This window comes from Acromyrmex echinatior, chromosome 11 (assembly GCF_024713525.1).
Source record: "Acromyrmex echinatior isolate Ae372 chromosome 11, ASM2471352v2, whole genome shotgun sequence".
NCBI lineage: Eukaryota > Metazoa > Arthropoda > Insecta > Hymenoptera > Formicidae > Acromyrmex > Acromyrmex echinatior.
Window position 1 is genome coordinate 14,032,119 of NC_141862.1, and position 129,219 is coordinate 14,161,337.

Genomic DNA, 129,219 nt, shown 5'->3' on the forward strand with positions numbered 1-129,219 from the left:
TTCGCCCGCCGCCTAATTGGGAACAACGGGAACAACGAGCGTGCTGTTATTTGTACGCGGCGTCGTCGGTGCACGAAACCGGAGTATATGGACGTGCTCCTTCGAAATTCGTGAGAAAGAGAAGCTTTCTGTTTTTCCGACTTTCTCTCCCCCCCTCCTCAAGCCTTCATAATAAACCGGATTTTTAATCACAATTCTGAAAATGGTCGACGAAAAATCGAGTTACATTTTTTTATCCTTTCAAATCTTTTGTAACTGTTTGATAAGATTACTGTTTATAATTATTTCATAATTATGACGTGTCCAAGTGTCGATGATTTAGGCTGTTCTAAATTTACTGCCAGCGCTGAAAAGCTACAGTTAACGTTACGTGCATTATAGATGTTTCAGTACTGACAGTCAACTTTGAAACAACAGTCTTAGTGTTAAACGGTTAAATTAAATTGTTATCTGTCTCATTTCTCAAGTGAAATTCCTTGATGGAAGTATCTAGAATTTTTTTCATTTATTAATTCTTTTATTACATAATGTTTTATATTAATAAATTACTTTTTTGGATATTTTGGCTCTTAGGATGTCTCATGTTTTAGCTGAGGATATCGCCTTCATTTGGTTAAATTGGAATACTTAATATTTTAGCGTTTTTAAGTCAAAAATGAAAATCTTCCTCATATATTGATTACTCTGTCGAAGTTCTCTGTTCCAACTAACGGAAGTTTTGGAAATTATTGACACGATCGTAACGGGGAGAAAAAAATATTTTATGCATCAAAAAATTTACTCATAGAATCAAAGTTATAAAGTAAACGTTGTAGTAACCAGATATGTCCAAAGACTTACACACACAAGATTTATTATATTATTAATCTCAAATATTTTTTCTGTTCCAATATTATAATTTAATTGTATTTAAAGATCATTAAAAAAAGCCTTCGAAATTAATAATAATATAAACAAATAAAATTTGGTGTAAATGTCCGGACATAGGGATGTCCAGTTATTGGGATATTTACTTAATTTTTATTTATAATGATAAACGAGAGAAATGAATGAAAAGTTTCAAGTGGAGATAAACTTTCAATCTTCTCCCTATCTTATATAGGGGATACGCCCATACTTTGCGACAGCTCTCCTGAATTCGCAGTTCTTCTTTGTACACGTGTGATATCAGCGCTTTTACCGTATCTTACACAGCAATCCTAAATTTTCAAGACACGTAAGACACGTTCCTCATAAGTGGAGAAACGACAAGATGGTCGCGCGATACATCGGACGGACGCGACAAAACTGCGTTTCCTCTCCAAACGAGTAATGAATCCGACGATGCATCAAATTGCTCCTTACGTCAAATCCCCCGTTAGATCGAGTACTCGCTCGCGAACTGCGACGAAAGTTCGCACCTCCTCGGGGATGCTTTCACGATGAGTTTCGCCGTTTGCCTGATGACTTTGTGACATGCGCATCTCATCCGCTCGTTAACTATCCATCTCGGCCAATCCTACGCCGGATATTAATTAGACGAGAGCCACGCGGGGTTCTCGATCCGTTTCTAGACCCTTCTAAGATCGCGACGCGCGATTTTTAGAAAATCTTTTGATAAAAAGCAGAGTCGAATATCGCAGAGCTAAATATCGTTTTCGAATACCGTTTCGTGTACGCGATTGTAACCTAACGCAAATTAATCCCCCGTAATATCTGGATAGGAGAGACACGGGGGTTTGTGAAAGCATCTATAATGCGTAATTCGTAGTGACGTTTATATGCAACTTTTGTAAACATTTACTTTAAACATTGGTATATACGAAGTCTGGAAAAAAATGGAGAGAATTAAGTCGCGATCGCAAGGGAAAATACGGTATTTATCCTTTGTATTTGCAAATCTTTTGTATTTGCCAGTCATTAATTAACTCTCGCATAACCGTGCCATGCATTATTAGCCGTCATTTTGCGCCGTGCACGCTTTCGCATATTAATGCGCGGTGCAACGATCGTTGCGTGAATACGTTTCGCTATGTATACGTGTATGTATGTGAACGGTGTTTTGAAAATCATCCTTCCTTTCCTCCCGCGTTCCTCCTTGCGCTACCTATACCTATGTATATTTCAGTACAGTCAAAAAGGGGTTTTATCGAATGCATTCGCATATACCGTTCGTCCGAATTCATAAAGTTTAAATCGAAAAAAGTAGAAATGCACAGTCATGTCTTTTAAAATTTCAAAAATATTGAATTTTCTCCCTTCCTAAAATAACGCCGCCATATATTATACTCTCATGTACCAGTGTATCTCCTCGGTTGTGTGTTCCACCATTCTTTAGTTAATATATTGTATAAAGAAACTTTTTTTTTTTTTTTTAATTGTACGACAACCGCTAATTGAGAAATGCAACTTCGAAATAATATCACCAACGAATAATATCACATGAAGATCACATCTCGAGAATGCGTCGCGACTTCACTGGTTCTTCACTGGTAATATTAAAAGGGAGTTTGCGGCCGCAGTGGGGTATGACCATGAAGACGACGGCAACGAGGAAGAAAGCGGCAAAGTACGGGTCCTGAGTTACGTCTTTACACACGCTGCGGAGAGTGGCCACGGTACGAGCCCTCTTCACCGTATTAACGCCGGGGAATGCATTAGTGGTGGAGAAGAAGAAGAGGAGGAGGAGGAGGAGGAGGAGGTGGAGGAGGAGGAGGCGAGGGTCTCTCGCGTCTCGTGCACATACAGGCGCGCCGAGGAGGACTCGAGGAGAGGAGAGGCGGCAACGTGGCCACCATGTGTGATGCCGGAGGAGAAAGAGCTAAAGTTTCTTTCTCTCGGCTCTCTTTCGCCGCACCGCGCCGCACCACGCCGGTATGGTACACACGTCCGTGCACCCACTTTCCCCCCTCCCCCTCCCCCTCTCCCTCTCCCTCTCCGTGCTACCGCGCCCACGGTCGATGTACACACATACATGATACGTAAGGGCCCGGGGAATGCGAGGTAACCGACGTCTTCTCTTCTCTTGGAAATTTTGCACCTGGAAAGCTTCGCCACGATGATGGTTCTCCCCATCCGAACCGCTGTACATGGTCACGCACAGCGCGGCAAAATTCTGCATTCTCGTGTCGGCAAAATGTTAGAGGGATGAAAGAAGAGGTGCATTTATTCCGTAGCTTGCAGCGAGCCGAAAGTAATGAGAGAATGAAAAAATTAACTCCAGCGAAGAACAAAAGGCACTCTGTGTATTTGCAACTTCGATCGAACTACTTGATGTAAATCGTGATTATGTAGCACGTATGTACATCTCGCTTCCTCTTTTTCTTCCTATTTTACATAAATTCAACTCATTTAAATGTTTGCAACGCAATTCTAGAATTTAAATACTTGAGTTACACATCTCTCAGTTCATTATTAAATACTTTTTGTAGCTGGATAATGTTTCGATTGTATATAGAATAATTTTTAATATAATACTTGTGGTGTAAATAAAAAATTTAATGTTTATTAATGTTTATTAAAGATTTATAGCGTGTGTATATATATATATAAAATCTTAGTTAAATAATAAATGAAACGAAACAAATTTTAGTAATCACCATTTGATAACTATAGAGGAAAAAGATGCCACCTAATTTGCACCTAGTTCGAACTCGAGGCTAAAGTACACGATCGAAGACGAAACACATCGAAGTGAAACAGTATTTTCTTAAAGCCTGATAGTTTGTTTCTCGAATCAACGCTCTAGAAACTTCGGTTATGGATATTCTGTGTCGTAGCTGGGCAGTGAATAGCGACTGGCTTACGAAAGTTCGACGACAGTCCCGTGCGGTTCTGGATAGGATACTTCACAAATGTTACATCGGAGGACTTGATGTGTGATATTATCGATTAATCGCCGTGCGATTGTCCGGTGACCGGTCGCGTGGATGTAGCGCTGCGTGTAGGAACGTGATCGAAAAAGTGTTTCTACGGAGGAACACCATTAAGCGATCGGGCGTGCGTAAGACGAAATATGAACGCGCGCGCCTGCGAAAATACTTGATAACGCCGGAACAGCGATTCTTCATTCTCCCCTATCATGCGCGCTGACCGGGCAAGAGGAATATCTTGTTGCCGATATTTTTCCTCCCGCGTAATTCGAGCAGCTTGATCTCCGCCGTGCGCGATCTACAGGCTACGCATCCTCTTCTGGATAGGGGAGTTCGAACTGGTCGTTCGCTTAATTCAATTTCTGACGTTACGAATAAATCCACGTTATATACCGATCAATCAGAAGGAAATCTCACACTTTATTTTCACGTGTTTATGAAACGCGTGGAAATACGTGGTGAATTTTTCTACGCTAAACTAACATTGAAACATCTGTTTTTTTTTTTTTAAGTCGAAAGAAGTATCATCCGTATCATCCGAAAATGAGGCTAATTGTAATTAACGCGTTTCGTTCTGTGCAGTTTTAAGTGACTTGATCCATGATATTTTTGTTGACGTTTGTTATACTTGTTAAATAATATGTACTTTACGATGGTTGAACAATCATTATTATAAAGAAGAAAAGCCTAATGTATCGATACTGTATCATATATTAAATAATTTATAATTACGTGTCTACAAATGATATAAAAGATTATTTTATAATCACGTTTCTTTTTATAACTAAGATATCAAATAGCCTGAATGGAAAGTTCAGCGTGAGTCATCCCTAGTCACCAGTGACGGAACGTATTAAGCAATTTGGATCCTATAGTTTCGCAAAGCGACATTGTTCGATAAGAAAGTAATGAATAGTTAAATCGCGCGTGAGCTAAATCCACCGAACTTGAAAACGATCGACGTACGTTTCGCGATAGTTTTAACATTTTTTTTCCCCTTCGTTGCTGTAAAATCAGTACCTTTCGCGCGCTCACTTTTCAGGCTGTGGCGACCGTAATGGGATTATCTGATTATATCCTGCGCGCGTCTTAACGGTACACCTCAGCGCGTAATATGTTTAGTCGGCGTTATACGTACCGGTATATCCCGTTACGAATATTATCGACAAGCTACGAGCGCGGACTATACAGAGGGATCGATGCAAAGTGAGGGGCAGCGGGACTACCGGACTACGCGATGTAGTTTCGGATTCACAGTGTCGGCATTACGCATTGTACGTCGTCGTTTATCGTGGTACTGCATCTTGGACCAGGAGATGACGAATTATTTTCGAATTATTCCGAGCAATGCGCGGCACGAGAATCGCGAATAGTCCGCGTGAAATTTTTAATATCGATGAGTATGTAAATAGATTATTATACCGATTTCATTATTTTTTTTTAATAGCAAGTGCGTTCAGGCAAATTTACTATTGTACAAATTTATTATTGTACAATGTTCAAACTGAAATGTGTTTAAATTATTACTGTATAATGTTCAAATAATAAATATATGAGTCTGAAACAAGAGATAAAGTATGAAATAATATATAACAAAGTTAATTAGTATATTTTTCATAATAAATTGATTTGTAGATTCTTGCAATAAATTTATTTATTTAAAATGATGCCAATTGAGCATCAAATTATTACATTGCTATAATCGATTTAATTTGTAATATATACATTTATGTTGTAGTAGTTCAATTGCGTTTCTAGGTCTGAAAAATCAATTCGATACGCAATTCGAGAGACTACAAACGTCGTATATAAATTCATATGAAATTATTTTAAACACTTAAAATTCGACCGGTATAGACATTTTTTTTCACTTATTGTGTATTTTACATTGTACGATCCTAATAAATCGTTTGTTATCGCATAACAAAGTTACCAATATATGCCAGGTAACATTTAACATTTCAAATTCGTTATTGCTGGTGATTCATGCGAAAAGAAGCGGAAGAAAATTTATGAGAATTTGTTTCGATAACACAAAGGATGATTTTTCCAGTTCTATGAAAAACGCATAGTCACGGAGTCATTTGTGTTCGAGCGACGGTTGAGAATCACTAGAGTACGAGTGAAAGAGAGAGGCGATTTTCAGGTACACGATAAAGTGAGACAAGGTGACAGACTCGAGACGAATGAAACGAAGGTATAGCACAGCCCAAGAGAGACAGAAGAGAACGGGCACGGACGAAAGAAGGAAATCGGCACATAGGGGAGGGGGGGGAGGGTCGGGAAAAGGTTAAGAGAGAGGTAAAGGAGGAATGATGGGAAGAGGGTAAAAGGAAACGAAGGGAGAAACCCCCCGTTGCGCCCACACTGGACTTGGGTTTTTTGTTAGGGTGTGCGGGTACGCGCGGGACGGATGTGGGGGAAGATAGGGGGAACGAAGCGGCCGGGTCGGTAGAGTACCACGGGCGAGGGCGACTGCCGACGGTAAGGAACGAGGATCGGGGAGAAGAGAAAAACCGGCAGGCAAGCAGGGGCTGCTCTAGGGAACGAGAAACAGACGAAGGAGGGAACGGACTGTAACAGTAAGAGAGACAGAGAGAGAAAGAGAGACGGAGGGTTAGGGTGAAGGTAGCGAAGGCGATGCGGGAGGCCGAGGTACGGGCGAGGGGGTAGTCGGGGGGAGAGGTAGAAAGGGTCTTGCCACGAGGGAGTGAGAGGGTGGCTCGGCTAGAGAGATCTATAGGGGTGCCACGAGGCAAAGGGTAGGGGGATTACTGCCTGAGGCTTCAGAAACCAAGGGTGTCTAATGCCAAAGTGGACTTTGTTCACTCGCTGAGATGATGTTCTCTCTCTCTCTCTCTCTCTCTCTCTCTCTCTCTCTCTCTGTGTATGTGTGTGTGTCTGTGTGCACGTTTATGCGTGCACGCAGGTGCGCAAAGAAATACATTTTTCTCCTTCGTTCGACTCGACTAATAGCCACGCCATACATTCTCAATTCATTGCGATCGCAATGATCTTAAACAAATTTTTCATTTACAAAATTACAAAATTAAAGATAATAACAAAAAGAAACATTAGCATCGCTAATGTTAAAGCTGCTAATCAAACCGATAGTACGTTACCGTGACTCCTACAAGAGAAGAAGACAGATCTAACTTATTGCGTTGCGAAAAGTTTCCGTAATGAATTAAGTTAGTAGACACTTCTCTCGGCTCACGCAGAAACGATATCCTATAGAAGACTAACGATATTGACGACAAATACGTTTACAAGAACGATAATGAGGATGATAACGAGGCAATTACAAATATCTCTCGCAAGTAGGATACGGATCATCTCGCGTCAGATTGAATCGGAAAGATCGAACTTTCGCGAGAAAGTTTTTAAGCTTTTTTACGCTCCTTGTGTCCCGAAGTTTCCTACCCCCGTCGAAGCAAACTGTTGCTTAGATCGTTATCGCGTACTACCATGAGATAGGGGGGTGGGAAGAAGAGACAAACGTTCCCATTGACGTGAAGGAATTAGAAATAATCCCTTTAGGGTCTATTCTGAGAAGGGAAGAGCTCATGCTTTTTCTTCCTACGCTTTCGACTTTTCAATTGACATGCCAGTGACTTCCTTTGTCGGCTACACAGAGCGAGAGTGTGGGCGTGTCTGCGCATGCATTCATATATTCATCCATTCATTTATTTACCGTGCGCATTCCATACGGCATTGTTGAAAACGTTATTAATCCCAACGAGTTCGCGCTTTATCGCGACTCGAGTTTTCTTCGCTTTCCAGCAGATAGAAGGGTGGCGGGGGAAGGGGAGGGGGGGGAGGGGGTGGACGGAGGAAAGGGAAAAGAGAAAAAAAAACGGTTCGTGCAGAAGACGTCGTAAATAAAGTACGGACCGGCCAATAAAAAGATTGCCTTTTTGAAGGAAGTTGAGCGGACAGGTGGAGCCCCGAGGACGTCTGTGCACGGGGTATAACCGTCATAAAGTCGAGAGAAAAAGTATTTTACGACGCTGGCCCGATAACTTGGCCACTTCCCCTAAGACTACAGAGCCTTTTACGAGGTCACTTCTACATCGCAGCCTCTGTTAGTCCGTTCGGTTAGTCGGTTTGTCCACGTACACCCACCGCATGGATAATTCCAGCGATGCGGCTTCGTTGAAATTATGAGGCGATCGCAATTGTCATACTTTTCAAAGCTTTAGATAGCTTTCGCAGCATTTTTTTATAATTAACTTACTATAACTTCTATCGGACGGTGCAGAGCGCAGTCCAATCTTGAAAATTTGCGAAATATTCCGTAATTATTACAATTTGTGCTTCACGAATAGAAAAATGATTTTGCTAAAGTATCTGAAGATTTAGCTAGATGTATACGTTAGAAAATCATTTTATTAGACTATCAAAATAATTTTATGTAGAATGCTCAAGTTGATTGTTAAAATCTTTTTTCTATAATTGCTCATTATACTTGTGTTATCTACATAATTATTTTGATAAAAGGATCTAGCAAAATTTTTAGATGTATCAACAAAATGACTCTTTTCCTGTTCGAATAACTTATTTAATTTCTTTATGCTTCGAGTTTTAATAAGGTAAACTACGTAATTAATGTATATTTTTACCTTAAACAAACAATACTTTTAGAAAATATTTCCGATCGTTTTGAGTATCAAGGTTAACCAACGTAGCACTGATTTTATGCCTCTCTGGACTTTCTATATCTTTGCTCGTACTTGACCCGATGAGACTACCGCATACGATTGGCTGACTGTGGTCGTTTTCAGATTTACGGCAAAGGAAAATTGCGATCTCTCGTCGGAGAATTACCAAAGTATAAGTTTGCACGTACCTTTCACGTACCATCGTAAGGATGGTATAGGTCGTCCCGTTCATTCATGAATAAACGTACCAAACACATACGATAATTTGATGTTCAAGAAAGTCAACTATCCTGTTAAATTAATAACATCAAATTGTAGCCTCTATTTGAGTTCTTTTCATCTTTATAGGTCACCATCGTTCCTGTACTCAATAATTTATTAATTCAACTAACTAAAACAATAGAATTAAACAATTTCATTCAAGAAATTTATTAAATTTCATTCAAATTTAGTTTATTTACTAAATGCGTACGTTAATATGAAACGTTGTTTACCTCGAAATTAAATTTAACCACCAAAATGGATTAATTTACATTTTGATACGTAGAAATTAAAAATATTATTCAATTCAAGGAATTATCATTGCTTCTTTATTATCTAACACTGCACCTCCGATATTCCCTTATGTTCACTTTTGTGAACCAGATTTTAATGATGCGTTTATCATGTGAATCGGATTAAATCGCCAGTTTAAAACGGCAATTATGTAAAGACGATGGCGTGTCCGACAATCGCTGTTCGCCTCGATATTATAATTATTGGACTTGACGCGTTTGACCCAGCTGTAAAGTATTAATCCGGGCTGGCAGCGCGACGATCGGTTAATAACATGGAAGGCTTAAGCGAGGAGATAAAAATACAAGTAAAAGCGAGGAAAAATATATGTCTAAAGATCAATCTCGTGCGACATTTCACTATTTAAACATCCGTTTCGATTGTGGAAATATTAATCAAATATTAATGATTATTTACAATCTATCTACAAATAAATGCAGACCAATTTCTTGTAGCTTACAACTATATAGCAAGAAATAATCGATAATTTTGATTACTTAAGATTATTCAGATTACGTATAAGGGGATACACGTTCGACATAATAGGTTGTTATTATTTACATGTAGATCATCGACACTCGGTATTAACCCAGGTAGCAAGACAGTGAGCGACAATGAGCAAATAATACGCAAAGTTAAACGGAGAGAAATTGCATTTAAAAATGCACTCGCATCAAGAAAGCAAACCCGCCCAGCATGCTCTTTTGATCAGGACTTCTATTCTTGAAAAGAAATGTATACGAAAATAGAGTTCTAAAAAAATATTACAGTATACGTTACGTATACTATAGGATTTTCCTGGTTTTTCGCATAGGTTTCTTTTCAAGAATAAGGGTCCAAGTTGTACGCAGATAGGCAAACAAGCAGACAGGCGAAAAGGACCATTCTCGGCGAAGAAGTGCCGTGTAACTTACGTCTTTCAGGTATCGCGGCAAAGCCGGCAACGTTACGTATCGCCGGTAGTGGCATACTGGTGTGACAGCGTGGTGCAAAGAACGGAGTCCAGCATGAGGAGGAGACGACAAACGACAGAAAGACAGACAGGGAGAGAGAGAGAGAGAGAGAGAGAGAAAATGCGTGTATAAACGTGCGTGTGTGAGAGAAAGAGAGATGTACAGAGAGTGGTATAGATACAGATAGAGCAACACACTCAAATAGACGAAGGCCGACCAAAGAGAGAGAGAGAGAGAGAGAGAGAGAGAGAGAGAGAGAGAAAGGGAGAGAGGAAGAGACTGTAGATATTGTACGTCCACGTAGCAGTGCCGCACATGCACGCTGAAGGAGCAAAGCGGTGGGCAAAGCACATACCCTTCTAAGCACAAGCCTAACACACCCGTGGAAGCCCCTTCGGCCGATGAGCGCTGGCGCCCCTTGGCCCCTCGTTCTACGTTGTACTACTACCCTCCCGCCGCCCTGCCCTCACCGTCCGGAAAGGTCTCTGCCGCCCATTCCCTCACCCCCCCTTCCTTCCCCGCGCCAACGGATGCCCGACAGCGGCCCCTTACGCCCCTTTGAATCCTCTCACCCCCTCTCCCGCTTTCCCCCCCGAGTTACTCGTCCAGCGGCCCCCTCGATGTTCTGACGGTGACAGACCCTACCTTACCGCCGCCGCCGCCGCCGCTGCCGCCGCTGCCGCCGCCGCCACCGCACCAAACCGAGTGGGGAGGGTCGAGGGTCGAGGGGGAGTCGACGAGGGCGCCGGGACAAGAGAAGCAGAAACGAGAGGGAATGGAAGGGAGACAGAGATAGAGAGAGAGAGAGCGAGAGCGAGAGATGGTCACGGTGAGGAAGGGGGAGGGGACGAGGAACTGAGGGGGGTTGACGCGCTCGAAGAGGGCCGCTGGGGAGTGAGAGAGCGGTGCGGGTCGTCGGAGGACTGTGATGAGGGGTTGCGCGGGAGAGCGAGAGAACCGACGGAAGGTAGGAAAGGGAGGGAGGGAGGGAGGGAGGGAGGGAGGGGGACTGAGTTGACGGCGAGTGAGAGAGTGGGGTATGGGTGAAGCGTTGGTAGCGGTATGAGGCTCTCTACCGTGGAGCTGGGGGGTGAGGACACCGGAGAGAGGGGAGCATGTGGAGGCGGCGGTGCTGCGGTGAGAGGAGGGGAGGAGGTCGTCGTCGTCGCGTCGCCAGTTGCTAGTTTGCCGTGAGCGCTCGTGACGCGAGGACGTTCTGTGAACAGAGCAGCGAGCACGGAGCTTGACTATTTCTCGCTGTGAACGACACAGGAAACGAGCGTGCAGGCAGGCAACGGATCGTGCGAGCAGGTAGTTTTTCCTGACCAACGATTCTTCGGAAAAGATAGCCAGAGTCTATCACAGTGCGCAAGCCTTCGAAATCGTTTCTTTTTCGCGATTGACGGACTAACAACGTACTAACTGTTGAAAAACGTGGACTATCCGTAATCCATCTTGTAATTGACGGAGAAATTAGTATACGAAAGACGATTTGTCGATCGGAATGCTCCAGAGATCGGACGAACCAGCTGATCGCGAAATCGTTTTACCGGTTTGATGTACTTTGTTGTGTGGGGTTCGCTTTGTGTGCGTCGTGACGTGAATAGAAAAGAGGAAGAGAGAAAGAGAGAGAGAGAGAGGGAGAGAGACAGTGATAGAGACAGCTGAGAAGAGCACACACGTGAGGAAGCGTGGAAAAAAAAAGTACGGGACAACTTAAAGAGAAAGAATAACATTTTTTTGCGCGTTTTAAAAACGCACGAGTATTCTTTCGGTGATTTCGGTTGCGCGCGGCGCCCGTTTTAATCTCGCGCGGCGCCGACACCTGCTACTGCAACAACCAACTGCGCGGGCGGTTTTGTCGCGGAACTTTCGTGGCGCCGCTGTGTACCGTCACTACGTCGTGCGGGGGGTGCGCGGGGTGACAGCTTAAAGTTCACGAGCGCAAGGTGGGACGCGGAGTGCGCGGGCGCGCGCGCGTGCGAACATAAAGGAAGACAGAGAGAGGGACAGAAAACGAAACACGAAACTCGCTCTCCGAGAAAGTTTACTCGCGACGTGCCGGTCGCTCCGGAAAGAACACCTCATTCCCTACGCGCTCGCTCCGCGTGCCGGAGGAAGCCGTCAAGCGGAAGCGAAGAAAGGAGACAGAAGAGGAAATAAAGAGGGGAACGAGAGAGAGAGAGAGAGAGAGAGAGAGCACTCGTCACCGTGTGCGCTCGTTTATCGTCGTTGTCAACCCCCGCGCCTCTTTACCGCCTTTGTATTCCCTCGTGATCGTCGCTGTGCCTTCGGGTGGACGCTTATGGCTCGCCAGTAGGAGGGAAAAACAGACGGAAGAACGAAGGACAGAGAGACAGGAGGAGACAGGAGGAGACAGGAGGAGACAGAGGCGGACAGTCGGATAGAGAGCGACCGTCGAGGCAGATATTTCCCGCTCCGCGAAGGGGGGTAGAGAGGGCACCCCGGAGAACTGAATATGTCCGCCAAGCGAAAGGCCACTGCCATCATGCAGCACCACAAGGTGAGTACGCTCTATACGCGTTTTTCCTCCACACATGCACAACATGTGTATTGCATATTACACACGTTTGTATCGCCACGTGATATATCGGTACTTGTTCTCGATGTCGCGTTTCGTCATCAACAGCTACGGAACGAGGCAGTTTGCCCAGTTTGACAAATTTCGTTTGAAACAAATACTTTCCTCGGATTATTGGAAAAAATAGAAAACAAAGGGAGGGGTTTGGTGACTCCCAACGCGAAACGGATAATGAGTCAGGCAGGTCAGATAGAGATTCAAGTCCCTTAAGATACATTACGCTTTAGCAGATAGAAATTAAGGCTTTAACCTTGACGATACGCTGATTTATTTTATGGACGCATTAACCCTCGTCCTCTCTCCACCTTGAAACCTCGTTGAACGTGACGATGAATTTTTTTCCAGCGAAAGCTCGAAAAGCACGTCGGAGCACGGCGCCGGACGCGCTCCGTTATGTAACTCGTTACTGCGCGCGCGGAACCTAATTTTTTTTCGGTGCGCGGAAAGATAAACTGCGAAAAAGTTTTAATTGAAAGAGTTGTGTAAATCCCGCGCGGGGCGGCGGCGGCGGCGGCGGCGGCGGCGGCGGCGGCGGCGGCGCCGACGACACGATGAGGTGCGGCGAAGTGCGCCGAGTTCGAAAAATTGTTCTCGTGCCGTTCGTGCTTCGCGCATTACGCGCGCCAAATTACTCGCAATGCGCATCGCGACGTTGGTTACTTCGCCTTGACTTTCATACCAGCTCGCTGGCCTAATTATATTTGCAGAACGATACAAACGAGTACAAGCGTACAGAAGGAAAAGAAAATAATTTTCTAAAACTTTACAAATGATTTTTTTAACATTATTGCAAATTGTTACAGAATCATTTGTAATGTTTCAATGACTTTAGTTAATATCGTAATATTTTTACAAAATTATTCTATTGTCCTTAACACCTTAATTGATCGATGTAATTCTTAACGTTCAATACGATGACGTTACGGATATCGATCTGTTGTATTTGTTTTCGTTTTATAATTAATTTAATAACTACTGAAAATATATCAAGTTCGGAGACCTTTTCCCTGCGAATCCGTCAAAGAATCTGTTATTTATTAATTAAAATCAGGGCTTGCCGGGGCTGTAACATGGCGTAACATCAATTAATAGAAACAAATAAGGATTGCGTAACGTGAAAATTATTAGAACGCCAATAATGAGGAAGGAATTCTTCTAGTTTACAAATGTAAAATGTGTGTTGATATTATTCGCTTCTGTTACTTCTAAAATGTGGTTATGTACATGCCGATAAATGCCGTCACACGTTGACATACGCGTGGAGAGGTCAGCGAGCGTCTCTTTAAGTTCGCACTAGTGTATCGTAAGTAAATAATTTCCACTTCTTCAGAATCGTCCGTCGCGAGTATCGACGAACGATCATCCATGAACCTCGATGACACACACGTCCGGCGCGAATCGCGCAATTTGCTCGTCAATGACGAACTCGGTCGGATCGTACTTATCTCGCGACTTTCTTTCTTTTTTTTTTTTTTTTTCTCGTCGGTCGCAACAACCGCGCCAGATTAGACCAGCGTATCTACGTGAAAGATAATCCCCGGATGGTATATTCGTGCACAGAGGCGTACTAAATTCGGACACGTGCTTTTCCGTTCGCGTCGTAGTCTTTAATTAACAGCTGGATGCATCATTCGATCTTTACCAAGAAATCGCGTAAACGTAATTTACGTTCTTTCGAAGTACGAGAAAATACAGTTTCGCGAGTATACACATATATGTATATATAAAATTTTAAAAATATTCGGTAGTTTTGGATCGTAAAATATATTGTACAGAATATTTTATACAATACGGTGTATTTTTAATACGATAGAATTAGTGATAAGATCGAGGAAGGAGGAATAAAATTTTTTGTTCTTATATGAATTTTTGTTCAATTTTATACTATCTCTTATACACGATTAATCGCTCAAGTTTGATATACATGTGAGGGGAAGAAAACCGCAGTTGAATTAAATTTGAAAAAAAAAAAAAACCCGGAGTAAAGCGGACAATAATACAAAAGTATTGAAGTGTTAAAAAATCCGGAGTACGCGTGTCATCATTCCTCGCCGTTAATCTTCGTTCGTATCGCGAGCGTGATTAAAAACTGGCGCGTTTATCGGCTGATAAAGGTAAAATCGGCGCAAAAAGGGACTAGAGCGTTCGTCACTGAAACGAATTACAACGGCAGTGCGCCTCTTAACAATTTTTCGAATATCCGTCTATGCGATTTTCAGAGTGATAATACATATAACAGTCGTCGAAACGCGGTTCCACGAGAAGCGGGTCCGATAAAAATGCGAATGCGTATCGAATATGTCTCGTTAATTTATCGATCGACGCGTTCGGCGCAGTGTAAATTGCTCCCGATGACATCGTCCGAATTATATTCCCTTTCACGTCGCTACTCATGCCTCTGTTTCCATTTTCATCGCGTATTTATGTTAAATGTGTACTGTCCAATTTTCACCTCATATTTACGCCAAATGACACTTTCATGTTCACGGATAAGTTTCGAAACACAATAGATGAAACAAGCTTTACGCTTTAAGATATTGACCAATCATAGTCGAATGTGAGGAGAATAATTGGTTGATTTCTTACAGCTCAAAGTTTACTGCACCTATTGTGTTTTTAAAAAAGCTTGCGAAAGGAAGCTATCCTTCCGTAAAGTCGAATCAGCATTGATAATTTTTTAATCGATGAGCGAGCTCATTAAAAGTGGAATATCGGATAAGGCATTTTGCGTTAATAATTTTACTTCCTGAAAGTCTCAATGTAATAGAATTCTCGTATACTATTAAATGCCAAACAGGTCCAACAGGTTGCATTCTTCCTGTGTTACATCAATAATAATATTTCATAGATCAAAGTTAGGAAAGAAATATAGGAATGCATAAAAAAGATATTGAGAAAGAACCCTTCCTGCCATATATTTCTGCATCAGAGAAAGGAACAATACGGGAATTCTGCGTAACGAATTGCGACCTTCGAAATTTCGAAAAATAGCAGTTGTCCTTCTCACTCTTTGCGGCGCGTTTGTTGTCTCATTCAACCTCGACAGTAAATTATGGGAAATGGAGGAGAAGGAGGAGTCAAGGCACGTGCAGAAAAATAGTACACACTAACGGTATTATATGCTGGGGAACGAAAGAGCAAAGTGTAAATACTAACTGTGCTGTACCATCGACGAGCTAGATCGATCGGATCAGGAATCGAACCGCGAAAGTCGAGCCGAAGTTGAGGTAGGTTCGGGACGCCTGCACACGCGTCCTTCTTTGCTTCTCTCTCTCTCTCTCTCTCTCTCTCTCTCGTCTCTCTTCATCTATCCTTCTCTCCGTTCCATCCGTTCCGTCCTGCTCGCCTCTCCTCATCCTTCCCCTTCTTCTTTCGTCACGGCCGTCTCGCTTTAGCGAGATCTCCGTCCAACTCACGGCTCCATTCTCTCTTTCTCCCCAACTTCTCTTGCGCCTTCTCTCCGTCGCGTATCTACGTGGCTCTCGCTCTTTCGTGGTCCAACAGGTTATATTTTTCCGCAGCGCAGCGGCATCTCTTCCTCCCGTTTCTCTACCCCGAGCCGCCTCCCGTTTCTACCTTTTTTTTTCCTCCCCTTCTTTCGGTTTCTATTTTCCTTAGGCCGCGGTATGCAGGCCGTTCTTCTTTCTGTCGTAGCACATGTTTCCGTTTCGTCGACGACAACGACAACGTCTTATCGCCACGTTCGCATAATGATCAAATTCCGTTCTCTCCGAGGTTCTATTTGACTCTCTTTAACTCTCTAACCGTATCCCAATGTTTTTATTTAAATATGAAAAGATTTGATTTTTTTATGATATCTTAGATTGTGCAAAGTATCTTCAAAATATCGAGATCGACTAAGGTATACATATATATATATATATATATATATATATATATATAGATACAGGAAAAATATTTAAGTACGCAGAATTGGAAATTATATAACGATGTTAACGTAAGGGAAAATGAAAGGGAAAATGATATCTACAAGTCGACGAATTTTCATACTTTTAAAAATGTATACTCGAGTGTCGAATGTATATATCGATAAATAGCCATATTTCCCGAATAATTTTCGAGCAATGCCGCAGCTATACTTCCGAAGTGAGCGAAGAAGCTTCCGTAAGCGCGGATAATTAACGCCACAATTAAAGCTCGCGTTGCTTATATTTATTTTTCATTTTATTAAATTGCGACAAATGATTTAAGCAGCGTAGGACCGGCCGCACACATGCACGCGCAAGCAAACACGACTTACCGAGCAAAAGTAAATATTGTATCGCAAAAGTGCTAGTGGAACGGGGGCATTAATTCGTTAAAAGCATTCCGGCGACAAGTATTTTCGCTTTTTTTCTTTTTTTAATCAGTATAAGTGCATCCTTCGTCCCTTGCGCGCTAATCTAGCCGACCATTTCCATGTCCGCGGCCGCGAAACTGTATGAAACACCGCACGAGCCACCGCAATAATCATGTTTATAATTCGCGTCGAATAGCGGCTATTCAATTAAACGCTTCTTGGACCGACGATGTATATTATCGGGCGAAATCAGAGATCGCGCCCAATCGTCATTATTCTCGTGCCGTTCTTGTATCGACGCTGCGCTTGTCATGTACGTGACATTTGAATGTTGATCAATACGCTTTTTTTTTTTTTTGTGGAACAGCCGAAAAATTGGCCGTCGAAATAACCGATAATATATTTACGCATCTCTAGAGACAGGCGATAAATAAACACTTTTTATTATCCTTCCATAAATAAAACAAAATCGGAAAAAATATTGCGATTGTAATTATCAATTTTCCAATAATATTAGCAATTTGTAACTTTACAAAATGAGCTCCCGTCTATTCTTTTTGATTAAATCCTGTTTTATAACTTATGCGAGAACAGACAAATGTGACGTATGATATTATATGATGTAAGTGTGTTAGATGATCGCTCGTGAATTTATTCGTTAATGAGGTGTGCGATTTCTCTCGTAGGGACTAAATTACGAAACGTGACGAAGTCGGCAAAGACCCGAATGTAAGACGTTTTCGTGCATAACGGTAATCTCGTCGATCAAGAGGAACCCCTCAGGCGATCGATATTTATGGTCGGATACGCTGACTATTTTATTTGTATAACGTATACATTTCTTTCTCTTTCGCCATCAATTAAACTGTCTTAATGATTTCATTATTTGGAATGATTTATTTACAAAGAGTGTGTAGATTAAATTCATATCTATATTATTAATTTTCGCTCTCAAAAAATTGCATCGACATCAAATATCTGTACTACTTTTAAGATGTTTTTTTTAAAGACGTCTTAATGTTTTTAATATGAGACAGGATATATCAAGTTTGATGATGTTTCGGTGAAATTAATATTGCCATTGTACAACGTCATCGGCGATTAATGACACCACGGAATACAAATTGTGTTTTCATATAACGTACAATTATATTGCAATTAAACGTAGCGTTATAATAAATCGTCATCAAAATCAGCGAGGGTAATTACCAATTACGAAGGTCGGTTGGGATTTTGTGTTCTGCAGCTGGATGTATATCTGACATCCCTACTTTTTTTGCAATTAATTGAAATGTACACTGAGGCGATTAAGTAAAAGGCAATAGCGATGTGTTTTCCAGGGGGTCTATATATCTCGCAGATTATTTTTTACATATAAATAATCGATTGTGCTATCATTTAAACATTAATCTTGATTAACAGAATTATTTCTCCTACATCATAATTAGAATTATAATTTAGAAACAGAAACACACATATATATATATATATATATATATCGGTAATAAGGATAATCGATCACATTGATTGACACAATAAAATCGATTACCTATATATTTAAATAAAAAAATTCGAAAAAATTCTTTTCTCTCACCTTGTCGCCATCTTATTGGCTTCTTTGTTATTCTTTGTATCAAGAGCGAGGGATACTTTTTACTTCTGCTCCAAAATAACTACGCCCTTGAGGAAAGAGAACGGAAGATAGAAATTCGAATTATTGTTTCTTGCCTAATCGCAGCAGCATCGTTATAGCGCATTCGCGGCGCAACGCGAAAGGCAGAAATGGCGCCGTGCTTTTTGCATCGAGAGCATGTCCTCGTTATGGTTGTCCCAGCACGATCGTGTAGTCTCACTGTGAACTCGGGTAGAGTAGAGTCGGCGCGAGAAAGGGGAAGGAAGGGAGAGGAAGGTTCGAAGCGTCCAAGGGTACGAGGCGAACCCTCGTATTCCCGGCGAAGTGAAGGGCTAGTATGGATTTCCCATAAGATCAGGTATGCTGGTGCCTGGAACCGACAATAAGGGTGCGCCTGTGCGCCCGTTCGGTATACTGAGCTGGAAAGGAAATGGGAGAGAGGAAAAAAAAGAAAGAGGGAGAGAAAAGTGTTACGAGAGAGAGAGAGAAAGAGAAAGAGAAAGAGATGGAACGAGATGGCAAAGTACAAGGAAAGAAAAGAAGGCAGGCGAACTGGCTCTTCTCTCACCCCGTTTCTTTCCTTCCCCACGGTAGATCTACCTTACCCCGTTTTAAAGCCGCCCGCCTGCCGCCGGTGTAGAGCGCGTTCCAAATATATCTGACCTGGGGTCGAACCTTCGAAAGCTCTGCAACACATTTCGTGCACGTTTTCCAAAATCCTCCGTTATGAGACTTCATGTTTGTGTAGATAGCACAGGCGGAACTAAATGGAAGAAAAAAGGATCGGACTCAGGTACGAAAAAGTACAAAAAAAAAATAGTTTCGGAACAATTAGGACTTCCTTCTGTCGTCCATAAATTTTTTCGATCATTTCTCATCAACGATCTCTGATACATAATTTCATTCAATGATATTCCATTTGCTATATACAATTGTACCGCGTATATCGCGTGAAAGAGGGAATACGTTCTGTTTAATGCTTGTTTGTTCGGACTGTAGTTCTGGTAAATCATGAAAAGGCACCATCCGCACCTGAACACTGGCTGGGTTCGCCCTTTTCCACAGGCATGAGAGACGTTATCCCGAAAATGGTGCGCGGTATGTTCCAAAAGTGCATTCCGCGGTAATGCACTCGGCTTGGAACCACGCCCCCACGTCCTTCCTCTTCCATGGCCACGAAGAGATTTCTCTCTGCTCACGTCTCGAGATCGCCATATACCCACCCTAGCACCCGCTGTGCAAGCATGCTTTCTTTGTACGGTTATTTTTATCTTTTCCTTCGCGGAGCCAAGAGAACAGTCCGATATTACCGACCCCGAAACGGCGTGGCGTAGCGAGAGAAAGAGAACGCAACGGTGCAACAGAAAATATTTATGGCCACGCGGTCGATAAAATTACAGCGAATTTACACGCCCGATGGTTGGTTTTGCCAAACTTTCATTCCTTTTAAACCAGCGGGTTTTATTACTCTCTGTGAATAAGTCGGAAGGGACTCTGGGACAGCACTTTCTTGTATCGACGATTGTGGACTTGAAATACGGGACATCGCATATTATAATTACCCCGACAATCTTTAATTTAAAATAGAAAGCGTTCAACTATTATTCAACTATTATTCTTTAGTGTCAATGTCTCAGAGTCATGAATAAAATTCATTAATCCTTTTTTGAACCTGGCTTCATCTTTCATCTTAATTCATTAATATCGTCCGTAATATCTAATTCATCACGCGCTATCTTCGATTGTGATTAGTCTTCTTATATCTTCACGTTCGCGTACATTTTATCTACTATTTTTATCAGCTATTTTTATCCAATACCTTATTTATCATACTAAAAAATGTGAATAATGTAAAAATGAATTTCCGTCTAAATTAAAAAAACATTCTATTTAATAAATAAGATAAAGTCAATATCAAATAATAAATAAGATAAAATCAATATCAGTAATCAAGTATCAAATTTTCATCAAGAAAAATGTCTATTCCAAATTTACCGTTTATATTTGTATACTTGTGAGTAAGGACAGTTACTTGATTAAGTACCATGTATCGCGTTAAAATGACGGAAAGAGCCGCGTAATATCAACGAGGCAATGTCTCCGGATTGTCCTCTTACTTGCCAGCTCGCCAACCGACCAACCAACCAACCAACTATCCAACCATCCAACCAACCATCCAACCAACCAACCAACCGGGAATCACGTACCGCGACACGAATCGGAGGAAATGGAATTTCCTACCAAGTCGTCGGCAGGCCGGGCAGCCTGATGATGGGCTTATCGACGTCGCCGGCCTGGCCGTTCGTCAACCGCTTTACACGAGCACGGCAGTGCAGCGAGCGAGCGCTCACGCACTCATATGCACGTATGCACTCGTTGTGTTAGGCGGTAGGCGTGTGTTGATAGCGCGAGGTGATGTTTGTTGCTAGCCGCCGGGTGATTCAGGGAGCCATCCGTGTCAAGGTACACCGCATCGTCCGCGACGTCCACATGCAACGTATTCTGTATTCTTTTTGCAACCGTCACGTGCACACGGATCGTACTGTACTGAGGATAGCGCACATCGAGGATAGCGCGCGCGTACGCGCCGCTCTTTACACACGATCACTGTTGAGACAGACAAAGAAAGAAAGAGAGAGAGAGAGAGGGAGAAAGAGAAAGAGAGAGAGGCGTACGATAGTCTGAAGAAGAGGGGACGATAAAAGAGGAGAAGAAGCCACGGATGCGCTCGTGTGCTTTTTATCGTTGCGGTGCTCTCCCGATGAAACGAGTGTCGGTGCGTTGTACGTGCGTGCGTGCGGGGACGCGTGTGCGTATCGTGTGCGCAGACGAGCGATGAACACTACCTCCGTTATACGTGCGATTACGTACTTTCGCGATTTCGCTTAACCCGCAAACGACTTCTGTGCGGGTCGGGACGATTTGAATCCGGTATCGTAGTCTCGCTCGTTCGCGCGCGCGCGCGCGCGCTTAATAACGCGTCGCTTTACGATCTCTATCCGGTCTGCTTTCGGACGCGGTATCGATCCATCTAACACGATTTGCCGCGACGAAACGCGTGTCTGGTCTTTTCGCTCTGCGGCTCTATGAATTATTTGCGATCTCGTGATAATTCACACGTCTGAAATAAATCTGTCGTATGGTATACGCGAAATTTGAAATGTTAGATTTTCTAACAAAATCTTGGTTCTTTAATTTTCCATGTGCGACAAATTAGACACCTTTCTTGCTTATTTTAAATTTATTTCACACATGTTTAATTTATTGCATTCACAATTTTCATTTTTATCGATCACGTGTAATTAAAAGATTCATGGAGAGAAAAAAAGGAAAAGAGAGAGAGAGAGAGAGAGAGAGAGAGAGAGAGAAAGATGCATATAATTTAACAAAATCTGATAAATTACTTGCACAAATGCATTAAAACATTTATTTTTTGTTTTCTATAGATTTAAAATTTTGTTTTATTTCTATTACGTAATTTAATTGTAAGAAATACAAATCATTTTATTCTATAAAATAAAATACGATTATGAAGAAAAATTAAATTTTGGACTTAACTCTTTAACATAAGTTTGCAAAAATTTAAATAGTAAGAAAGCGATTTCGATAAACTAATATCTGTAAAGTTTCTCCACGTAGAAAAAGAAAAAATTACATGAAAAGTACTGACAATACATATAAAAAATATTGTAATCTAAGAATCTTTTTGTACATACATCTTGCAGTATGACAATGTATTTTAACGATGAAACGTTTTCAAATAATTTTTTCGATATCTCACAATGTTCGTGAATGCTTTTAATACTTCACTATTTTGAAACATCTATACACGATTGTGAATAAACATTTCCAATGTATTTTTGTTTCCAAGAATATAGCAATTTGAAGATAATTCTTATATCTCATAATAGTATTCGACAAAATTTAACTTTTTCTTTTATTATGAATGTGCATAGTCATTTCCGTCGTATTATATATTTTTATCTGCTGATTTTTTGTGCCATTGGTACAAATTGGCTATCATATCAATACTATAAAAAAAAATGGCATAAAAATAAAGAATCAATAGACACGATTTTCTGTTGTTGTTTAGGTTCTGTTAAAACCACTTTTTCAAAGAAATTTTTTGGGCTCTCCTTCAAGTTATCAATTTCAATTTAAAATTTACTTTATGAAAGCTACATCTCAACAAAATTACAGTTTCCTATATATATATTTTTTAATTTATCTTATCACATTATAATACTATTATTTAGTAAACAATGGTTAAAATTCTTGTACTAACTTGTTGGTTTTTCAAATGATCAATCCGTCAGATTACCTGGAGATCAATAGAAATATTCGAGTTATATTACCGGAATAAATTCGTGGAACGATACCTGGCGTAATATTCAGAGAAATTGTCTTGATAGACAAAGGCGAGCGGCATTGCCTGAATCATATCGATGATAACTTTGGATTACGTTTGCGAGATGATACGGCGAACTTCACGTTAGACGAGATTAAAAAATGCATTATCATCTATTCGTTTCACAGTTGTAATCAATCAGCAATCGAAAGACATTATATTGTCGATATTTGAAATTCTCGCAATCGAAAGATAAACGAGATTTTTTTCGAGTATTTACGACAAATATACTATAATAAATACTATGAAATTTCTGACGTAATAGAGTGCTTTATAATGAAATAGATCGTCCTAATTCGTCTAATTCGAGTAAGTCCTGCGAGAAAATCGTTGATGCCTTAACTTTGATTTTTAACTCTCCGTCTGTAATCTGGATCGTTTTTAGCACAAGCAAAATTAGATTCTTTCTCTGAAATAAAGGAAGGCGGAGTCTTTTCTCCTAAAATAATCAAAAAATCTATTTGATAAAGTGATGTTGAAAAATAATTCTGAATTTTTTCACATTTTTTGAAAACTCTGTACAATAAAGAAACTTGGACAGGATAAAAAAGATCCAGTTTGCAGGAGAGAGTAAAAATATGATTGCAAACGGAAAGTTAATTTTTTCAGATCGAGTTTCAGATCTAGTAGGTCGTATATGATCTAGAATCTTTACAAAATCGTATTTTTGTTAATTATTAAGCAATTTAATTCAAACCAAGGCTTTAGTTTTAAAGGAAATTGTCTAAACTTTAATTGAAAATATTGTGATAAGTGCAGTTATAAAATTAAAAAAATTATTTACACAGATCGAAAAGTTTGCAGACTTAAACACTGTCTGACAAAGATCTTGTTTTTGTAACACGAGTGTGAATAATGATTTTTGTCATATTTTTTGTCTACTAAATAAGAATCCGTTGTCAAAATTTGATCACGCCATAATTTTGAAAAAGACAATAATTTTAAGGATGTGTTGTTTTTATATCTATTTGATGTCATGCTTTTAAAAATCATGATGACAATATAATTAGGAAGGTTCTCTTTTTCTCTTTTCCTCTCTTTCTCTCTCCTTTTCTCCTCCCTCCCGCCATTTTGAATTTTTCTGTTTTGACCTTACTCTTGTATCTAGCGATTTTCCAAACTTTTAAAAGTAACAAAACAATATATATCTCATTAAAAAAAAAAAATCCAGATCTGAAAGAGTTAAAAGTAATTATTAACGACTGTGCGAGTGGTAGATGATTTTTTTATCTTTAAGAACAAGTGACAATCTGGATAAGATACGTGAATCGTCCTTGTATACGTTCGTTTAATTCCGTCGTAAGTTTTTCGTCGCGCAGGAAACGAAACGCATACGATCTCAACTGAAATGCACATATTTCGGAGAGCCAGACGCAGTCCTATAAATTTCATACCTCTTGCAATCCTCTCGCCATCGTCCCGCCGCGCTGCCAATCAAGCGCGCCTGCGGAACGTGCACGATGTGAAAGTTTTACTCGTGATTACCCTCCCCGAAGTCAATTAACGGTGAGCGAATTCGTTTATCGTCGGATGATCCGCGATCCCGGACCTGGGCCAAGCGAAGGGTTCTTGAGTACGAGAGAGCGTGAGTATGAGAGTGATGTGCGCGCGGCGCGGCGTTGGAAGTTAATTCCGACTAATCGACGTAGGTACGGTACGTACTTCGTCGCTAAGGGTGGCGGGGCCGATCCAAAGATAGGCACGAAGTCAGGGATCTCTGGCATCTCTTTACCTTCCCGCCATCATCATTCTCTTCTCCTTCAGCGTTTCCACCGCTACTAGTTTTCCCCTCTCCTCCTCCGCCCCTCTTCGCTACGAGTTCTGCGATTTCCTTGGTGTAATTAAATTTATCCCTGAAAATATCCAGAATCCCAGTCGACCGGATTTGCCGATTACCCCGAAAATTGACGATCGTCTGAATCGAGACCGGATGCGACGCTCCGCTGGTAATTATACCTAGCCTCGTGGATTTTCATTATTCATGTGCGTAGGTACGGCGAGTAAGCTTGAGAGGTTGCCACCGCCTCTTCGAGATGCAACGGGCGAGTCGAGATAACTGAGATGATCCGGTAAATTAGCCGTGAGACCGTCTAAAAGGATCCGAGATACTCCCGAATTTCCAGACCTACCTCAAGTTTCGTAATTGACAAGAAATACTATATGAGATTAGCGACGTATTTAGTAATTTACTATTTTCATATGTAAATATATCGGCGTCAAGTTAGCGTCGATATAAAATAAATAAAAAAAAAAAGTATCTCGCAAAGCAGCAGTTTTCCTGTAATCGATAACCGGAGTCAAAGTGATCGAGTCGTGATCGTTGTCACGCGATAAAACTCCACATGACTAATTTATGAGTTAAAGATGAGAAACGGCGGGGAAATACGTCGAGTTTTTGAGTGACTTTTAAGCGCGAGAGACAAAGTTTTCTTTTTCTCGCCGCTCGCGAGACGTTCCGATAAGAAAATCGATGCGCGGCGAGTTAAACGCCGCGACGCATAATGACCACACTTTATACGACATTGTCCATTTCGTCTGACAGTTGGTGCGCGCAAAAATGCCATACCGTAGAAAGAGAGAGAGAGAGGGAGAGAGAGAGAGAGAGAGAGAGAGAGAGAGAGAGAGAGAGAGAGAGGCGAGAAAACGGTGGCCGAGAGCAGTTTGCAACTTGCCACCCGGTACTAACGCCGAGACGCATATATATACGTATTCGAGTGTGCATGTATGTGCATATACCTGTCCGATTCTGAACAAGGGAGCGCACATAGAGGGGTTGGCGGTGGCAGGCTACATTGGGGGTTGCGGTGTCAATAATACATCGCGCTCTTCGTATATAGGTGACTCGCTAGCGTGGCTACGAAGGACAAGTGAGCTCGAACAAGAGAGAAAGCTTATTAAGACTGACGTTATATTTTTAACAATTCAACAGGAAATATCTACCTATCTTCTCCATGCCCGTAAGATGCATAAGATTTGTTAAAATTTCGTATAAAAATCATCCTGTTCCTGATATTACTGAAATTATTTACAATCAATGATTGAATCGTAATCAATTCTTTGAAGGCGAAACATGGAATCGTATCATTAATTTATCAAAAATAGTATAATGCTCTCATCTTTATCTAAATAAACACCTCAATCAATTCTATCCTGAATATCGTGTTTTTTATCGCGTGTACCGAATCCTACTTGTTCGTAGCCATCGCGTCGCGTCTTCTCGTGACTACCTCACGCTGTTTGAGTTTACGGTCTCCTCCCTCGCGTCACCATACCACACCATACCATATCACGTCACACCACACCACACCACACCACACCACACTACACACGTGAGCTCACGTATGTCCGTTCAGGCGGGCCTCTGCGGTACATATATTAGCACGTACCCTATCGTATGTGCGTGCACGGAACTCACGATCGTATACAGGCACGCGCAGAGATCTCGTGTGTGTGCGTGTGTGTGTGTGTGTGTGTGATATATGCCTCGGCTGTACGTGGCGCTTGAGTGGAGTTGTGTGGCGGACGGGTGGGTGGCTCGTGTGGGCGGGTGGACGATAGTTTATTCAGCGGATTATTGACGGGTGGTGTGTTCGGGCTCTCTCTCTCTCTCTCTCTCTCTCTCTCTCTCTCTCTCTCTCTCTGTATCTGCCCCTCTCTCTCTCTTTCTCTCTCTCTCTTTCGGACTTTCCTTCCTCTCTCTCTTTCTACACAGTTACGTACGGCGTACTCAAAATAGCCCCCGGCCAACCCCTGGCGATGGCATTTCAAAATATCGACCTTTTCGAATTTATCCACGTAACTCGATAGCATATATGGATACACGTCGGCACAAGCTCGCGGAAACCGACTCTGATCTCGCTAATGATACTACGGACATCGGTGTTCCCTTTCTCATTTGTAATGAAACGTTGGCCTGTCAACATGCTATACTGGCATTCGGGAAATGAAGAGGGGTTGGTTTGCGTTCTAGGAATACTTGGTCTATAGAAATCCTCACGGACACGTATATGAAGATATCACCTTTCGTTCGCATAATTTTTCTGGTTGGAAATATCTCAGCGGATGCATTTGCGCAATGAGCAAAGTATGGATCACCTGTCCACGTCGTGGCGCGATCAATTCTGTAATTTCGAGAGTCAACTACGCATTCGCAACTTTACGTCGATTCTTGGATGCTCTTTAAAGACGGAACGTTGTAGTGTGCCGTGTAATGCCAGACATGAAGACGGCAACACGCGGGATAATTAATTTCACTATGCCTGACTGCGCTTATGGGAGCAGACGGCAAATGTTTAGTTATGGATACCTACTGGCCTCACTTCCCTCCTACCGTAACTCTCACGTACGAAACGCGTGCGCGCGTGTTTACTCGTGTACTCGCGTGATATCTCACATTATCAAGGTGAGCCGAGCGTCGACCACCGGGACGAAGGAAGAGCGGGAGAAGGAGAGAGAAACGGCACGTTTATTTTTTTTTTTTTCTTTTTATCCGACCGATGTGTTGGCGCACATAGATGCGTACGCACACACACTTGATCCAGACTGGGGACCTAAATACACACGAGAATTTACACTCGTGTACGTTGTAGAGTTGATAGGGATAGCAGTGTGGGTCCGCGTAATTGCCGGCAGCCAGACGCGGCGTTACCGACCACTTCCGGTTCGCGTATCCGCTCCTGCAAACACCTTCCTTTTGCTCAGAGTGCGTCCGAAGCGAACGCACCTCGCAGCGTCGTAAAAACAGAAGTTTTCGTGAGCACGAACGCGTTATCTAACGAAAGATACTTTTCTAATAAAATCTACTAAAAATACATCTTATAAGATACATTTTACTAAGGTATATCTTGTATGTTATTAGATATTAATTGTTAGATATGAATAAATTATAATATTAATCAATGCAAATTTGCTCTCTGTAACTGATAAATTACTGCACAATAATTAATAGTATAATTTCATGTTATTTTTACTAATCTTGTACTTTTTATGTAATTTCAATTTATATATTTATATATTACTTATATTCATATAAAGTTATTTCATTCACTCTTACAGAAATCTCATACTATCTAATTTATTACTGAAAGACACTGATTAATTATCATTAGTAATAACAATAGTCAGTATTAGATTTCTGTAAGGACATACAGAAATGATAAACATCGAATACAATTGACAGATTACTTTATATGAATGAAATAGGCAATGAAGGTGATCGTTCGCGTCGGAAGAACTCGATCCCTGGTGTATCGTTTAGTGCTGATCGCGGATACATTCGTGTCCTCGCATACACTTTCCGGTGCATCGCACTTGAGTGCCGTTCTGCTGCAACGTGGAGTGATGCGAAGAATTCAGGAGGATCTGCGGCCCGTGTCTGATATTCTGTATTTGCAAATGTGTGTGTGTGTGTGTATGTGTGTGTGTGTGTGTGTGTGTGTGTGTAAAACGATGCGCGCGCGCGACCGAGGAAGAGAAGTAACTACCTAGAGAGAGGCGAGGTCTCGCGCGAATCGATGGCTAATAGCCTTCCTGCTGTAATTAATGCAACAAGTTGATACCTAACACTTATCTACGGTACGGTATGTTGCCGCGCGGCTTTAACGGTTAACCCGCGACGAGTTTCCGAACGAGTATAGCGTACGGATATAGCTCACGGTACACAATGACACGGGGCTAAGGGACGATGCAACCCCTCGCGCCACGAGCGATTTATCAAATTGTTTTATCTCTCCCCACTGGGCTCTCTCTCTCTCTCTCTCTCTCTCTCTCTCTCTTTCTCTATTCATGGATAGTACGGTGGATAGAACGTCACTGCCAGAAGAGTGGCTAGAGAGATAAGAGAGAGAGAGAGAGAGGGGGGGAGGGGGAATAAAAGGGGAAAGCGGAAGGTGTTCGCGGAAGTACGCGGAAAACGAATATGTTTTTTGCAAACTCAATAAAAACGGATGCGCTCTCACCCTCTCTCTTTATCTGATTTTCTGTCTTTGTTTCGTTTTTTCGCCTCTCTCGTGATTTTTTTCCCCTCTAACTGCGCACAGAATTGGAAAATATTCACTACGGTATTTCGACAAGGGCTTCCCCCTCGCGCAGTACAGTTATAGGTGCACGCTTTAATTGATATTACATATCGCGCGTCGAAATTTACCAGCGATAACTGCTCGTTCATCCGACATATGTACGTTCAACTACATATTGACGGGCATACGCCAAAATTGTTTAACTAAAATAAAAAAATTTCGGTTAAAAAAAAAGACAACGGTTTCCTGCTTCTCTAATTCAAACTTTGATGCCTTCACAGTAAAATCGTCATAAAACTCTATTATTACATTAGCAAAATTGATGACACGCAATTTATTCCACTCATTAAAACGAAACGAAATGATAGGCTACATCCTGGAAATGTCATTGAATTGATTTTCATTACTCTTGTAGATATCAATACAATATCGATATCCTGAAAACATGTATTAATATAATTCAATCTGTGACATCCATTCTTGTCTTTTTAATATACATCTTTTCGTTACATGGAAAAAAAGATATAATTCACATAACTAAAAATATTTAGTTGTGAGCAATACAGAAACATCATCCTAGTTATCTTTATGTGATGTGTGTGTGTATAGAAATGTGTATGGTTGATATGATTTATTTACTTTGATGTGTTTACATCAATGTAGTTAGGCGCGATCTGGTTCTGACAACTAAAATTTGAATGGGGGATCATTTACTATGGATAAGTTATATTATATATCCGTATAGCTGCGTCAATCGTGACTTATAAAGCATGATGTGTATAATAATAAGAATTAAATTATTAATAAGAATTTCTTGTTATATATATTAGGCTATAAATTAAGTTGCAATTTCAAAAAGCAAAAGCGAATCACGCTTACAATTAAAAATATGTGTACGTGAAATGCCGTGAATAGCTACAGCATAATCTAACCTAATCTAACCATTGTATTATGTAAGCAACTACAGAAATACTTGCTCCATATTTTACTATTTAATCTGGTTGGTATCATCAGATTTCTGTGTAGACCAACCATACTGTTTTTTTTTTCATGTATACCGTTAGATATATTGGAGCTGATTTTATTTTCTATTATCTAATTCGTTTAATTTGTATTTTGTATGCATCAATCTTACTAAACTTTAACCAGTTCTTAGCATATCTTAATTAAGCGGAGTGGAGACGCTGGAGCAGTTTTGAAAATGCTCATTTAAAGTCAAAATTTATCTCGCATGGCGCCTACTTAAAGACAGTGTATCCTTGGAAAGGTGCCAGGAGATTAAATATGCGGCCAAAGTTCCCAGAAAAGTTCGTGTTGTAGCCCTTTCATTGCACCGCGTCGGCACAGAGGATTTCAGAACGTGTACGAGGGTTAACGTTGGATTTGGTAGGCTCAGGTATAGAGGCGTCATTTCAACCCCGCTGCAACCCCAAAACTCCGAACACACAATTAGCCAGTCCGTGTACACCCACAAGCGCCACGTTCAATTCTTAAGGACCTTCCGTCGGGTATTAAATGCAAACCCCCTTTTCGGGATGGTCTGAAAGAAACTAGGGAGAACGCTGGTGAGACGAAAGGAATGAAAGGAGCGCGGGGAGTTGGTTTCAACCATCCCAAATGGGACTTGGCATGAACTTTCTGGCAGGGACTCTCTTGCCTCCCCTATTCTGCACATGCGAATGCACCTGCAGCTGCGACCGAGTCTGACGATGAGTGGAGGACTTTGCGGAGGGTTGGGAAAAGAGCGCCAGGAAAAGTAACGAGGGGTGGGTCACCGTATAATTACCGTTAATTGAATTCTTAGTACTACTCGTCCGATCTAAATGTGCAACTGAGACCTACGAAAGTTTTCACGTTATTAAAGGACGTACATATATATATACATGTGTGCGGTAGGTATCAAAGTTCGTCCCATTCATAGTTTAGCTGTACTTTAGAATTTTATTTTGCAATTTAACGAGACTACATGAAGTACGGCAATCGCAATGGATAAGTATTTTTTTTTTTTTTTTTTTTTTACCATGAAAAAGCAGATTTTATATTTGCGCATAAAGGAACATTATTAAATTAAATTGGAATTTTGGAACATTACATATATCTAAAGATGAATCTTAATGCATCGAAAAATAATTGCGTGCGCGCCATCAGAGTACGAGGTCGTTTCGACGGGTGTGCCTCTTCGAGTGAATTCGTTTTTCCTCCCTGTGCTTTATCCATGTTTGCATGCGCGTGTGTAAACTGCGCGCTCAGTTGCGTGCGCGTTGGGTTGGGTCGCTGGCATTGTTTGCACTTAAGTAATAGTTATTCATTGCGAGTAATTCGCAGAGAGAGAGAGAGAGAGAGAGAGAGAGAAAGGGAAAACGAAAAGAGGGTATATGTGTGCCTGTAATTTAGCGCAGTAACTGAGGGCGGTAGAAAGCGCACTTATCGAGTCCATCGCTCGTTCCTAATGATCGAAAACTGAAGCTACTGGGTCACCGAATTGCCCGAATTGTCGGTAATTCTGAGTAAATGGCGCGAATGGAATTCGTGACAGATATAATTTAATTCAGCTCGAGTAGTAACACAATTGTGCGATTCACTGAAAAATTTCAATTTATTTTATCTTACAATTTCCACAAAATTTCGAAATGTATTAATTAAATGGGAAGCTAAAGCCAAGAAATGTTTTGTTGGAGATTTAGTATAACGGATGTTACTTATTCTCTATAGAGATTGCCAAGAATGATTGACATTTTTGATATTTATAGTCCACAAGTCAATGATCTTACTATGAATATATTATGTAGATGCACATTCATAGTTATGAATTATGCACAACTTAATATCTACAATATACAAACTTTTGTTTACAAAATCAACTTTGTATTAATTGACGATAATCCTAAAAATCCAATATAAATAAATTTTTATAATTTATACAATTTTTTTCAAACTTTTTCGTAAAAGAAATCACTTTATGCAGGTGACGTGTATAGTATAGTGGGGACTTGGCCATACCGAGGTTAAATTATTGAAATCCAGCGCGAGCTTATTAATAGAGAATGTAAAATATCACCCTTTGTACAGGGAGAATTAATATTGTTCGTTGCAAACCGTGGTAACAAAAGCCCATGTACCCACGCGGCTGCATGAAAACGCCGTTTGCGTAAATGATTTTCGAAAATGATTTTCGAGATGCATGATTTCGGTACGCGTTACGTCGCATTGGTTAGCTCGTACTCTTTCTCTCTTTTCCTCCTCGCGCGCATGAACTTTTCACTCCATGAATTTTCGCAGTAGCGCAGCACCAGCAGCGGTGCAATCTCATCGAAAGTCAGTTTACGATGCGGCTCCAGCGCTCGATGCGGCACGGTGGTAGCTCGATCTCTTTCTCGGCGACGCATCGTACATTTCGTTTCGCGAATGTCAGAGGTAACATTCCTAGAAGTCGGTCTCTTCTCTCGCAGGAAGCTCGCGAGACGATGCGACGCGACGGCGACCATGGAAATAAGGTCGGAATGGAAGCCGGCGGATGGTTGGTCCTTTGAGGAAACGAGAGACGTGAAGCGGGAAGAACGCGAGAAAAAAAAATAAGAGTGCCGGCGTAGTATATACGCTCTTGCTCAGTTTGATATCCGCACCGCGGTATATATGGCGCTAATTAAAAGGTGGAAAAATAAAGGGCGACGTAAATGGTAAAAACGGTGCGCGCGTGCATCGAAATCGGAAGTCACAATCGGGTGTTAATATCGAGTTTTAGATTTTAAACGATGATACTTTGAAAATTGGTGAAAATAAAAGAGAATACAAAATACACGTATATATTCCGCGTGGATTGTGTTTTTAAATTAAAGGGAAGAATTTAAAATATTTCATATTGATTCTATTGTTATTTTTTTTTTTTTGTAACAATTTGTCGTTGTAAATTTCAAAAAAATGTTTTGCGTATTTGAAATTCTGCATAAATTCGGATAAAAAAAGAGAGTACGGGGGAAGCTATATCTGCAATATACAATTTCATCCCTAGAGAAACTCTCTCGCCCAACGGAAGAGAATTTTTTTTATACCCTCTCCATCGTTACACTTTCGTGAAGGAATCTTGCCCCGTCGATCTTGCACCGTTACTAGAGACACTTAGATGCAACTGTGCGAGCTCAATCTCACGATAAAAACCACCGTGTCCAATCGCCGTAGTCATTCTACTCTTTCACTTCATCTAATCGATCTAATCGTTCATAAAAAGGAACATCGATTTCCGCATAAAACTTCTTGATGCGCCTTGCTTGAAAGAGCCCCGTAAAATTGCATATTAAAAAAAAAATTATATATTGCCATTAATTTCCCAATTTATTCTATATTTTTATTCTTTTCTTTTTCAGGTAAGTTCCGAATTCCGAAAAGCAAAGAGATACGCACCTTCCACGTTAAGTCCTAAACAGAGGTAATGAATAATTTAAAATCGATTTATCTATTGCCGAGGAAAACGATTTAATCGAAACGTATCTCGATGTACGACGTACGAACGTTTAATCATATCTCTTCCGACATGGATTTCCGACGATCTTATCTTTCTCGTCGAATCTTCTCATGTTTGCGTCCGACGAATTTTTCTTTCGTCGTACAGTATGGTAACAGTGAAGTCATTTAGGAGGGTCGATCGAGAGCGCGGCAAAATTGAAAATTGCCATAATGCCGCGGTAGTTATGGTAATGCCCCATAATATCGGCGCGCACGGTCATAGGGCGTGATTTGAAAGGGGATTTTTATGCTGAATTTTACTACCTATCCACGTAAGTCTCGCACGGAGTACCGAACAGGTACTCAATTATCCAGGAGGGAGCAGCATAATAATTCAACCTTCCCCTCCACAACTTGCACCCTCTTTACGATCAATCGCTGTAATCATTCGCTCGTAATCGCTCGATAAAATTTGGAATCGATTTATCCCTCGCAATTATTCGGAATAACTGTAAAAACCGTTGCTCTTTATCAACGACTTCGCGATACAAATCTAAAGTCATTTGTAACGAAAAGCGATCGTAGACTGTGATCGCGATTATAAAGTCACAATCACAAATGGTGCCCGGAGGTCCTAACTGTTCCACGACTACGTCTTCTCTTTCCGCACTCTCTCTCTCTCTCTCTCTCTCTCCCCCCCCTACATTTCAGCAAAATCATCGACATCTCCGTAGCCGCGGGTTTTAATCCGGCAGCGGCGATTAATTACGCCGTGCGAATTGCGATCTCGGTGTCTTACTAGCACAAGTGCATCAATCACGTTTCCGCGTTGCGGTGCCGTTATTATTCCGGAGTGAACCGGAGATAACTTATCACGCCTAATATCATCGATCTAGAGACGCACCCTTACCGCTTTGCATTTCGATTATGCACTACGTGTACATCGCCGGGCGGTCCGGCGCGGCGGTTGCAGCAACCCTACGGGTACACAACGGACGTTGATGCATGCTGCTGCATTTGAGATGTGCCGTTGCGCGAGGCAAGAGCAGATGACATTAATCGCAGACTGTCTAATTGAAATCTATGATTCTGAATTTTGTTGTCCTCGGAGTGAAATAAATGATAAAGCGACGCGTACACGAAGAGGCAGACATCCAGGATGCGTTCCGTTTTGCGCTTACAGCGCTTGTGAGCGTCATTTGTTCTTATTTGATGTTTGGTAGACAACGAGGATGAACTGATGCTTATAGCTTGCGTGAAAACGGAATCCTAACATTTCGATGCGTTAAAAATGTAATTCGATTCAACTGAATTTAGATTGTAGTATGTAAGTTCATAACTTAACTCTAATCGAAATTTGGTTTTCCAAATTTCTTTAACTGTATTCGCGGTCAAATAGAGTTAATGTGATTAAAGTTAACGTAATTAAAAGCTTTCTTTTATATCGAAATTTTCGAGGAAAAGGAATATTATATAATTTAAACCTTACTTATGTAAGGTTATGACAAATATTTGATACAAACAATTTTTCACAATATAATGGAAGAAAATGTCCACTGGGCTTGCAAATGATTGGGATTAATATAATTCTTTTTAACTTAGAGCAATCGAAAAAAATTTTACACATTATCCTTTAATATGATTGGATTATTCGTGTCCTGTGTACTTCTTTTTTTTTATATTAGGAGCATTTGATTAAACAATAATTAATGATTAAACAATAATTTTTAATACGCAATATTATTAAAATAATATTATTAAAATACTTTTTAAAGATGTTAAAATATATGTAAGAATCACTTAATTTTCTATATTTGTAAAAGCGATAAAAATTAACCAGAGACACGAACGATTCATCACGTACATTAAAGATCAAAATATTATTGTAGGCACTAAGGCATTAATCATGCAGCGCAGTTTGATGAATGTAGAGGAATAAATAATTCAATTGATCATTGAATTGTTTAATTACAATTGCGACCTCTCTGGATGATGCACGATATGTAAAGGAGATCGATCTAATATCCGAAGGGCTCAATGGTTTGCGTGATCGTTAATTCCTGATTGTGCGTGTTTTGCTCGACCATACCTGCTAGTGATTTATGGAGGAAATAGCACTACTTCATCCACAATTTGGAACATCCGCTAGTCATCTCGATTTCCGCTGAACTTCCGCCTTGCGTTCTGTTAGTTGTTACGTCTGTCACGGTACTTTAAGGTTTGCGATAACCGTGCTATTAATTATTAATCGATTCCATTAATGTCGATTAGCTTCAACCAGAAGAATTTTTTCAGAATCTTTTAATACCATATTTTCTCATGTCAAAATAGTTGTCAATATATATAAGAAAATGCAGTACTAAAAAAAAGTTGAAAAAATTAACCAGAGATACGAACAAAAATTCAGAATAAATTCTTAGAGCTTTATGAAAAGAAAATAAGCAATTTTTGTCTTTTGCTCTTTTTTTATAAAGTTGATAGTATTTGAGTAAAAAATTATTGAAGATCAATATTCGGTAATTTTTAGTAATTAATATCTCATTAATCATTGCGAAAATTGCAAAATCGTAGAAGACTTTTTGACTCAATTTAGTTCACTCTATTTACAAAAAGTGTTTGGCAGAAGTCTCACGGGACACCCTGTATATATAATAGTGATTTTAACAACATATTATATATTATTGATTGTCTCCTCTTTTTATTTATTTGAGAACATTATAGATACGAATTTAATTACATTTTTCTGAGAAAATAGAAACCAAACAAATATTAAACGAAATAAACACATTAAATAGTTTATTATATAATAGCAGTATAATATTTTTTTTAATTATATTTTTAAAAAAGTACAGATTTTAACTGATATAACCCTTTTTTAATGTTTGTTTTTGACGGAATTGTATATTCAAATGTTCGTAAAGAATAATTCATAGAAGAAAAAAAATTTGTTTATTAAAAAAATATGGATATAAAACGGACGACATCTGTACAAAATAATATTTTACAATAATTCACATTTTATCGCCGCTGGGGTGTAAAAACATCCTAGGTGATTACTTTCTGATTAAATAAACTTAACATAAGTAAATATAAATTGAAGTTTTAATTAATTTAGAAGATATAACATTTTTTAAATGCGCTTTCTTTAATGAATTGATTAATTACTTAAATGATCGATCAATCATTTAAGTCTGAGAATTGATTAAGATTATTTCATAGCTTGTCTATAACAAATTTTATAAAATGTCACAAAGAAATTTCTCGAATACTTTGATTAATCACATTGCTATAATATATTGTATACTCTTGTATATACTTTAAAAGTGTAAGTGCGATTAACATGATAGGGCGCCATTATTTATGTTTCGTTTATGTCTCAACTGTGTTAGATGATTGTTTTTCAAATATATATGTACCAACTTAGTGTCACGCGTATGATTCGTCAACTTCGTGAGTTTCGAACACACCAGGTTTGTGAAGTTGGGAAATGAAATACAAATGGAGCGTGATTTACGAGCGCAGGGACCTCTGAGGAAAGTGAAAGTATTTTTTTTTTTGAACGCCGATATTTTTATCTGCGGATAATTTAATATTAGAGAAGAGAGCGACAGGTGCGAGAAATTTAAAAATGTATATTTTTTTCACGACACGTCGGAGAGAGAGGACTAAATCATCGGGGATGCTTTGGATAATCTTGTACTGCCGAGCGATTAAATGGAATAATCTCGATTAATTAGAATGTAACACGCAAAAAAAAAAAATAAACACATTAAAAGCTATTGGCAAGGGTATGGTTAAAACGCGTTCGCGAGGTAATCGCTACGTAATCCCCTCACCGCAGCTTTTCATACGCGAATCCAGGGAACATCACCGCGTACGTAAAATTACCTGACCACAAAAATCAACTTGCTGACCGCATCCAGTCCTTCCACGCGAGCTCTGTTATGTAAGGCCGCCTGCGTTCGATTAGCGGATGATTACTGTTCATTCTCAAATTTCTTGTCCGACGAAATTTCGCGCTTGCGAAATATTTCGCGGCGTCAATCGTAAACGCCACGACTCGGGATGTGTTTCAGCGCTCGTCCCACTCGGTCGTAATTTCGTGATTGCCTCGCAGTCGATTTTCAAAATGGTCCATAGAAATTTTTTTCGAGCAGCTTTAGCTCGAGAGAGAGAGAGAGAGAGACTCGGTCTCTCTCGACAGTATTCTACGCGAGGAGATCGATACGTAGCACGAGGCCCGAAGCCAAACCGTACGTCATGTGGCATAAAACACAAGGTTAGCCTTGTACGCGTGCATGTGTAACGTTCGTGTGCATCCCACACGTTGACGCGCGCGTGTTTAAGGATACGTACAAACGCACACTCACGTCGGTCTCTGACAGACAATCAAACGCGTATTGCACATTGCTCCACACAGGGAATTCACGCTATCGCAGGCATGTATAATCGAGATGAGGGAAGGGAGAGGAAGTTTCAAGTGCGAGATGCTTACACGTTAAGGTAGCTCCGTGACGGGTTCGCACGTTGGAGCACAACACGTATTCACTTAAGAAAAAAATATCGAATTTGACGAGCCAAGCGGTGTCTGTATGACTCTCGTCGTGTTGGCGTTAATATTAACACATGATTTGAATTTATATAATCCCTGATGTTTATATCAATATATAATCACGATGATATAGATTTAATGGTGTTAATATTAATATCAATACAGTGAAAATTGTATAGACGTCATATGGTGTTGAATCCACACCGATATTTTGTAAAATGTTTGCACACATAATGCACGAGCACACGTTTCACGCGTGTCTGCACGCGTGTCTGTGCGCGTATGCACATACGGACGATGACCGTACGAAATCTACAAACTACTGACAGACGCTCCGTACCATCGCCAGCAACGCCCACACTCCTAAAGTTGCCAAGACCTCGGACAATGAGTCCCGACAAGACAGCGGCTCTCATTCGACCGGTAACAAAGCGAATCTTGGCAAAACCGATGATCCGAGAACGGAAACGACCGAGAGCGGTGGAAACACTGTGGAAATGAGGTCGGATGCCGGTCTCCTCGGAACGCGAACAAAAACCGAGACTACCTCTACGCTCGAGAGTGCTCTCGATGCATTTAATTCTGATTTAGACCTAATTCTGCTATGAAATCTTTACTACAAATACAGCAGCTAATTACATATTGCAAAATGACAAATGTCTGTAAAAAGATGAATTTCCTTTAAAATTCGAATTCCGTTAAAATGGCGTAAAAAGTTCCCATCTTGTAGTAAATAATATGATTTTATTGGCGAGAGTATATACATTCTTATCATTAATTTGGAATACTAGAATTACTGATGATGCTGTTTTGGCTCCACTAATCGTTTCAATTTTTTTCTTTTATATATATTAGATATACAGTACATAGTAAAAAATATTTTGTATTAGAAACGGTCCACTCAAATCCTTGTTAAAATTTTGTGTTGAATTTTTAATATATCCGAATTTTAATTTAACATAATATGATTGTGTTATTTGAATATTTTGTGTTAAATTAAAATTTAACAGTTTTCAATATTAAAATAACAATTTATAAGTAAACAAATTTATAAGTATAAAAATAATATTTTAAAACATAAATTCTAAGAATAAATGAATAAAATGTGTGTGTTGATTTAATATATTATAAATGTTAATTTTATTGAAGATATATATGTTCTGTACAACTAGTTACATATTTTATATGTAACAAGATACAGATATTTTGTGTTATTTTCTATTTGTAAATATCTATTAAATCTATGTATTGCATTGTGTTAAATATTACAGAGGCATCGTTAAATTAAAAATGTAGAAATAACATTTAATTTCAGTTAAATTTAACATTATAAATGTGTCAATTTAACATAAAATATTGTTTTTAAATTGCATCAAAGTATTACGCTTCTTATCGTGTTAATTTTGTACATAATATTTATGTTAACATATTCATCTTACGTTAAATTAACACAAAAATTTGAATGGACCGTTTGGGACATACGAAATGTGTTAAATTTAACACAAATTTTTTTACTGTGTAGAGAATATTGAAAACATATGAATACAATGTGTGTGCCAATAATTCTGACGATACAAATAATACCAAAATAATTTTTCACTAACGGAAACAAAAAGAGGAAATTACGAAATTGGAATTTACCTTCGGTAGTTGCAGCGGTATACTATCGGCGGTTAAATTAGATACCCGAAATTAGATATAATTTAAAAAAAACTCAAATCGAATTTAGCATTTAAAATTCTGTGTGTACGAAAGATTGTAGAAGACGGAAGATGTAAGAAGGCCGGTACAATCTATCATCGAGCGCATCATTATTGCTCGAAGAAAGACTATTCGCCGGGTGCAATTTTACACAACTCCCGGCCACTATGACTTCTTGCGATATTGCGATATTCTTGCTGTATGCCCGCAAAAGGTTGGCACACGCGTCGCTTCTCGGCGCTAAGGGCTATTTTCATGACAGGGGTTGGGGACGCGATACCAGAAGCTTCGTACCCTTTCGGTACCATATTACGGCGCATAGCCTGTGTACCCTATATTACGCTTAATCGCCTCCATTATTTACGGGGGTTGCAGAATACAGCCGAGGCGCCGTGCGTCTACGATGGTCTCCGCTCGGAATCTTTTTCCGCGTTCGCCAGTTATACCACGCTTTTTGCCTTCAGCCATTTCAAGGAAGACCATATCGATGCCAGCACAGCTGTTCGAACGTTCACGTAACAAGATATTGGCATATTTATTTTTGCGCGTAAAAAAAAAACACGTCTGATTTGTTTCTATCAATTATTGGCGAAACTGCCGCTGATATAAAATTGAAACCTAATACGTCATTAAACACATCCTGAACGCATAAAATTGATATCTGTACATTTTAGGGAATACCGATTTAATAAATCGGAGGTAGATTAAGGTAATTTTTTTCAAGTCTAAATTATTATCAATTCTCTCTGTATTTTTGCCTCAAGCGTAAAACGATAAATGTGATTCGTGCATTTAAATCAAATGTGATGATTTAAATACATATTCCTAATAAAGTTACTGAATTCTACGACAAAGAGCTATAGTAATAAATGTCAGTCAGTAACCAGACAAGCATTGCCATAATAATATGCTTCTCAACGTGTACAAAGAACATTACACAAATCTGGTATGCTGTTCTCTCTTTGAGGAACAAAAATCGGCGACGAGAAAATCACTCGGGGAGGACAACGTGGTTTCTCTCGCTTTGTCGGGAGACCGCGATGTTCTATTTCGGGGGCGTTTTTCGGGAGGGACGCAACACGACGCAACACGACGCGACGCGACGCGACGCGACGCGACGAGACGCAGAACGCGACGCAGAACGCCTCCCCTAAAAAGTCAATTATTTTGCCGGTCTTTCTCTCTCGGGCGCACACGCGTCGCGCACGAATCGGCGCGGGAGATCTTTTTAGCGATGACCGAGGTGTACCAAGCGCGACTTTCACACGTGGGCTCTCCCGCGGGGGAGCGAACGCAGTGTGCGTGATCTAATTATATCTTACTTTGTTTGAGTACAACGCACCTTTCGACACACACCCGCTGTTCCTTCTCTTCCACCACATCCTTCTCGTTCCTTCTTTTGCTACCTTCTCCACGAGTAGCTCCGTTGCTGGCTCGCGGCTTGCGGCTCCTCCGCGTCGCGAATCGTTCGTGAGTCGCCGCCGACGACGATTGGAAGCATGCCAAATCGAACACGATTGCTCGTTAAATAGAGTCGCGATTTACGTAAATTTCCTGTTCTGCCGAATGATCTCCGTCGTTCATGGACGTACGCTCGCAATAATCTCAAACTTCTCCCCGCTGAGGACCTGAGGAGGTATTATTGTAAACGCAAGACTCGGATCAAGGTCTTGCTTGCTTTTGCTACATAATATATATGTCGCATGAAAGTGGAAGCCCTTCGCGAAGTCCACCTGCTCCAACTTCGGAATGCACGCAAATAAATATTTTTCTTTCTGCATTTTCCGAAGTGCTTTCGAACTTGAAGAAACATTACCGTTGCCTCTGCATTCTGTCGTCGTAATTTTGTCCAAATTGTACTTCGCACGTGAAATTTCAAGAACAAATTTCAAGAAAATCTTTAGTTTTTTTCAGTTAAACGTATCTAATAAATTAAATGTTTAATAAGAAAATCTACGAAGGCATCCCTTTCTGATCTTAATGAGCTTAATATGTTGTTTTCTAGATAAAAATAAGAGACAGTATTTTTTTTTACAAAGATCGTATTTTTAGAGAATGTAACATTTATATGTGAGGAAAATGGAATTATTGTCTCTTGAAGCGAATTCTCGTCGAAATTGTAAGAAATAAAAAAAATATTCGAAATAAATGGTTTTAAGAACAGTCAATAATTATAATTAAAAAAATTTTTTTAAGTTTCATTTTTTTTAAATAAAATTTTTTTATTTAAATAATTTTTTTTAAATTGTTATTATAAAGTACTTTTCTGTACTTTTGTTCAGAACATTTTTTTTCTATCTCTTATAGTTTCGATGATGTTCGCTTCGAAAGAAAAAAATATATTTGCATGAAGGTTGCACTTTCCAAAAGTGCGATTGGGCTCTTATAAAAAAATACCTTATGTCTAAAAAACAACAAACTCATTAGAATCGTAAAGGAACTTCTATAGGTTTTCTTGTAAGATACATTATTCAATTTTTTTCAAAAGTTATAATTATTACATATTGAAGAAAATATTTTTTCTAAGCCAAAATATATACTAGCTTGACAAGTTAATATATTTCAAATATATATTAGATGTTGGAATTAATTCGTAGCGTTTTACAAGTGATGGGAAGTACTTTCATTAATGTATTTTTTAATGCTCATGTGAAATAAATAACATTCTTTCATTAAAAAACGCTACGAATTAATTCCAACACCTAATATATATATGTTATTTTTTGTTGTGATTTTGTTCCATCATTTGGTAAAATTCAGCAATTAGTAAAAGTCTCGTTGACATCTTTCCGAGTATACCTTTAAAATCAGTTAGATATCGATAAAAAGAAGCGACGAGCGGAATTCTATAAAATATTCTATCCGATTGTCATCTCCTTCGTCTTCTTCTTCCACCCCGTGAAACACTCTAATGAAACACGCATCCTCGTGACGTCTTTCGTTTTGAAAAATCCCGAGTGACCTACTACCCCGTTGATTCGCTTTACTACCCCCGCGGGACGGTACGGTGGCGTGCAAAAAAAAAAGAGCAATGCGGGATAAAGTATGGATGTCGTCGATGTATTGGTGCATGAGGAAGAAGAGGAGGAGGAGAACGAGGAGGCTGGCGAGAAGGGTTGGGGAGGAAAGGCCGAATCGTTTAACGAATCCATCGCACGAACGCGATGCGAAATGAGCAGCTAATCGATAGCGGTTCATTGAGTTTCGGCCTCCACGTACGTCGATTCCCCTCGTTCAGTCTTCATCCCCTTCCCTGTGCGCCATTCCCTCGTTCCCTCCATGCCTCTCGCACACTTCGTAGATTTATCGTACGCATCGCGGCTAGCGATGGCATCGATATCGTGTACCATTTGATTGTTTGATACCTTGATTTGTTAAAGATGTGAGTTCTTACGGAATTTGCGGTAATTAAATGATGATATGATTAAAACTTACAAACTTCACAGACTTTGTTCCAACTTATAAACACGTTGGTTAACTTCAACATCTTCCATTTGATTCAACTTACTTTGTCAATTCTCTCTCGTGATCTTTAGAAAGATAATTACTCTTATGCACGCCGCGTTTACTGTTTTATTGTTTTATCAAGATTCTAAAGCCGATTCATCGTTATGTAACAATAAAATATGACATTTGAGAAGATTTTGAAGAAATTTCCTGAAAGCTACTCTAATTTTTTACTAATTCTTGCAGTTTCCAGGAAGTAATTGCTGTTATGTCTAGCCATTACAGCTTCTTTGGGAAGCGAGTTCACAGCTCGAATCCGGTTCGTCATTAGTCTATACACTACTGCAATAACAAGACAATAATAAGGGAGATACATACGCTTAGGCAATGCGATAACAAAACTGGAATAATGCAGTACTTTTATCAAAGGCTATCTTCTGTACAGTTATTTCCGCAACCACTGCCTAAATCAAAACACAATTTCTAAACACGCGCGGGATCGAAGATTCTTTAAATGAAATCCCTTCTTTTCGCACAACTTGTTTTTCGTTCCTTCGATCTTAGCACTTTGTTTCCCTCGGAAGGCGCAATATCGCCTTTTAAACGAATTATCTGACCCGTGTTCGAGTTTTATCCGTACGCGTGCACTCGAAAGCCATCGCTAGATGCAGCGCCGCGCCATCCCTGCCCGCTGTGTCTCTTTTTCTCCGTCTGACCCGGCGCGAATCACCGCACCACCCTCTGCGTCCCTCCTTGTCGGCCTGTATATACGCTGTGTCAATCGTCTCTTTCACCCCTACCTTTTGTCCGCGTGATACTCTCGCCGACTACACGGCACGGCGCGACGAGGCGCGACGCGAGCGGGGATGCCGCGTGCTGCACGCCGACGCATCAGCGTAATAGCGGCGACGAGACGCAAGGGAGGAAAAGGTCACGTGGGTTATCTGGCCGTTCCGTACGAGAGCGTGTGCGCGTCTTACGTGGTGCGTCAGTCGACACGGCGACTCCGACGAGTTCGCGGTGGTTTAAATATAAACGGCGACGCCGCCACCACTGTGATTCCTTTCCGGCACACCTCGGGTACCGGATGCGGGTCACACACCGGTGCGTTTCTCCGCTGAGGAGGTCCGGACCAAGCCACACGCGGGTTCCATTTTTACACGCGGGGAGTTAATAGGTCCAATGAAAGAGGGGTGGAGCGTTATCGGGATAATTACAGAGTTCTCGTTTAATTGCGATTTTTTTTGACGAATTGTCAATGAAATCGTTCGTTTTGATTAAATCGCTCGTGATTTTTGTGATAAATAAAGTATATATTTATCATGCAAATAAATTCAAAATATGTATATTTATCGCGAATAAAGTCACAAATTCTCGAATTTTTTCTTTGAGATGTCTACGTTATTCGTAACAATTGATATATCTGGGAGAGTTAGAATAGGCTTATCAATTTCAGCTCTGGAGCCAAAACGCAAAGCCATCGACTTTACAGTCCTCGAAATCTTATATCGAATTTTTTTGGTTTCAAATTAGACAGAACCTGAGTTAGAACTTTCAATTCTAAAAGTTAGGACTAAAAGTTATTGACAAAATCAAATATTTTTTTCTATTTAAAATCAGAAACGAGAAGGAAGACATTCTAAGCTCTATAATATCCAAAAAGCAAAAGTAACGTAAAAAAAATTACTGTTAAAATTACTGTGATAAGAATTAATAAAAACTTGCCTCGAAAAAAATTTTGGACCCGTCCCAGTTCACAATTCTCCAAATTTTTATTTCTTACACATTTTCTACTATTTGAAACGAGAACTAACTAAGAAGCTTTACATATCCCCTCCCTCTTTAATAATCTTAAAGTTGACAATCCACAAGATTTATTTCATTGTGCGAAGGTAGTCGCATTGCTGATAATTTCGGTATAATTCATATTACTCGTATGTATACGCATCCGGCTATAGGAACGTATTGTAACGCGTGGGTGGACGTTATACGTGTTGTCATTTCTACGGTTTTATCGCTTTCATGCGTTTTGTTCACCGTCGATTTATGTCGTCTCGACATCACGCGTTTCTATCGTGCGAACTACCACAATAATTCGAAAGCTCTCTCTCTCTCTCTCTCTCTCTTTCTGCAATCGAGCGAGGCAACATTAAAAGTTTCTGGGTACGCAGGAAACCGAACACCCCGTAACGACGACCTTGAATAAATATTCTCCCGCGCGTGCGCCCGCGTGCACGCTCGGAGATGGTTCGTTAAACCAGGAATGTGTAGGACTTCGTTACGGAGTTCCGCTTTCATTACGGATCGCTCGAATCTCGTCAATGACTTAAAGCCGAAGAGCGGAGACGCGCCAAGGAACTCCGACGAGGAAACTTTCGTCTCGTACTTTCTTTATTGGATATTTAGTCTCGTTTAATAACTCAGCTCCGCGCGCTAATTCCACGCAGGTGTTCTTGCTATCCGGATAGAATACACGACGTAATAAATATGTCGCCGTCGAAAACATCTGCCTTGACGAGATCTTTAATTACTTGTACATTGTATATCCTCCTATCAAAAGTGATACAAGTACAATAAAAAAGAACGCGATTTTTTAGTTATTATTATGAGTAGGTTATAGGTATACATTATTCTGTCAATCATCAAAAGTAAACTAATTTAATTTCATAAAAAATTTTCAAGATCACAACTCAGAAAGGATAAAAGGTTAAACTCAGAAAGGTTTAAAGATTATGAAACAAAAATGACAAAAAATGACATTTGATCAATTTAAAAATACACTCTTTTATCAATTTAATTGATAATAAATTTTTGTTAAGTTGAAAATTTTTCTCCTTTTCTTAACGAATTACGTTACTTTTCAAGTAAGAGAGCGACATAAAAAATTCGACGACATGTAGATATTCAACAATATAGAGATATTAATTATTTTGGAGGATTTAAACAATTATTTTTCCAATTATAGAAACTTCTAACTTAAAATCTATCAAACTATACTACATCTCTCTCTCTCTCTCTTCAAAAATTAGAAAGAAATGCCTAAATAATTTAATGCATTTGGTATTATCATGAGAAGCAAGTTTTAGTTGTACTTTTCGCTCAATTTGGTACGAAGGTAATTCGCATGAACAGTTAACGCCACTCATCAAGAAACTGCGTTCTCTGCATATTTTCGCAGAATTACGTAGAGTTAATTCACATGTGCAGCTTTGATTGAAAAACCTCCTTTCTCGCGTTCAATGTTTCCTCCTTCAACCTTCTTCATGTATTTTTCCCTTTTTTTGTAAGCTAAAATGTGCACATGGACATATATCTTTACACAAACACACACACGCACACGCACACGCACACGCACATACCATCTTCGTCTCCTTGCGATAACCGCCAGCGGTTTTGAACGGTTCCATTCCCATCGCCGGAAGATAAACTCCTATAAAATCTCACTACTACGCCGGTTTAAGGCGCCTCACCAACCCACCGTCGCGCTCCTCACAGACTGTCGATATTATCCTTCGCTCTATCCGGATCCATTCTCAGACACGGGAATAGTGCGGAACAGAGTTTCGCCCCGTTTCGCTTTGCTCAATTTTTCGACGACGTTTTAGAGGGAAAAAAGAAAAGATGGAAATTCGAAATGTGAAAATATGAAGGGGGAAAAAACGCGAGGCGTAAAACACGTGGGATTTTGGAAGAATGACGACGGAAGTTAGAGGAATGGGTAATGCCGTGCGAAAAAGCAGGACGGACAGACAAGACTGATGTCGACGTAAGGGAGAAGAGCGAATGTATGGTGGTGCAAAAACGATCTCGGATGCTGACGCTTCTGAACCAGTAAAAGTTTAAGCCTCCGTCGTAACTCGCAACCTGTTATACTTCCGCGACACCGATCATTTCTCGCGAACTGCCCCGTGATCTCGCCGTTTATGCGACAGTTATCTCGATGTGGCGGCGAGAAGAGCCTCTTCACATGGAGGCCGCTGTAACGAGCGCCGACAAGCATCCCGCTGCGTTTACTATTTATCGCGTTCATCACTTTTAAACGTTTGTTCGTTTCACTGGTTCAGCTCGTTGCAAATCGACGACGAGATGTACGAGTAAAGTACAATATAATATAAAATATTTCGAAGTTGATGTAATTTACAATTTTTTTTATGTTTCTTGAATAACGATCAGTTTCTAAATAATATAATTAGGCACGCATAATTAGTTTTAATTAACTCTACAGGATGTAAATGAATAAATGTTAAATATTCTGGGATCAAATGTTCTGTCATTGTCATATTTCAGTCGATCAAATATTTAAAAAAGTTTATATGAACACGAGTCTTGAAATACTTAATTTTTAAGGTAGAAGGAATTTTATTGTTTAATATCAACCAATTAATAGGATAATTAATGAACGTTTAAACATTTTTTAATATTAGAGAGATTTTTCAATCTCTTTTTCTTTATAATATAATTGTGTGTGTAACAATAATATATACGTACAGTGGAAAATCACCGATACATAGATTTTCTAAAGAAACATTCCCTTTTGGAAATTAATTATTTTATTTTATTAATACTGATAAATACGTAATCGATTTGGATAATTAAAAAAGAGAAACCTCATAATTTATATTTATGGTTTGTTTTTATACAAAAATCAGCCAAAGATGGATTGTATAAATGTGAAAATAAATTTCTTAGGATTTTCTTTTGCAAATTGCATCAACTAATCAAGCAATAGTAATTATATTATTGATAATATTACATTGTTTTACATGTTTGTAGCTTCCTAAGTCAGTTTTATTTATATTTTTTATATGTTTACCCTATATAACTGTGTATGCGTTAGATTTGTGTCAAACAGTGTGTCGGGAATTATAAAAGTTTTCAATAAAATATTACTTAGATCTCTATGACCTTTTAAAACGTATGTCACTTTTTTAAATAGATGACATCAAGACTAAATCTTTGTAAAATGTGGGTCTTTGTAAAATAATATTTTATTATACATAGTAGTGTAATATATTTGGAGATTTCAGTCACCTGATTTTTAACAAGCATTGAGCATCACTATGTACTTGCAGGAAGTTTGCCCGGTATATCGGTAAGATCGAAAGTTCGACGTGGGTCGGCTCGTTGAGAGCAATTGGACGCCCGCATGGCCAAACGCATTAGCCACTTGATTGGTATTCCAAAGATCCTCGGTGTGGGAGTTAGAGTCGAGGTAGTTTCGTCCTTCCTTCTCTCCTGCTTCTCTCCCCCTTCCATCGTTTTACCTCTCACGCTCCCTTTCTCTCTTTAGAAACATAGGATCTTCATCACGGTGCCTGTTACGAATAAGCTCTTAATTCCTCGTAGGGTTCTTGACTCCCACTTCTACTGTCTCTCTGACTCTGCTCTGTTCCTCTCCTCTCTCTCTCCCCCTCCCCCCTTCTATTCTCCCTTCACAGGACTCTTCTTCGCCGGTATCTTCTGCCTTTCTCAATCCGAGAGTCTCGGTTCTCTCCCACTAGCCGTCCAACTACTGCTTCTTCCAATGTACACCCTCCTCCCCTTTCCTCATCTCGCGTCCACGTCCGCGTCCACGTCCGTGTCCGCGACCCACCCGCTCAACGACCGCTACCCCACCCTCTCGACGCCACTTTCTTGGCTTCTCTCACTCCTCGTGCTCTTCTCTCTTTCTGTTTTGCTCTTGTACAAAAGCCAACGTGGGCTGTATGTTCGTACAGATGTGCCCAGCGTTGGACTCGAGCGTACGGAAAGCCAGAGCAAGGGAAAACTACACGGGATGTCTCGCTTACGCGTGTTCTTCCTTAAACGGTCCTCACGTGAACTATGCTTGGTTGCTTGAACGAATCATCCTATTGCATTATACAACAAGGAGATGATATCATGAAAAAAGAACTCGTAGATACAATATAATCTTTGGGTTTGCAAAATAGAATTTTATTTCGGTAAAACTTGTTCCTTTTTTTCTGAATTATCGAATAGAAAAGAAAAATCTGGTCACATACAAGTTTCATCTGTATTATTATTTTATTCAAGATTTTTCTAAGTAAGTATGAATCATTATCCGTCAGCTAACGGAAAGATAAAAAAAGCTCCAATTGCATTAAACGACAAAAAAAATAAGAATAACACTCCTCGTTTTTTCGTAACTTTTCTTTTCAGTTGTCAGATTTATCATGATTAATTGTTTCGTTTATTTACTGTTCAGTGAAACCAGATTTGATTTTCAGTCCGTTGCTCGCGTGTGTCTCATTACGATCGCTCGGTCGGATATCGTGTCCTCTCTTACAGAGCGGATAAGTAAAACGAAGCGGAGAAGCGTGTATCGACCTCGAACTGTAGGTGTGGGTTCAGTCCGAGAATGGTCGGTTTGCTCACGCTTGGCAGCTCGGCGACTACGAACCGCCGCGTTCGGGTTCCGTGCTCTTTTGGACGAGCCCTCAAAAAAATCCCCAATGCCAGGGGAAATGGGGGCAGGAGTGGCCCTGGAGGGAGGAGGAAGTGTAGCCGAGAAGTAGAAGGGGACGGCGAGGGACTGAAACGGGGAGAGTTATATACACCGTCTCTCTCCCACCGTCGTCGCCTTTCTTCTTCATCTTCTTCTTCTGCGTCTTCGTTTCCTTCTTTTCGTCCCTCCTACCATCTTTCTCTCTCTCTCTCTTACAATTCTGCTTTACCGCAGCCAGTGCTCTTTATCTCTTTTCAACCAGCCTCCGGTCGTATTCCATTTAGCAAGGGCGCCGTTGGAACCGACGAACCATCATAGAATACCTTGCAGCGAACCAAGAGCGTAGCCGCCAGTGCTGCGGGAAAAATAAAAAGGATCCTCTTCTCCTCGCAGCATGCCAAAATAAAACGGCACTCTAGCTGCTCGCTTCTCTCTTTCTCTTCTTTTCTCCACTGGTTGTACTCATTCTGGTCGTCCCGTTTGGTCTGTGACCGGAGAAAGAAAGAGAGTAAGAGAGTGAGCGAATGAGTGAGTGAGTGAGTGAGGGAATGTATGAGTGTGTATGTGTCTATGTGTGTGTGAGAGAGAGAGAGAGAGAGAGAGAGAGAGAGAAAGAGAGCGAAAGAAAGAAAGAAGATAGGGGAAGGGATCGAGAGAACGATCAGGTGGGGGCAGAGAAAAGAGACGGGCTCTTTATTGGTCTCTGGGAAACCGATCCCCCTCAAGGGCAATTAGCGAAGTACAAAACGGAGGTAGCTCTCTCGGTTTATGGATTGGACGGTGAGAGGCGATTGAGACCCCCCTCCCCTCCCTCTTCTCTCCTCTTTCCCTTTCGGCCATATAGATCGCGTTCCGTAGTGTTTGGTCGAGTGAAAAGTGTCATGGATAGCTCAATCTCGCGGATTAATGTCGGTCAATAACAAGCGCCACGCTAATGCGAGCGCCATTCAATCTAATTAGCGCAACGTAGAACGGTAGGCAGGCGGTTCTAGTAGCGCGAGAACACGACAGGTGATTAGAAGTTATGCCGATGTGAATTACGGAACGGAAAGCGTTGTTCGTGAGTGTTTAAGATTCGATACTCGTATTACGCTCGTAACATCACGTTGAGAACGTACAAAGCGAAGAAGTATACCGTTTTTTGTGAGAATGTGGAATTTCTTTATTTTTTTTAACAAGGAACGATATTAGTAGGAGACTTGCGCTCGATTCGACTCCCTGTTTCGAGACCCTTCTTCAAGATGTCTTTCATCATTACCTTCTTCCTCGCCTCGCCCTGTTCCGTCCTGTCATTCGAACAACCAGCTCAAGGACAGTCACCTTCCGTTGAGAAATGTTACTGGAACGTGTGTGTCACGGTTGGAAAATGCATTTGTCCTTTGCTACGACTGACAATGTTACCTGATTTGTACCGGCTATCTTTACCTTGGAGATTCATGCTGTGAGAAAATATCTCGTATACTTTGTTGAGATCGGACTTACCAAAACTTGGAGAAATATTAAATAAAGAACCACAAAACATGCCTGTTTTTCAGTTCTCGATTATGGAATCGAATTTTATGTTAAATGATAATTTATATCGAATGATGAGACATTAATTATAAAAAAGTTTTATGTTGAGCATGCGATTGGTTTCAGAAATATAGAGCGTCAAGTGGATTCAAAACTTTTGTTGAATTTTTTTTAAGTACCTATGGATTGTTTGAATTGCTGATTACGAATTTGATGTCAGATTTTTAATTCAATATTGCAGATATAATATGGTTTTCTTTTTTATGGCTATCTTTATGAAAAACTAATAAAAAAAATGCTTTTTCCGTTCAAAAATTGGCATTGATTACTTTCCAAAATGTAATAGAAAATTTATAATCAACGAACCGGAAAAACCATAACATAACAATTTTCATAGAAGTAATTGTTCCAGTATTTGTGTCCGCCATATTATATCCGTCATCTTGAATTTTTTAAATCTGACATCAGATTCATAATCAGCGTAATCAAAGAAGATATCGACTTTCGAAACAATTCAATAAAAATTCACGCTGTTAGTGTCAAATTTTCTTACAATTAATAGTTGGTGATCCCTTTAATGCTCCATATTTTTGAAACCAATCACATGATCAACGTAAAACTTCTTTGTGATTGACGTCTCATCATCAGCTATGATTTGACATAAAAATTCGATTCCAAAATCGAGGACCGAAAAACAGACAAAAAATCCACCCTTTTTGCGATCGTTTTTTTCTAATTCTATTCTAAACTTGCAACTTTCACAAATTGAAAATACAAAAGTTTTTATTTCTCATTTATTTTACAGAATTACATTTTATTTAATTGCGATAATTTTCAGATGAAAATTTTCAGATCATAGATTCTTTATATAAATCATAAATATTATAGTTTACAATAATTTAAAATTTTAATAATTTAAAGGATCTATAATTAATATCAATATACATTTAGAAAAAAGTATTGATGATCTTACAAATTTGTTTTAATTGAAAACCAGTTTTATCGATCATTTGTCTCGTATAACAGAAACTGAATTTAATTCTGCAGATCCTATTTCGAACTGCACATTGTTCTGAAATAGACGGGAATATTCCTAGAGCGGGTGTCAACATTTTTCTTACAATTGTCTATTTTTCCTATAGAAAAGATTAATCCAGTATATGACGTGTTTCGCCTATACTTAGATCGCCGTCGACTATCTCGAGAACACCGTTCGAACTACCTCCTCGTTGACGATAATTGAGAGCTCTTATTTCATCATTAGTAGCAGACCTTTCATCGCCTCGTTCCATAAATGTCACAATCATTTGATTTAACTCTGTTCTTTTATAAAAACTACCGCGCGCATCAATACCTATTCTCATCTTCATGGAATATTATCATAGTGTGTTGTTGCACAAAGTTCTTTCGCACAAAGACACAGATTGCACGCGAAAGATCTTTGGCAAGATCACCACCAATTCACGACCCCAACGTTCGGTGTTCCTTGGAAAGCGCGCGAGAGGAAAGATTGATGTCGATAGCCCCCCTTCTGATTAAACCTTCGGCGCCTGTATTCTCTCTTGCTCTCACTCTCCGCCCGTATATCCTTCACCTTCTGTCTCATCCTTGCGGCGCACCCTAGCCTTCCCCTTTTTCTCCTTCCCTACCTATCTCTCGTCGAGGCGAGATAGCCTCCTCGTGTGGCGTGTACGTACGCGTCATCGCCAAGTATAATATTCCCTTGGCAGGCCAGCAGGCCTGGCTCGCTGGATCGTCTGATCTCACATGTGAGTACTGAGACCTGGAGGGGCCAGGCCCCCGCGTGTCCATACGCACACGGACCACATAGACCATACACATACACACAAACACATATATAGCACACATAGAGCACGCGTGTACGCGCTCGGCCTCTAGATAGAGCGTGCGTTCAACGCGACGGAGGTGCACGAGGTAGATAGAAGAAGGCAGAGGAAGAGACAGGGGACAACGACGACGAGGTCGGTCAGGACATTATTGAAATACTGGCCGGTTACTTAGAGCACGTGGGATGTATGCGTTTCTAGCGGATCGTCGTCAATAATTGTGGGCGATCGCACGATACGAGTGACTTTCGAGCCTTTTGCTTAGCTGTCGCGAAGTCATGCCACCCGGAAGCAGCCGCGAAGCTAATGATCTTTGTGTATTAATAGGCAGGCGTGATATCGAGATGAGACAACTGCCTGGATTAGTTCATGGACATGTAGCACGTATGAAGCGGAAAGAGTGGGGAGGAGATATTGCCCGGATTAATTATCGGGCCTTTGTCGGGTAGAAATAAAGTGCTGAGGAAAGGGACGACTAGTGCGGGGGAACAAATTGCATCGCTAAGGTCGACGTTGGAGGCTAGGAGAATGTACATCCGCCTTTGTACAACGTCGAACTCGAGAAACGTCTTCGTGAAATTACTAAAATTCGCAATTTTTTTTTTTTTTGCATTATTGTGCTAAATTTATCCTACTTTTATACCTTATTTTTAGCATTTTTAAACGAGACTCTTTAATACAGTAACGAGTACACTTGTAAAAGATTATATCTATTTTAGCACAAACATAAGACGTAAATTTTTCATTCGGATCTCTCTCCGCATTTTAAAGAGTTAAAATTATATATGTTAGTAAAAATTGAGATGCTACATTGATCGATACGCTACGTAAATGAATTTTAGGGAATATATACGGAAAGAACACTTTTAAAGTATCTAAAAATTCAGCTAGATACAAATCTGAAAGTAATTTTGTTAAACTTAAAATGTACTCAAAATTAGGACACTTAAACTAATTGCTAAAATATCCAAATCTTTTGCAACATTGCTCATCATTTCTTGAGCGTCCTACATAATTATTTTGATACTCCAATAAAAGTATTTTCAGATCTGTATCTAGCTAAATTTTTTAATATCTCAACAAAACCGCTTTTTCCATATAGAGGAATCTTGGAAGTTTGATTCGTAATCCCTGAATTGATGAGATCGCAAACGTGGAAGAGAAACAGTGGCGAGCACGAGTACGGTTTTTCTTGCGTACCGTTTTTTCCAGTGCATGTTAATGAAAAGAAGGAAAACAACGACTACGGTAATGATGACGACGACGACGACGACGACGAGCAAAGTGCAAGAAGAATGCACGCTCTCTGCTCGCGGGGCGAGACGCGACTGGAAGGAACGAATCGAAGCGATGTGCTACGCGGGAGAATCAAATAGAGCAGGGCGCGTGCTCGAAACTGGCCGCTCTATCCTCTTCTTTTCCCTCCCATTCCTCGTATCCTTCGCCCCCGCCGCCCATCGAGGGAGATGCTGGGACCGCGCGTGTACGCGATCAACGCGTTCCTCTTTAACTTTACATAGTCCTACCGTCAGGTGATATTGAATACCGCGTCAACGGGACACATGTTTGATCCGTTATGAATTTTGCGATGCTTAATGCATTCCGTAAGTGTGTGTCTTCTTACTAATGCGTCCTGCTGCAGAGAGAGAGACAATCGTCCTTGATGAGAGACCGATCACGGGCTTGCAATTAATTCTTTGACGGTAAAATCCGCGCGTTTTTTATTCTGCGAAAAAACGTCCGTAGTTAGACGTCTAATAGCGTATCGCGATAACGCTATTAGAGACGCTCGTACTGTAAGATAGACATTTTTAATACTGCAACCGTTGGCCTTGCGTAGGACGAAGTTCCATGAAGATCTCTCGGATATCGGAAACATGCCATGTATATGAAAGTTTACGGGACGAGACGCCCTCGCTAAACCTAACAGCTCTCTATCGCAAAACTCGGATAAATTTTACGAAACAATCTCACGTTCGTCTTTGTGTCAATCATAGTAATCATTCTGATAATTTTCTTAAATTTTTTTTTCAATCAATCGTCTTCTGCTCAGGTAATCGTTCATAGAACCTGATCGTATAATCTGTTAGCAGGATAATGAGTGGAATATTAAACGAGTTACAGTTTTCATGATTAGAGGTCGAAATTTTGATGGTCTCCGTTAGCTCACGCGACGGGGATCTTGGTCGTTTTAGACTTCGTCTTCCTCGCCGTTGTCGTCATTGGACTTTTCCCCTCGGTGGAAGGCAATGACGCACACGTATGCGTGCGTATACCGTCCGACACACATACGCCTCGAGAGTAATGGATGTGTTACACGGCCGAGGATTCAGAGAAACACGGACACGTATACGGGGCGACACGTATGGGAGGAACGGGCGGACGGACAGACGAATGGGAGACTGTTACACCCAATTGTCCCTCATTGCGCAGGGGTCAAGTAAGGTAGCCAACCGGCCACGCCGGATACCGTGGTCGCCTGTGGTTCTGTGACGACGTTGCTCCCAATCGTACTACATTTTAATCTCAACTTCCCAAATTCCCAACTGCGTGATAGGGACTTTCATCGTATCTAATTCTTGGTCGCATTATCTCTCTCTCTCTCGGTGAAATTCAAATTTCAATTCGCTAATACGCGGCGATTGAATTTGATAGGTAAGCGGAAAAAAAAGGAATAACATTTTTTTGGCTAATTGATATTTACGATTACAAGAAAAATTATATTTAAAAGAGATAAAAATATGTTGATAAGTTACGAAAGAAATTTCTAATATTTTTTTCCAGCTTATATAAATGAATTAAAAGAAGATAACAATTTTTGAATATTTCCAAGCGGGAGTTAGGCGGAGTTATTTCTAAACGAGATCACAGAGAATAATTCGTTCGCCTCTCTCATCGATTCACGTCTGCACTTTCACGTCGTCTTTGGACAGCGATGCGCAACGAAGACTTGGCAAAGTGCACGTCTTTCCCGTCTTTCCTGTCGACGCCACTGGATTCGTCCGCTGCCGCCGTCGCCGCCATCGTCGTCATCGTCTTTTTATTTCTTCTTCTTTTTTGGGGGGCGCACACGTGTGAGGTTATCCCGCCGACGGTGACCCCGTCGTCCTCCTACCGACGCGTCTTCTCCTCTTCCTCCTCCTCCTGCTCCTCCCTCCTCCTACTCCGCATTTGCTTTCCAGATCAGAAGAGCTCCTCCAACGATCGGTTCTCGCACCGTGCCGTGCTGGTCTCTCCCTGACGCAACCTGAACTTCGCCACTTTGGAAACGTATGCCGGTGACGTCATGCGATCCTCTTTTCTCCTCTCCCTTAAGTCGACTTATATATCGGCGAACGTTCTCAACGAATCTGTTCTGGTATAACCGCACGATCACGCGTATCCTTGGAGGGCGAAAAATCAAGCGACGAATTTATCTTTTTCCTCAACACACATCTCGATCTTCTGACGGACACGAACACGACTCATCTCGCAATCTTTCCGAGATGCTGGAATCATCTTGTTTCGCGACGGTCGAAGTTTGGCGCTTCTTGCAAACGCATCAACTGTGGATGCGTTCCACTTGACGTTCGCAACTTGTTGTTTATCAAATGTAAACAAGGGTAAATAATGCTGGCAAGCGTTGTGAGCGCCAAGTAGAATATACTCTATGACGATTCAATTTTATTGTCCAAAGTAAAATTAGAGATTATTGCCTCTCAATCGCTCGCACAATTCAATACTTCGAATCGACGATTGCGGATCAGCGACAACTTTTTTTTTTCATAATAACGGCGAGAAGTTTCGATTGTAAGAATCCTGAGATGACGAGACGATGGGGCGGGTTAAATGGTAGAAGTACTGCACCGGGGAGGAAAATAAAAGTGCACCGAATGAGGGCGTAACGTTGGTAATTGCCGGCGGCCTTGAGACCCGTTCACCGTAGGAGCCTACGTATATTTATGCGACGCCAGATTTGGTAGGCAAATGAGTCGAAATTGAGAGTCGTTCGGTATTCCGAATCGGCCGAGAGAGGAAGAGAGAGGGCGAGAGGAGGGATGGAAGAAGGATCGGCGACAGGCGGTCGAATCGCGACGGCCGGTAGGTGTTTTGCCCCGGTTAAAACACATAGCGGAGAGATCACCGGTAGGCCACAATCATTTCCCCATTATCCAAAGAGCTACCCAGAAGAGGCAACTAAATCGATCACTCGAGCGAGCGTTCTCCGCGAGCAATCATCCTAACGGGCCCAATTCGGTCCTCCTTTTACGTCGCGGTCGGAGCGGCCATCGTGTTCCGGGTCCTCGACGAGCTTGACCTTTTCTTTATTCCCATTGCATTCTTTAATTGCTTTAAGTATTCCCGATTTATCACGAGTTTTATTTCACGCTTCTAAATCTATCTTACGAAAGATATTTCGTAATGCATTTTCTTATTGCAAGCTGCGAGAATGAGTCTTTACTTACATAAAATCAAAGTACAAAAAAATATCATTATTTATTCTGTAATTTTTCTAACGATTGTAATATTATGATAAACTTGGCGCAAATTGGAATCTATAATACGAATCTATAATATGACCGTGTAATGTCTTCTTACATCATTATTAACGGTATTTTCATTGAAAACAATGTTATTGTTCATTCCTGTATATGCATTGCATTGATATTTTATGTAACAATGTTACTAGTAACCAGTGATTAATAAAATTAATGCGTTTCTAATTAAATTAATTTTAAAATTATTAACATGTATTTTCTCTAATTGCAATAACATTATGCATGAATGATTGCATATATGAATTCTTGTGAAAATTGAATTACTTCAAAAATGTTGGCGAGAAATAGTCGCTAAACCTGATAGACTCAGGTCTAGTTTTTCATTTTCTGGTTCATTTATTGGACTTAACCTAATGTAAAAACTGTGTTTCTTTTTTAGTTATCATTAATCATTAAGCTGACACGGTTTTAGTGATAACGTTAAAAGTTATTACAAAATTATCAGTTTAATGACTAATAATAGCTAAAAAAAAAAATACATTTTTTACATTATCATCAGTTTAAGTGAGGTTAAATCTAAACCACAAGTTAATTGGAAAATAAAAAATTGGATCTCACTGCTCTAAACAACAATCTCCAAAGAATTTCCATCTATCTGGTTTGAGATTTTTTTCACGTTAAGCCAGAAACACATAGAAAAACGTAAAATAATGAGACGTAAATGTAAGCGAATTGGCCAATCACAATAAAGAATATAAGGCAATAACCTTACATTTACTCTCTATCGTGATTTAATCGATTCGCTCACTGCTTGCGTCTTAAGCTTAGATTTTTGTAGGCTTTATTAGTCGCTCGGCTTCGATGGGTAATTCAGCATCTTCAGTTGTCTAGAGACAAAAGACAATCCTCTCGAACGATCTCGCGGCGGTGTCCACTGTCCGCCGTCCGGTTGCCGTTGACGTTGATTGGTCGGACACCGGCTACTGGTCCCGGTTGACCCCTAACCCCGGTAACTCGCTCGCCTTTATCGTTTGGAATTGCTGTGTTGGTGGCGAGTTGGTACAACATAGCGCAGCTCCCGCTCGCGGTGGCCTCATGGCTCATCGTCTCTTCTCGTTGTACACGCGCGCGTATAACCGTGTACTACACGCATCTCTCGTGGAGTCGGATGGCTGCACGGTGGGAGCGGAATTCTGTGCGGAGCGACAAACAATTGCCGCCAAGTGGCTTAATTGCAGCCAACTAAACAAATGTTCCAACCGTATCTACTCGTCGAGAATGGCGTTCGCGAAGAGCATGGCTCTTCAGAATCTTCTCTTATGCCCCTCTTTTCTTTTCTCCCCTCGCTCCGCAACAATTCCCTCTCTTATACAGTATACTGGTTCCACATGTCTCTTTCCCCCTCTCGGAAGAGAGGGAACTTATCGTTCCGGAGTCACCGGGGCTCAAGTGAAGAGGAGACTTCTCCGTTCCTCTTTTCTTGTCCCGACTTGTCATGCGTTCCCGCGTACGAATGAATGCGCGTGAATCGAGGCGCGGCTTGCGCTCGTTGTGTTAACGAGACGTGACCTCGGCTGCGATGCGACGAGCGTTACAACAGACTTCTCATCTCCGAGATCATCGTCGAGATCGAGGTAACAGGAGAAGCGGGATCGCATCAGCGGTCGACGCATCCCGGGGATTTTAAGCGGCGCGGCTGTACTCTTAAACTCCGTTTTAGTACTCCGCTCCTTCCGCTCGCTTCTGTCTTCGTCCTCGTGCTGCTTCATGCCTGGAAGACGCCGGGATCGTTTCTCACTCGCTGCAGTCGTCGTAGGTGTATATACGACCGGTCGGTTGCGCGCGCGGCGAGATTCCCATTTATCAGGGTACATCCGCCGGAAGTGGGGCGGCCCCCGTGCGTAGGTGCGACGAAGAAGGAGCGAGAAAGAGAAAGAGCGCGTAGTCGGCTGGAGAAGCGGGGGGAGACTGGGGGATCTTTGTTTATTAATACCTGCGACATCATCGGAGTCCTTGGGCGCGGCGAATGAAATCAGTCTGATACCGATGTGTGTTCCGATTTCGACGCATATTCTCTCTCTATCATCTTACTTACGAATCATCACGAATCATCACAATACGTTAAATTTTTATTTTTAATCTAAGAGGAATTGGTTCGAAAAAATGGAAAAATGACTATTGCAACATATCAATTTATAGTTTGATTATCTGAAAAATAAATTATAATGCGGTTGTTGTTTTTTAAAGTATTAAGAAATGTAAGATGATTCTTGTATTAATAATTTATGCGTGGGGTTAGTTTCTTTGTAAAAAATGCGTATACATCTGCAGCTGAAGAGGATGGAGTTAAGTCGAAACGTACTGTTTTAATATGAATAATAAAATTGTTAGTTATGCACATCCAAACAAATTTGCTCATTTATATTTGTTAGACCTGGGTTGGATTTAATCAATTTATTTTTATAATATATGAAGTCGTTGAAAAGATTTTAATATTTAATGTTTGATATGTTAAATCTATCTTTTCAAAATTTATTGTTATATACACGTTTTAAACTATTAAATATACAACAACAAGTTCTCGCTGTCAACTTTAAATAGATACCTAATGATAGTGATATTAAAATTTCGCGTTTAATTATTTTTTTTTTCATAAGTAAAGTAAGATTAATTAACCTGCATTTCGAGAGCTATATAACAATTCGCAGTTAAACAATTAATTATATTTTTAATTTGAAAATGAACATTGAAGAACTATACATATTTCATCATTGCATGCTTCACTATTTTCATCGTAGTAAAATCGGCACTGAAGCAACCAGAATAATTTGTAAGACTTGGAGATAATATTGTGTCGGAAAGAACGTACCAAGATTGGTTTAAAAGATTTAAAAGTGATTTCGATGAACGATAAATCGCGCTGTGAATAAGCGTTCTTTTGCCGCGGCAAAATATGCCATATGCTGTCTGAAAGATGGCTAAAGGTGATAGATTCGAAAGGCAAATATATGTATATTTTAGTTGAAACGTTTGTACCATTTCATTTATATTAATAGATATACCGAAAAAATATACTGAATTTTAAAAAATAAATATTTGTGTTTGAATAGTATTAAATATAAACAATAAGAAATTTATTAGAGTATTAAATATACTAAATGTAAACATATTTATATATACATATATTTGGTACAAGAATTTAATTTGACTTTAATCATTTTTTTATCGAATAAATATTTATTTACGGTAAATAAATATTGAGTTGGTATTAAACATTTATTGAAAAAAAAAAACATTAAGATTTACCAAGTTTTTTCAGAGTATATTTTCGAAAAAATGCGAGAACTTATTTATACACCTACTATTTTAGAAATCAGTTAGAAATCAGCCGTGAAAAATATGGCGTTTCAAAAATGTACGCCGTATAACACTGAAGTATTATCCGAGTACCGTTTGTCTCGGACGTCGAGTTTCCGCGTGTGTAACGTGAATTCCACGCGGCTTCCTATATCTATCGCTCCGTCGCCTCCGCGTCCTTGTCGTAAATTAAACGCAACAATTCGCAGATATCCTGACGTGCGGGATAACTTGTAACGATCGTATCGACGGTATCAATTACTAGAAACCGCTGCGGAGCTCGATCCGCGCGTCGCCGCATCGACTCCTTCCTTCCCAGAAGGTAACCCGCCGCGATTATCTTTAATGGCAAACACCTTGACGGTGTGCCAAGCCGAGCGAGATTGGCCGCGGTGAGATCGAGAGACCTCCGGGACAAGCGCGGCACAGTTGATCGCGAGGCGATTCTTGAAATCGCAAAGGCGGGGCCTTAGATCGCTAGAATCTATCCGAGAGTTTCCCGCTGAGACGAAATTGCGATACAAGTTTTATTTTCCACCTGCATTTCTATTTTATATCTCAGGTTTATATATACTTTTATCTGCACGCTCTCCCATCTGGACCTTTATCTTTCTCTCATCTGACTCCTCGGTTCGGATTACAAAAGGGACTCATAATCGATAGGTACTCGTACCTATAGATACTTCCGCGACCAGGTCCGCGAAAATCATGCTATATTAAATTCTTAATGAAAGATTCTTAAAATAACCTTCCGTGAGTGCGCAGCTGGAAATCAACAGTGTAGCTGGCAGGAGGAAAGGGGAGAGAAAAGTGAGAGAGAGAAAAATAGAGTAAGACGCCCAGCCAATAAATTCCACCGATTATTAAACAGATTCTGTGCCCGGCTTCTAATATGAACCTCTGAATGCGCCGTTCCATCAATCCGTTTCGTCCGAAAAAACATAGCTAACACTAAAAACAAAGTGTGGAAATAAAGATTCATACAACGAAAATGTATATATGTTATAAAATATATAAATATTATATAATTCTAACTAAAATGGAGTCAAGGTCAATAAAGTAAAGGAATAAAGTTAGTACCGATAAGACATATCAAATTTATTAAAATCTAATAAGATTTAATCTCATCCAATAATTCTAAGTTAATGTATTATGCTATATTAATATAAAAAAAAAAACGAAATCATATATATCAACATAAATGAAGCAATACGAATAAAATTCACAATATTTCGGAACACTGCAAGCTTCGTGCTTGTTCCTGTATTCAAACGTAACTATAAAATCGTCAATTTGTAGTAAAGTATATTTTTTTATAGTAGAATACCAAGAATATTCTTTGCAGGCTCGTCCCCCTTTTCCTTCGCACACGCACGTAGAAGGTGACCATTCGTCGTAAAAAAAAAAAAAAAAAAAAAAAAAAAACCCGTGGCGCGACGCGACATTTCGTCGCGATTGGATCTCCACGTCGCCTCTCATGATTTCCACGTTCGTGCGCGAACGATGCCGGGCTCGTCGGAATTTCTCGGTTACATCATCACAAGTTTTTGCGGCGCCCGCGCCGCGCACACCGACGTCCGACGTCCGACATGTATGCGACGTTCTCGCGCTCGCACCAGCTTGCACGCCGCCTATGTCCTACAAGCCCGCTGGACAAAGTTGTGGCCGGTATCAATTGGCCGTGCTCTCCGCGTTGTATACCGGTCGACCTTCTGGAGTTGCAACACGAGACCTGACACAGATAGAAGAGACTGCGCCTGCTTCAGCAGCGAACACACTGCGAACACACAGCGAACCAGTCGGCCCAGGCATCGCTCAGGCTAACGTAGTGCATGCCTTGCGAAACTGCCGGCAGGCCAACCGGCCGTTCGTTTCAACGGGGAAAAACCCGTTAATTTCGTCGGGATAAAATCAATCAAAGTTAGATAGAATCACGCTGCTAGAGCCTGGAAGATCGCTACGACTCGCCACGACCGGTGAGCGATTAGCGGTGGATCGATTAGAGTGTGGCGCGCGAAGCGATGCCATATCACGGAGCGCGGAGAACGCTTCGCACTGCTCTTTTCGATGAAAAACGACTCGACCATATAGAGGTGATCCTCTGTCCGACGAGCCTCGGCCTTATTCCCTCAAAACGACCCTGACCACTCGATCTCGGCCAGTGGCGTAAACAGAGGATGATTTTTTTTTTTTAACTTAAAACGAGCCGTATAGAAATCCGCTTACGTGTCAAAAGTAATGTAACCATTACATTTTGGGAAATGTATTGAGAGAGAAGTATTTCATATTTGTGACTATAGGTAATTGCATAGTAAAATATTGCATAGTGTAATTATGATTAAGAAACGTCACAATAATAATTGTTTCTATCAACTTTTCTAGAGTAAATCTCACTCTTAAAGAATTGAAAATTGAACCACTGTTTTCCGAGACTGGCTCAATTCTCGTTCTTTAGAGTGAGAGTCCATTTTAACGAATTTAAAGAATGTACAATACTTATAGTTCTATATACAAAAAAACATATACTTGGCATCGAAAACACGACTTGTTTATAATAACAACAAAAAAGAGTTCTTGTAATTCTGTAATTATTTTATCATCGAATTATAGTCTCAAACACTTCTTTTTTTAGAGTGTTATCGAATATATAATAAAATTTATGTACATGCGTTATCATGGTGTTGCTGCAGCGAAAGTAGAAGCTTACGGAAAAGATGATGATTTTACGGATTAATTTTCCGTTATAACGACCCGTTATAACGGCCATTATCTATGCATATACTTACATTTATGCGTTATTACGAAAGGGAGTTATGTCAGAACATTTTTTTTTACATGTACGCGGTAATTAATAATTTCCTAATGAACGTAAAGCTAATTGCGGCGTCTGCATAATTATTTCTCGCTCAGTGGACGATCTTATTTCGCCAGGCTATGTTTAGATGAGATTTTTGTACACGTATACATGATGCTTAAGTTGGAGACAGACTGACCGCGTTGATCGTGAAAGGGTTGAGAGGCGGTGCTCGTTTGTGCTACTGATCTGAGATTCTCGACGTGCGTCACCTTCGCAACGCGACGCAACGCCGAGGCGTAAGCAATTTGCGTTTCGACGAATCGCGAGTCGCCACCAGCTCTTGATCTGGGACAATAAAGTCCACGGTCTTCCTGTGGGCGTATGGTAACGCGAATAGCCTTCGATAGCTTCTTCTTGATTGTATATCTTGGACCGCGACTCAATAGTAACAACTTATTGAATTCTATTGAATTTCTTTTTATTTTTATATACATGTAAGAATGAATATATATATATATATATATATATATATATATATATATATATATACGTGAAATATATTAATAAGAAATTAATTAATTAAGGAATAATATTAAAAAAACAAAAACAAATCTATAATGACTTCAATACAAAATACTTAATTTTATTATTATGTATGACTATACAGTGTGATTCAATATTAGATATAATACATAGGAAAAAAACGAAATAGTTCTGACTTCTTTTTTTTTTTTAATGAAATATAATGCCATAATAACTAATGAAATATTGTTGATGTGACATTAAAAAGTACACATTCAAAAATTCTTCGATAAAATCGCACTTGTGAACAATACGCGGTATCATCATTGCCATTATTAAATGGTATTCTAATGAAATAGTTCTTTGAATGCAAGTCGTTGAGTTCGAAGATGAAAGTAAATGAGAATGCATCTCGATAGTACAATTTTTAGTTTTGTAGAAAAATTAATTTTATAATTCCTGGAAGAGTTGTATATATTTAAATACAAATTTAAGGACAATAGCACTCAACTATGTATTATAAAGTTACAATAAAAACATGAATAAATAAATTATATAAAAAAATAAAATAATATTTACTACAGTTACATCATTTACTATCAAATGATTAATATTTTTTAGTAATTTATGTAACTGAACTTCATATAATTCAGCTTTTTTGGAAAGAATGTTATATTAACCTACATGACTAAAGATGTAAAAAAACGATATTTTTTACTTCGGAGAAAAGTATCAAATAAAAAACTAGGTTTTTACTGTAAAAAAAAAACGATATTTTTGAAAATCACATAAAATTCATGATAAATATGTAGAAGAAAAAATAGAATTCATTTTTCTTGTTATTTCGATACTTTTTAAAACTTTTGTCTGTATAATTTTATATTGAAGCGGAAATATGTATTATTGACTGTTGCAATTCTTGATGAGTTGATAATAGATTAATAACTCTATTTATGTTGCTTGCACTCTTTGCATTCAGCATCTGTGCTTCCTTTTTTTTTCAACGCCCGAATCTATTTTTCTAATCATATCGCTTTAAGTGCAAAAATTTCAAGCAATGACCTGGATGACTAAAAAAAATATCCGAGTATAAAAACCTGTCAAAGCCGAAGGAAAAAAAAACCATTAATTTTCGAGTTTTTTACCCTAAAATTCTAGTATTTTTCCGTCGTTTACATCTCTATACATGACAAAATAAGTACAGATTTTCACGTACGTATTCACACGTACTGCGTCAATTATACGAAATCGTGGACTAATCAAGAACGAATTTGCTCATTCTCTATGTTAATACATAAAGAAGACTCTTATCGAAATGACATGGAGGTTGCATAGCAAGACTAAATAAGGCCGCGAAGCATCTGGCCCTGCGTAATGATGCGGTTACGCGGCGGCTGCGTTCGCGCGGTATTATCATAACGGGCAGTTGCGGAAAATGAGTTTCACGAACTTTTAAACGCGTCGCGAGAGTTCCGTCCCGTTCGCTTTCGTACCTTGCAGCCCAGGGCGAAATCGTACGACTGCTATATAGCACGACTCGAGTGGAAAACGCTTTGGTACCTAACGGTGGCTTTCTATCTGTTGCAGGAGAACATCTCGACCCCGGAGCCCGCCGACATATCCGAGGACGATCACTATCCAAGTGAGTAAAACCTTTCATTATCTATATATCCTATACGTAGCGTAAACCTTGCCGAGCCTCCTTACGGTGGTGTCCCCCCTTCGAACCTTCACCCGGTCGTAATCCTTACGAAACAAAGTGCAGAGATGTATGTCTGCCGCGTGCGTGAACAAAGTTTTTACCACTCGACACGATCCGTTCTGTCGAGTGCGTTACTCGTATCTTTCTCGCATATCTTTTCGCCGTCGCGGAGGGTCAGGTCGCAACCGTTTCGGGAATCTGACCCGAATTCTACGGCGGCGTCGCACGTTTTTACATTATTGAACCGTGTCGTGAATGATTTAAACGTCACTCCGTCCGCTGTGTCATGCCGCCGCGCGACCGGTTCTCCGCCTCACCCTTTCTCTTTCCCTCTATCACCCCTTTCACTCCGCAGGCCGAACTGTTCGCCGACTAATAAATCTCTGCTCTCGTCATCGCGCGGCCGAAGCGCCCGTCCGCCGTGTGTCACCGCTAATTCCGCCGCTTGGACGAACAAACGGAACCGCGCCCGCGCGATACGCTAGAAAATCTGTGAATTGTCCCTTTGAACTATCCGGTCCGATTATGTGCGGCTGTACGCCCGCGCCGACTATACGCGGGAACTATACGTGGAACATCGTTATTTCAGTCATTCCCAAATGGAATTTGCGCGAATTATAGTAAGCTCGTATATATTGTTCATCACCGCCGCTGCTGCCGCTGCCGTGGATTATTATAATAAGCTAAATTAGTGACAGATCGAATTTCGTCCGCCACGTGTTCTAATCCTAAGTAAACATATCTCGAAACAGACGTTGATATGTTTCGTTAACTTTTATTTAATCCTCCGCTGGCAATATGAACTTTTAATACCGCAGGCTTTTGCATGACGGATAACACATAGCGAATCTACCCATCAAAATCCTTCCTTTTCTCTCATTTCATGGAAAAGAAGAATTTTGATTGATTAATTTTTTTGCATTTTGCATTATGCATTATGCGTTATGCAAAAGTCTGCGATCTTAACTCTCTTCTGTCAACAATGTAGAGGTTTTCGAGAAACAAAACAAATTTTTTATTGTTCCGGATTATAAAAATCAGACAAAATTAATATACTCTTGTCAAAGCTTTAACAATAAGTTTTTACCATTATAGAAATTGAATTGTATTTCACTTATTTTTTTTTAGAGATTTAAAATTTACCAAAATTCACAATCAAAATGTTGATGGTGTCTTTAAAGACTAGTTGCCAATGAAAAAAAGAAGTCGAAACTTCTTTGATTTTTGTGTAGACTACTTAGATATATGCGCATCATAAAGTAGATAAGATGTAAATGTTAAATTGTTACTAAACAATCTGAATTAATCAATTATTGAAAAGAAAATGAAAATGGATTATTTAAAATAAGTTAAATGGAAAGATTAAATTTTTCTGCGGATGAAATGGGTTACTTGCAGTGAATCGAATATTCTTTGAACATTTCTCGGTAAATCCTTGTAGGATCTCAGACGGTAATAAATCAAGGTATAATAATCTAAAGGTTAATGCCGGCTATTCGATTCTGATGTACGTACGTTCGCGGCAGCTCGCGTGGCACGGATCGATATAACGAATTAGTAGTATCGAGCGCGTTACTCGGCATTTGATTACGGTTTCACGACGTACAGAAGAGCGGCTCGTCTTCGGCGTGCAGAGAGGAACGGACATGTATGGTGCCGCGTTACATGCGCAGTGTGCGGTCAGATAAAAAAAAAAAAAGACGGAATCAATGATTTCGTGAGAGGAGCAAGAAATACATGTACATGGCACACATATATGTATATACAGACACCGATCTAAATGTTCAATTGAGCTTGTCTTTGACCAAATTCCTTTGAATGACGAGTCTCTTTAAGAGTGGAAACCATCTAGTTAAAACGTGCTGACAGATCATAATGCGAAACAGATTGAAAATCTTTACTGGTACGAACCAACGATAAACTATTATCGTAGAGAAAATTGTAAAAGTTATAGCACGTTTGGCGTTTAAGTTTCTTACATAGAAAGAAGTTTTGCTGAAATATTTAAAAATTTAGCTAAATATAGGTCTAAAAATAGTTTTATAGGACATTCAAACTGAGTGTCTAGAATGTCAAAACTTTTTGCAGTATTGTTTATCATGCTTGAGTTTCCTACAATAATTATTTCGATGATTCAACAAAAATTAATTTTTTTAGATCTACATCTGTATTTTTGATATGGTATACAAATTTGAAAATTTTATTGTACCATCAATAAAATAATTATATCGAAAACAAAAAAATAATGAGCAATACTGCAAAAAGTTTTTAACATTTTAGCAGTTTGAGTATTTTATATAATTTTCGTAATCCAACAAAATTATACTTCAACACAACATTCATTCTTTCCATGTATTATACGATAGAACATTCTTGTGAAGAAATATCGTTTTGTATTACCTACACCCTTTGGATCGTTGTTTCCGTAATCTTCTTTTCTTTTTCATTCACGCGATTTGAATGTCACGCGTTTAACACACTGCACTTTGATTCTTTCGTTAGATAACTATCCTGATTCGTAAGTTTTAAATGCTTTCCTCCACTCTATCTCGAATAATACTCGAGGAGTCGCGCGTAAGGCCACGACTGTAAGCGATAAGCAATGAGCTACGACTTGTGAATGGTTGAATTTGTTTATTAATCTTTTTAATTTTACTCTTGTTTCATATTATACATGTATGAAGATAAATTCTCATTTATTACATTTGTAATAAATTAATCTTACAAAAACCAATTTTAGAGATTTATCAGAATTCAGATATTTCAAGATCAATGTCGATATTGTTAGGAAACATATTCCACGTCATGCATTACTCATCGAGTCATCGCTCGTCATTCGCCAATATGCACGCGATCTTCCTGCTTATATCAATCACGTACGTTTTTGGCAACTATCGCTATCGACGCCTTATTTTTCGTTTGTGTTGCTTAAATTGCGTTGTTTACTCGACAGCGCAGTTGACGTAAGCTTTGCAAAAAAAATCTGATAATAGCTACTAAATGTTAAGTGGAAAAATTTCAATTAAACGTTCCATTAATGCAATCAGAAATAATTTTACTTTTCTATAAATATTTAATAATTATTACCAAATATAATTTAATTAACTGTTTGATAATGATTTCTAAATATTTAGAAAGTGAAATTATATTTGATTATATATATATATATATATATATATATATATATATATATATATACACACATATATTACACATAATCCAACATTTGATTGAAATAATTTCACTCGATGTTTGGTAACTATTACCAGACTTTTTTTTCAGTGTGAGGATCATAGAATACAAAAAGGCGTACGTCATCGCTCATTCTAAGGTATCAGTTCGATCGGTGCATCAAGATGACAAGTCACGGCATGCGCTAAGACTGGCTTGTAGATCTCGCCAGGTTCCTCAGTAGTCTCCGGTGAATATCTGACGAAGCAAGTCGTGTAGACAGGACGTCGTTAATCGCGCCGTCGAATTCTACCGCGACGCTGATCAATAATACAACAACCGATATCCCTCGGCCAGCTCGATCGCACTGGAGGATAAATCAATGGCGCATACTTCGACGGGAAGTTAATCGTAGACTCACTTACTCGGGGGTTTAATCCGTCGTGGCCGCGGGGTTGGTTAGTTTTTATCGGAGCCCGTGTAAATTACTCGATCGATTAATAATCGTAAACGGTCCAGCGCCAGCTGTGACGGTCGAGCTATGTGGCCTGCCGGCCAGCCGATTTATCAGTTTCGGGTAATTAAACCTGTTGCGTTATTAAATCGAGGATGTCAACGACGTTATTGTTTTGTAAGCTTAATTTATTCGGGCACGATTCGCCCGGGGCTCGCTTCACGAGCTCAGGTAGCTGATAAGTGATAACAGCCTCCGGCGTACGAGGCCAGCCACCGGAGATAGATGACGAATGTTTGCGATTCGTTTGCGATATAAGATCACGTCCGGTCGTATGACTCCACTCTCGTATGAGCAAGGACTCCCGTTTGCGGGAAAGAATGCCCTCGAGTCTTGCATGCGTAGTGCGTACGGCGGGTTATCGTTTACATATATAGTTTTCTAACTTGTTTCAAGCCTTCAATTGTCATTTTTAATTTTGACAGCCACACTCATGAAAGATCCGGATAAGTTGAAGCTGATGCTGCTCGCGTGGAATTATAATCTCCAGGCACAGGCGCAAGCACAGGTCCAGGCTGCCAACGCGGCTCTCTCGCCAAATAACTCATCGACTACCACAGCTACTACTGTTGGCACACCAATCACCAGCCAATCAGCCATTTCCACGGCAAACAACACTATTAACAACTCCACGCTCACAGGTAATACCTTATTTCATCGGCTTGCATATGCGGTGTTTTCGAGCGTGTCACGATGTCCTAAGCTATATGCGAATGTATTCGCAAATTGCGTATAAAATGTTAAGAACCAAATGGCGTTTTTAACCTTTACAGGACGAGAAAGGCATTACAGCGGCGCTGAAACAGTGTCATATTTTAGAGGCAAGAAATACAATGAAATATTGAATTATAAGTAACAAATCTTGCTCAAGGAAAAGAGATTTTAAAAATAGACCTACGTTCTTTAATGTTTAAATGCCCTTTTTGCAAATTAATTTAGTAGAATGATTTTTAATCAGGGTTGTTAGCGATCAGGGAAATTAGGGATAACCGGGAAAAGTCAGCGAAATTATTATCAAGGAATTTATTAATCTAAGATAAAATTAAATGACTGTAAAATTCTAAGTTTAAGTATAAATTTTATTTCTTTAAAAATTATGAAATAGAATTTTTTTAATTTTTTGTAGTACAAATATTTTTTTTTAATTTTGCAGTGAACAATTTGCTAGAAAACTATTAATAGACATTGTTAAAAAGAAAAAACTTAACTTTGCAAAAATCAAAATATGTATTAAATATGTATGATGAACATTTCGTAAATTATTTCTAATTAAAATTAATTAAAATGATAATTGGAACATAAAGTGTTTTAATGAAATGATTAATGCCAGTATTCGTCTTATATTTAAGGCTTAATTAAATTTATTTTAAGTGCTCTACGAATTATTTTATTGGCTACTGAGCATCTAAAGAAAATTTAAGGAAGCCTTGAATATAAGGTGCGAGTATGAATATGGACAAAAATCTCAATAAGTAATGTACAAAACAAAGCTACATATGTATCCGTTTCTCGTAATTCATTTGTTTTTTAATTTATCGCGTATCAGTAGTCGTATGTTTCACTTAACGTTTGCAATACACTCACTGCAAGTCGTATCGTATTATTATTTATATTTTTAACTTATTCTTTAAGATAAATAATTTTTTCAATGTGAATATTTTTTCTTTGTACTGTTTATAAAATAAAATATTTAATATTTTTTTTTTGTTTTTACTCAGAGAATTTGTCAGGTTTTATATAGTCAGGGAATTTTTTCCGAAAAAAGTAACCGAGAAAACCAAGAAAAGTCAGGTAAATTTTTTTTCATTTTCGCTAACAATCCTGAAATTATACGTTAGAGAAGAAAAAAAATTTCTTTCGGAAAAAGTAGTTGTGCTCAAATATCTGAAAATTTAACTAAATATAGATCTTAAAATGATTTTATTTCATTATATAACAAATTTGATTATATATCAAAATAATTATGTAATATTACGCTTAAACTGATTGCAAGAATGTCAAATTTTTTTCTAATATTGTTTCATACATAATTTTTTTGATAGTTTGGCAGGCAAAATTATTTTCAGGTTTATATCTAGCTAAATTTTTAGATGTTTTAACAAAATTGTTTTTTCCATATATTTGTGCTTTGAGATGCATATAAATGATCTTAAAGATCTGCACTAGATGAATTTTTTCTCCCTTTATATTTTCTACAATATTTCAAACAAAAATATTCGAAACTTTCCTCGTTTTTTCTTTTACTTCAGCTTTTACAAGTTCTTATTATGAAACCATATATCTTAGAATTTAATGTCATTGACTATTTTCAATGACTATCAATGAAGGAGAATCAGTATCGCAGCTGGTCGCATTACGTGCAGTTTCAGCCACTTTGCTTATGTGATTGCGAACGTCACGGTATACGAAATAAAAAAAAAGAAACAAAAAAAAAAGATTTGCTTCGCGAAATCGACAGGCGAGACGTTTAACGGAATCCATTACGGGACGAAAGATGTCTAGACGTCTTTCTTTCTTTCTTCTTCGTCGCGAAAGGAGTCGACGAAGTTACGTACGCCAACGTCCCATTGATGTCGTTCTGACTGACGAAATCCCACTTATGAAAAGAACCTTGCTCCGCCTGGCGTAAGCGCAGCCGGGGGCTTTAATGCTCAAGTTTTGCGTCCTTCTCGCACGTTTGACGCGCGGCGCGGCTCTGCTCGGCGGAGTGAATTGCAGGTTTCGCGGGGCCAAGGTGTACCGGCCATTTAGCTCGTAAAGTTTTGTCGTCGTGCGCGACGTGACTAATGGATCGCCAACCTAGGACGTATCCCGTGGCGTAGAAAGAGCAATTCGACGCGCGTCTCATTTGCCTATGTGTATTTGTAATCGTGTACGCGAGCGGTACTCGCCTCTCCTCGCCGTTTCACACCCACGCATTCCGGCGAAATCCGCGCCAAGAGGGTGAATCGCGGGGGTGAGACGCGTCCGTGACAATCCTTGTGCTTTTCCCCGCCAGCGATGAATCAGTGCGGGCAGAAAGCCGCACGCTAGAGACGAGGAATGCAACCGATATCTTTGAGCATCAATACTCTCGGAATTGGCGATGCGAATGCGGTGTGCATTGTTGTACGTCATCCTCGTTCATTAATTCTTACGTAATCGCCATAGAAACTCGCATTCTTTCGCAATACTGCAATCTTGTTTAAGCAGTGTCTGTTAAAACTTGATTTTTTTTTAGATCTATCGTTCGATTTTTTATATTTTAATAATTTAACCTTTATAAGATGGAAAAGCCATTGCATTTTAAAAAATATCGACGTGGATTTAACACTATGCGGTGTCTACATAATTCTCACTGCGTTTGGTACTGCTATTAACATCAAAATGATGTAGATTTAACACTATGAGTTTTAAATCCACATACAAATATTTTTTAGAGTATATACAGTGGCGCTGAAACTGTTACATCATGAGGCAATAAATACAATAAAGTAATCTTCATAAAGGAAAAACTGAGATTTTAAAAATAGATGATATTTTCAAGATTTTAAATTGAACAATAGCTTAACGAGATGTTCCTTTGTTTCGATAACATTTCTGGTTTCATGTTATGTGTGTTAAATTAATTTTGGATTACACGATCAATTGTATTATACACTGAAGAGGATACAATAATCCCAGGATCGAAACATCTATAACTTAATATTCAATACATTTATTTCGATACACAAATATCTTATGGTGGCTCACATATTTGGCTTTATTTCATTCTATTGATTTATTCTTTGGAGCCTTTACTCAAAATTTGAACTTAAAAATAGATCTTCACTTTCTGATAGCTTTTTCTGCCTGCCTTTTTTTTGTTTCTTACAATATTAAAGTGTCGATATCTTTATAATGTTAAAATATCGTTTGTATTTCCGATTAACTAGAGAAGGCATACGCCTAAGACATCTTGTACTTTGATACCTCGTGCTCGAGCGGCCTGGTTGAACACAGAGCCGAGTCATGTGAATGGGAGCGTCGAATGTAATGCGGTAATTGTGTCGGTCGATGGACATTGAAAGTTGAATATCGAAAATCGCAGAGTGGACGCACGGAAAGGCCATTAGTCGAACTATTACGATGTCGTAAGTGGATCCATCAAAACGATTTTGAATTATCTGTATTATTGATGCTTGTACAAGCTATTTTTTCTAATGCAAAGAGCAAGAATTGTTATGATTTTTAGTAAAGTCGTATTATGTAAAAATATTAAACGTATATGAAAATATTACGTGTATTTATAATAATTATAAACCGTATAAAATTTAATGAAGCTAGTAATTTTTCAATCAAATTTGATTTTAATTAAAATTTTATAAATCTAATGCATTCGCATTTTTAATAAAAAGATTAAGTCTTTTTATTTAATTAATTCTCGAGAGCTCGATTTTATTCTATATTGTTTAAATCCTTTTTATTCATAAAATATCAAAATTAACATTTCGCGAATTGCGTGTATCTGTAATCAAGAATTGGTTAATTATTCTACAAACTCAACGCTTTTTTTCGTTAAATAAACCATGTTATACGCAAAGCGTCCTCGTCGGCGAAAGAAATACGCGTGTTAATTGTCACGCGCGTGACAATCCTTAATATCGCGATAATCGCGTAACGATCTCCAAGGCGCCGAACGTTTGCACGCGGTACTGCATGCTCTCGGGATTCTGTTGTTCAGTTAGGTTGCGGAAGGATAATTCACCGTACCCCTCTATCTCTTCCACCTATCCTCCCTGGCAGCTATTTGAAACTGGTTTTGAAGCGGGCCTCTATATCTCGGACGTAGTCATTGCGTAATGAACCAGCCATCGGCCGCGAAGAGACGAGTAGATATATATATATATATATATATATATATATATATATATTTATATAGTATATGTATATATGCGTACTATATGCGCATACCTACACATTCACCGCACAACGGACAGACCTCTCTTCTCTCTCATCGCACCATCCCTCCCTCCCTCCCTCCCTCCCTCCCACGTGATGACCATCACAGATTCCACATCTTGCACGGAGGACTTCTCTCACCGCGGAGTCCGTCCACTTCGTAGACATGCGTTTCGCAAATCGATTTCTCGATGGAGCCGCTTCTTCTGCCGCACCATCACGAGCGGGAAAAGCGACAGGAGTCGACGGTTTGCCGGTCGCAAGTTGCAAGTCCGCGATTCGATCTGAGCCCCGATCTCTCGATGTAATCTCGCACCGCGGGATTCGCATTTTCAACCAAGGATTTCGTTGTTTGTAATTTTGTGCACGTCTCATTTTAGTCTAATTTAATACAATCGAAATATTGTAATTTCTTAAAATTCAGTAATATATATATATATATATATATATATATATGTATTTTTTTTTTAAATATACTTGCATGTAATATAAGGAAAGAATGATTTTGTCGAAACATTAAAAAATTTATATAGATACAGTTCTAAAAATAATATTCAATCAATTTGAGCGTTCTACATAATTATTTTTATAATCTGAAAAAATTATTTTCAGATGTCAACTAATTCAATTTTTAAATATTGTATTTTAGCAAAGTCGTTCTTTCTATGTATACACGTATCATGTATAAATTAGATATCGTTTCATATTTGAAGAATATTTATATTAACATAATTTTTTATATCGATGAAGAAAATAATTTTTTTGAAAATAAGTTGCGAAATAACAATAATCTTATTCAAAAAATCTCTAGATTGTGGAAATCGATGAAGTTTCTCGATAACGTTACTTTATCTACTTGTGATATTGTGATAAAAAAAGAGACACGACGAGACTGCGAGAACATCTTAGTTTCTCATCTCTTAATGCACTCTGCGGTAGAGTCGGCGTAATATTTATAATTTACAACAGACGCGCAACTTTCCCCAACGGGCGCATATTTACGCCGCGATTATACTTGAGACATATCACAAAATCACAATATCTTAAATATGACTGCTTCCGGATCTGAGTCATATATCAAGACAATCATATATAACATTTGATTTAAATATTTATTTTTAAAGATCGTCTTTTCGATAATAATGAACATTCTATTTCAAATATGTTTAACTTTAAATCATTAACAGCATTTAAATATACATTTAAGAATAATCATAGAATCTGTATATCAATTATTTGTCTTCATATAGTAGAAAATAAATTAATAAAAAAAAATGTGTGCATAAATTGACTAGAAATATAGCTAAAGACTCAAAAGAATCGTTACGTAAAAGACTTTAGAAGTTTTCGAGTTAGCGCGAAATAACGAATGAAGAAATAAAAATGAAAAAGTCTGAAATATTATTGGATTATTATCGGAAATTAAATTGATAATATAAAAATAAGTTAAATAAATTAAGATAATAATATGAAGAAAAATTCATTTAATTGTCAAGAATAATCGTCTAAAAGTATAAACTGAGAAGAGAACTTCCGAATTCTCTTTCACGACACGGGCACGCACATGCCATCACGCGCAACGTTCTACTATGGTCAGTGACATTTATGAGGGACAAGATAATACGTCTTCGTCCATCCTCGCGATTACACGTTACCATCCCGAGCGGTAGACAGTTTCATACCTAGCCCGAAGTACCGTGGGCGTACGTGGCTTGTCTGCGGATTTTGTAACGCTAAGCTAGGTTTCGCTCACATACGCAACACGGCGAGTGTTGCCTAGAAAAAGAGGAAGTACTTGGTGTGGTCGTAGGGGCCGGAGTATTAGTTTCCCTTTGCGGGAACGCGAGGTCGAGGGAATGAACCAGGAGGAGGATGAACTGCCGGGTGGGGCGACGGCTGACGCCGTCGCCGCCGCCGTCGACTCATTTCAGGTTCAGGCCGGCGGCCAAGAGGCGAGCTCAGGAACAGTTGGTGTGGGATTGGGATTGGCAACCGGCTTTCTAGCCCATGCGGGCAGTCTAGCCGTGCGTCCAGCTTCGCTTATGTGCGTCGCTGTTCCCTACCTTCTCCGACTATTCTTCGGCGATACCCGGCATACGCTCGCCGCAGGCCGGGAACCCTCTCTTCGCTGCGTGTGATGCCGTACCCTCTTAGAGAGCGTTGCGCACATACCTACACATACTCACGTATACATACACATTACGTACGTGCGCGATTTTTTCCGTAGCCTACGCGTACCGCGTGTGCGTGTGCGTGTGCGTGTGCGTGTGCGTGTGCGTGTGCGTGTGAGAATCGAAGTGCAGCAACCTCCAAGTGGGATCGCGAGAGTAAGAGAAAGACGGGAGAAGAGGGAAAGAGGGAGAGGCAAAGAGAAAAGAGGAAAGAAACGGTGCCTCCGCCAGCACGCCTCCTGGACGGAGGGTCCAGTTTCCTAGGTCGTCCGCTCGCGCGTTCAGTTACTGGTTCTACCGGAATCCTCCTAGAAAGATGCGTTGCGATCGTTGAACAACTTGGAAGAATCAGGATCGCTCGTTCGAGCGCCTGAGATAGCTGCGCCTAGATAGACTTTTGCGTCTTCGCGTGGAGGAAGTTGAAGCGCCCGGCAGAAAGTTGCCCCTCGATGATGCAAATGTTCCAGGACGTTGCCTTGCAACGCGTTCGCCTCGACGGCGGAGTGGCGTCTTGGAAACTACGCTCGGAAGAATTCGATTCCAGAATGTAGATTACTTCGCGCACATAGCGAAGGAAGTAGATTCGAAAGAAGAACGTGCGCGCCCAGTTGAGAGATTAGCCGCGTCATCAGAAAACAAATACATCTCATGTAGCCGTATATCATCGTCTCGAGACTTATTTTACATTTCTAAATGTGTCCAATTCTCGATCTAGATATTAATAATGAGTAGAGACAACAATAGAGTTTGGCCACGAGAGATTTTATCAAAATTATATAAGAGAGAAAATATATATATATATATATATATATATATATATATATATACTGTCTCTTTGTATATGTATATGTATACTCTGTCTTACTCTAACTTATACTTGGCTCACTCTAACTTTAATTAACCCTTCGTCGACAATGGAAAATTTTCACTCTTCATTCGCAATTCGGGTCTTCTTACTTAAGTGCAGACTTTTATAGCCAATATTCATAGTCCATGCTTATTTAAGATAGTCTTAAGCAATATCTCAAAATGTTAAACAGTTTCGTGGTTGGCTTATAACATCTTAGATAATACTTTAGACGATCGTAAATATGAGAATCAACTATAAATATCAGCTTATATTGTTCCAAATAATTGCATAAAAATCTGGAAAAATTCTTACGTGCTTGTGAAAGCTTTAATAAGTTTTTACTATCATAGGAGATTGTATCTTACTTATTTTTTATATAGATTTAAATTTATTTACCTGTATTCACAATAAAAAAATTCGACTATGTTTTTAAGATCCAACATTGGCAGTATAGGGTTAAGATTAATTATAGAGTGAGACAATCCAAGTAGAGAAGATAGCATATATTCAAGGAAATTGTATATAACTTTCTCTCTCATAGAATTTGATAAAATCGTTCGTAACCAGACTCATAAGGTCTCTAATAATGATAGGAATAACGTTTCGGTTGTTATAAAAAGGATCTTTAAAATATAATTGAAATTTCCTTTTTAATACATATTTTATATTTTATATTTATCAGAATATATATTAGGTGTTGGAATTAATTCGTAGCGTTTTTTAATGAAAGAATGTTATTTATTTCACATGAGCATTAAAAAATACATTAATGAAAGTACTTCCCATCACTTGTAAAACGCTACGAATTAATTCCAACACCTAATATATATATATATATATATATATATATATATATATATAGCGGGTTATGCATATTTATGGGAAAAGTAATTTGAGTAGCGTGTAGAAAATTAACGCGAAGTTGCCGGATGGCTTTGTACAGACATCTCCGTCGTTGACGTGTGATTGTACGAAATGGTAGCCGCAAACCTGTCCCTTTTTTTAAATCGGAACCAAGGAGAGTCCCAGGTGGAAGAGGTCCGCAAGGCTCGTTGGCCTCTTTACGATCCCCCTGCGGCACTCCCTGTCGACAATCCATACACTTCTTCGTACGTGAAGTCTCTCGGCAGCCACGACTCGTACCTGTCCCCATCGACATCCTCTCCTCGTGAAAGCACCTTTACCGTACGTTCTCTCCTGAGATCGTGACGGTAGAAGACCGCACCGCCTTTTAACACCTTGCACACGCTATCGGGGCTTATTACGGGTTTTGAGAACGGATCGCCGTTATTATTGTAGAGAAGAAACACACTATATACAACAGCCAGCCGAACGACGATCCAGTCTTTTACCGTCGTCGACACAAGTGATATACCAAGTTTCATTTTGTTCTCTAGAAAGAGTCCAATACAATTTTGTCTGTCTCAATTTTGTCTCTGTAGATTTGGTGTCAATTTTAATTTCTCTAAGACTTTGGCAAGGATTTTAGAAGGACAAAATTTATTCTGGGTATAACTGTAATCCATTTAATAATATAAATATCGTACAAGTAACTGATTAGAAAAAGTTCGATGTCAAGGTTATAAATTCTTATATTTTTCAGATATATACATATCCATTGCATTGATACCATTGCACTTATATCATACCTGAGACTGTGAAGAGTGAAGTATGTCAAGCAAGGTTACTTAATGAAGAAAGTCGACATTTAACTGTGACATTTGAATATTTATCCCAAATTTCTCGCCGACTTTATTATGTAATAATTATTTATCAGGTGTCCAATCTGTGTTAAACACCATGAAAAATCGCTGAAAAAAAGCCCAGCGACCGGTTGTGACCGTTATCGAATTCACGACTGAATTCACATACCGAAATTCAACAGTTGATATCGACAATAACACGCACGCGGGTACAAAGCTAGGGAGTCGTTTAGGAAATGCTACCTTCTGTTGATCGATCATCCCTAATCAGTATCGTCACGCGAGTCGAACGTACACCGCATTTATCCTTATTATATTCACGATATAAATATACCACCCACATGCTCTTCTCTCTCTTTCTCTCTTTCTCACGCGCGCGCTACTAGTCACGTATCTAGTCAGCCACATATGACCGACTCCTCGCTTGGCCATGGCGTGGGAAGGGAAAAAATATATTCCCTTCTTTTGTTCCAACTGCAACGTTCTCTATTCATAAATCGAAACAGCGCGAGGTGGCGATCTAATCATCGCGGTATAGCGAGTACTCAATGAGAACATTATTATTTTCCTGGTATTGCCGATGGAAGTTCCCCTTTTACTAGATAATTACCGATCGCGAATGCAAAGTGTTTCTATCACCAAATTTGCGTTATTAATTAGTAGTAATTATTAAAAATACCATTGTTCATATTACGATCATTATTGATGCTAATAATACTAATAATATCCATTTCAAATGACATTTAAATAATAATAATTAATTATTATCATTACCGTTATTAAAACGTTAATTATACCTACACCAATTTCTGCCTCGTTGATGAGAATTACAAAAATTTAGACTTCGGACTTCCGGGAGAGTATCCTAAATCATTACAAAATGTTTACTTTCGCAGATTCCCGAAACGGCTCATCAGAACTGGTGGATATGCCAACGGGAACTGTTCCGAATCTAAGCGCTGTGGCGGGTGTCGGTGGCGAAGACATGGCTTCCTTGTGGGCATCTTATGCTATGGGTTTCAAGAAAACGCCGCCACCAGCATCGGCGGCAACGCCCTCGCGGTCGGATCGCGATCGAGAGTCCAGTCCGCCCGGTGGCGAGGGGACGGGAAGCGCCCACGATGAAACCAGCAGTAGCGGCAATAAGGAAGACGAGGACGACGATGATATAGACGCGGACGAGGGACTGGATCCAAGACATCACGATCCAGAACGTCTCAAGGCGTTCAACGTAAGCATGCGCGGTTCAATCGTGTAACTTCATACAATTTGTTCTTTCAAAAAATTTTAAAGATATATTTTGAAATATATCTTGAATTGGAAATTTAGAAAATAAGGAAATTTAGAAAATAGTTCTCCCCGTTGTGTGTAATTTTTTACTTTTTGTCAGCAACCTGGATTTCCGAACTTTGATGCAGATTTTTATATTGTTCCGAACTGTATAAAAATCTGAAAAAAATTTTTCATGCTGAATGAAAGCTTTAATGAGTTTTTACTATTACAGAAATCGGGTTGCGTTTTACTTATTTTTTTACGGATTTGAATATCACCCAGAATATCTACCAGAATATCTATCAGAATTCACAATCAAAAAATCGACTGTGCCTTTAAAATCTCACATTGCCAGCGGAATTTTAGCGATAATTATTACTCTCATTATCCTGCACTCGATGAATTAAAATGCGTACGGATAATCGAATTACGGTTCACACAATGGCGGCCTAACTGGTTGCTTTGTGCAACTATCGTCGCAAGAAAAGCGTCCTTCGCGCCTTGGATGGGAAAAGGGATCATGCAAAGGGAGAAGAAAACGAACGCTTGGATGGAGAAGTTCAGATCGTCAGCATATTGGCGGCGCGTCGGACCTTCCCGAAAAACTCTAATTATCGTAAAGTTTTATGAACGGTTGCGGCAGAGAGCCGACTCGCCGGGGAACAGGGCATGCCGTTTCTCTCGAAGTTTTTCCCCTTCATGTCCCATTTCTCATATATCTCTTTTTTTTTGCCCATTTTCCCCGCGCGTGAAAGCCAAGCGGTTGTAGTTTCGCGGCGGCTGCCGTTGTTACGCTAGCTCCTTAATTAATTACAATTAGTTTAATAGAGTCCCGGTGTTGCACCCCACCCCACCACTAAATTCTTAATTCTTTGAGCGGTTAGCGAGACTCGCGTATAATTCAGCTCCCGTTTAATTCACTTCACTAACATGGCCATTGTGTCGTGTTTTCGCGGCAGATGTTCGTGAGACTCTTCGTCGACGAGAACCTGGATCGCATCGTGCCGATCTCGAAGCAGCCGAAGGAGAAGATACAGGCGATCATCGATAGCTGCACGAGACAGTTTCCCGAGTTTGCTGAAAGGGCCAGGAAAAGGATCCGCACGTACCTGAAGAGCTGTCGGAGAAATAAACGTGGCAGGGAGGGCCCTTGGGATGCCGTAAGTTTTTTACTATCGCGTTTAGTTAGTCGTAAGACAGCAAGCCAATTAGCTTCCAAGTTTTTTCAAGTTCTGACATTTTTAAATTCAAAGTAATTTTAGAATCGCGCATGAATTTTTCGAGATTATTGGATTTGCTGTTTCATCACTGAGAAAAGTGTCTGGTTGAAAATGGACGAACCCCACAAGATTCTGATTATATCAACTAGAATTCCAGTTACCTCAACTAAAATTCTAGTAGATTTAATTACAAAATTCTAATTCCTAATTTTCAACCAGAATTCCAATTAAGGCAACCAGACATTTTTCTCACACTAAAAAAAAAAGTGTTGGTTGAAAATGGACAAATTTTCATAATTTTCTAGTTAAATTTATTAGAATTCTAATTGAGATAATCAAAATTCTAATTAACCCAATCAAAAAAATTTTTCTCAATGATGAATTATAAAGTTGGACGGAAACTCGAGTTGCTATCTGTTGCTCATGAAAGCTTGAGCATTCTCGCGATGTCAATTAAGTTCGGCATGCAGCGAACGATCGCGGATGTGACGTGTGCGTTTCTTTTTAGGCCAGACCCACGCCGGCACACTTGACCTCCGTGCAGGCCGAGCAGATTCTGGCAACGGCCTGCGAGAACGAGAGCGACAACGCGAAACGTATGAGACTCGGGATGGAACCGGTGTCGCAGCCCATGCCAACTCTTCCGGCCGCAACGGTGAGTAATAATCACGTGCGAGGAAGGGGAGGAAGGACACACTTATCGCGAGCGACAAAGTTCCTCTGGCAAATAGACATTTCGACATCATCAGCTTGGCTAGTAATTACGTGTCGCAACTGACACTCGCGTCTCTGGCACGAGAGAGCGACGGCACAACAGGGATACCGAAATATATTGTCGATCGATTTAAAGCCCTTTGTTATTATATTGTCCCCGATGAAGATCACACGTGTTTCTTCATGGACATTTTTTTAAATATCATGCGTGACTGAGCGTTGAATGCTACACGTGCACAACCTTCGGCACAACCAACTCTCGTTGATGACCGGATTCATTAATCAAGCGATTTTTAGATGACAACTCGCGGATGTTTGCGCGTTGCGCTTATGAATCATAAACTGAAATGTGCAAAGCGATAACTTACCGTAATAAATATAAATCTATGTTAGAGTGGAATTATAAGAGGAAATAGATTAATTACTTGCTATGGTATCGAAATCCAAATAAAACGAACTCAAGGTCATATAAGTGTATTTTCTACAGAAAACCAAGATAATATAGGATTCGTATTACCAAATACTAATATAAGATACGATCAAATACTACATAAATAAACGAATTAGTAAAGTTTCACAAAAAGCCTAGCATCATCTTCATTATGTTTCTAATGTCACTGTTTTATTCACGAATATATGGCGGTGATGCGTATCATGCAGCAAACGCGTGTAACGAATAACGTATGAACTTTAGTAATTTTCTCGTGTTTCGATCGAACGTTGTCTTCGTATGAGGGACTACGTTTGTAATTGTACCTTAATGCACTTACACATTTCACTTTATGCATTTGAATTTTATTTCTTTACGCTTTCATTATTGAAATAAATATTTTAACCGCATTTGTTCAACTTGTAATTTATTTAATATTATTCACTATTCAGTTTTGATAATGGATATATATATATATAAAAATTAAATAATTTGAAAATAATGAATGAGCAGAAATTATAGGCGACGGATATCGCAGGAAAGAGACGCGCGATCTTAAAGATAAATCGTAAAAATAAAAGAGAAAATGAAAAAGAAAAAGAGGAGATGCATTCAGAGGAGATTTCAAGTTACGGGCAAATTACGTTGTAGCCTCGCGTTGTATTATCGTGCGTGAAAATTTGAGCTCCTGTGTAACGCCAACGGCAGCGAGATATACGTGGACGGAGAAGCTAGGATTGTGATATAGGTACCGCGAGAGAGGCCAGTGATAACCCGTGGGTCGCGCACCTCTCCCACTCTGATGCAACTCACGCATACAGAAACGCGCACCACGGAGACCCGCCGGCGGCATAAGCAGCCTTCGACCTCGTGAAAACGCCTCGCGCGTGTGCGGGATGGAAGACACTGAAAATATTCTTGGAAGTAGCGGCAGCGTAAAAGAGTGGCGCGGGAGTGGAAAAGAAGACAAAAAGGCCGCGGACTTTTATGCGTCGCGACTGACGCGCGCTTTCACGCACCGAGGAGAACACGCCGACATTCGCGCGATTAGTCTCGCGTATCCGTACATTTCACGGTACGTTACGTCAGGTCCGCGAGGCGGACGGTTTTGTATTCGAAGAGCCGCGCGCGCCGAAAGATTACGGTTGAGAGTTTCGGTCAGTGAGAGAATCGGATTGATTCTTGAAAATTCATCCACCCGAGAAAAGAAAAATCGGCTCTAATCGTCTCATCGTCCCATCATCGATATACATGTATAAATCGCTCGCGTGGTGACGTCACGCGTCTAATCTCAAGGTTGAAATTATTTCGATGATTCGGTGAATGTTCATCGCCTAATAATCTGCACATCGAGTTCGTTGACCTTAATAAAGATAACGCGAAAAAAAGCAAAGCGTAAACGGTAAACCGATCGCTTTGGTATTTCGCGCACAAAACGTATACGTAGGTGCAGACCGACGGTAGCCGGAGCCATCCAATTCCGCGCTGCTTGGCGCACCTAATCCTCATTCTCCCTCTTTCCTCTCTTCCTCCCAGCTGGTTCCGTCACTGGGTTTCACAGTTGGCGAACACTCCGTCGCTCTCCATCGTTCCCTCTCTCTACTTCTACTATATGTCTCGCGCGCAAACGAGAAACTGAAACGTTCGCGGTCCTCCCCTTCCCTCCGTCGCCGATCTCCTCGACTTATCTACTTTGAAAATCCCTGCACGAGAAGGAGACGGAGAAACAGAGAGAGACCCGATAACCTCTCCGGCGACCTAACCCATTAAGGAGAAGACCTCTCACATACGTATGCTGGAGTCCGTGCGCATCGGACGAAGCGGCTATCTGCTCTTCGTGACCACCTATATAATTGACGTCAACGCACACTGCTTGCCTTTCATAAAAACACCTCCCTACATCCGTTCTACGCCGCTCGAAGATTTCATTTCTGCTCTCATCGTGCCCGGACCCTCTTCCCGCGCTCTCTTCACGATCTCTCGGTTCTTCTTCATTCTCCTCTTCTTCCTCTCCTCCTCTTTCTCCTCCTCCTTCTACTACTACTATTACTCTTCGCCAACCCTCTGTACGCGTCGATCTTCTCTTTCGCCAGGCAAGTCATCCGTTTCTGTGGTGGAAACGCACATCACCACCTCTCGACGCTCTCTCACCGTGGTCCTTTTCTTCTTCTCTTTTTTTTTCTGATGCCTGGCTTCTCCCTCCTCGTCTTCCTCTCTTTCCACGAATTAATTTCCTCCCGTGAGCTTACTCACGCCTCGTCGTTTCGTCGTTTCGTCGTTTCGTCCCGGCGCATCCGGACGTTTCTCTCTTCTTGTTCCTGACGTTCCTCCCTCGTGTCAACCCGCTTTTTCTTCATCTTCGTCGCGTTTCGCTCCATTCCTCCTCCTGCTCCGTTTCCCTCGCCGATCTAGAACGGCGTCCTCGCTTCTCTGAACCTCGCTCGAATAAACGTGGACGTTATTGTTATCGTATCGATGAGTAGGCAGGGTGGGGCGCGAACGTAAAAGTGGAAGAAGATTGAGAGAAGCAGAAGAGGAAATCTCTCTCGAAGTGAAGAAACTCCCGGCGCGCTTTGTTCCGCTCGGTTGCTCATAGCGGTGAATACGATCGTGCTCGATGATCGGGATCACGTTGATAACGAGATTGCGGATGGACGATATAATAGAGACTCGATTAAGCTCGCACCGGGACGATCTACGCGATTGATGATTGATAATTCGTAAGGTGATCGATAGTGTCCGTGCTGTTTGCTGATCAATTAAACGTGTTTGCGAAAGATTGGTTACTCCCGGTCGTGTCAGCCATGAGGAAAAAGAATCTACCGGTAGTTCACAAGCTGGTGCGTGATCACGATCAAATTCAACAGGTACAATTATAGAAGTCTTGCCGCGCTGTTATTTTACCATCGTTCTTCAATATCTTCACGCAATTGTAAGAATAAGATCAAATTAACAGTTGTTTGTTTAATATTTTATGGGGGGACTTGAGAATTTTGAAATCTTCCCAGTCGATATAAACTAAAAATAACGTAACATCAATGTTATAATTTCGCATTCAACAATGTAAATATAGCACATGACGTTACATAACAGTTAGAATGATAAGTGTGAAATTATAATATTGATGTTATATTACTTTTAATTCCCTGCCGAAAGTAAAAACCGGAGCGTAAGTGAAGAATGTAAGAGAAGAATGACAGAAGCGTAAATGAAATTTTTAGGAAACAAAAATAACGAATTGTAAAAAAGATTATGCTTCTTTTACGATTCAATTTTTACTTCTTTCAAAGTTTATTTACACTTCCGTTATTCTTCTCTTGTTTTTCGAAATCGGTGTCGATTAGGTTATATCGTATATATTCGATTATATCGTAGTTAAATGTATAACTTTATAGAACAGAATATTAAATAAGCGTATAACCGAAATTAGTCGGATTTAAACATATCCAAAGGATCTGCAGAATCGTAATACTCGACACAATTCTAAAATATGTACTGGAATATGACCTAACACCATATTAGCTCATAAATTCGTGCTAAATTCATTTTTAGTCGAGAAATGAATTAAAGAATACTTAATACTTAATACTTTAATTGGATTAAAAAATGTATGAAAAATAATCACTTATAGGAAGAAAGGCATTTCGACAATCATAGATGTTTGATTAACAAACAGTATTGTTATGACTATCAATTTCGAAAATGGAGAATCAATTGTGTCTTTAAAATAAAATTGTTACATGTTATTCTTCAGCCATAGAATATATTATATTATTTAAATTCGAAAAGGTTATTACATGTTTCGGCTCTTGGATTGAGCCATCTTCAGATAATATAATAAACGCAGTGAATTTGTTACCAAAGAAGAACATCGTAAACACGATAGAAAGCGTTAAACATGGAATGTAATGACTAGGTGAATGCTTCACAGAGAAACAGAAATTACTCGCAAACGGTTTAACGACCGATTGTTGGGAATTTCTTGCTATCCTGATGAAAAAACAAATTGTTAAAAAATGAATAAAAATTTTGAAAAAATTTAAAAATATATACAAAAAAATGTCATGTTGAAGGCAAGTAAAAATGTCATCTCGATAAAACACTCACCAATACGGTCACAGTTTTCGTTTCGTATAATAAAAAATTCTGTCAGAAACATAAAAACAGTGTGATAATACACAAAAAGAGCGCCAGTCAGATAGTGATGAAAACCAATAATCACAGTCAATGTGGAAATAAATTATTAAATATTTATCTATAAATCTCTATATTTATCTAAATTATGTAATATATTCTATGTCTTAACTTTTTAGAATTGTTAATATTGACTCTTATACGCCTTTTATAATCTTTGTATCGTTTTTTAAAAATTAAGAATGTTACATTCTTTATTGTATGATTTTATTCTTCAGCATTTGCTTTAATTAAATACGTATATATATGTAAAAATAAATTAAAAATAAATTAAACATTTGGAGAGACAAAATATACATATTGGTATAACAATTTACTTTATTTCACTGTAACGTTGATTGCAGCAAACGGACGTTCGATCAAGTTTGGAACATTTCTCGAGCACACCGGTTAAATCACTTCCGTGTAAGAGGGAAGATACCCCTCCGGCATCATTAACGTCCCTGGCACCATTGACCAGTTTGGCAAACTTACCGAACAACACCATTGCCTCCACGCCGCTGTCGATCGCATCCGCGTCAAAGCTGCTTACAACAGACAACAAGAGTCTCATGAGGTCAGTATGATGAACTACATACAATGAAATCCGCGTTTTTTCGAATTGGTGACGTAATAGAGCGGCATTCTTATTAATTAGTCATTCACTCAAAATCGATTTGATATAAGAAGAAAAATATATTTTTCTCGAAACTTCCGCGATAAAAAACATCGATTTATTACTAATTACTTATTTTAATTGCGAAAGAAATCTATCATTACGTTGCTTAGCGTGATTACGATTAATTTACTTTCCGTCTGAATTACCGTAACCGATTATTGCTATCGGCGTTAAGAATCGACCCCGTCGTCGAATCGACCGAGTTCTAGATAAGGCTTCGCCTTCGGTCATAGGTCATGGCACAAAAATTCACCGGACGCCTCTCGTCGAACGGGTTACGCGTCCTTAACGGAAGCGCTAATCAGCGCGACCTTTATCGCTAATGCGCATCTCATTCTCATTGCATCCGTTTTTTTTTTCAGCCAATCGACGATAGTCAGTTCCACGGTAAATGGTGTCGCCAGTGGCGGTGCACCGACGATGTACAGACCCAACTTTAGCCAAGCGTTTCAGCGTGCCGGGCCCACAACGGTACCGCCGACCCTCTCGGCCGGGCTATATCCGACTCAAAGTTTTACGTCAAGTCTACTAAGCAACGGTATACAAAGTAATACTGTTTATTGGTGTTATTACGCTTTTACTATCATTTGTGCAATCAAGAAGATACATAATAGCAAAGTTTTAATCAGCTTTGTTTAAAATTTTTATTTATTTTTTTTCATTATTTTTTTTATATATAAGTTTCGAATATCTTATTCGAGTTTAATTGACAATTTAATGATTGTACAGATTGATATACTATTTGTTTGCAGCGCTCTATTTTTACGAGAACAGTAATGCTTCGGTTTAACACGTTTCATGCCACGCTAATTTGATCACCACTATGTGGATCTCCGGTGGTCCACAACATTTTGGTTTGCGTTTGTTGTATTTGTTAAATAACATTTATTTCATTTAATAATTAAAAAAATTACAAGTTTATTATAAAAAAGGAAGCATAATATATCATTATTGTATTACACATAATTATATCCATGTATGATATCAAGAATTATTGTATAATTGATTATTTTTCTTTTTATAGCTCAAAATATTAAATAATTTGAACAGAAAGTTCAGCTTAAATTCACGAGGCATGGAACGTGTTAATGATTCTTTATGATGCAGCTTGCATGAAACCTTATCTCATAATATATGCTTGATAAAGTTTGCTAGAATAGTTGGTCGCGCGCAATTGGTTTTGAATTTACGTTATCCTTATAGGACCGACGGATCTTAGCATGAAGAACCCACCAAAGCCTGCTCTACTGAGTCACAAACTGAACTCGATGGAACTGACCGCGGTGAAACAACTGATAGGTGGATATCGAGAATCAGCTGCCTTTCTACTCAGATCCGCTGACGAGCTGGAACAATTGTTGCTCCATCAACCATAGAGCTACGTTTATTTGGCCAGCGTTCGGCAGCTTGGCTCGTAGTTACAACGATCGACAGGAAAGCGATGCGAGTATTGATATACACACAGCGCTGTGTGAGCACCGAGAGTTAACGCAGTCAGTGTAAATTCGTTTCTTCAAGACCGTTTATACCGCTACTCTATCGGCAATTCTGACTCTACACATGAACTTATCTTTTGCCACAAAATGGTCCACTTGGGCGAACTAAACGCATTCGATCCAATAAGATTAGGGTGCAAGATTATAATTTGTATTTAAATGATTTAAATGTCAAAACTCAAAAAGTATAATAATTTGAGAATAATTTAAGAAATTAATCCGAGTTACTTTTATTGTACGTAAGAAAATTGTTTTCGACGAAAGTCGAGAGGCTATAATCGCGACGAAAAATTCATACTGAAGAGTTTTTATGCGAATTTATCGTTTATTGATTGCATTCGGGGGGAGCGCGCTATCAGCACTATTTGTGTCATACTGTTTTTGTTTTATATCTAATAGATGATGAAGATAGAATGACAAATAGCGCTAATAACGTCTTCCCGAATGCAGCCATTGTTTGATTGAAAGCGCCAAAAACAGAAGAGTTCCATATACATAATGAATAATTGCATATTTCATTATATGCGTCGTCGCGATATTTTTAATTCTAGGATTAAGAAAACTATTCGAACAGGGTGTACATAAAAAGATATTTACTTAATTACTCATAAGCTTAAAGAATGATGTGGCGAGCTAGGATGTGTGCGCGAGTGTAAGAAAGAAAGTCGAAAAAGGAAGAAGCTTCCGGACAAGTCATTTGGAAATGTGTGCTAGTATTTTCTAAAGGGGATGAAAAAGTCCTGGAACTTCTTCTTTACGGCCGGGAGACGCACTTGCATTTTTTCCTACTCAGATTCGTAAGCTTCGAAAAACCATTCGTGAGAGCTCCATAAATCTATTGCAAGTATCTACTTCAATCGTTTCGATGATGGTCGAAAAAAAGCTGTTGTACGTTCTTACGAGACGGTAATTTCGCTAATCTGTTTGTTGTCGTTATGTACATATGACGTAAATGATATATGAGAATAGTTACTCTCATGCGTGAAAAAAACGCAATTAATTTACAATTAAACGCGGCGGAATCACGCCATTTACTTCGAGAGTGGCGTACATCTGAAGATTCAAGATAACGAAAACAACGTGATAAAATTTGAATTTTAGAGAGATTATTGATTTTTCGCCATTTTTGGAGCAAATGGTGGATCAGATGAAGATTTTACGACAGTCATACGTGTATATAGAAAGATAATGCATCCGCGCGCATTGATACGCGTGTATATAATACGTAGGTCGTAAAACAAGATTTTTTTATTGGCGATGCGTCAGAGACCTCGTCAGTGGAAATTAATTAGCTAATCAATTAACAATAACTGTACAATGTCGTCGTAATATAGTTAGACCAGAGTCGTTTTGGAAACGAAGGAGCGTAGTGATCGGGAGTATAATTTCGGGACCATCTTGTCACGATCGGACAATACGTTAACCGTATTCGTGGTCTCCGGACGCATCACTGTGTTACCAAAGAACACTAATTATTATGGATAATACGTACGTATAGTACTATATAAGGGTCGCGTTCTTCTTCTTTCGTTATTCCTTTCAGACGACACTTCTGTTATGAAAACGCGAAATCATTTTCTCCATTGACTAATACTATGGAGATAGATATACATGCCACTACATGTGGATTACGTGATAACTATACGCATTGTCTAAGATTATGAGTTTATCCATCATTTTTTTTATTATCATTAATATTTAGATTATTATCGCTACTGTATTATTATTATTTTTATTATTATCATTATCATTATCATTCTTGTTATTATCATTACGATTATCATTGATATTATTGATTGCGAATCGAGGAATCGCGAGAAGATAGTTCGTGAGATAATACGAATAGTTTATTCTCTAATCGTCATTTTCCACGGAGAGTTTCCACTCGTTAAGTCTACTTTGTCGTTGTTTTGTACATTATAAACGAAATGCATATAAAGATTGCGGAAATTAAGTTGCTTAAATAATTAGATACAAAGAAGAATATATATATATATATGTATATATATATATATATATAATAATATATATATAAATATATATGTAAATGCAAAATATCTTTATGCAAACAATTGCTGATTACTGTCATCGTCGAACTCCGCGCAGAACATTCCAATGAAAGAAAAGCAAATAGAAAAATAGACGAGGGAAAAGACGAATAAAAAAAAATCTAAAGAAAGAATTTTATTAAAAAGTGAAATGGAAGAGAGAGAAAGAGAAAGAATGTGTGAAAGAGAGAAAAAGAAAAAAAATGTGTGTATGTGTATGTGCGCGCGCGATCATTGAACATGCGCTCCTCAAAGATTTTATGGAAATTACGACTTTTATTGACCGACGATAGTCGTACTTCCATTTTCCTTTTCTGTTTGCGAGCAAATCGCCGCGGCGAAATGCGCCCGTCGTCGCGCGATCGAAATCACAATAATGTTCGCGGCACTTTAGTGAGAAAGGATCGAATAAAGCGTTTCGTCAATTGGAATTAATTCTTATTGCCTCAATCATTTGAAACTTTGAATACTTGCGAAGTTGGTACATACGCCGCCCTCCCCACAAATACAATTTCTCGCCCGTAGTAAACGGACTCGTCTCTTTAATCGACACAGTGCAATAGTCTATAGATACCGTTGTTCTACCGTATATTGTCAATCGTCGTCACGATCATGCTTCTGTCATGCACGACATAAGTAGTCTCAGCCATCCCAGCCCACCATTTTACGCTGTCCCTTTGGTTTCAAGCAGGCATCACATTTCTTCATGGATATTAGCAGTTATTGACAAGTTCATATCTTACCACTAGCATTACTAGCGTACATTTATACGTAATTCACCTCAGATCTTTGTAGCCACATCGCGAGGGCCGAGCTCCGTTTTGCGTACCACATGTTTCTCCCTCCCCCCTCGAATCCGATGACCAATAATGTTCACTGCGCATTCTGCTAATAATTAATATGATTATATACCTCGACGAATCTAAATCTAAGATTGGATTCGTGAAATTCGAGAACTAATCGAAAGGAATTAATTGTAAATATTATTTTCGACCAAGTAAGAAGCGACTCCAAAATAAGAGTCTAATAATTGATTCTGTCATTGATATATATATATATATATATATATATATATATATATATATACATGTACATATATATATATATATAATATATATATATACGTATATATATATAAAATACATATATATAAATATATATATAAATGTATACAATATATATACATTATATATATATATATGTTATATACATATATATAGTATATGTATACGTATATATATATATATATAAAATACATATATATATATATATATGAAATATATGTATAAATATATATTATATATATATATATACATATATATATATAATACATATATATAATATATATATAAATGTATATATATACAATATATATACATTATATATATATATATATATATATATATATAAAATTGTTGCTCTTTTCGCAACTCGACTGATTCGAAAAACTTGGAACTTAACGTACATCCGAAATACGGAATAAAAGGAAAAGGGAAAGACGAAGGAGAAATTTATGGAGACCGAAGAAACGTGCGATACCACTCTGTTCTTCTTTCTTTTCCTACGTTCGATAAAAACGTATCCGTCGTGTACCTTAATTCGCCTACGCGGAAGTGCAGATCTACTGTTCATATATAGTCGCGAATCGATGTATATTGATTAATGAAAAAAAATATGTATTTGTTCCTAAAGAAATATTAAGAGTATAGTATAATATATCATAAAAGAATATTAATATTAATAGTAACGGATAACGATAATTTGATGGTACATACTTTCTTATAAGTAACATTACACATTACTACGATTATTGTAGAGTTGGTACGGTTCTTGAGGATGCCTTGCCTGTAAATGTAACATACGTTAAATGAAAAAAAAATCTTATTATCTTGTAAATGTTTTACCAAATATAATCGATTATTCAACTTATACTTCGCTTCTGTTTCCTTTATCCATCCAACCTACGTCGACGTACTAGTAAGATTTACAACTCAATTATATATTTGTTTTTTTTTTTTATTATATTGTCGTCAGTTCTGCATAATTAATGTCAACCAAAAAATCTCGTAAAGCTGCAACTCGCACGATCATAAATATATCTCATATGCATAATCGCGACGCTTTTAAATGCGGCAAATAATCGGCCCGATAATGCGTTATGTGTGTACGCATATTAGACGAAATGGAAAGTCAAATAAGAACCGATGCAAGATCTTGATCTTGATTCTGAATTATGAAACTTTATACCTTTTCTCGCAACAATGTGGCAAGATTTAAAGCTTATTACATCTATTCAGCTTTTCGAGAAATCTTGCGTAAACACTGATATTTATTTTATACTTCATCAAATAAGGAAATTACATCCTTATGTGCAATGTAACATTTTAATCTAACTTAAATATTAAACGATATTTTATTGTCAGACACATATTTTTTTAGCGCAGCGATTTCTTCTTTTAAGTAAGAGATAATCAACAGAGCATTGAAAGTGTTAAGCGAAATATTGCGTCTAATTAACAAAATTACTCAATGTATTTGATATTTCGTAATGTGAATCTGAGAAATGATCAGCGACAATGCAATGTGGTCTTATGTGGCACACAATGGAAAGTAACGAATGGTCGGCGCGATCTTTGCTGCAAGGAGATTGCGAAACGGTACTGGTTACTCGAATAGAGCAACTTAGATCATGCTGGAAGGCCGTGACGTTGTTACGAATGATTTCAATGATCTCTTGATCAACATTTTTTTCACTAATATACTTTTGAACAGAACAAGAAATACAGACAAAAATACTTGATTGTAATTTACATAAAAATATGTTTACAATTATCACGAATATTAATAATTAGTAACAGATTATTATTGTGAATATTGCTACTTAAAAAATACAGAATATAATTATATATCAGTTTTTATCCGTTTTTATTCCTTCACTTCGTAATAACAAAGTCCATGGGAACAGTGGATAAAATCTGCGCGATCACGAGAATACGATGGCCGTCATGCGAGTTTCGATGTGGTCTCATACTGGACACACCAGATCGTTGGGCGAATGTTTAGTCACCATCGTTTTCAAGAAATGGTTTTTGACCAAAAGTTTATCCCACTGAGGAGCGTGAAATTCCACGTAATGCGCATACACGTGCGTATATACACGCAAATCGATCCGTGTGTCTCGGAACGAGAAATATCGGCAAGAGCTTGTTTCCCCGCCGAGAATCATAAAGCCGTTTCCTCCACCGGACTCTCCGGAATAACATCTACCGGCCGACAATGCATCATGGGCTTTACGAAGGCTTTTGCATTTGAATGGCTCGTAGGTTTCAAGAGACCCAAGGAAAACGACGAGCAGCTCGGACATACATACATATATACGGTTTCTTATATGTATATGTAAATGCATATTTTACATGTGTACACGTTAAAATTTTTTTTATGTCGATTGTTTAATTTTATAAATAATCTGTTAAAAAAAAATTACATTAAATATTAATGAATACAAATATATTAATGGGAACAAGCACTTGATTCTTTTTTTCGTGTAAACGATCGCCATGGATTTACACTCAATTAAAATCATCATTATTAACAACATATATTAGATATAAGTGTTTTCAGACTTATTTGAGATTATTATGGATATAAATTTACATACATCACATAATTTTCTGAAAAAGATGAGTAAAAACGAAATAAATATTAAACGAAGTAATAGCTTATTATGAGAATATTTCTAAAAACGATTTTAATTAATATAACGTTTTTTTATTACGGATTTTCAATGGAATTGCATATTTAAAAATTCATAAAAAATAGTTATTAAAAAAAAATATGTTAACCCTTTTGTCTCTTCCGAGATATGTACGTCCCAACTAAAAAATTTAAAACTTTTAATCAAGTAATCCTATTTATAAGTAATCGATTATAGGATATTAAATATTCTATCGATTAATAAATGCTGATATGGTATTTAGTGTTTCTGCCTTAGAACATAATTATGTTTTAAGGTTTCTGCAACGATAATGCGGTACGGAAGCGATGTGAGAGTATGCGCCGATTTCCAAGCAGAAGAGTGTTATATCGGCGAATTCGTTGACCAGATCAGTGTTTAACTGCAACACGAGTTATTTAGTAATCCAGTGCTTGCATTGCTGCAAAAGGCCAATATTTTGAACAATATCTACATCAAGTAAATAATATGAATAAATAAGTGTAAATGAATAAGTATTATAATAAATAAATACAAAAATGAAACATTTGATCTTTCTTTGGAATTTTCTTTAAAACAAAGCAAAAACAAGCATATCTTTAAAGGATTTTTTTTCTTAATTTATCGACGATCCCTACACGCTCCCGACGAAGTTTTGATATTTAAATTTGGGACACCCTATATAATTTTGTATTACAATATAATATAATGAGTTGGCATTTTTTACTTTGTCAAATAGAGAATTAGCTATTTATAATATCAACCTTGTACTCCATTGATATAACTTTACCAAAGTAGGCCGGAATTTGTATAATTAAACTGCTGAGGCAATGTTGCGCGTAATGTTTTTTAAAATTCACACATGATTGCGTCGCGAGTAATAATATTCGCTCGCTGCTCGTTATGTATGCATATCCAACTTGGTCTGGAAAGAGAGAGAAAGAGAGAGAGAAAATGAGAAAGAGGAAGGGGGGGGGGGGGACAAATGCTTCGTCGTGCAAATCAGTGTGTTTTCTATAATTATCAAATATAGCTAATATAAAAGAAAGTTTATACATTATATATTAATACGTATATGTACGTGTGCGTATATACTTGGCATATTTCACGCATCTAATAGTATGTAACAGACTCCTCGTCCTTGGTTGCACCGGGTGTGGTGTTTGCGATCATAACGGATGTTTTTGCAATTATAATTTCTTTCTCACGCGCTCCAATTGGATACCCCATGGCGATGGTTCAATTATGTGCTTAAAGGATATCAAAATTATAACAAAATTAATAATAATATCTAAAGTTCAAGTATCATTGTTGAATTGATTTAATAAAATTTTAAAAAACTGATTTAAAAAAATTTTTAATTTTAAAAAATTTGTATTTCAATTATTAATTTATATAATTTATGTTAACAATATAATATAACTTTAGTAATTTCTATAATATTTTATTTTCATTCCCTTTGCTTCATTTAATTATTGTATGTCATTTTTGGTAAGTTTAATTAAAATATATAATTTTATATTATATACACAAATGTAATGTGTTTATAAATGATCATCAAATTAGTGTTTATTATCAATCTCGCATTTTCGTTTTGTGTTTATTTTGTGATTGATAAGATATCACGAGATTCGTAACGAGCTCTCATTAAAAATAAGCTATATTTCTACATTGTACATAATTAATTAATTAATTAATATTTATATAACCAGACTTGCTTTCATATCATGCCTACATAACGATCTCGATAAACTATCGTGGAATAATTACAAGTACTCGTTAAAAGGCATAGAAATAATATTGATGCACATCGTACTGTAAACAACAATATCGATACCTCTGTGAAATTAATATTCTGTTTTCAGACTTTTCATATAATTGTGATAGAAACCATCGCCAGAGCTATCAAAATTCTATTAATTATCGAAACTTAACTATCTTTACAAAGATAATATCGCGCATTGTTTTGTGAGAAGCCAAAGAATACGAAATTTGTATCGTTTTATCTCACCCGTATTGTTTTCAAATTTACGTAATCCCTTAATTGCGATATGATCTCACCCACGAGATTTCTTGCTTAAATGAGTCCCTGGCCCGAATTGTCGGCAATGACGAGTTTCGAGGATACGCTAACATTTGACTTTTAGTTGCATGTCTTTTATGCCTTTCTATATACATCACGCACACAGAATGCTTCCGTACTGCTGTCCCGCAATTCAGGTTTCAGGTACAATTAATGACTTCCGTTGCGCTCGGCACAGTCTCGGATGGTTCCAGCCTCACGTGATTCTAATACGCTCTGCTCTTTTTAAACAGCCCTATTTTTTCGGAAAAATAAAAAACTGCGGTCTTTTAAAGAGCATTAAATTCTTTTACGAAGCAAAAGTAGTTGTTTATGATCTAAATTAATCGTGCGTATATACAGCCTGTATTAAAAGCAAAAAGGCAAGAGAAAATTTTCTATAAGATTTTATTATCCCAGCTGAGCAATTTAAATTTCAAATAAGTAATTTTCAGATTCGATAATTTATTTTCAAAAAAATATCGAAAAGGTGTTTATTCGAAAATTGGTAATATTTACGAGATAATTGATGACAAAAATTACAACACATAAACAAAGTATCAGATAAAAATGAATAAATATGTAAAGAAAATATTGAAAAAGAGAAAATACATACTTAGAAAAAAACAATGACTGTAATTATAAAAATAACAATTATACAAGTTTATATGTAGAATTAATGTACAAACACAGTTAAATAAATTAATATAATATATATACATCGTCTCCTTACTTCAAAAGATCCCTCACACTAATCTTACATGAAATTGGATCCCGGTGAAATCAAATGATTTTCTCATATGTTATAGCTGACCTGCTAAACAAAACATTTTAGTACAAAAAAATGAACAGTTTTCGATTCACCTACAGTCGCTGACATAAAATACTCAACTTCATTCATTATCAGATGAAGCTCATTAGTTAAGCCTCAAGTTAATCAAGTAATGAAAAACCGGGCCTTACAGTAATAATCCATGTGCATATCTAACATAAATTTATTTACAATAATTAAGATTAGAAAGAGGACTGTTTATATGAATAAATCAACTAAATATGAGAAGCGCCAATTACGATTAAAGTTAAATTATGAGATGCATATATGTATATTAAATAAATTTTTATCTAAAAAATATGATTGCGTCTCGATTTTCGGACTTCCAATACAATCAATCCGAAATACCAACAAAATCTCAAAATTTAATTAAATCGTTAGTTCGATGCTACTAGAATCTTCAAAACTGTAAAAAACTTATTGCGAAAAGTATTATCTAAATTTAATTAGATATATATGTATATATATATATATATATATATAAATACACATTATTCCAACATCTGATTTTTTTAAGTAAGTAAGTAAGTAACTTCTCTTACTTATAATTAATTGACTTATTTATGTGACAGTCTTATTTCTAACATATTAGATACTCTTATTAGATAATTTTTTAAGTAGTGCTTTGAAATAAGGAAATAATATAAAATTTGTATATATATATTAGGTGTTGGAATTAATTCGTAGCGTTTTTAATGAAAGAATGTTATTTATTTCACATGAGCATTAAAAAATACATTAATGAAAGTACTTCCCATCACTTGTAAAACGCTACGAATTAATTCCAACACCTAATATATATATATATATATATATATATATATATATATATATATATAAATATAAAATCGTCACCTTTATAAGTTAATAATATCACTGCCTTTGTCTGACAAGTGCAAAATGTCTGGCGTTCATTAATGCTGTCGATGGCTTTGATCAAAGCTATCGACGGTGATAAATCTCGAAACGTTTTACTGTAACGTGTTAGCCATCGGTCGACACCAATTATACTAATTAAACCTCCAATCAACAGTTGCATCGCACATTAACCGAAAGACGAAACCGCTTATTAAATCCGGCTTTAATGCTTGTGTGCCGTCCGGTAATGTAACGCATTCTTCGGGAATCGTATGGTTTCCATCGTGGGCAAAGGACGTTCACATTCGCCCTCGCGAGACTCCGACGAGATTGTTAAGGTTATTCAATTCAAAAGAAGGTCACGTCAAGGTCATCGCGGCGGATGATGTGGTGTTTGTAAGGCGTGAATTCGCATTATGCGGCGGGTTCATGTCGTGGTTCACACGGATATACCGGATTCACTTTCGTTTAATAGCAACGTGAATTTCAACGTCTTCTGTATCTTCTTCTCTACCTTTCTCTTTCAAGAATCGTGTAAATTACATAAAGTTACCTTAATGACATAACGGCATGCAAATTGTGTGAGTTTCACTTATGCCAATGTTTAAAGAATTCGTCTAATTTCTGTACAAATAGGACAGTTTTATTAAAGTGTCTAACAATTTAGCTAAATAAATATCTGAAAATAATTTTGTTGGACTATCAAAATAATTATGTAGGACGATGAAACTAGTTGCCGAAATGAAATTATTTATCATACATTTGCACGTATATCTTGCGAATTGGCCTTTATGCTCCTTTATCTATTCTATTATAATACTTTTGTCTAGGATAGCTAAAATATATATGGTAAGGTGAGGGAGACGTTTCTTGCTTAGTCAAAATTCGACGTTTTCTTTCCTAGACCTTGCATTTCCAAAAAAACATGATTTATTATTGTCTTTATTTCTCCGCACTTCAGAGGGGATAATCCACGATCTCGAATGTGATTGGGTTTGCTCTAAGTGAGGAGTGATTACATCAAAGCCTATTAATAGTGACTACCGTCCTCCTATCTAAATTAAAATTCTTAGACCTTATGTCGTATCACACATGAAATTATTGCAATAGAATGCATCACGCGACGTCTCATTGGAAGCCCAAGAATGGAGGTCTTAAATCGCCCTTTTTTTCTATAAATTCCTTTGTGAGAGGTATCAACCTGTTTATCTATTCTGGATCGAATTTGTTGTTACTCTTAACCCTTCGGTGATTAGGAATTCAGATTAATTTGACATTTATACCCTTTCCTTCTTTAATTTAATTAATCAAGTTTTAATTTGTATGGAATCAAATATGAGCTGTGACTATGATCATACAGGGACTCCACCACAAAAATGACAGATTTTGAGTCCGAGAAAATAATAATTTTGAGCCACGCATGTTCAAAACCCATGGTTAAAGCTTCCAGAATCGCTATAGATTCTACACAGTAAAAGAATACAAATCCTGTCGTTTTAAACTTAAGGGAAATTGACTCATGTGAGATAATCATAAAACTCACATACGGACTATCTTTAGATCTGGAACCGTCTATGTACAGGCACATTAAAGTGTCTAGTTCAACTTGAAATGCTTTTTTAAACGTGAAGTTTATTTCTTCGGAATTTCTTAGGATTTTCCTACTATCTATGGAATTTGAGTCTGGAATAAAAGTGAAAGCCTCATATTTATCAGAAAAACATTACTTCTCTAGTCTTATCTTCCATAGCCTGGAAAGTCTCCATTAAAGAGGGAGTCCCAACACGTATAAGCGTGGAAGTACATTTCTTCCTGTAGGGATTCTAGTGACTGAATTAGAGGATTCTGTTAGTTGCTGCTCGGGATAAATAGTTTTTACCCAAATATTCGCTTCTTATGCGCGACTTTCGTAATATTATTTTAAAATGTTTACGGTGCCACCTTGTAAAATCTTTTACAACAGTTCGTACAAGTATAGTTCGCCGACAAACAGAAATGGAATTTGCTTCATCGACTGTAGATATTCAAATTTCAACCAAACCGTTCAAGAGGTTCTCACTAAAAGCAAGATGTAAATTTTTATTTTTAAAGATAAAGAGAACTTGATATATTTTAGAGCGTTCTATATTGTAAGTTATATATCCAAATAAAAATAAAAATAAAACTTTATAAATGAAATAAGTTAGAAAATGACAATACAGTCGAGGTAAGATTTTGAGAAATGCCTAATAGTATTTTTTTATTCTAAATACATCTTTTATCTGTAAACTGCGCGTAACTTACTATCAGACTTAAACTATAAACTGAAAATAATAATATCACTAAACTGCGTGGATGGATAATAATGTCAATAATAGCATTATAATTGTTAAAACTTAAAAAAGCTAAAAAAAAAATAAAGAATTAGCTTGTGTCATCCAAAGGGGAAAAAAGCAGGAATTACCTACACGCGATAAAAAAATCTGAAATTAACATCTTATTTCTAGCTCTTAATTATTTAAAGTATTGCAGTATACGAAGTGTGACGTACAAATGCAGACGCATATTTGACGTCGCGTCGTATTATACTATTGTGTCTTAATTAACACGCTCAATATATTTTATCAAATAAATTCACGTTTGTATTATTTATTAAAATGGATCCACGACAGTGTCTGTTTTTGATTACATTATTTTTGTTAGTGATAACATTATGTAACCACGGTCAGATGCAATCAATAAAAATCGGTAAGGACTGATCCTTGTTTACAAAATTAATAAATTTAAAAAAATATATTGCTCATAATGTGTGGAAATTTTGCATATCTTCAAAAAAATCATTTAACAACCGAATTAACGAAGACCAAAATCTCTATGATAATCTACTCTACTGATACCTACATAAATGTAAAAAGCATTTTAAACTAAATCAGTATTTACGAACCCATTTCTTTCAACTATACTGTGAAAAATTGTTTATAACAAATATTTATTTTATAACCTTACGTAATTTTAAATTACATAATATTATTTCTCAAATTTTTGCTTTCATAATGAAAAAACTGTTAATTACATTAACTTCAAGCAAAGATATATTAATTTAAAGTACAATAAACTGTAATATCAGTTAAGTTAAGTTGTAAATATCAATTAAGAAAATTTTGAAAACGAATATTAATTAGAATATTAATTAGAGTTAATATAATATTCCATTTTTAGCGACTGTCACATACATATTAAAATTAAATAACAACCGACTATATAAATTATCAATTATCTTCTTTTTTTATGACAAATTACGTCATTACATCATTAAAAAACGCTATATGTAATAACGTTATGTCAAGTCATAAATAAAATAAAACGGAAAAAGCATATTTAACATAAAAAAATATATCAATACAAAAGAAAGTAAAAAAATTTATAATAAAATAATTTTTAATTAAAGTTCATTAGTAATGAATTTTGGACGTTATAATCAGAGTGTTACAATCAGATACTAAGTTAAAAAGCTAAAAATTACGTTAAAATGTTAAAAAGTTAATTAATTTTAACTTAACTTAATTATATTTTAGACTCTTAACTTTTTAACTTAATTGAATTACATTTTATCAGTAACTATTAACTTTTAATTTGATTTTTTTTTAAATCCTTAGATACAATGCGAAAAGCTAATGAATATATAATTTAGTAATTTTATATTGTATAATCGTTACTTGTGAACAAAAACAACCAGATTTTTTAAATAAATAAGCTAATAAAAAGGAAAAATACGAAAAATTATGTAAAATAGTCAAACTTTTTCTTTTTTTATGATTGTTTGTTCAAACCAAATTTAACTTTTAACTTTTTAATTATTTTTTTTATTAACTTAATTTTTAATTCAATTAATTTTATTTATATGGATTATAATTTGTATTTTAATTTAATTAAATTTTCAAGGCTGTTAACTTTAATTTAATTTAATTTAAAAAAAAGTTAATTTATCCTGGTTCTCATATCAGTATATATTCACAAAGTCACACAAGAGAAATATTTTTAGCGATGTTCATGCGCTTGTTACTTAAGGGTGTGTGCCGATTATCAAACTGAACATCAAGCCGCGAGCACAGCCTGCGTCCACCTTTAAAGATTTGACGTATATTCTATATTCATTTCGATAATGTGGATGTAGCATATCTTTGAATGTGAACGTAGGCTCGGCTCGCGGCTCAATGTTTAGCTATAAACTGCAGGACGTACTCTTATATTGATCCGATATGCGTAATGTAAATTGGAAACTCATACGTAGTCAACTAGTATTAGCTATTTATTTATTTTTTATTTTATTTATCTATACTAGTATTATTATTAAAATAAATACATATAATAATTATTTAAAAATATAATTAAAAAATTAATTGTGATAATATACAAATCTTTTTACCTTAAATAATCATCACTAACAAATTTATTAATTATTAGGTGTTGGAATTAATTCGTAGCGTTTTACAAGTGATGGGAAGTACTTTCATTAATGTATTTTTTAATACTCATGTGAAATAAATAACATTCTTTCATTAAAAACGCTACGAATTAATTCCAACACCTAATAATAATTCAGTACATTTATTTATATTTATTCTTTACAACAAATATATATAATATTAATTTTTTAATTAATTTTTCATTTATTAATACACTTTTAGGAGCAATTTTTCACAAAGGCGAAGAAGATCTTGAATCTGTATTCGAAAGAGCAATCTCTGACACAAAAAACGAAAACTATGCACTTACATTTGAACTTGTACCAGTCATTAAATACATCGAAAGCAATATTGATAGTTTTATGACTGCCAAAGCTAGTAAGTACGCGGTGAGATCAATTATTCCGGATGACGATTATTCCATTATGTTGACATGTATGTTTTCTAATAATTATAAATCTATTTTCCTATATAACACACTTATTCTAATCCCAAGGATAGAAATTTAAAAATTTTTTTAATTATCTTTACAATTATACAGTGTAGGGAAATTATCTTTAAAATTATACTCTGAATAACCCATAAAATATAAATTTTATAGAAAAATGTTTCACATAAAAGTTATAGAGCTTAAAAAGATCTATTTACTGATCTTATCAGTTTGACTTTGGATGGCATCGCCAAAATCAAATCAAGATTACATAGATTTTTTTAAATAGAACATTCTATTTTTTATTTCAGAATTTAATAGCTGGTGTCAAGAGCTTTTCAAAACACTGTAACAAAGTTATTTTTCATTAAATACTTTTTGAGTTATAAGGCTTGAAAGTTACAATACCGCCGACATTAGCATTACGCAAGGTGTTCGACCGATGGCTAAAACCTTTTGAATATTGTTCAGGCTCATGTCCTGGATAACATTTGTTAAGATTAAGGCATAAAAAATGTATACAAAAAATGATGGATATTAGGAGTCAGCGCTGGAAATCAATTGCGCAAAAACTTACAGAATAACGAAAATTTTAAAGATATTTCGGCTCCATTTCAGTACAAATTTAATCATCTTCAGTACAAATTTAATAAATAATAATAAATTAATACACAATATCGTCAAAACCCATTTCTGTTACGTGATGATGATTGCAATGCGGTAAGGAGCTCCATCATCAACATCTTGAACGTTATATCTTAAAATTGTACCTAAAATTTTCGTTATTTCTATAAGTTTTTTGCGCAATTGATTTCCAGCACTGATTCCTAATATCTATCATTTTTTATATAATTATACATTTTTTATATAATTATATATAATTTTATATAATCTCATATAATATATAGTAGAGAGCGTCTTTAGGATCGGTCAAAATTGAAAGTTTCAAATAATATAATATAATATAATATAATATAATATAATATAATATAACATAATATAATATATTAGGTAGGAAAAAAAGTTTCTTCGTATTTAAAAAAATTTTTTTGCAAAAGTTTTTCATTTGTTGCAAAATTTTCGTTACAGTTATATCATTCGTTAGAGTTTCAGCTTTAAGAATCTGTTTTTTAAATTGCAGTATGATGATTTTTATCGAAGTTATGAGCAATCGAAATTAGAATGCTCTTTTATTTAACTCGCGAATAATTCAGGAACAAAAAATCATAGGAACATTTTTAAAAAATGATTTTATAGGGGAAGCTTCAAGCTTTCATGATAGGTAATCGAAAATTTTTTGGTAAACGTGTTTGGGCAGCGTGAGAGACCCCTAAAGTGAAAAGAAAATTTTATCTTTTTCAGCTCGTAGTTTTTTAAATGTAAAAATTATCAAACTCACAGAAATTCAAAAAATATAGTAATCTTTTGAAAGTAGAGATTTCAAGCTTTAAAACCTTTTTTTTAAATTTAAATTTAATTCATTTTTGATGAAGATATTGTATATACAATTTTGAATTAAAAAATACAAAGAAATTTTTTTCCCAACCTAATTCGAAACTTTCAACTTTGACCGAAAGGCATTCTCTACTGTATTATGTTATTACATTAACTCAGTCGATTTCTATTTCTAATTTCATATAATTATATATAATTATATATGAAACATTTTTTCCTGAATAGCATAGAAATATGCAAACAAAAATTCGAAATGTGCATACATGTGCGAACAATGAGCAACCGAATGAGTTATAGAAAGTTAATTTTTTCAAAAGTTGGGGGCCAATTTCATGTATGTATTAAATTCGAGATATGCTTATAATGGAAAAAAAAGAGAAAAAAACAAGAGAATTATTCTTTTTTAAGATTCCTTTTTAGAGAAATACGTGAGGAAATTAAAAAAAAAAACAGATTTATGAAGAAGGTTTTACATTACACAATTATTTTAATTTTAAACATATTTGTTGATTTACTTATTCGATATTGTATTATTTTCTATATAGCTTGTGAACTTCTTGAGGAAGGTGTGGCAGCCATTTTCGGGCCTTCAAGCCGGTATACTAGTGGGATAGTTGCGAGCATTGCTGCGCGATTTAAAATACCGCATATCGAGTATGTCTGGCGAGAAAGGGAAAAAAAGAAAAAGAAGAAGACTTCACCATCAATGACCATAAACATATTCCCTGCCAGTGAACAAATCAGTCAGGTTAGTCGTAATTTAAAAGAATCATTTCGCAGCTAAATGTACAAATTTCAGTAAATATACACTATAATAACTTGAACACGTTTAACAGTGTGCAAATAAATTCAAATTATTTTTATGATGATTTTTAAATGCATATCTAGTTAATTAATTAAATCGAATAATTATTCAATAGAATCACAGTAGTCTGCTTTTTTAAGATGCAAGTTAAATCGTGACTAATATCACGTTGCACATAAAACATATTTTTATTATTTTTGGAATATATTTTTGATCGATAAAATTATACAGGCTATCGCCGATGTCATTGATTCAATGAAATGGCAAAAATTCGTAGCGATTTACGAAACTGACGAAGGACTGTCACGTCTTCAGAAGACTTTGACTTTAAAAGAATATCCGATTATACATACAGTATGGAAGCTTAATGAAGGATCGGATTATCGCTCGATGCTTAAAAAGATACGTCATTTACCAGTGTGCAACATAATTATCGATGTTAAGCCGAAAAATATTATGAAAGTGCTCCATCAGGCAAAAGAAGTCAATTTACTCGCAGATTATTGCAACTTCGTTATTACATATTTGGTACCGTATATTACATGTTTTATTTCAATAACAACTTTCGAATGCGTATTTTATGTATTTTAAAGCTGAAAAGATTGATCATTAAAAGTTTATAAATTAAAATTTTTTTAATAATTTAAGGAAAATTAAATAGAATAGATAAAGCATAATATTATATGTTATTCTTATGCATCTCCGATGCTAGAAAACAAATAGCATAAATAGTTTTTTAAATAATCATTCCATTCAATTGTAGGATATATCCATGCTACCTATTGCCAAGATGCGAAATAATGTTAATACCATTGTTAATATCACTGGATTGAGCATAAGAGAGAATGACGTAGAAAAAATTGATGGGGTATTTATTCAATCTCTTAATTATCAGCAATAAGCATAATATAATATATTAATTAAAATGTAATCTCGAAAGTTTATATATTCTTTCATTGCATTTGTATAATTCTTAAGTACTTGCGTCAAACCAGATCTAGACCAAGTAAACGAGTGCGAATAACTCGCTCCAATGATTGCGAACAATCAATGTCATTTAATAGTGAAAAATTATAATAAAAAATTAATATAATAACAAAAAAATATTGGTAAATATTGGTAAATATGCATAAGGGACCACCCTCCAATGACTTTTACCTTGTCATATGTTGTCAAGATCATGACTCTAAGTGACCTCCAATAGGTTTTAGATGGCGATCGTTCTTCATTAAAAAGTTATTAAAAAAGAAAAATGATATTTCTTTTCTACTATATGAAACAGAAGTTTCCTGCTTTAAAATATATTTTACGACTTTCCACGCAAAGCAATTTTCGCTTTACCTCCCCTCTGCTTCAGAGATATCCGACTTTCTATGCGAAGCAACTTGACGAGATGAGATGGAACTCGCTTTGCGTGGAAGTCGTGTGCCCTTAAGCAGGGGGGAGGTGGGGGTGAAAGTTGCTTTGCGTGGAAAGTCATAAAATATATTTTAAAGTAGAAAATTTCTGTTTCACATAGTAGAAAAGAGACACTATTTTTCAAACTTTTTTTGTTAATAATTTTTTAACGAAGGACGACCGCCACCTAAAACCTGTTGGAAGTCACTCAAGGTCAAGATTATTGGAGGATGATCACTTACACTGTATATTTAATAAAATATTACTTATAAATATCAACGAGTCAACATCCATGAAAAATAAAAATATTTCTGTGCAATTTTTCGTTGCGCAAGCACTTAAAAAAAAGAAAGTATTTATTTATTTATTTTAGCAGACAAATCAATGTCTATTTAATGTTTTCACATTTTAGGCTGTATTAGATGTTTTATATTAAAAATTCAAAATAAAAAATTATATAAAACAAAATTAATTATTTGAACTATTGCGGTTTTAATACAGCTAGATTCAATGGTCCTCTATGACGCAGTATTTTTGTTGCATAAGGCATTAGAGACTCTAAACGCAAGAAATAGTAAAAATAAAGTATATATGTCCATTGATCCTATACGATTTTCTTGTATCAATAAAACTACATTGTATGAAGCAGGACCTAATATCATCAGTGTTATGCAAAAGGTAAGAAAGAGATCTTTTTTTATTACTTCTTATATAACAAAAAAATAGCAATTTAGCTTTAAATCTTAAGAATATATGTATATATGATTTTTATTATTCTTCATAATACATATTTTGAAGAAATTTAATTAATAACGATTTTCTTACATTTTTATATTCACTTGCATAAAAAAATTAATTCTTCAAAGTTAATTTAATGCCACATTAAATTTATTAAATGTGACTGACATAATAACTGCGCTAATGTTCACTATTTGAACACAACTGTATTCAAATAATAAACATTCGTGAAAAAATATATAAAAATATCAAATCTTCATTATTCATTTTTAAGATAAGAAAATTAATTTTTTTCTTAAATAGATATCAAAGAAAGGAAAGATAACAGGCAATATGTGCATTGATAAATATGGTCGTCGACAACGTTTTAATGTAAAAATCTTGAATTTTCAACAATCGGATGTGATACAAATGAGTTATTGGGATTTTAATGGTATACATGCCACACAGATTAAGGAAAAGAAGGATATCGATTTACACAAATTCATGAAAGAAAAAATATTCAAGATTAGCATAAAGATAGTTCGTAATACTATTTAACATATTAATTATAGCTCTGACATTAAGATTATATGTTGTTAGCCATTAAATAGAAATATATCTTGTCAATTTATTATGTAATTCATAAATTACAAGAGAAGATTTAAAGTTATATTACGTGCATAGTCTGAGAAAGATACTTATAATAAGTACAGAAAAGAGCAAATTGGAAACAATATAACGTATTTAATAATATTACTTGAATGTTTCAATATAGATATGATTTCTTTTGGTATAAAAACAGAAATATTGTATGACGAATAATATCATTAGTGATATACGTAATAGCAAACGAGTTAAATCAATGAAAGTACATATAATTGTTCTACGAATATTCTCTCTCTTAGCTCTTCTTTCTATTTATTATAGTCAGCTAAGTATAAATTATACAAATATTTTTGAAGATATGAAATATGTAATAACTTCCTCCGATTTAGAGTGCACCCTACATTATGGAAGTGACTGATGGTTCAACGCGTGGAGAACTAATTGATTGGAAACGCTACGAAGGTTTTTGCATCGATCTGATTAATCATATCGCAAAACATTTACGGTTTAAAGGGGTAGTTTTCCAACTCGTAAATGATAGATATGGCTTTTACGATTCACAAACGAAGACCTGGCATAGAGGTCTAATCAAGAGCATTTTGAATAATGTAAGTAAAACGTCCTGTATTTTACAGAGGGAAAAAATAATTTGTTAAAATATCTAAAAATTTTGCTAGATACAAAATCTAAAAATAATTTTGTTAGATTATCAAAATAATTATATAGAAGGTCTAAATTAATTTCTAGAATATTAAAACATTTCATAACATTGTTAATCATGCTTGAGTTTACTATATATCTAATTATACTTTGATGGTCCCGAGAAAATTATTTTCAGATTTGCAGATCTAACTAAATTTTTTAATATTTCAACAAAATTGTACTTTCCGTGCAGAAACTTTTATTTAAAGAAAGGTTTGTTCTTAATTTATTTCTATCATCTTATTTTGGCAACAAATTAAAGTGAAAAAAATTTCTTTTATGAAAAAATAGAACAGAAACATGTAAATCAATTGAGTTTGCTTTTATATTACAATTAAATTAATAATAGTATTTTTTTAAATGTAATAATTCACCTTTAATATTTAAAATTTACGTTAATTGTTTACCACCTTCATTTTACAAGATTTTCCTACTTATTGTGAACAAACAATAATTTGAGTTTACACCACTTTTCAATAATCTGTTATTTATGATCTATTTTTTAAAAATTTTAGGAAGCCGATCTTGCTATATCCGATTTAACTATAACATCCTTCCGCGAATCTGTTGTGGATTTCAGTTTGCCTTTCATGACCTCGGGTAAATATTGATATTAATACAATACTAACTTATTAAAAAGAATAACATACAAAAAAATATTATAATATCATTATAATTCGTTTTATTCATTACTCATAAATTCTAGGTAACCCAGAAATAAATTAAACATGTTAAGATATTGTAAAAATAAAGAAAAGAAATTTAAAATGCCTGTTACGATCGAAGCAGGATCTTCATTATTTTAAATAATTCAAACTTGAATTATTAATATATATGTATATGTACTTATATATATATATATATATATATATATATATATATATATATATATACACACCATATAGTCTTTTTCGAACTGAACGCTGAATTGTTTTTCCGGACTATAAACGCAATTAAAACTACTCTAGTAATTGCGAATTAAATTGACAAGCAATTTTTAATAATTTGATGCTACAATCAAACATCATATTATAAAGCTGTTAATATGTTGAAAAACTGTAATAATGTACACACACACACACACACACACACACACACACACACACACACACACACACACACACACACACACACACACACACGCATACACACACACACAGTTCGAAAAAGACTACAATATAATATATATGCAAGTACATACATACATATATATATATATATATATAGTATATATATATAGTTTATATATAAATATATAATATATATATATATATATATATGTGTATAGGATATATTAGTAATTCAAGTTTGAATTATTTAAAGCAATGAAGATCCAGTTGTTGTAATAGGCATTTTAAATTTCTAGTATTGATTGTATTCTCACATATGCGATCTAAAATAAAGATTATTAAATAAATAATTAAATTTTAGGCATATTAATGACAATATTCTAATTTTCTTTTAAATTAGGTTATAGCATTATGTTTAGCAAACCGGAAAAGAAAGTGCCACCTCTTTTCCCTTTCTTGTTGCCTTTATCTACAAAAGTATGGATCTACATGGCTATTGCTTATCTCGTCGTATCAATAATGTTATTTGTTCAGGCAAGGTAAAATTTTTAGAAACAAAATACTTTATAATTAAAAAAAAATAAAATTATAAAGTAATAAAAATGGAATAAAAATTATCCTTCTTAAAAAATACTAAAATTAATATTATAATTAGTAGAATGAAAATAAATCGTTAAAAAAATGTGACTTGTATTTCGTAAATTTCAATTCTTTCTTAAGAATGGCACCTGATGAGTGGAACAATTCGCATCATTTATGCAATGCTGATCCTGAAGAACTCAAAAATAAGTTTAACTTCAAAAATTCGTTCTTCTTAATTATTAGTTTTTTTATGCAACAAGGTTCAAACATACTGCCCAAGTAAGCTTCAATGTGATATCATTGCATTATAATTAATAAACATATTTTAAATATTGAAGAAATTATTTTTTTAATCAAGAGTTAAATGTTTTAAACTATTACAGTATTACATTAATAAAATCACTTTTATTGTAGAGCATCATCTCTGCGCATGCTTACAAGCATGTGGTGCTTCTTTACTTTGATCATATACAGCTTATATACAGCGAATCTAGCCGCTTTTCTCACAGTAGATAAAATGGACCCTCCTATTAAAGGAATTGAGGACCTGCCCAAACAGTCAAAAATTAAATATGGTGCACTAAGAGGTGGCGCAACAGCAGCATTTTTCAAAGTATATTAGCAGCTTATTTATGATCATATTTGGCTCAATATAAAAATAACTTACAGATATGATTCAACATTATCTAATTGTAGAATTCAAATTACTCAACGTACAAACAAATATGGGCCGTAATGGCAAACTCTAGACCAAGCGTATTCACATCAACTATTGAAGAAGGTGCGCAATTCTAAAATCGAACATACACCACCTATGTGAAAAATACATGAAAAACCTTCTTTCTTCAAAAAGGGTTACATTATTCGAAAAAAACAAATTTTTTCTTTTTTGAATTCTATTTTTCAAATATATTAATTTTCTGTTACAATATTCCATTCTAGGCATTAACCGAGTTCTCAACAGTAAACGACAATATGCCTTTCTCATGGAAAGTACCACTATTGAATATAATACGGAGCGCAAATGCGACATAATTAAAATAGGCAATGTGCTTGGAAACAGAGGCTATGGTATTGCTATGCCACGCAGTAATATAACTTCATTACAATACCAATATTTTTCCATATTTCTTTATCTTTATATAAACCATTTCTTTTGTATCTCTTCTACAGATTCTCCATACAAAACACATATTAACTATGCGATCCTGAGATTAAGAGAGAAAGGTATACTGCAAAACTTGAAGACAAAGTGGTGGAATAATAAGGGAGGAGGTTTATGCAAAAAAGATGAAATGGAAAAGAATAAAAGCATATACGAATTAGAGATGGCAAATGTTGGAGGTGTATTCTTCATTCTAACATGTGGTTGCAGCGTTTCGTTCTTTATCGCAATTTGCGAGTTTCTGTGGCATGTACGTAAAGTCGCTGTGATAGAGAAGGTAAATCTTCACTTTACCTTGTTTGTTATATTAATTTTTTTTATGATAAATAAAGTAAATTAATTTTCTTCCTTTTAAGAAAAAGAAGCATTCAAAAAACTTAATGTACATATAAAATTTCTTTCTTTTTATTGTAAATTGTGATATAAAATTCGCGAAGTATAATACGCGAATTTTAACTATATGTATTATATGTCTTTAATAAGTTAATTACTGCATCGCTATATATATATATATTATTGCAATATACTGAAGAGGAACTTAATTATCATCTTTCATACAGATCTCGCTGTGGGAAGTGCTAGTTGCCGAGTTGAAATTCGCCGTGAACATCTTCGCAATTACGAAACCCGTTAAAATTGCCAAGAGCAGCAACAGTAACATAAGTTTCAGGGAGGGTGGACTTGATAGAGCTGTATCCAGGGCTTGATCTATCATTGATAGATCTATCTTTCTTATGAGTTGATATTCGGTATTATAGTCAGCTATTATGGTAAAAACCAGAAATATTATGGTCAGCTATTATGGTAAAAACTAGAAATAGAAATAAATGTATGTGTGTGTGATTATGAAATTAAGTAATTAATTATTTCTATGAGTATTTAAGTTTAACTACGAATTTTTTAAATAATACAGCATCTACATTGAAAGCACTAATTAAATAAATATTCATATATAAATAGATAATATATATAGGTGTTTGTAAAGATGTATTAGCACGGAGATTATTAAGTACGGTTCGATATATTCACTAAGTCAAACGATTATGAGTCAGTCATCTTTGTGTGTATACCTCTTTTCTGTAATATTATTTTCAAATGTTAATGATACCATTTTGTATAACAGTTAACATAATTCGTCAATAAATAAAAATTAGATTTGCTTCATCAACTGTAGATTCAGACTTCAATCCATTAAAAAAACCTTAATGAAAGCATGCATGCTTTAAGATAAAAAGAAAATAATTTTACATTTTCATTTCTATAAGTAAAAAACAGGTTAAAAGTATTCTGTATTGTTAGCATGTACTTAAATAAAATCTTTTTTTTAATATGAAGCGGTGGTTAAATTTATCTTATTTATTAATCTTGAATGACTTTTGATTTAGAAAATATGTTTTAATTTATACTGTCAAATGTGAATAATAATATGTGAAAAAGATTAATCTATTTCGGTATATATGTATATAATGCAAGAAAAAAGTTCAAATTACTTGTTTCGACATTATAATATAATATGATCGCGATAAAAGATTAACGTTAACTACTTAAAGTTTTTTATGAGTTATAAATATGCGTAATTTTTATATTGTTATCCTTCATTAATTTACTACTTCATTTATTCTAATTTTTTTGCTACATAAATAAAAATATATTCTTTTCAATTTTATTTTGAAAATAAGACATTTGAATTATAAATTGTAATAAAGTTGAACCAAATTAAAAACAGAAAAACAAAAAATATAGATTATTTGCATTTATTACAATTTAAACTTGACTTTCTCCCTATTTGTTAGATTACAACCAAAAAAAATCCTTACTATTTATTAATATTAATTTATTTAATTAAATGAACAAAATATGAATTTATAATTTTAATAACGCGTTTATTTGAATAGCTTATATTTAAATATAGAAAGATAGAAATACAAAAGCTACTAGAACAATGTGCGATATAGTCATTACGATTCTCATAACAAACGATACGAAACTAAGCGTATATAAAATTCGGTATATGATTCGGATTCAAATTCAGATCAGTGTATAGTAGAACAACATCAAAGCAGAAACTTCGCGAATACAGTTTTCCGATTACAGTTTCTATCGAAAGTATCTTTGCTTTGAATAAAGATCTTAATTGATTCCAATTAGAAAAATATTGAATTGAAACAATGAGAGAATACGTATAGAATGACCACCGACATGACAGTGGTGAGGATAGAAATCGAATAGAGTGAGAGGCAGATAAATGCATGAACGTTCTTTCTCTGTTTACTGAAGTCTGATTGGCTGTTGATCCAGTAGTACTGCTATATATATGTTATAATTATAGAACTACTTTAAACATTTTCAATTTTCTATTCTTGGAATATATATATATATATATATATATATATATATATATATATATGTAAAATGTTATAAAAGATCGCATTCAAGCATGATAATAATTTAAAACGGGACAAGAGAATTATTTTTTAAGATCACAAAAATTTGTGTGTAAATTGAAAAATAAAACGAGTTTAAAGAAGGCTTTACATTACATTTTTGTTCTATAATAATTTTAGATATATTATTAATTTGTTATATATACTTAATCAATATTGTATTATTTTTCATATATATTATAGCTTGAAACTTTCTTGAGGAAGGTGGCAGTCATTTTTAGACCTATAAGCAGGTATAGGGCCTAAGCACAAAGATGATCGTAACTGAGTCATGGAACGTAAGTCGTAGTTGTAGGTTGACTATAACATTGTGCGTTGACCTATGACTACAATTCATGTTTCACGATTCAATTACGACCATCTTTGTACTGAAGTCCATACTCATGGTATACTTGCAGCTCAATTTGATATACCGCACATCGATAAATTTTATGCCAATAGCCTTGGGACTCGACGGAAAGGTATTCAGTATCGCGAATTTAATATGCCGATCGTTTAATAATTACTCCTTTATTAACGACGCAGTTGGCTTTAGTCGTTAAAAATTGAATATTAGCTTGCCTTTACGAAGTCTACCATTAGAACTCCTCGATCACAGATTTGAATAACTCATGATAAATAACGGAATACGCCCGCAATACATGTTTTTGTTGTAATCAGAAGCCAACGAATTTATTTTACATGAGGTCAGCTAGGCAGCGCCGTACCTTTGTAGTTATAGTAGCCGACTCATTAATCGCCCGTCACAGTCGTAATAAGCTCTTAATCTTCTCGCAGGTCCGCTACCTGTGAGTAACTGCCGTTTCAGAGGCGTCGTAAACCCTGCGAATCTTGAATATCTTGAGAAATTCTGCATCTTTGGGTGGAGAAGCGAACACGAGGAAAAGCGTACGAGTGTTACAGCAGATAATTAATCACGGTAATTAATTCATTTAATATGTAAAATCTCTGTAACTACGGTCACGCCGGACTTTATAATGAATTTGACTCACACGATTGAGTTTATGTGAGCCTTAAGATCTATATACTTTTAAGATCTTTCGCGAGAGACGCTGACACCATACGCAGCTTAGGAGAAATTTTTTATTGATTTTTTTTTCTCGTGTTTATGAAGTTCTTTGCCGTTAGTCCAGCGGTAAACTTCAAATATAAGACAATTGTATAATATTGCGCAAACTTATAAAAAGATGTGTGCGGTGTATGGCGAAAGTGCAAAGAACGCCTGTGCCAGAAGTGGTTTGCGAGATTTCGTTTCGGAGATTTTTCTGTTCAAGACGCACCATGTTCAATGCTTCTTTGACAGAAAAAAACAGAAAGTCCTTGAGCAACGGATTATAAAATTGTTCGAAAACTATAGCAAACAGTGAATTACAATAGCTAATACATTCTTAACTAAAGTTATTGTCTTCTATAAAGAAATTGCCTTTCATTTATAGATAAAAATTTTGCACGAAATTATTGGTCAAGCTAATACTATACTGCATTCAACTTCACATACAAAAGCAAAAAACTTTCATTTATTTTTTATATACTTTTATATACTTTTAATTAGTATTTCTGTTAAATAAAGGAAGATATATTTAATGCATCAGTTTACGTTGTTAAAATATCTTTTAAGCATCAGAGATCTTTTCTCGACATATTTTTGATATTTCATCTCATGAAATTATAATTTTGATAAATACATATTTCTTAGAATTTTTCAAAATTTTAAAACAGTTTTTCAAAACAATTTTATAAGTTTTTAGAAAATTTCTCGAAAATCTCTCTTCAAACTGGAATATTTTTCAGAAATGCCGAGAAAGATTCTATATATCTTTTCTTTATATACATATGTGAATTCTAAAATATTTTAAGATTTCTGAAATTTCTTATTCTCTCTCTATAATTTTGGATAAAATCTTACAAAATCTGAAAAAGTTTAAGATCCTTTCAGAAATCCTTTCAGAAATTATAGAATGAAAAATCTTAAATTTTAGAATACTTCAGAATTTATATGGGTACATGAAAAACTCTAAGAAAAGATGTAGATTTTCTCAATAACTTTGAAGAGTGTTTCAATTCGTATAAAAATTTTGTGAAAAATTTTTACTAATTCACTTATGTGATAGACAAGAACAACGATATTAATTCTGTAAATTTGATTTTGAAATGTTCTGGATGCAATGTTTTATGCAAGTAGACACCAAGTAGATAACAATTAATATATTCGTGATTGATTCATTAGGACTTTCCAAAGCTACAAGCTCGCTCCAAGGATTAATTACAGATCAATCATGAGCGGTGTCAAAGTATTTTTCTCAAACAAGATTGTGTATTGACTGGCTTAGAATAATACATCGGAAAATATGCGCGAAGCCGACAAACGAGATTAATCGTCGCCGAATACGGTGGATTGTTGCACTCGCAATTAAAGAACGTTAATAAAGCACCGGAGGCAAATCGTTTCGCGCTCAACGGAATGTGAAAGTAGATAAGTCGCTGCAACTAGTTGTATATCTCGTGCCGGTCTCGATGGCGAGCGGCAAACCTCATTATCGATTTCCAACTTAATTGAGATTGGTTTCGTTAACGGATTACAGCCGGATCGGTTCCGCAAACCAATTCAACATTCGGAACAAATGTCATTATCACGATCAACAATTTATGGGCAAGCTTGACTACGTGCCAATTAAAATGCCATCTTCAAACTGGTGACCGCCGGACTCAACTTTTTCATCATCGCGCGTAATCTCCATCCATAAATATCGATAAGATCAGCGCGAGCAATCAAACCGGATGATTACATAGCAATATCACGTTATGCAAGCTCTGACTTTTAAAATGTCAACGTCGTTGAATTTTACGGCTTAATTTAAAAGATAATAAATCAAGTTCTTGTCATGATGTAATTAACTAATAATGTTACAAAGGAAGTGACTATCACACTGAAAAGGAGACATTAATATACTTATCCTTTTAATAATTATCCTGAAATAACCGCAGCTGGCCGGAAACTTGCAGCCCACGCAACGGTATACTCGTTATTCCCATCGTTTGGCCGTGAAAAAATATCAAAATATACTTTCTATCATCGTAACATAGCCGTATATCAGAAAAGTGGATGTCGTATATTAAAAGGCACGGCAAGCGGCGATGGCGTTTCTCGAGATGGCGTGACTCCAACGCTATCGCATGGCAACCTTGCCGTGCATTATCGCCGATTAATAAGCCCTACGTTCTAAGAAAGCACCTCGGGGTTACGTACTTACTCGACATGCATCCCGCGTTCATGGATCATCGCCACGAGGGAGAGGAAGAATTGCCTCGGTCTTTAACATCGCGCACTCATCTCTTTTATGTGCGAGAGACAGAGAGAGAGAGAATGAGGAGGGAAGGAAGAGGGTGGAAGGGAAGTGGGACTGATCACGGAATTTACAGACACGGAGAGATGATTTCGAGTTTCCTTCGGGAATCTCCCGACAATGTACGTTAACCCGTCTCACGACCGGCAATTTGCAAATTTCCATTTCGTTCCAGCGCAGCTGCTTCACGAGAGAACACGGCATCTAAATTCTGCATCTAATCCTGCGTAACCTGCATATATGTAATTCCTATCTACACAATAACGAATTGGAGTAAGTTTATAAGATGAAAATATACAAAATCCGTGCGGAAAGAAGTTTTGCTGAAGTATCTAAAAGTTTAGCTAAACAGTGATCTGAAAATAATTTTGTTGGACCATCAAAATAATGTAAAACGCTGGAATGTCAAAACTTTTTGTGGCATTGCTCATCATGCTTGAGATTCCTACATAATTATTTTGATTGTCTGAAAAAAATTATTTTCAAACATGTATCTAGCTAAATTTTTAGATTCAGCAAAATCATTCTTCCCGTGGTCGAATAAAATAAAGTGTTAATTAAATAAATATAATATATGTAAAATCTCAAACCAAGAGATTTTCTCTTGTACTGACGAAGGTACGATTCTCAATTGCAGTAAAATCCTATCCCAAATTCGTGCTATTTCCCGCATCTCTCTCTCTCTCTCTCTCTCTCTCTCTCTCTCTCTCTCTCTCTCTCTCTCATTCGCAAAAATCGTAATTTAGGTTTTGCGTACGAAAATCGGGGTGGTTTAATGATCGAAGCGACGCTGGCAGTTTTCGCCGTAAATTACGATGACCAATTCTTAGGGAGACCCTTAGTGCGCATCGGCGGCAGAGTTCGACCTTCTCGCACGCTCCTTCATCGAGGACTCGGCTAAATAATCGACCACGTTCCTGCGTTCCATGTACGAAGGCGGTGGTGATGGTGGTGGTGGTGGTGGTGGTGGTGATGGCGACTCCTTGGGCGGGGTGAGCGTATACTGTACAGTTAGGATTTCGAAGAGGCGAGGAACATAATGAGAGAAACGTGCTGCCCCTTGACCCGCGCTGCGCGCACGGCTGCACCCTTGCTCATATATTCGCATCGAGACGAAATTCTCGTTATGCGATACAGATAACTAGAGGGGTCCGCTTGCGAAGCAAGGTGTATCAAGATGACATGGAAATCCACGTTTGGAGTTGATTAAACGAGAAACATGCGAGGATTATTATCTCTGCCATCATATGCACGCATACAGGACCAGTTTTACGCAAAGAATTCCTCGCAGGGGAACACCAATTAATATGTTTCCATATAAAAATCTGCGCGTTGAAACGTGAGGCAGAATTTATAATGATAAAATTTTAATAAGAGTCCTTAATATCGTACGCGTAAGGACAACGAAAATAGTTATTATGATATAGACTAAAAAGTATCAAACTGATCCTTTCCTTTAAGTTGGTTAAATACAAAACTTTAAAAAAAATTTTAATGAAGAACCTAAGACACAGTTCTGAGACTTAGTAAAGGAATCGAGTATTAAGTACTAATTATATCTGTAAGACCGATACTCCATAAAACTGCGTCGATTAATTATTGGACAGGTCGGGACAAGACTGGGACGACTAGTCTCTCTCGAGGAACGAAGAACTTTGTCGTTAAAGAATTTCTCGATGTATCTTGCGTATCGTCTCCACGGTCAGTTATCGCGCAAGTGGACTGGTATGATTTTTATCACGCACAATGTCGAGTTATCCATGCTCGTTATCGCAGAAGAGTATTTATAGCGGTATGATCCGGGAAGATATTTTCAACGAATGACCCGACAAGAAATAGATTTATCTATAGGAAACTTATTGTAAAAATTAAATCTATAAAAAATGACATTATACATATATACATATCGATTAAGTAAAATAAAATTAGACAGATTTTTCAGTCTGCAGATATAGCATGTATGCTGTGCTTATCTTTTTGTTAATGTTACGCTGTTATGATACGCTGCCTTCATATGCGAACTGACAACAGTGTTACATTATTTGAATATAATCGTTAATTATAACGATTATAAGTCGATAACAAACCGCGGTATGAATTTGTCTACTCGTTTTTCACACCTCTTAGCACGAACAAATTATCACGATTACGAAGATAGCTTGCTTCAAAATTAAAGAACGTGAGTAGCAATTGTGTAACGCGAATTGCCGTGTTTGCAAAAAGGATGTGTCGCAAGAAAGCGTGTCACACACCTCAACAAGGACTCACGCCGAGGACGCACGTACCAAATTCTTGTCTTGAAACAATAAAGGTAAATTGGCCATTCTCTAACAAGCTGCGTTGCGCAAAGAACTTTCATTAACTCTCTCGTCTCACCTCTCGCGATTCAATTCCACGCCTCATTAACCGACTACTGACTGAGTGACTTAGTGCAGAATCCTTCCGTCTTACGAAAGGACTGATTATTTCAACGATTCATTGTTGTTAGCTAGCGTGCGCTTCCGCGTGTGTCACAGCGTCACGCTCTCGCGCGAATTTTCCGTGCAATCTGCGCGAATTTACGCAACACCATTGGATGAGACACGTCTCGTTTGCTATCACTGAGAAAACAACAGGAACGTGACACAAAATTACAAGCGAGGAGTAACGTTGCAGTTCTCTGTATAATTCTGGATAATATGATTTAATGACAACTACGAGAAGAATTGCAGAATTGCTCACAAAAATGCGCGACACATCTTATAATAAAAAAAATTACGATATAAATTATTTCTTTTAAAAAGATTTATTTATTTAAGAGTTTAATTTATTTCCAATTCAGATTCTTCTATTCAATCTATATGTATTGTACAAAAAATATGTAAAAATACGTAAATCATATGTATAAAAATTACATAATCTATAGTGGAAATAAAATTGTACGTTCAAAATAGGCAAAGTAGATATTTTTATAAATAAGCAATTAGGTATGAATTTTTTTTCAATTAATTCATCTTATTATTGTGTATATAAAAGTATTAAAGTACTATTATTAAAAAATTAATAGTTATTTAACATTTATAGAAAGATATTTAACATTTTATGTTTACATATGCCAGAATAAAGTACAAAATATTTTGTAAACTACTGGTTTTTTTATATTTCTCTCTTAATATTTTATATGAATAATTAGAGGAATTATATTATATAAAAAAATTATATAATTCCATTTAAAAAAGTGGAGGTGATCTTTTCATATCATTTTTTTTACATGAGAAAAATCTGCAATGTAAATATAAATAATATATATTATATATACATATATATCAATTTATCCTTTCTTATATATTTCTTCAAGGTTAAATAAGTATCATATAAATCGATGCAAAAGAAATAATATATACCTATTTATTTAGATAGTCTTTCAATGTGCATAAATACAAGTATGAGTAAGAAAGATAAAAAAAATCTTTATTAATCTTACCACGCAATTTAATAATAATCAAGTATGTAAAATTAATCTGTGAAAATAGAATATTTGGTGTGGATATTTTATCAAACGATTTTTCCAAAAAATAATTGATTATTAACATATGTTTTATCAATAAAATAATTATATACAAACATTTTGTTAAATTTTATTTTGTAACCATTAAAAATTGCAATTTTTTTTATTCAACTCAATTTTTGTTTTTTTAATAATTGAATACATTCGAAAATGATAGCTGATTAGTTTCAACCTCGTGGAACACTCTGTATAAGGTTATCTATTTATATTAGCTTCTTATATATAAAGTGTTCCATTTTAATGTCCCTCCTCAAATAACTTTTTTATTTTTGATTTTAGAAAAAAATATTTTAAACATAAATTGTATGGCTTTGAGGAGGACATAAGATGGATCATTAGTTTGATCTTGAATAATTGCTTGAAGGTAATTCAATTTCTTAAATGGAACCTCCTACTTTTTATTACACATTTTTGTAGATCATCTCGAGAGTTTTTCAAAAATTCATACTATAATTAAGTTCATTTTCATTAAGTACTTTTCGAGTTATAAGCAATATATACTTTTCATGTAAAAATATATACTTTTAACAGATAGATTTAAAAAATTTCATACACTATAATTATTGAATTTACATATTATCTGTATATTGAATTTTACATGTAACTTTATCATAATATGTTATAGTATATATTATAATGCTTTTTGAAAGTGGCTTGTTAAAAATTAATAAAGTATTTAAAATAATAAAAATTTTATCATATTGCTTGAGTAGATTACTATAAACGTTATTCAATGATTTAATCAAATTCCATGACATTGAGACTCTATTCTATCGGAGATAATGATATCCGTTCGTCTCGGACGAATTGTCACGCGGCAACTAACTCTCGACTGCCGAAAGCAGCTACGATAGTTCTGCTATGCCGCGGGACGTGGGCAGGAATCCAAGGTAAATGGCATGCCGTAGCATGTAGACTTTAAATCGTTGCCTCGATACCGAGCCAAAGACGCTGCGGTATATGCGCGTATTATCTCGTTGTTCGGACAGGCAATACGCGGAATATAGAGCACTTTACTCTGGTCATGGTAACGACGGACCACTTAGTCCGGGTAACGACCGCTACGACCCGGAGCATCATCAAGCTGTCCATCGGATCGTACACATCGTCGGTTGGTGACCTTTACGCCATGGGACCACGATGTTCCATTTGCGGAAATTGAAATTCCATTCGCGTAGAGATTGCTGATGGTGACTCAGCGGAGCTTTCGCGAGAACGCAGAAGCCAAAAAGCATTAAATACTGTGACTAACTAACGTCAGGATTTGCAATTCATCCGCCGTCTTAATCATGGATTAAATACATTTGCCTCGTACGCTCGTTGCATAACCCATACTCGAAATGAATTCCGTTCGCCGGAAAACGCAATTAAGTTTCAGAAAATCGGCTATGTTACTTCTATTATTCTTGAAACATTTTTGAATGATTCATTGGAATATATTTTGTATACTTGTATATAAGATATCCTTCATCTATGAATTTCAATTATATTTTAATGCAAATTTTATTTACAAAAGCTGCCTTATACGTATATATAACAATAATTATATTCTAATTATTACATTATACTAATTATTAATCAAATGATATATATTTTTTCGGTATCTCAAAGACATTAGAATTAACTGATTGCATGCATGCATTATATTAATGTTGATATGAAAAAAGCGCTTACGTACGATATTGATTGCTTTGTTCAGATTAGTCATGACTAAATCATTCCGCATAGTTCAAATGAAAAAATCGCAATCGACGTGGCTATATGTACAGCCATATACACGCTGTCCGAATAGAGATTAATTGTCATGTCTAATTGGGACGTGTTAGAACACTATTCAATATTTCCGATATAAAATATCAGATTTTCGAAGAAATATTTAATTTATAGAAATTTAGAAAATTGTTATAATAATTTAATAATATAAATGTTAAATTTTTTGTTAAATCATATCATTTAAACGATTCTATGACATATTAATTAGATATCTAACAATTAAAAATTGGGAAAAAATCTGTTATTTTGACGAAACAACTATTCAAAGAATTTTCTATTTATATCATTATTTTAAACACATATATTCTTTAGAACAGACAATATTTTTGGCGATGAATAAATGTGCAATATACTAGTTCCGCAATTACAAAATGTGAAGTGATTTTTTTATTAAAAAAAGGACTAAAAAGGATACAATAAAATTTTAACACGCCAAGCTTATTTTTAAGAAAAATAGATTTAAAAATTTGTATAAATTTCAAAATTAAACATATTTTTTTTTACTGTATGTCGTAAAGAGAGTCACATTATGCGTATTGAAATTCATGGATGGTATTTAAGAGAAGGCATATTGTATGACACGCTTGGTTGCACATGCGAATTATTGCCAGTAATATCAAATAAATAATCCAAGGAATTGCGTACGACACTAGAAAATAGTTTCGTATTGCACTTATAAACATTGTTTCCAATCTATATTACCTATGTCAAAATAAAACATTAATATACACAATAAATATTTCATGATTTTCTTAAGGTTTAACTCCAATGTTTATGACAATAGATAATAAAAATGTTAACAATGCAGCAAACGTAATTGTTTAAAAATATATTTTTGAACATTTGATATGTTAAACGTAATAATTCAATTTGTAATTCTTTACAAAAAAATGTATGAATATAAGTTTGTGTGAATTTATCAATACCGGTCCAAATAAGTCATTTTTCAAAATTAAGAAAATTAAATCTGCTTAGCAGATAGCAATTTGAAGATTTTGTTCAGAAGAGACTCACAAGACAGTCAGGCCAATAAATGTGCGACAGTTATGGACACTGAAGCGTCACGATAAGAGAATGCATTGTTTCTGCGAGTTCTTTCGCGACGGCAAGTTAGTTCATGGCAGACCGGTCCTTAAGTGGGCAATGTTCAGAATCACTGTCGGATCGATTCAGCGAACAGTCGTTTTCTACACGCATTCAGGTCCAACCGGGCGAATGTTTTATCCGCGTAGTACGGTGGAATCAGAAACAGGTATGCACACTGGACTGATTGCGAGGAATGTGGAGGCTCGTTTCTAGCACGCCTGGGATAATATTCTCTTCGGCGATGGTCACGTTTCTACGTCGCACCGAAAGGCTTCTTTTCTTTCAAACGAGGGGAGTCGTCTTCACGTGCAATCGTCACGAAAAAAAAAAACAAACTTTGCGGCATTAAAACTTGCTCGACCTTACAAAAAAATTGTACAATCATTTTAGCTTAATACGTAAATTTTAGCTTAATACTTAAAATGAGCTATGGAGTATCATAGCTTAAGGATAAGAAGAATTTAGAGTTCTGATAAAATCCCAGAATTCAACATAAATAGTCATACGCGGATTATTTTGCAAAGCGTAAAATAATTCGCAAAGCCGTATAATTTCTCTCGTACTACGTCAAAGTATAATAATTAATTTTGCCGCTAGGGCATCATTAATTATACTCTCGGTCACGACCAGAAGACGATCATTAATTTCGCTTGGTGAACGCTAGGTACTTAACGTGTAAATATCCAGTTATCTTGTATCTCATTTGATATTACCGTAAAGCTCAAGATTAAAACGTCGCACAAATTTGTAGTGGACGATTCGCACGACTCAGAATTTAGCAGCGCGGCAGTGTACGTGCGCATGTACAAGTCTCGTTTCCAGTTATTACTTAGTTATAATAAAATGGAATGGTCCATTAATCCGTCGTGGTTTCACACGCTACTTGCATGGACACCGTTGCGCGAACTTCATTTACATTAGACGACGGTTGCTGCTTCGCACTCAAAGGGAGTGCGAATGACGGTATTGTGCCGCGAAAGGTGCCGCTTTATCGCGCCGATCGTAATATTTACCGAGATCGCCGACTGAAGAATAACAGGATCGCAGGTAGATAAATCGCTAAAACCGGGACCCGTGGGAGTAACTTTACGCGTCATCCGTGAACACAATCTGAATGCGTCGCGCGAGGACGTGAAGAGACCCAGCTTGCTTCATAAAAACGAATTTCGCATCGTAGAGAAATTGTATCGATTGACCATCCTAGTAATTGCTAGCTTATAAGCGGCTCTTTTGGATCAATTTATATTAGATTAGAACAAAAGTTCGTAGCATTACAAATTTTTAAACTTAAGTAGTTATAATGTCGTTAAAAATAAAATTTCGATAAAAAAAGGGTTTTAAGTTTAAAATTTTTATTTTTGAAAGATTTCTATACCTTAGATTCTTGAAGCTAAAACTTTGTTTTGTCAAAGGTATGATTAGTTGTCATTTTTAAAGATATTTTTTAAAAACATATAGATTAGGGCGATTAAAAAAATCCAAAATATTTTTTTTCAATCGACCTATTGAAATCAGTTTTTCTTTATGATTAAAAATATCTAGTCATTTAAGTTTTTTTTTCAAACTTTTAAAAAAATATGCAGTGGTCGCGCAAGTCTTATATGTGATGAAAATTAATGTTTTTCAGTTCACTTTTTTCTACAAAATAATGTATACATTTTGCAAATTTCAACAATGTAAAATTATGTCTCGGGAATTTATTATTATTTTAAAATTTTTTCAAAATAGAATAAAGCTGTTGTGTGTCTTTGTACATGGTTGAAGGTGTAATTTATTGTATATCTTCAGATTCAGTAAACTGATAAGTACACAAAAAGAAATTTTTTTTAACCCGTGATTTCTCATATATTTCTCTAATACCCAGCAAGTATATGTTTGATTGCTTATTCAGAGAAAATATATTGTACATAAATTATTAAAAAATAAAAAATTTGAAAATAATTTTGTCCAAAATAATTATTAAAATAAGATTAGATGTTAGATGTTCAAACTAATTGCTAAAATGTCAAAACTGTTTACAACACTGTTCATTATATTTGAGTTTCCTACATAATTATTTTAATAATCTACCTTCATAAAAATTTAATACTGGTCAATTAATCACTTATTTTGAGTATTAAAATTAAGTGCTGTTAACAATATTTTAAATACTCAAAATAAGTGATTAATCGAGTACTAAGTATTAAATTTCTATAAAGACAACAAAATTATTGTCAAATTTGTATCTAACTAAATTTTCGGATACTTCAGCAAAATTATTCTTCCTGTGCATGAATCACTTTACTATTTAGTTCAAGAAAGTTTCTTAAAAACATATAATTTTATTACAGAATGAGTTTTAGTCTGAACGAGTTTTGAGGAACGGTTCAATTCACTCGAATTATCATTGACCATGGAGAAATACTCGTCGTTTACCTCACGAACAAAAACATGCGGGTCAGCGTCCTGAGAGGGGTCATGCAGATTCACGGTGCAACTCATCGGAGACGAAGAAGGCACGTCATGGATATAGAAGTGGCGTCGATAATTATCGATGGGACCGATCGTGCGTGAGACCAGAAAAATCATGGCCGGCTGAGCAACGGGACAAGCCGGCGTGCGCGCAGCATCGACTGCTGCATCGACGCTTGTCGCTACAGCAACAGCAGCCCGCCGATGTTGGGATGAAGACATCCTGGCTGCTCGCTTACGTACGTGGCCGCGGAATAAGTGTGGGTAATTTGCTCGTGGAGCTGGCTAGACCACTTGTTTTGTCGAGAGCAGTAGTGTGCCGTTTAAGTGCGAGCGGGACAAATACATGCGTTTGCACGCATACGCATCGGCATATCCCGTCACACGTGGCCGTGCACGTGAATATACACTTGAGTTTCCCGCACGTGCACGACCAAGATAGCCTAGCTATGGATCCAGAAGCGGATGAGAAAATGGAAGAAAAAAACATGCAAACGCTCATTAATATAATCCCAAGCAGAACAGCAAGTCACGATAACGTCGAAATGACATTAAAATGAATCGAAAATGATCGACAAATTTTAATGATCTTTAAATGACTTTTAATGATCATTTTGAAGTCATTTTGATATCATAATGACTTGTTGTTCTGATTGGGACAAGAATTATCCCCAGTATGTTTTCTATATATATATATAAATAAATTCTTTTAATATTTTTGAGGCTTGTACGAGCATCTTTTTTAAGGAAGTTATGCGGATTATTTCTTTGTCTTGATACATCGTAATTAAATGCTTACATTCTGTGAATATTGTAATTCACTTTATTAGAATGAGAAACTTGGTATAGATTATTTCTCGCCTTGATAAAGTGGACTGCAGCAACATTTACGTTAGCATTTAATGATGTATTAATGCATTTAATCAAGTCACGGAAATAACTCATAAATTGTGTAACTTCCTTGATAAATTCCTTTACTTTCCTTTGCTGCATACTTTCATAGAAAACTATTCGTAAGATTATCTTTGACTTTGTTGAGAAATCAATTCAGATTTACCTCTTTCACTATATAGCAATCCACTGGTGCGAATTTGAAGTTAAACTTGACTGGATTTAGCATTTAACAGTCTTAACGTGTTTGCGTCGAAAAGAAGAACATCTTTTTGATATTAGCACATGCAATGATAAGTTTTTCCGTATAACTTCCAACGGAATCAGTAAAATAGCAAGTCTTGGAAATATCTCGACAGGAATAGCTGGCGGATAAACAACCGAAGCTGTCAGCCATGGTCGCTGCTTTCCGACTATTTAGGTGCTACGGCCAGCTCGACGGAATTAATGAGATTCGAGTTTCCAACGCGTTTGCGTTTGATAGAATCAACATATGAAAATGTAGATATTTGCATGATATCAGCAAGATCTGCGAGAAGCCATGTTAACGGGTAATGCAAGATGTTGAATGCGTTAAATATTTGCTTCATAATTTCGTATATTTTTGTCGAGAATTTTTCAATCCGTTTATATATAGAACAAAGTATGAAAGACCATATTATAAGCCAGACATATTAAATTAGATATTGAAGATACGAAATATATTTGTAACTTCATACAGATGTAATAAAAAATTTTTTTATATGTTACATCAAAATAACAAATACATGACTTATTTATGTAAATTATAGATTGACTATACTATTAATAATTAACTCGTTACAAATAATTCTTTTTCAATCGGAGAAAAATACTTTTGTTATAACATGCAGTTTGTCAGTTCAACTAAAATTTTTTTCATTTTACTTTGATAGACACACACACACACACACACACACAATGTATAATTTAGTCTTATTTAGTTATTTTGAATTCTTTTGACTTTATAAGTCAACTTTTGTTTTGTTCGTCATCATGTTTCTTTATTCCTTTTTTTTTGTAAGTAAAATGTGGAATAAAATGAAATGTGATTTAAAGCTTTAATTAAGAAATTTCATTTTTATACATTCTGTGTGTTAGTTATTGGGTGGATTGATGGATGTATTGATTGCTAATTTTGAAAAAACTTACTTTTAAATTTGGAAAGAGGGAAGAAGGTCTAAAATGATTTGGATTGAAATCATATAAATTGATAGATAATAACTTTTTATATCTTTTTAGATATAAAAACTATTTTTTTCCGATTAAATAAAATCATCTATAACAAAATAATGTAGCCAATATACAACTTACATAAACAAATTAGATATTCTTTATTCTATATCCTTATATCTAAAAAGACATAAAAGATATTTTTCTTAATAAAAAAACCACATCCATAACAATTTAATTCTTGATTTATATTCACATTGATCTATCTGCAGACGGTTTTCAAGTATCTTTTCATTGCATCATCATCAATGGCCTCGCGGTTCTTGAGCCGAGTTTTCGCGTGCACACGCTACCCGATGAAAGCACTGACCGGCCTTCCTCGATCCTCGTGTGTGTGCATAATGATAGATATCACCGCGTCATCCATTGTAATGCGTGTAATGAGAATCTCAAATAGGCGTGCAATTTGATAAGCTTGTCAACTGTCGGTTACGGTTCATGCGCCCGAA

General features: G+C 36.8%; 2 protein-coding genes and 1 pseudogene across 5 annotated transcripts; all 3 read left to right on the forward strand.

Annotated features, from left to right (window-relative positions):
• Positions 1-3,126: 3,126 nt before the first annotated feature.
• Positions 3,127-8,314, forward strand: LOC147908182 (uncharacterized; annotated as a pseudogene).
• Positions 8,315-11,146: 2,832 nt separating this feature from the next.
• On the forward strand, positions 11,147-91,572 carry LOC105149789 (uncharacterized). Of its 2 annotated transcripts, none has more exons than XM_011062445.2 (9): positions 11,147-12,544; positions 65,666-65,720; positions 69,891-70,106; positions 80,006-80,340; positions 81,341-81,541; positions 82,110-82,256; positions 87,284-87,495; positions 87,960-88,144; positions 88,801-91,572. In XM_011062445.2, the coding sequence occupies exons 1-9, from the start codon at positions 12,500-12,502 to the stop codon at positions 88,971-88,973; spliced, it is 1,569 nt and encodes a 522-aa protein (XP_011060747.1). In that variant the 5' UTR covers positions 11,147-12,499; the 3' UTR covers positions 88,974-91,572. The 2 variants fall into 2 exon arrangements, with proteins under 2 accessions (XP_011060747.1, XP_011060748.1); XM_011062446.2 differs by having other exon boundaries at positions 87,960-88,135.
• Positions 91,573-98,727: 7,155 nt separating this feature from the next.
• LOC105149792 (glutamate receptor ionotropic, kainate 2) lies at positions 98,728-113,775 on the forward strand. 3 transcript variants are annotated; one of them, XM_087411177.1, is made up of 16 exons: positions 98,729-101,332; positions 103,273-103,428; positions 105,481-105,683; positions 105,972-106,268; positions 106,504-106,608; positions 107,640-107,816; positions 108,180-108,398; positions 108,854-109,072; positions 109,682-109,766; positions 110,637-110,775; positions 110,957-111,097; positions 111,233-111,431; positions 111,515-111,599; positions 111,761-111,889; positions 111,992-112,260; positions 112,544-113,775. In XM_087411177.1, the coding sequence occupies exons 1-16, from the start codon at positions 101,242-101,244 to the stop codon at positions 112,688-112,690; spliced, it is 2,661 nt and encodes an 886-aa protein (XP_087267303.1). In that variant the 5' UTR covers positions 98,729-101,241; the 3' UTR covers positions 112,691-113,775. The 3 variants fall into 3 exon arrangements, with proteins under 3 accessions (XP_087267302.1, XP_087267304.1, XP_087267303.1); XM_087411176.1 differs by having other exon boundaries at positions 98,728-101,332; positions 111,761-112,260; XM_087411178.1 differs by lacking the exon at positions 108,180-108,398 and having other exon boundaries at positions 98,728-101,332; positions 111,761-112,260.
• The last annotated feature ends 15,444 nt before the right edge of the window (positions 113,776-129,219 follow it).

Bases quoted from the DNA above. Each gene is read 5' to 3' on its own strand.
- LOC105149792 (XM_087411176.1), top strand. From the start codon at position 101,242: ATGGATCCACGACAGTGTCTGTTTTTGATTACATTATTTTTGTTAGTG. The intron at 107,817-108,179 runs GTAAGAAAGAGA...TTTCTTAAATAG, and splicing joins TCATCAGTGTTATGCAAAAG to ATATCAAAGAAAGGAAAGAT. The intron at 111,098-111,232 runs GTAAGCTTCAAT...CTTTTATTGTAG, and splicing joins GGTTCAAACATACTGCCCAA to AGCATCATCTCTGCGCATGC.
- LOC105149789 (XM_011062445.2), top strand. From the start codon at position 12,500: ATGTCCGCCAAGCGAAAGGCCACTGCCATCATGCAGCACCACAAG. The intron at 12,545-65,665 runs GTGAGTACGCTC...TATCTGTTGCAG, and splicing joins CCATCATGCAGCACCACAAG to GAGAACATCTCGACCCCGGA. The intron at 81,542-82,109 runs GTAAGTTTTTTA...GTTTCTTTTTAG, and splicing joins GGGAGGGCCCTTGGGATGCC to GCCAGACCCACGCCGGCACA.